Source organism: Pongo pygmaeus, chromosome X, assembly GCF_028885625.2.
Source record: "Pongo pygmaeus isolate AG05252 chromosome X, NHGRI_mPonPyg2-v2.0_pri, whole genome shotgun sequence".
Lineage (NCBI taxonomy): Eukaryota > Metazoa > Chordata > Mammalia > Primates > Hominidae > Pongo > Pongo pygmaeus.
In genome coordinates, this window is record NC_072396.2 from 122,470,544 (window position 1) to 122,593,705 (window position 123,162).

General features: G+C 39.4%; 1 protein-coding gene across 2 annotated transcripts; it reads left to right on the forward strand.

Moving 5' to 3' along the window:
* Positions 1-18,803: 18,803 nt before the first annotated feature.
* On the forward strand, positions 18,804-121,412 carry WDR44 (WD repeat domain 44). Of its 2 annotated transcripts, XM_054471960.2 has the most exons (20): positions 18,804-19,314; positions 51,307-51,340; positions 60,259-60,333; positions 65,559-66,198; positions 66,973-67,103; positions 68,165-68,260; positions 69,892-70,028; positions 71,313-71,396; positions 76,008-76,114; positions 78,549-78,700; positions 81,179-81,317; positions 82,585-82,649; positions 104,208-104,321; positions 108,139-108,261; positions 112,855-113,046; positions 113,729-113,830; positions 114,051-114,166; positions 115,045-115,172; positions 115,842-115,976; positions 120,339-121,412. In XM_054471960.2, the coding sequence occupies exons 1-20, from the start codon at positions 19,238-19,240 to the stop codon at positions 120,431-120,433; spliced, it is 2,742 nt and encodes a 913-aa protein (XP_054327935.1). In that variant the 5' UTR covers positions 18,804-19,237; the 3' UTR covers positions 120,434-121,412. The 2 variants fall into 2 exon arrangements, with proteins under 2 accessions (XP_054327935.1, XP_063516673.1); XM_063660603.1 differs by lacking the exon at positions 112,855-113,046 and having other exon boundaries at positions 18,823-19,314.
* Positions 121,413-123,162: the final 1,750 nt, after the last annotated feature.

The window sequence follows — 123,162 nt, forward strand, 5'->3', positions numbered from 1 at the left end:
AACCCTCTGGGTGATTCTGATGTGCATCCCAAGTTGAGAACCACAGTCACCATATATCTTTAACACTATACTGCATTTCAGCTAGTTTTTAGCATATCTGTCCTCCCTTCTAGACTATAGGATGTTTGAGGGAAGAAACCATGTCATATTCAATTTTGCAATCCCAGTTCCTGTTGAGAATACGTGAATGAGTGCATAAATTCTACCAGTAATATAAAAGCACAAATTTCCACTAATATTCTTGTTGTATCATAAACATATAATTTGCTTTTGTAAAATATAATGTAGCATTACCTTGTAAGAGTATAAGAACTGTCTTGCTGATTTAGACTAAATATTGTTATCAATAGCGTAAAAGAACATGGTTTTTCTCACTGATGTCAACCTCAACCTACTCAGAAATATACCCATAATAATTCTAACTTCCTGTAATAATTTATTATAAAACCATTATAAGTGACTTAATAAATCTATTCAGAAGCTATTTATAATTTCAGTTAGTCCTACTTCCTGGGGATAAATTTACTATTGGCATGCAGCAACATTCCAGGGCCTGGTAACAGACTCAGAGTGCAATGAAGCCGCCTAAAATTTTCTTTTTTAGATAGAACTCAATCCTGGGACCAAGGACAATTTATCCCAAGAGCAGTTTCCCTAGATGGCTTCATTACACCATCACATTCTTACCAACAGCTGCTTAGCTAAAAAGTCCTTCGGGACAGTTCAGCCAGCCCAGCTCAAAAAACTTGAAGATATTTCTGGAATTACAAGAGAGATAGTTAGGAGGCCATGGAAATAGAGGACACCTGTTGTTGTCATTTCACAACAAAAAAAGACACTAGAAAATTTGAGCCTTTATCCTAGGTAGGAGTGCCTAACCATAGTTTGGAGGTCTTTGACAGTGGGGAAATGTGAAGACCTAACCTGAGTTAGGTCTAGGACATGTATTCTTCAAACCTGCACCCGCTTTGGCAGGGGTATCCTGTTAAAGGGCCCTCTCAACTCTTTTCAACTCATTTACCTAGACACATATAGTGTATATGTGGGCCAGGACCATTAACTCTTTCCAAAAGAACAGGGACCTGAATATTTTCTAGGGCCATGAAGTGGCAGCAAGAAAGTGCTTTCTTCACCTGTATTCAGTTCAAAAAAGCCAGGGTTCAAAAGTAGGCTGGGTGCGGTGGCTCATGCCTGTAATCTCAGCACTTTGGGTGGCCGAGGCAGGTGGATCACCTGAGGTCAGGAGTTCAAGACCAGCCTAGCCAACATGGTGAAACCCCGTCTCTACTAAAAATACTAAAAAGTGGCCAGGCATGGTGGCACATGCCTGTAGTCCCAGCTACTGAGGAGGCTGAGGCAGGAGAATTGCTTGAGCCTGGGAAGCAGAGGTTGCAGTGAGCCGAAATCGTGCCACTGTACTCCAGCCTGGACAACAGAGGAGATTCCGTCTCAAAAAAAAAAAAAAAAAAAAAAAGTAGTTGAAATACATATCAACAAACTTTTATGTAGCAACATAGTCTTAAGGTACAGACACAAGGTAGCTAGATGTTGCCTCAACCATAGTCTGAGGAGGCCTCTTTGGGATAAAAATGACAAACATTCTTCCAATTTTCAGTACTTAAGGGGTGAACATCTTTGTTCCTAAACCGAAAGCTTGATTAGGATTGCAGATGCAGTGAAATGGACCTGGACACCCTATAGCTGACTCCAACTGGCTCCCTCAGTCTATTCCAGAACACAACTAAACTGAAAGCCATGAAAGGAGAATTTGGGGAAGAGCTACTTGTATTTGTAGTGATGGCAAATTATTGCTTAACTTTGCACAGGTGAGACTACTAACAAAGTCTTTCCATATTCACTGTTAACACTCCCTCTATATAGTCACTAGACCCAGAATTTGAAGTCTTAGTTTTTCAAATTAATCTTCCCTACTTCCAATTTTCAGTTCCAGATTACAATACAGGCTTTTACTTCCTTTTTGGTCTCTGAAGAGGCAAAGTCCTTTGTTATCTGGTCTTCAACAGACACACTTTTTTTGGCTTCTGATTGAAAGAGCACTAACTTCCTGACTACCTCTCATTACCCACTTGACTAGTTTCCCTCTGGCTGCTTCTAGGATGTCCTGTTTCTCCCTATCTCCTCCTCCCTGCTTGTGATAGAGGCTCTGCTTCCACACTATTCCTGGTCGCTGTCCACAGGGTTATAACATATTGAATAGTCTGCAACTGTCCCTGGATCCTGCACTTTGCAGCCACCATCATGTATTCTGTACCCAACTCTCATAAGCTTCTTCCTGACCCTGACACTGATCATCTCACATTTTTTTGTCCCTTCTTCTTTTCCCAAAAACATTCTTGAATTTGGGATTTGATTTTTTTTTTTTTTTTTTAGACAGAGTCTCACTTTATCACCCAGGCTGGAGTGCAGTGGTGCGATCTCAGCTCACTGCAACATCTGCCTCCCAGGTTCAAGCGATTCTCTTGCCTCAGCCTCCCCAGTAGCTGGGATTACAGGCCTGTGCCACCACGCCTGGCTATTTTTAGTAGAGATGGGGTTTCGCCATGTTGGCCAGGTTGGTCTCGAACTCCTGACCTCAGGTGATCCACCTGCCACGGCCTCCCAAAGTGCTGGGATTACAGGCATGAGCCATAGTGCCCGGCCTTGGATTTGTTTTTTACAAGTCTACACCTATGAATCACTAACCTAGCATGTTGGGCTGCATGTGCTTACCTTCTTCCAGTTTATACTTTCCTCCCATTAAAAAATTAACAATACACATGTTCAAAAGCATGCCCACCACCACTAATTGCCACAAGAATTTACAGATACTTAAGATTCTTATGTTTATATTTTAACACTCCCATTTTCTGAACACACCTCCCCAAATTTCACAGTCACTTGGAGGAAGGAAGGCATTTGTCCACAGATGTCTCCGAGTATTTATGGCTGAAATCTTCAACCTGACAATGAAATGACAAATCTTCACAACACGAAAATATAATGCAATGCTCCCTCAAACAAACTTTGTTTAAAGTGTTACCTAAGGACCACCTGCATCACAGTCATTTTGGGGAAGCTTCTTAAAATGCTGATTTTGGCCGGGCGCGGTGGCTCACACCTGTAATCCCAGCACTTTGGGAGGCTGAGGCAGGCGGATCATGAGGTCAGGAGATTGAGACCATCCTGGCTAACACGGTGAAACCTTGTCTCCACTTAAATACCAAAAATTAGCCGGGCGTGGTGGCGGGCGCCTGTAGTCCCAGCTACTTGGGAGGCTGAGGCAGGAGAGTGGCCTGAACCCGGGAGGCAGAGCTCACAGTGAGCGGAGGTCACACCACTGCACTCCAGCCTAGGTGACAGATTGAGATTCCCTCTCAAAAAAAAAAAAAAAAAAAAATGCTGATTTTGGGGATCTCCCAGAGATCAGAATTCAATAGATCTGGAGTGAAGTCCCAGAATCTGTATTCTAACAGGCTCTCCAGTTGAGTGTATAGTTTGAAAACCACTGCAATAAGAGATGCTGCTTATGTGGCTTTGTTCACTTTAGGCATCAGGATCTTGACTGTGGTCAGAAGGCAATGCACCCATAACAGTGTGTGATGTATGAAAAGTTCTTTAACTTGAGACTTTATGAAGACAGCAGAGATATCTGTTAAGAGTAATTGAAACTGGCTGAGCATGGTGGCGGGCGCCTGTAGTCCCAGCTACTCGGGAGGCTGAGGCAGGAGAATTGCTTCAACCCAGGAGGCAGAGGTTGCAGTGAGCCGAGATTGCGCCATTGTGCTCCAGCCTGGGCGACAGAGCAAGACTTCGTCTCAAAAAAAAAAAAAAAAAAAAAGAGAGAGAGAGACAGAGTAACAGAAAGTGAACTCTAACAGTAAGAACTATATACTTGCTCATGCACACACAGATACACACTACTTGTTTACTTACTACATATATTCTAATAAAGCAAACTACAAGGGTCTGTGGTGGGTTTTGATATCAATCTCCAGATCCTCTTTTCTCAGGAACAGACCCTGCATACATTTTCCTTTCAGATTCTGGGAATCATTCCCTATGTCTCCCAAGTTGTCATACCAATGCTGACTGATGTGGGAGAACCAATTCTTGCTTCAGCGTGCTTATTAGGAATCCCATGCACTTGCTCTAAGTATCAATAATTAATTTATTCCTATGTTAACCTTTATTTCCTTCTGATGTGCTCTGCAAATGGCTGGCTACCTGCTGTACTAGTTAATAGGAATTGGCAATACGTTCAGGCAATGTCTAACCCAACAGTTCCAAAAGCGGGGGTTGGTTGGAAGGGAAGGGGATATATGAAAATCATCTGAGGAGATTTTTCAAGTGACATGTGCTTTCTGCCCAGGATACATGAGATTTTGGCAAAACCCAAGTTTGTGGATGGGGGATGGGGGTCGAGAATCCCTGGTCTAACCAGCAATCTGCGTTCTCTGAAGCTGTTGTATTCTCTCATTTTTAAAATCAGCATTCTTCAAGGTGAGACAATGGGAGGTGCATTTTAAATCCCTTCTGCTTTTTTTTTTGAAAAGCCACTCCTGGTTTGGAGTCTAAGCTGAAAACAAATTCTCCCATTTCCTTAACTACACAGGTCCATAACACAACACTTCCTGAATAAAACCATGAACATTCCTCCTCTACCATCCCAACCCTTACTCCTGGGGGAGCATCGGCTCAGGGTATTACTAGTTAATCACTTCTTGCCTTCAACCCCCTAATTTACAGAATGACTTTTGGATTTACAATGGGCATCCTCAGAGATTGGTGGGGTCGAAAGTCTTTCCCAGGGATGGTATGATACATGGCCTAGACTTCAAGTTTCCTACCTATGATATATGACAAGGGGAAACTGGTTTCTGTTACTGGCCTCATTGACTTTCATTCCTCATTGAATGGCTGTCCACTAACAAATGTAGACTCAAAGGGAGAAAACTTAGATTTCAAAGAAATCAATGACCCCTTTTTAAAATTTATTTATTTATTTAAGACAACTTAATTCACAGGTTCAGACTCCTTTTTAGACAAAAGTTATGGATCCTCAATAATAAAGTAGCTCAGTTTCAAATGGATTGAAACTCTATCCTTCCTCGGCAGACTAGATAGCCTCACACTCTCTTGGAAAAAATGAACTCTCACCTTTTACCCAAACAGTGTTTGATCCACTTTCTGCAGTTATCCAGCCCAGAAAGTAACTGGCCTCTTCAAGGACTTGCTGCCAGTAGAAGTAGCTATGGCACACTCTCTGATCCAGGACTTCAAACACCATTATTTTCAAAGATACTTGATATAGTTTGGATCTGTGTCCCCACTCAAATCTCATGTTGAAATGTTATCCTCAGTGCTGGAAGTGTTGCCTGGTGGGAGGTGATTGGATCACGTGGGTGGTTTCTCATGAATGGTTTAGCACCATCCCCCTAGTGCTATTCTCGTGATAGAATTCTCAAGAGATCTGGTTATTTAAAAGTGTGTAGCACCTCCCCCTTGTCTCACTCTTCCTCTTGCTCCAGCCATGTGAAGTGCTGGCTCTCCCTTCGCCCTCCATCATCATCGTAAGTTTCCCGAAGCCTCCCCAGAAGCTGATGGCCAGCATGTTTCCTGCACAGCCCGTGGAATTGTGAGCCAATTAAACTTCTTTTCTTTATAAATTACCCAGTCTCAGATATTTCCTTATAGCAGTGTGAGGACGGACTAATACAACACTATAATAACATATCCACTGCAACAACTATGTAATAGCCTAATCAATACAGCCCCAAAAGCAGAACTTTTATACAGTTTTACTTTCTGCCTAAAAGACTGCTTCCATGACAACTCCATCAGAACTGAATCCAACCTATCCAAATCCCCATATTTCTGTGGAATAGAATTTAACTGAGGTTATATGGCAGAAGAGATAGCCAAAGAAATACCACCCAGTATAGCACATCTTAAAATGATGATACATTATAAATGGTAGATAGATGGATAGATAGATAGAATATATCCTTTTAAATGCATGACTGATAGTTGAGATGGTGAGAGTAAGAGCCAGTAAGGATATGTTAGCATTAATCCAGAAGGAAAAGGAAGCTATAAATCTGGCATTTCCTTTTGGATAGCTACTGGTTCCTAGCAACCCTAGAGAGTAGGTTTTTTTGTTTGTTTGTTTTTTGTTTTTGTTTTTTTGTTTGTTTGTTTTTGAGATGGAGTCTCAAAAACAGCCAGTCACCCAGGCTGGAGTGCAGTGGCGCCATCTCAGCTCACTGCAACCTCCGTCTCCCGGGTTCAAGCAATTCTCCTGTCTCTGCCTCCCAAGTAGCTGGAATTACAGGCATGCCCCACCACGCCTGGCTAATTTTTGTATTTTTAGTAGACACGGGGTTTCACGATGTTGGCCAGGCTGGTCTCGAACGAACTCCTGACCTCAGGTGATCCACCTGCCTTGGCCTCCCAAAGTGCTGGGATTACAAGCATGAGCCACCATGCCTGGCCCCTAAAAAGTAGTTTTAACAGATCACTCAAGTACATGGGGCAAAGGAGACAACTCCCAGGGCCCAAGCAAGGTTATAAATTGGATCAGACACACACTATCCCCCTTCTTTTCTGGTTAAAGTCAGACCCCCAAATGGTAATGGATGAACAGGGGGTAAAACTACCACTCAGAGGCAGATGGTAGAGGTATGGGCCTGCCTCGGTTTTAGCTCTGTGAAGTATGGGGAAAAAATGAGAGGAAAAAAAGGAACTCCTTGAAAGCTTCATAACCCCAAACTTGTACTCAGGTAGGTCTAGGTTCAACTTTCACATTATCTGTATGATCAAGACATTTCACACTGGAAATTAGGCCTAAAATCATTCTGGATTGATAGCATTCCCAAGTTACTAGCAGGGTTAAGTGCAACTCTTCTCTGGAAGAATACACTTTAAACCTAGGCCTCAAAGAATTTCCAAAGAGAAAGTTCCAATGAATATATGTTCACAAATAAAGATCATAGTACACATTTTAAAAATACAAAAGACAGGTTAAAGCATATGGGGGATATAATAAGAAGGACCACTGTGCATCTAATGTGAGTTCTAGAAGAAAATATTAAGCAGAATAGGAGAAAGGCAATATCCAATAGTTAATGGCTGAGAGTTTTCCAAAATTAGTGAAATATACAAATCTTCAGATTCAGGCCACATTTAATTAGCATCTTCACTCTGTCTACTGAATTAATTAAGCTAATGCCAATCCTTCATTAGCCCACATGAGAATCCTGGATTGACCACAGTCAAGGCACCCAATCATGATGTCAGCCTCTAAAAGAGCAAGGGACAATGAGTTTAGTTGCTTGAATAAGCCTCGTGAGTTGTTTCAGAAAACTAGAACCGAAATTATGTATGGTCAATGTAGACTTTTTTTCAGAATCGGAAGCAGCATCCAATAGGTGAGCTCTGTTAATTCTAACTCCTAGCTCAGCCATTCTGCAATTTCCAAAAGGAAAAATAGAGATAAAGGCATGTATTTGGTGTGGTATACCAGGAAAAGCATGCACTTAAGGCTCAGTACTCACCTAAGTTCAAATTTTGACTGTGCCACTGTGCTTTAGATCCTACCTACACAATGAATATTAAAATACAGTGGAGAAAGGTTTGAGAATTAAATGATTGAGATAACTTGTAAAATACAAGCTAGATCATAGGTACAGACAAAATTATTATTCCCTTTTTACCCTTATCCCTCTTCTTAGGTCATGACTTTCAGACTTTTGCCCAAGACTGAGGCCAGATCCATGGTTCATTTCTAAACAAGTTGTCTACTGTTTTGTTTTGTTTTGTTTTGAGATGGAGTCTCACTCTGTTGCCCAGGCTGGAGTACAGTGGTGCAATCTCAGCTCACTGCAACCACTACCTCCCGAGTTCAAGTGATTCTCTTGCCTCGGCCTCCCGAGTAGCTAGAAGCTGGAACTAGAGGTGTGTGCCACCATGCCTGGCTAATTTTTGTATTTTTGTAGAGACAGGGTTTCATCATATCGGCCAGGCTGGTCTCGAACTCAAGTGATCTGCCTGCCTCAGCCTCCCAAATTACTGGGATTACAGGCGTGAGTCACTGCACCTGGCCACAACAAGTTGTCTACTCTTCACAAAATGATCATTTTGGGTATAAAACTTTGTCAGAAAATTTGAAAAACTAAAATTATGTCTACTATTTCCCAACTTGAAGAGGTATATGGCAGGTCTAAAGGAATAGATATTCCCAACCATACCAGCCAGCCAGCCACTGTGACTTAGATGGGCAGTGTGTAAAGGTGGACAGGATAACAGAAGAAGGCAAAAAATCCAGCAGGGCAAGCTGGGTTTCAAGTCCAGACTTAGTACTGGCCAGGAAACATAGGAAGACTATAGTCAGGGCAGGCTGTTATGCTGAAGATTTGGCTTCAAAGGTGAGGAACATAGGCAAAAAACCATGAGTGAAAAGTTAGGGATTTTGTTTTTCAGGGACTGGCCAATGACTAATGGGAGCCCCATCCCCAGATGATATGGATCATGTGTCAGATTCCAGGCTTAGACAATGGAGATGAAAAGCTCAGTCAAGGATCAGGCCATACCACTGTTAACCTGATATGTAGTACCATACCTGGGATATAGTGAGCCCTTAATCTGTTATTAATTCTGTTGAAGAAGCAATGAATGATGATGCAACCACAGTGACACCAGATAATGACACTGGAAGGTCACTAGTAAGATAAACATTGAGGAATGCTATTCAGCCTTTAAAAAGAAGGAAATACAGTCATTTGTGACAACACAGATGAACCTGGAGTACATTATGCTAAGTTAAATAAGCCAGGCACAGAAAGACAACTACTGCATGATATCACTTACATGTGAAATCTAAAAATGTCAAACTCATAGAGACAGAGAGTAGAGTGGTAGTTGCCAGGGCCTAGGGGGAGTAAGGGGCCACAGCCAGGAAATGGGGAGATATTGGTCAAAAGATAGAAAGTTTTAGTTAGACAGGAAGAATAAGTTCTGGAGATCTATTGCACAACATGGTGACTATGGTTAATAATAATGTATCATATACTTGAAAATTGCTTGCAGCCATAAAAAATTAATGAGATCATGTCCTTTGCAGGGACATGGATGGAGCTGGAGGCCATTATCCTTAGCAAACTAACTCAGGAACAGAGAACCAAATACCACATGTTCTCACTTATAAGTGGGAGCTAAATGATGAGGACACATGGACACAAAGGAGAACAACACACACTGGGGCCTATTGGAGGGAGAAGGTTCGGAGGAGGGAGAGGATCAGGAAAAACAACTGTATGTGGGTACTAGGCTTAATACCTGGATGATGAAATAATCTGTACAACAAACCCCTATGACACAAGTTTACCTATGTAACAAACCCACACTTGTACCCCTGAGCTTTAAGTTAAAAAAAGAAAAAGTGAAAATAAACATGGAAAATGAGACCAATGGCTAATATAAGTTACAGAAAAGAGAACAGAGAAAAATAGGAAGCAGGAAATTAGCAAACAAATAAAGGAGAATTTGCCTGATTTGAAGGGTGTGAGTTTTCAGTCTGAAAGAGTTCTGCAAGTGTTCGGTATAATAACACACACACACACACACACACACACACACACACACACACACACACGAGTACATCATTTGAAAGTCTAAGGTATGAAAAAAAGAAAATTGCTAAAAGTAGATTTTAAATGTTCTCACCACAAAATAGTGATACATATGTGAGGTAATGGATGTGTTAACTAGCTTGATTTAATCATTTCACAATGTGTGTATATATATTTAAAACATCACATTTTGTACACCATAAATATATACAATTTTTATTTGTCAATTATACCTTAAAATCTAAAAGGATTTGGAATGAAAAAATTAAAGATTGACATTGGAACTGAGCGCAAGTTCTAAAGGCAAGCAGATTCACCCAATGGGAAAGACCACAGAAGCAGAGATCAGGCAGTCCCTAACATCACATGTGTAGGAGGATTGCTGGGGTTCTGGGGAACATTTTGTAAATGGGGTTGAATTTGGGGCACAGTGTGTCTGTAGTGTATATGATGCTAAACATTTCTTTCATATCTTAAATGCATGTTAGGTTATTTTTTCTGAATTCAGTGTTTTTCTGTTAAGAGAAACACACCATAATGTTCACTCCAGTGTTACATTTATTCCCAAGGGCACTCAAGGACTTCAGAAAGCAAACAGTCCATGTTGATGTATTACACGTGCTTTTATCATGACCTACCTAGATCTGTGGTTCTTAACCAGGAGAGAGGATAAGGATATTTATCCCTGTAGTAGTTTTCTATTGCTTCATAACAAATTACCACAAGGTTAGTGGCTTAAAACTATGCCAGTTTATTAGCTCACAGTTCTGTAAGCCAGAAATCTGAGTACAGTGTGACTAGGCTCTCTGCTCAGGGTCTCACAAGGCTGAAACCAAGGTGTCAGCCAGGCTGGATTCACATCTGGATCTTGGGGTCCTCTCCCAAGCTCCTGCTGGCTGTTGGCAGACTTCAGTTCCCTGCAGCCACAGGACTGAGACTCCCATTTCTTTGCTGACTATCAGCTGGGGGTTCACTCTCAGCTCTTAGAGGCCACCCATAATCCACATCGCATGGCCCTCATAGGCAGTTCACAGCATAGATGTTTGTTTTCATCTAGGCCAGCCAGAGTGCATTTTTCTGACTTCCTCTTCCCCATCAGCCAGAAAAAAAATCTCTCTGCTTTTAAAGAACTCATGTAATTAGGCCAGATCCACCTATATAATCTACCTAATCTTTTTTTTTTTTTTTCTTTTTTTGAGACAGAGTCTCACTCTGTCACCCAGGCTGGAGTGCGATCTGGGCTCACTGCAACCTCTGCCTCCCAGGTTCAAGCGATTCTCCTGCCTCAGCCTCCTGAGTAGCTGGGATTACAGGCATGCGCCACGACGCCCGGCTAATTTTTGTTTTTTGTTTGTTTGTTTTTTATTATTATACTTTAAGTTCTAGGGTACATGTGCACAATGTGCAGGTTTGTTACATAGGTATACATGTGCCATGTTAGTGTGCTGCACCCATTAACTCGTCATTTACATCCCTCTCCCCTTCCTCCCACCCCACGACAGGCCCCGGGGAATTTTTGTATTTTTAGTAGAGACGGGGGTTTCACCATGTTGGTCAGACTGGTCTCGAACTCCTGACCTCGTGATCCGCCCACCTCAGCCTCCCAAAGTGCTGGGATTACAGGCATGAGCCACCATGCCCAGCCTAATCTACCTAATCTTAAAGTCAACTGATTTGGAACTTGAATCACATCTGACAAATCTCTTCACAACAGCGTCTAGATTAGTTTGGGACTGAATAACTGGGAGATGTGTGTATACCAGGGGCTGGGAATCCTGGGGGCCATCCTAGAATATTGCCTACCACAACCCCCCAATGTTGAGATGTACCAATTTAGATAATGCATACCATAAAAAATGAAAAAAAAAAAAAACCAATTGCTTTTTTACTTGTTGCAATATTATTATTTTAGATACTTCATTCATTAACATGCTTCATTTGTTGCAGGCTAATAAAACTCCAAACTCTGGAGAGGTAATGAAAAAATAAAATAATAAAATCAAATCAATCAAATCAAAGTGTAACCTGACGCATGTCACCACTTTCAACATCTCAGTTTTCACATTTGTAAAGTAAAGGTGATAATATGATCTTTCCTACCCTTAAAGCGTTTAAGAGTTCAGGCTCTGAATTCAGAAGGCCTTGGGCTCAAATCCTGACCACTAAAAACTAGCTGTGAAACATAGGGCAAATTACTTAACTCTTCTAAACCTCAATTTCCCTACTTGTAAAATGGGTATAATAGTAGCATCTTCTTCATATAGTGTATGAATTAAGTGAAATAATATATGCAAAGTACTTAATGTGGTGCCTATTACCTAGTAAGTGCTAATTTAATTATAGTGATTATATTATCATTAAATAATAGATGAAACTGTCTTAGAAAGTATGAATAACTATTGTTATGTAACATATTATTGGCCGGGCGTGGTGGCTCACGCCTGTAATCCCAGCACTTTGGGAGGCTGAGGCAGGTGGATCATGAGGTCAGGAGTTCAAGACCAGCCTGGCCAACATGGTGAAACCCCGTCTCTACTGATAATACAAAAATTAGCCAGGCGTGGTGGCAGCCTGTAATCCCAGCTACTCGGGACACTGAGGCAGGAGAATCGTTTGAACCTGGGAGGCGGAGGTTGTGGTGAGCCAAGATCATGCCATTGCACTCCAGCCTGGGCAACGAGAGCAAAACTCTGTCTCAAAACAACAAAAACAACAACAAAAAAGAAACAAAAAAACATATTATTACTAGGTACACACAGAGAACATACCATTAAACAGGAACTGTACACATATGGTGGACATGTACAGTATCTACACATATTATTGCATATTTATTTAATGCACCACCTTAATTGTGTAGTCAAAATTCCCATTTATCTGTCTCTGAACACATTTGGTGTAAACATATCAGTATATATTCCCAAGATAAACATACTACAGAGAATTGATAACCATCTTTGAAAAGATGAAAGGTTTTGTATGGACTTAGTAACCAGAATCATAATTAGTGGGTGAAAATTACAGAAATGTAGATTTGGGCCAAATGAAATGAAGAAATCTGTTAACATTAGAGGTTACCAAAAAATTGATTAGATAAATACTAAACTCCATGTCCTTGAATGACCATTTACTGGTGAAGTTTGTGGAAGGAATTCATCTATGAGATATGAGGCTTGGACTGATGACCTTTAAAGTTCCTTCCCACTTCCAGATACCATCACATTGGGGATTAGGTTTCAACATATGAATTTGAGAGAACACAAACAGTCTATAGCACCAGAAAATTCTAGTTGTTGCTGTTGAGTGTGTGTGTGTATGTGTATATTAGCCTGGTGATTGACATTTCTATATAAATATTTGCCTTTAGATTGAGTTTCAAGCATTTAAAAAAAATAAAGATGCCATGGGTGGTAGACAAAAGACATCTTCTCCAGTTTGTGACCCAGAATAATTTTTTTGAAGGATAAAGTTCATATGCCTTTATTCATTTCTCTTTAGATCACGCCATATATACTCAATGTTTTGAAAAACAAAATTATGCTTAGTCCATACTGTTAGAAGTATACCTCCAACCTTGCTCCAAAAAGCTCCCGATCTGTTTCACAGATTCACCATTTCTAGTTGCTTTAGAAATTACCATTACTTATTCTCTTTATGTGTCAGGCTTGCAGTGCAGAACATATGACTTTCTACTGGTAGACTAATTGCATTTCAAGATTTGCTTTGTGGGTATTTTTTCAAAGTTCAGCTTCTTGGTGGTATTTATTGAAGTGTTCCAGAAACCGTCTTACCTACAATAGGCCCAGGACTCATAGTTATGTACTATGTTGGAAATGAATTTTAGATCTTAATTTTGTATGTAAATCTACCTTGTATACGATAGGTTATATATTTTCTTTTAATAATTCCCCCTTATTTACAAAGTAATACATATTCGCTGTAGAAAATCATTACACAAAGGTACAAATAAGGCACAAACCTCCTATTATTATTATTTTAATCAGCAAAAGACACTTGCCGTAAATCCTTTGTGAATATTTTTCCAGAATTCTCCATACACAGAGGTATACACATGTGCATAGATAAATGACTGACATGAATGGGATTATTCTATACACAGTATTCTGTAACATCTGTTTTCATTTAACACTTTATGAGCTCTTTTCATGTCAATGTATATAGAGACTTACCCCTTAATAACTTATATAAACATGTTGCTACTGTCTGCTAGTATCCCTTTGTTTGTTTGTTTTGCTAGTATCCTTTCCTTGAAAAAACATCCACTGAATATTCTATGCAGTCCTAGTAAGGAAGATAATCACAGTAGTCTCTCCTGATTTGGCGAGTGGCAAGGAATCAGCTGACCCAGGCCTGAACAAATGAGAGTTCTGTATGCTCCTAGCTAGATGGGCCTCCTAAGACCAATCAACATCCTCTCTGAGATTTAATATATAAACACTGACAGAGAAAGTTTCACTTCCTTTGGAACTGAGAGTTATTAAGACATTATAAGCTAAAGTTCCTTGCAGCCATCTTCACTAACTACAAGAAGGAAGTTGTTTGCAGTAGGAAAATTGAAGCCAAAACACAAAAAGAAGCAGATGGACAGAAAGAGAGAGCGTATTGATATATTTTAGGCCCTGGATCCAGCCATACCTGAAGCTACCACATCTGGACTACAGTCAGTTCTGCTGTAAAGGGGCATGAGCATTCCTAAAAATCACTCTGCTATGCAAAATTGTTCAATAAAAACCATAAGGCTTATGGGGAAAATGGTGTAGGGGCACAACATTCAAAAATTTCATCAGTGATATATACACAAAAAGATATGAACCTAATAAAAATGGCAGCACAGTTTTACACATGTAAAATGATTAGGAAATACATAAATGCTACAATAAAGATGGTACTTTATTTTGAAAAAGACCTGAAATTTGCTTGTGGAAGTAGGTATCAGAAGGGTTGCAGGTTGTAGACCAGGTACAGTGGCTCACGCCTGTAATCCCAACACTTTGGGAGGCCAAGGCAAGAGGATCACTTGAGGCCAGGAGTTCAAGACCAGCCTGGGAAACATAGTGAGTAATATTAAATCTTTTCCTGTCAACAGTATGTCTCAAATCACCTAACACTGTACATAAAAAATTATTTTTCCTGAGTTATCACTTTAGCTCTTGCTTGTAACAAAAGGCTACATGCATTAGGATGTACTTGGAACACTGATGTTCTGAGTGACTGGTTACCCTTGGGGTTGAGGCAAAATTAGCCTCAAGGATGCTGCCAGTTTGTAGTATTCTTGCCAAGAGGAGAGAATGAACATCCCACAGATGAGTTGTTCCATACAGTGGCTGTGACCTCTAGTCTTTGGAGAGTAGAGTATTTGCTATGCAGATAAGGAATTTAGTTAAACATAAAAATTTTCCTTAAACCCACATTACCCTTAGATCTATGAAATTTTAATAGTCATTGGGAATGAGCCAGGTAGGAAAGGTTTTATTCTTATTTTTATCTACACACATGATTTTGCAGCATCATATGATCTGCTGAAAACATTTAATTTGAGGGTATTTTTAGTTCTGAGGTATCCTAGAAAATAGTATCTTATGGACCAAGGATCTGAAAATTTTTCTGTAAAAAAGGCCTGATAGTAAATATCTTAGGCTTTGTGGGTCACACAGTCTCTGTCCCAGCTACTCAACTCTGCCATGATAGCGGCCATGTGCAATATATAAACAAATAGTCCTGGCTATGTTCCAACAATATGTTATTTACAAAAACAGAGAGTGGGACAGATTTGTCCAGTGGACCATAATTTGCCAACCTCTGCTTTGGACCAATAGTTTTTCATTTGTTCTTTTTTTTATCGGGCCTTAGGACAGTCTCTGGAGATTCAAGAAAGGTCATACAGACAGGGACCTCAACTTTGAAACCCTGTTTCAAATAGAGCAGTTTTTATTTGTATACTATACGGACTTTTGCATAAAATTAAGTTGGATTAAGGTTCCATTTCTAATACAGACAAAAGCTTCAAAACCACTGCCTTGGATGATACCTAAAATCTGCTGCTTTAAAACTCAAGAACTGATATTTCAGGCAAAATAAACACATCTTTTACATCTTTAAAAGTGATGATGGGGCCGGGCTAGGTGGCTCACGCCTGTAATCCCAGCACTTTGGGAGGCCAAGGCGGACAGATCAAGAGGTCAGGAGATCGAAACCATCCTGGCTAACACGGTGAAACCCCGTCTCTACTAAAAATACAAAAAAATGAGCCGGGCGTGGTGGCTAGCGCCTGTAGTCCCAGTTACTCCGGAGGCTGAGGCAGGAGAATGGCATGAACCCGGGAGGCGGAACTTGCAGTGAGCCGAGATCGAGCCACTGCACTCCAGCCTGGGCAACAGAGCGAGACTCCATCTCAAAAAAAAAAAAAAAAAAAAGTGCTGATGGGCAGTATTTATATGTGTTTTAACGTTTCCAGCAATTCATTCTAGCAATTGGCTTTCTCATGCAATTGATAAAAGCATTTAAACGGACAACTTTGAAAGCTCTAAAAATGTTACCAGTTTATCATTCCTATCCATTTTACCTTTTTCTAAGTATAATGTTTAAGGCAGCTTAAAAGGTCCAAGAGAGCTATTATGGTATACTGAAAAAAACAAAAAAAGCACCATACTAAGACTCCGTATTTGTCTCCACTGCTAGATTATTAGCTTTTTGTAGGCAGAAACTTAAGTTGTCTTTTTCTGTTTTGTTTTTGTTGTTGTTGTTGATGTTGTTTTTGAGACAGAGTCTCCCTCTGTCGCCCAGGCTGGAATGCAGTGGCGGGATCTCAGCTCACTGCAACCTCCGCCTCCCAGGTTCAAGCAATTCTCCTACCTCAGCCTCCTGAGTAACTGGGACAACAGGCAAATGCCACCACGCCCACCTAACTTTTGTATTTTTAGTAGAGACAGGATTTTGCCATGTTGGCCAGACTGGTCTCGAACTCCTGACCTCAAGTGATCCGCGCACCTCGGCCTCCCAAAGTGCTGGGATTACAGGTGTGATCCACTGCGCCGGATCTAGTTGTCTTTTTAATCTGTGAATTGTCCTCAGCATCTAGAACGCTGCATGACACCAAATTGTATATGTTTACTGAACTGAGTGACTGGTTTCCACACACGGCATGTTTTTGTTGTTGCTGGTGTGTGTGTGTGTGTGTGTGTGTGTGTGTGAGACAGGGTGTGGCTCTGTGTGTGTGTGTGTGACAGGGTGTGGCTCTGCTGCCCAGTCTGGAGTGCAGTGGTGCTATCTCAGCTCACTGTAGCCTCAACCTCCTGGGCTCAAGCGATTCTCCCACCTCAGCCTCCACAGTAGTTGAGACCACAGGCACATGCCACCACACCCAGTTAAATTTTGAATTTTTTTAGAGACGGGGTTTCACCATGTTGCCCAGGCTGGTCTGAAACTCTTGAGCTCAAGAAATCCACCTGCCTCGGCCTCCCAAAGTGCAGGGATTACAGGCGTGAGCCACCGTGCCTGGAACTAACACCTCTATCATATAGAGAAAACTAACTTTTTTTTCTTTGGAAGCCAGAAATTCACTATTAGATATCTAGGAAGAGAATACATTCAGGTAGTTAACATCTTTCCATAAATATATCTTTCCCTACCTTATATCTGGTAACTTTCCATAATCCAAAAAGAAAACAAAAAAACCTATCTTAGTGAGCAAAACGTTTTTAAAAGTTAGTACTTTGAGTTACATTTTTATACCTAGGAAGTTAATTAACATGTTTAAGACACATAAAACCTAATAATTTTTAGGTTTGACAAAAGTCGTACCCTCACAAGGATCCACAAATCCCTTGTCTCCAATTCTGAAACTCCAAAAGCTCTGGAAACCAAGTTTCTGGTTTTGTTTTTTTTTTAGTAATTTATTTGACAGTCAAATAGATCTATCTTAAACTTATTTGGCAGAAGCGTCTGACTCAAACTGAATGAGGCTATTTACTTGTATTTATTTATCCCGTATGAACAATCATATATCTTGCTGCAAAAATATTAATATATTTGATTATGCAGTGTTTTCCCTAAACTCCCTGGGGTATTATAGAATATACAGTATATGACATTTGGTTTTTACCCAAGTCCACCAGACCACAGCAGACCTTGCCTTGCTTGACAAAGTCTAGAGCCCCTTTCCAGCTTCTCTGAGGCCATACCCCTGGCTCCAATCCAGCCTTTTCTTGAGTACTAATTGAGGCTGCACGAACAGCTCAAAATGCCTATCATGATGTCAGTTGGAGAAATAAATATGCTGTGTGATCATACTGAAAGTCAGTGTTATCACCTTGATGGTCAATGACCCGTGGTTTAAGAAGGAACATCTCGGTTTTTTAAAAAGTACCTTTCTATTTTTATCACCAGACGCTGGGCAGTTGAGGATCAGAATTAAGCCATTAGTTCGTAGGCTTGCAATGATATCTGCTCAGTAAATATTTACCATTTAGCTGACGCACATCTTGGGCAGTATGTAAGAACTTCTCTCACATTGTGTTGGCAGCGACAGACATGTGCGGAGAAAAAGTAATCGGAGGCCTCATACTGGCTCAGCTCCAGCAATAAATCCATCATTACTCCATGGAACTGGCACATTCCCCGTGTATATCTCAAGGACCCCACCCTCTGGCCGGCAGGATCATATCTAGGGATCTCAATTAGCGATCTCTTAGTGAATAAGGGCGAGTTATTCTTGTAACGCCAGAGGTGGTGGACCTGCCGACGCCCTAGGGTGGGACATTCCGGGCTTGGATAGTAAGACATCGTAAATATACGGCAAAATGTCCACACCAACGTTTCCCGAGAGTATTTCTTTACAAGTAAAAGACCGACTCAAAATCATCCCTCTCAAAACGCGTCTCTTTGGAACTGCAGAGTTAAGGAATAAGACTTTCTGCCTGACCCCACCTACGTCGGGCGCGCGCTCTCAGAGCCAGGGCACCACACGCTGCTCCTGCGCAGGTCCTAGACTCCTCCCTTCGGGAGGCTCACCCCGCTCCCTTCTCGGCTACTTCCGGCCCTCACCGAACGCCCTCAACGCGCTTGCGCCGTTTTGATAGGCTTCTCTGGCAGAAGTAATCGGAGCGCTGCCTCTCTGGAACCGCCCCCACCACCTCTTCGCCCCGCCCGCGTATTACCGCCCCTCCCGAAATCTCGCGAGGGTAGGTGCGCGTCGGTATTTTGCGGGCAACTAGCTCTTCCAGCTGCTGTAAATTGCTGCTGCGGGAGAAACTGGAGCAGCTGTAGCCGGCGCGCCCTTCCTCCCCTACTGCGAGGAGCCACCGCCTCTTTCGCGCTCCTTATACACCTATCACTGGGAGCGGTGGCAGCAACATTCCCTGGACCCACCGCCGCCTCTTCAGGCGGCCGCTTTGCCGGTCATTCCCGAAGCCCGGCAACTGAGGGCGGCCCCCTTTCCTTAACAGTCTCCTCGCTACAGATCGTCTGCTCCCTCAGCCTCGCCCGAGACCCACTTCCCCAGTCTCGCCCGGGTGGAGGTCGACAAGGAGGAGACAAGAGTCACCCTTCCTCCAGGCGGCGCCGGCCCCCTCACCCGCGGGTGTGTCCTATAAATGGCGTCGGAAAGCGACACCGAGGAATTCTATGATGCCCCTGAAGATGTGCACCTAGGGGGCGGCTACCCCGTGGGGTAAGTAACTGCTGCTATGGCAGGAAGCCGGGCATCCCAAGCCCCCCGCATCTCCTGTGTCTTCCCCCTACACCCCTCCCAGGTCCCGCTGTGTCCGCCACCGCTGTTCCTCCCCGTCTCACTGGAGTACTTCAGAACCCAGACCTGGGGCTTCTTAGGGCGGGGTGACTCGGAGAAGGGGGAGTCAGCCACCTCGGGCAGCCTCCCGGCTGTTTCCCTACTGAACGGTCCCAGGGTCTCTCTCGGAGCCCATTTCTCTTCTGACCCAGCCTTCTGGGAGGGGGAACAGCTTACGTGCCTGAGTCGGAGATTTGTATCTGTGGGGTTCTGAGCTTACCTTTCAAACATACGTTTTGGCCTCGGGGACCGTAGATTAAAGGAGCAGTAACAGGAGAAATGTAACTTGTGGTTTTTTATTCTCCCGTTTACCGCTAACTTACCTATTCACTTCAGAGGTGGCTGTAACTCTCCCCTATTTGCCGTCCTCTTTTTCTTACACACAACGAAAAGGAGCGGGGGTAAGGTTGGGTATTTGCTTAAGAAAGTCCTCTAGCGAATGTACTCTAGATCAACAGTGTTTTATTAAAATAACACCTTATCGTGAGGTAAAGGAAATCGAATACACGGTCCCTATTAGAAAGAATGCGGTCTAAAAGGATGGCCAGACAGAAGAAATGTGCACAGCTGACTGCAGAGGGACAAACAAGTGCTGAGTAATCTGGTGATTGGAAGGAGAGCCCCAGCTTTGTGTTCTTTATCTAATTCTGCAAGATGTTTTAGTGGTGATTAATATGGGTGATTCTGAATAGGAAGTACAGTAGTTGGAGTGCTCGCTTGGCTAGGACTTGTATTTACTTACCCACTTCTCCACTTTTCAAAGTTGGGGTAGTGCTTTAAAGCGATTTCGCCGAACTCCCCTATGAATGTACGTGGAAATAGAGGCAGTGAAATATATTTTCATGCTGTAAGAACTTGAGGATTGGTAAAATGTAGATGTTAGTATAAAGGACTAATATGGTTCGAGAAGTTCACTGCCTTCAATTCTCACACTTACTTCGTGGGAGAAATACCCGCTGTGATGCAAGTATAGTTAGCCATGCATGCTAGAAGTCATTCTGAAAACTAATGTATGTTTATACACAATATGCACCAAAAAGTTACAGTAATAAAATCATAAAGCAATGTACGTTGGTGGATTTCAGATGTGTGTCTTTCCACCAACCTTCATGTCACTGTTGTGGGATTTTGGGGTGGCAGTGGCCAATCTTGAGATGGCACCGAATCTCCTTCAAGTTCAATATCTGAGACAAGTTTAGAGCTAGGTGTAGAGCATAGGAAATACATTTGGGTTTTGAAATGTATTGGATTTCTGTGAAACTTAATTTTTGTGTGTGTGGTTTTCCCTTCAAAGTAATGAACTGACAATTCAGATTAAATGAGAGACCAAGTCCTTTGGTACTTTTGTGTGTGTATATTGGGGTGGGGGAGGAAAATCATCAGTTTATGAGATGATTGGTTTAGAACTACTCTGTGGATATTGTTTCTTTCCATTGAATAAGTTTAATTTCAAAGGACGCAAGTTATATCAGGACCTGTGTAAACCGTCTAGTCCAGTACCTGGGCACAGAGAAAGCATTCAAAATGTTCATGCTTTCCTCCTTCCTTTCTTGGCATTGGCAAATTTGTTAACTTTACACATAGCTTACTTTGGGAGATATATAGAACTTGGAGCTATTTTACTTATCTAAACCGGATGAGTCATTTTGATAGAATTGATAGAGTCACTTCTTCCCTCATGAGATAATATAGCTTCTCAAGCACTTTGATCCTCTGATATTAGGTGAAAACTGAAAAAGGTTTTTTTGGAACTCAGCTTTCTAATTTTAACTTTAACCTGCCCAATTACTAAGTGTGTTGAGTTCTATGGATAAAACTAAAGGGTCAGTTTGTGGATTTCAGGGCTCCTTTCTGTATTAGACGATTGGAAAGAGAATAGACTAATCTGGAGAATTGCATCTGAAAAGAACTGGCAGCACCGAGGGCAGAAAAAGATTAGCATCATTTACATTTTCCTCTATCCTTTGTGGAAGGTTGTATCATTTTCATAAGACACCGTGAGGAGATCTGGGTGGGCAACTTATAACCTAGAAATGTAGTGAGAAATCTTGATTTGTGGAAACAGATTGCCTTACTAGATATTGGTCATCAGAAATATGTTCTGTTCCTTGATATGATCTGGAGTGGCAAACTATACAATTTCTAAGGTTAGTAGACTGAATTTGGGCACTTCAGAAATGTTCCTTGCTGTTGTGTGTTTGGGAGTACACAGACTATGTCAACAAATTGTAGTGAACTGAATAGGCAGTGGAGACATCTCATGTTTTGTTAATTAGCACAATCCTAATACACAGGCTATTTCCTAAAATTAATTTATTTCTTGCATTTTCCTTCCAGTGATGTCTTCAGCTTTGTTAATCTACTCTTTGAAAGCAAATTTAATAAGTTAAAAATCAGCCCAGTTTTTTTAGAGACTTTTAATCCCAATACAGCCTACTTTTCCACAGTGGCAGATGATCTTCACTTGCCCAGCTTTGTAATATATGCCATATTTATAATGATTTTTTATTGATATTTTAGGTCAGGTTTTCTTTATTCTTTTCTTTTTTCTTTTTCTTTCTTTTTTTTTTTTCAAGATAGGGTCTCACTCTGTTGCCCAGGCTGGAGAGGTGGTGAGATCATGGCTCACTGCAGCATCAAACTCCTAAGCTCAAGTTATCTTCCCACAGGTGCATACCACCCTGCTCAGCTAAAGGTTTTTTTAGAGATGGGGTCTTGCTATGTTGCCCAGGCTGGTCTCAAACTCCTGGCTTCAAGTGATCCTCCCACCTCAGTCTCCCAGGGCACTGGGATTACTGTCAGGCATGAGCCATCTCGCCAGGCCCAGGTTTTCTCATTTTTATCTTCATTTTTACATATCAGGAACCTTTTTTTTTTTTTTTGAGATGGAGTCTCGCTCTGTCGCCCAGGCTGGGGTACACGATCTCTGCTCACTGCAACCTTTGCCTCCCGGGTTCAAGAGATTCTCCTGCCTCAGCCTCCTGAATAGCTGGGATTACAGGTGTGCGCCACCACGCCCAGCTAATTTTTAGTAGAGACGGGGTCTCACCATGTTGGTCAGGCTGGTCTTGAACTCCTAACCTCATGGTCCGCCCGCCTCGGCCTCCCACAGTGCTGGGATTACAGGCGTGAGCCACTGCGCCTGGCCTAGGAACCTTAGACTCAGAGACGGTTAAGTGAATTTGTCCTAGGAGAGAGCTTTTAAGTGGCAGAACTAGGATTTGAAACCAGCTCTTCAGACTCCTAGTCCAGTATTTTTTTTTTTTTTTTTTTTTTTTCTGTGGAGGGCAATGAGAGCAGTGACAGAGAGGTGGACAGAGATCCTCCCCTGGTAAATTCTGGAGTAAAATGCTTTAGGACCAAGTTGCTGAATTGAACTGATACATCATTAAAACCAGCAGCCCAAACTTTTTTGTTCTCTTGGCAAGAAATTCCACTTTCTTTCAGCAACGTGTATTTTTGTTTTGTCAGATAGGAATTTTGCAAGATCATAGCCTGTTGCAGCTAGAAGGGACATCTAGTTAAACTCCTTCGTGTAAAATGTTGTGAAAACTGAAGCCTAGAGAGAGAAAGAAACTTGTAAAAGCTGCCACAGCAAATTAATGGTGGAGCTAGGTCTAGAACCCGGATCAGTTTGACTGTCTGGCGTTCTTTCTGCTACTGGGCTGTCTTTTGATAGAGCAGGAAAGAGAGGAGGAATTGTGTGGTATACTAGAAAAGAGCCCTGGACTGTGAGTCATTTTATTTCCTCATCTTTAAGTTGAGGGGATTACACTCTTGAGAACCCTTCCAACTCTAAATGTCTTTATATTGAGGTTTAATAGTGTGCTTGTATTGATAAGCTTTTGTTCTTGGTAAATCTTTCATGATTTTTTTTTAACCTTTTAGTTTAACTTAATGGTATTTGGTACATAGTTCAAGACCCATAAATTTGAAATTAAGTATTTACTGGGTAAATTATATATGAGATGAATGCCCCCGCTAACTCATGTGGTTTATACTTACACATACTAAAGGCTGGCACTGAGAACATGTTGTAAAAATAAACGTAACATTTTCAGCACTCTTTTTTTTAGTGGCAGCCAAAATATTTTTGAGGCCTTGGAAGAAGGATAGAATCATAACATTTTTAGAGTAGGAAGGGACTGGAGATCATTTTAGCCCAGCCTTCCCTTTTAACTGAAAGTGAAATTTAGGGTCTGAGAGGGGAAGTGACACATTGCTAATAAGGGCAGACTTGGAACTAGAGCCCAGGTCTCTTGATTCCTCAGTTATACCATGCTACCATGTCTGCGGAAGAAGGGAAAGTATTGCTGGGTATTCCTGCCATAGGTTTCTGGCACTTACCCTATTAGCTGGGCTTTTAAGATGGTTTACTTGACTGTTTCTTCATACCTTGCTTATCAGAGGTCTTGAACTGTTTTAGAATCCTAAGTTTTGCTCACTAGTTTTTTCCAAGTGAAAGTGAAAAACAATGGCAAAATAGCTTGTCTAAGAACAGTGATTATTTGTATTATTTTATTCTTAGGCATTTAGTTAGTATTAACTGCAATCTACCATATTCAGATGGGAATAATGATAAAATCTTAAGTCATGGGAACTGAGACCAAACTGTCCTGAATAATTTTTAGGTCTGAAAAACAAAAAGGTGTGTAGCTGCCTTTGTTGAAAACTCAGCTTCTCACTTTACTTAGGTGTCAGAAACATTTCTCTCTGAATTGAAAATTGATAGAAGTTTTAATTTAAAAAACACCTGTGCAATATTTATTACTTTAGGGAAGTTTCCTTAAAAATGGCTGTTTGTTGATGAGTTGACATTTGATCACAAATTTGATTACTGAAGGCTCTGAGGAGTGATAGAAGTATATTTACAAATGCTGTTTTATCGCACTCATGTAACATCATATTGAAGTGAGAAAAAACAACCCTCTACATATTAGTAAATTCAAGTTCTAAATTTAGTGACATCCGGCCGGGCACCGTGACTCACACCTGTAATCTCAGCAGTTTGGGAGGCTGAGGCGGGTGGATCACCTGAGGTCAGGAGTTCGAGACCAGCCTGGCCAACGTGGTCAAACCCCATCTCTACTAAAAATACAAAAATTAGCCGAGCGTGGTAGCACACACCCAGCTACTCGGGAGGCTGAGGCAGGAGAATTGCTTGAACCTGGGAGGCGGAGGTTGCAGTGAGCCGTGGTCACGCCACTGCGCTCCAGCCTGGGCAACAGAGCAAGACTCCGTCTCAAAAATAAATAAATAAACAAGTTATATTTAGTGACATCTAACTGTCAATTGGTAACTCATGGGGGTAGGATAGTCCCTAGTGGCATGGCAGTTTGGGGGCTCAAATTGAATCTGTATAAACTCCTGTAAATTGGAAACTTTATTCTCTTCTTGTGATAATCTACTTCATAAGATAGGACAGATGAAATTTGTGTTTTTTTTTTTTTTTGGTTTTTTTTTTTTTTTTGAGACAAGGTCTCACTCTGTCACCCAGGCTAGAGTGCAATGGTGCAATCTCAGCTCACTGCAGCCTCGAGCTCCCCAGGCTCAGGTGATCCTCCCACCTCAGACTCCCAAGTAGCTGGGACCACAGATGTGCACCACCACGCCCAGCTTATATATATATATATATATATATATATTTTTTTTTTTTTTTTGTAGAGATGGGGTTTCACCATGTTGCCCAGGCTAGTCTCAAATTCCTGGGCTCAACTGATCCACCCAACCTCGACCTCCCAAAGTGCTGAGATTGCAGGTATGCACCACTGCACCTGGCCCTTGATTTTAAAAAATATTAAAAACCTAAATAGTTTTAGGATGTGAAGTATAGTGGTGGTCTTAAACAGAAAATAATTTCTAATTATTGGTATTTTAGACTTACTGTCTAACCTTTACATTACGCAACACTCCATGTGTTTGTACTCTTAAGTTCATTGTTAAGACTTTGACAGAATCAGGTGAATTTGCCAGGCAAGCACCTTTAAGAGGCTGCTTGTTTCCTCCTCATACTCTGCAATTTTGGTAGTTACTTCCTGGAGTAGTAGTGGAGGTGGAGGAAGGCAGTATAAAGAGATCATGCAGGTTGTGGTGATGGAGGTGGAAGAGGTAAAGGTAGCCCCAGCAGTAGGTATAGAGACCAAGTTACAGTGCTGCTTCCTGGGGCATGGATAACTGAGATAAGACAAATCCCATCATTTTGATACACATGTTCACAGCATGAATTAAATAACCCCTTCTCTAAGAGATTAATAACCTATAAGAAATACCTCAAATCAAAGTTAACAAAAATTGTAGGTACTTTTTGATGTCCTACTGATATTTAGCTTGAATTGAAAAATAACCTGTGTTTCTCATTTTTATCCATAGTTAGGCTAGTATTTACAAACTTTCACAAGGTCTGTTCCCCTCTCACTGTTGGATTCAGCTAACCAGCTAAACCTTTAATAGGGTGCTTTCCTTACTCTTAAGAGTGAAACTCTTTCTATTCCCTTATTTCAAACTCAGCAGTCTTTGTGTTAGTCTGTCATCTCATGATTCAAAACCGAGGAAAAAGCACCTACGACATAATGTGGGCCTCATACCTGATGGCAACCCCGATGTTTTTCCTCAGTCAGTATACAAATTTATCTTGGTTACTATAGCAACCAGTCTATCAGTTATTCTTCTAGCTCTTTTGCCTTCTCTCAGATACTAGGATTACCATATAATCAGGTTCTGCCAGAGCGCTTCAGGTCTTAGAGTTCTATTACCAGCTGCAACTGTCTGGCAGTTCACAGTTTGGCATTCCATCAGAGTCAGTTGTTTTTTCAGTCCACAAAACCTTTTTGTCTCCAAACCTTTTTAAACATTTTAAACATATATAATTTAACAAAAACATGTTTAGGCAGCAATTTCCTCATACTAATTTTCTCAATCCAGTGTTAGTCATTGCCCTGAAGATTGAATGCATTTCATCACTGCATCCAATAGCCATCCCTTTATAATAACAAGTAGAATCGATTTCCAGATCGAGGGTGACCATTTAGGAAATATATTTGCAAATATGATTTTAGACTCAGTATCATCACAAACTAGCTAGAATGACTTAAAAGCATCTTGATCATCAGCGGCTACCAAATAATCCAGCTTTTAACAAAAATGATTTCTATAGGTTGTAGAAAGAATGTTTGGCCTTTAGATTAATTCATTTTAATTTGAGAAAACTGTTTAGAAAACTAATAGGAAGTGTTATCTTTGTTTTGTAGCCCTTGAATAAACAGGAAGAGAACAGTAAAGACTGAATAGTTGTATTCGTCTTTTTTTAATATTTATTTGACATACTTTTTTAACTCTTAAAAACCTCAGAATTCATGTAACTAAAATAGTTTTAGATTATAAATATGTTTACCTGTTTTGCTCAAAATAAGGATTGGCCAGGTACAGAAGCTCACACCTGTAATCCCAGTGCCATGAGAGGCTGAGGTGGAGGGATCACTTGAAGCCAGGAGTTTGAGACCAGCCTGGGCAATGTAGCAAGACCTCATCTCTACAAAAAGTTTTTAAAAATTAGCTGGGCATGATGGTGCATGCCTGTAGTTCTAGCTATTTGGGAGATTGGGGCAGGAGGATTGCTTGAGCCCAGGAGGTCGAGGGTGCAGTGAGCTATGATCACGCCACTGTACTCTGGCCTGGGCGATGGAGCCAGACTCTGTGTCTTAAAAAAAAAAAAAAAAAAAAAAAAAAAAAAAACTATAGTTAAATTATGATAATGCTTCAAGGAAATCTTTAATTGTACAAATAGACTTAAGACCGGTTTCACTTTCTCCACAGAGTCCTGACCTTTAAAATTTTTCAAAGGGGGAGTCAGTTTTTTAAAAAATCTGAGGATGAAATATAAGATTTTTTGAAACTTCTGAGGGAAAACTTGAATGGTATTTTTTTATTATACTTTAAGTTCTGGGGTACATGTGCAGAATGTGCAGTTTTGTTACATAGGTAAACACTGAATGGTATTTTCTAATAGGTATCCTATACAGAACAAGCCATACCTGTAACAAGCTATCTATATCTGTATAAAACCTACTTGGCCACTACTAATTGTAATAGACTATTCCAGTACAAAACTCATTGAACCATGGGCATTCTTATGAATCACAGATCAAACTTTCTAGAGAACCTATAAATAGTATGTAGTGCTGTATGCAAACTCACTGTCTCAGGAGCAAGCATCCTGATTACTAAGCAAGCTCAAGAGAAGAGGTGGGAGTATTCTTTCTGACATTGTTCTTGAACTGGTAAGAATAGCTGTGGATGAACTTAATATCCATAGTCCTCTTTTAATTCTGTGCCTGAAAGTATTGAAATTGGAAGACTAAGGGAATCATCTTTCTGGTTATTAGCAGTACTGTTAACAATTGAATTTTTTTTTTAAATCTGTCTTTTAAAATATATTACCTATCCACACCAAACTAAAATGGCAGGTGGATTGAACATTTCACTCAGCCCCAACTTCACCCCTTTCACTGCCAGCTTTTTCTTTTCTGGCTTAGTCAATGTCGTTAGTACAGAGATTTCCTAGTATAACTACTTCTTGTCCCTTAAAACTGAGAAGGGTCAGTGATGGAGGAAATATAAAGGGTGGGAACTTTTGGAAGGAGTAAGGGAAAAATTGGTTACATTGGATATGGTGGACAAGTTGGTAAAGACTGTTTAGTGTTACAGGTGGTGCTTAGTCATTGGATTAGTGAAAGATGGGTGAGCAGAATGAACAAGTAGCTTGATAAAACTAGTAGCTTTGTGAGTGAAAGCAAGTAGGTTTGTCTGTATTTTGCAATGGGTATTTTATCTTTATTAGCTTGGCTTAAGGGTTAAGGTTAATGATTGAGATCAGTCCTTTTTCCTTTAAGTGCACCTTACTGTGCCTATTATGTCCCAGATCATAGCCCTTAGCTGTTGACTTTTAACCTTTGCCTTATTTCCCAGCATAGTCCACAGTTATGTCTAGCAGTGCACACAAGGTTTAGTTGGGGAGGCGGGTGGTGAGTGAGCATGCTCTGTGGTATCTACTGCTCTTCACAATTGGTTCTGATTTTGAACTTCCTGATTCTCTCCAATCTCCAATCACCCCTAACCACACACAGGTACTAGTTCCTATAAGAGGAGGTAGGTAAGGGAGCTGAGGCAAAGAGAGTGCTTTGGATGTATAGGATCTTCATAACTTGGGGACATCCTATACCCAGTAAATATTAAATGTTAACAGTGAAACCTTGGGTGGTATTGCCAGTTATCCTGCATTCCTATCAGTTCCTTGTTACCAACTTTTTTTTCAGGAATGAATGTGTTCACAGTAAGAAAGAAATATTATAGTGCTACATGTTACATGCAAAGAAAGATAACACCATAACACCATAATGCTAACTAACAGTGGGCATTTGTTTTCAAAGTTCTTTTAAAAAGTTACTGTTTCAAACAGTGAAAAGCAGTATTTTTATGCCCTTCATTTTAAGCTTTGACATAATTGATTACAGTATGGTAGCCAGGTCAGAAAATGACCTTGCTTCTGAAAAAGCTGGAATCCCAGACACTGTTCACTGCATTTCAAAGGGTTATGTTCTTTGTTCCTAAGGGAAACCCCCTCAGGATATGAGCCATTGCTGATTTGGGTTTCAGTGCCATGTCAAAAAGTCTTAATCCCAGATTTTTTTTTTTTCCTACAATTGTTTTATAGATTGTTGTCGGTTGCTTAGTTAGGCCACAGTACTGTATTGTGTTTTGTTTTTATTTTAGTATAACTGATTCATTTTTTTGGCCACAAGCCTCTAACTAGAAACACAATGTTTCTTTTTCTCTTTCCCTTCAAATGTGTTTTGTAGCAGTCACAAAGAGTGACTGCTTTGTCACTCTTTGTGACTACCTACCTAATCAAACCTCTATTGGCTTTCAAACTAATGGGAAAAATGTATTCCTAATAGCTGGGTAATTACAAAAAAATTAAATGATTAGTAATTACTGTTTAAGATATGAATAAGATTGAATAATTTGTAATAATAAATAGTAAAGGGCTTAAACTTGACCTACATAGTGTGTTCTGTAGGTAAGCATTCTAGATAATTGAAGATTTTTGTAGAATATATATATCAAGTCATTGATATATATTTCTTTCTTTTTTTTTTTGAGACAGAGTCTTGTTCTGTCACCAGGCTGGAGTGCAGTGGCACAATCTCGGCTCACTGCAACCTCCACCTCCCGGGTTCAAGCGATTCTCTTGCCTCAGCCTCCGGAGTAGCTGGCATGCCACCATGCCCAGCTAATTTTTGTATTTTTAGTAGAGATGGGGTTTCACCATGTTGGCCAGGATGGTCTCGATCTCTTGACCTCGTGATCCTCCCACCTCGGCCTCTCAAAGTGCTAGGATTACAGGCATGAGCCACTGCACCTGGCCTGATACATATTTCATTAGAAAAAGAATGTAGAAGTAGAAATTCAAGTACATAAAGCATAGAAATTAAATTTAGAAAATAAAGTACTTAATGGCAAATTTTACTGAAATATATTTGAGTTTTTGTTATTCATGGTATTGCAGGAAAACATGAATAATTAAAAGCTATCAGTTACATGACAATCTCAGTTCAGTCATTAGTTTACCATCAAAACTTTTATCAAAGATAATAACAGTAGGTTTTCTTTAATTTTAAAAAATAAATAGTTTGGTTTGAGTTTTGTTCCTCTGCTCATCTTTGGTGATGATGAGCAGTGAACTCAAAAGAAGAAAAACGAAATCTTGAAGTCTGAGTAGTTCACTAATAGAATTTATCAATTTAAATTTTTAAAAAGGGGGGCTCGCGACAGGTGCTTTAGAGTGCTACTTTTTATTTAGAAGTTGCTGGCATTTACTTTTAAAAATTAGTACCCCACCAGGTGTGGTGGCTCATGCCTGTAATCGCAGCTACCCAGGAGGCTGAGGCAGGAAGACCCTTTGAGACCACACTGGCCAACATAATGAAACCCTGTCTCTAACATTATTTTTTTAAACTTAGCCAGGCATGGTGGTACTTGCCTGTAGTCCCAGCTAGGTGGGCGTAGAGGGGGATTACTTGAGCCCAAGAATTCAAGGCTATAGTGAGCCATAATCACGCCACTGCATTCCAGCCTGGGCAACAGAGTGAGACCCCGACTCTTAAAACACACACAGCCGGGTGCAGTGGCCCATGCCTGTAATCCCAGCACTTTGGGAGGCTGAGGCGGGCAGATCATGAGGCCAGGAGATCAAGACCATCCTGGCCAACATGGTGAAACCTCATCTCTACTAAAGATACAAAAAATTAGCTGGGCATGGTGGTACACGTCTGTAGTCACAAACTAGCTAAAATGACTTAAAAGCATCTTGATCATCAGCAGCTACCAAATAATCCGGCTTTTAACAAAAATGATTTCTGTAGGTTGTAGAAAGAATGTTTGGCCTTTAGATTAATTCATTTTAATTTAGAAAACCAAGAGGAAGTGTTATCTTTCTTTTGTAGCCCTTGAATAAACAGGAAGAGAACAGTAAAGACTGGATAGTTGTATGGGTCTTTATTTTTAAAAAGCCATATGTCTTTCATTTTTTTATATTTATTTGACAAACTTTTTTAACTCTTAAAAACTTCAGAATTCATATAACTAAAATAGTTTTAAATTTTAAATATGTTTACCTGTTTTGCTCAAAATAAGGATTGGCCAGGTACAGAAGCTCACACCTGTAATCCCAGTGCCATGAGAGGCTGAAGTAGATGGATCACTTGAAGCCAGGAGTTTGAGACCAGCCTGGACAATGTAGCAAGATCTCATCTCTACAAAAAGTTTTTAAAAATTAGCTGGGCGTGATGGCGCATGCCTGTAGTCCTAGCTATTTGGGAGGCTGAGGCAGGGGAATTGCTTGAACCCACGAGGTGGAGATTGCAGTGAGCCGAGATCGTACCACTGCACTCCAGCCTGGCGACAGAGCGAGACTCCATCTAAAACAAACAAAAAAGAAAAAACCACCACCACACACAGATTAGTACTCCATTTAATGTTTTAGGTAACTTACAAAATCATATTAATATGGCCAGGCACGGTGTATCACACCTGTAATCCCAGCACTTTGGGAGGCCTAGGCAGGTGGATCACTTGAGGTCAGGAGTTCCAGATCAGCCTGGCCAACATGGTGAAACTCCGTCTCTACTAAAAATACAAAAAGTTAGCCGGGCGTGGTGGCACACAGGAGCTCCTCCAGCTACTTGGTAGACTGATGAAGGAGAATCCCTTGAACCCGGGAAACAGAGGTTGCAGTGAGCCAAGATCATACCACTGCACTCCAGCCTGGGCGACAGAGTGAGACTCCATCTCAAAACCAAAAACAAATCTAGCACTTTAGCTTGATAAAGCTTCTGTAATACGGCCTGTAGCCCAACATCTTGCTTACTTTTTCAAAAGTAACAGTGATCTAGCATGATTGCATTAGATATTGATTTCTCTAGGCAGGCATAAATTTAGTTATCTGTTTCTGTCTCGATTTTACTGGAGATTACTTTAAGTCATTAATAGATTTGACTTTTATTCTAACCTACTTTAACAAACTGGGACATGGTGATATAGCTGCCTTACCTTGGTGTTATTGTTTTACTGTAGGTATTTATTGAATGGTTGTGAATGTGCAGAATAGAATGTTTTTAGTTTGGAATTCTTGAGTAGGCCCAGGAAAATGGTTTTCTGTTTATGTCAGTAAATACATTATCAAGCTGTTCTTTTAGGAATATGGCATAAAGCTGCACTACATATATCATTTTTGAAAAATCAGGTTGTCATTTTAGACAAGATATAATTGTGAGAAGGTCCACTTGAAGTTTTGTAATTACTCTGTACGTGAACAGATGTATATTTCACAACAAAGTTTCCTTTGATTTCATTAAAGATCATTTACAAATATTGCCACAAAACCTTTCAAAAACCAGGGCCATTATGCCAAATTTTCTCACTATTTCTATTAATATCATTGATAAAATAATTATTAGTTAATTTTAGATATAATCTGCTACGCTTTCTTAGTATTTAAAATTTAAATGTCCTTTCAAAAGGTAATAAAAGTAATAATTCACATCTTGAAGATTCAGTTAATTTCCTATTAGATAATTGTCATAACTATTCTCAGCTTTTTGTGAATGTTGTCAATAAACCAGTATTGCTTTGTATCCAAGGAAATTCTAGTGATTTCTATTTTCTGCTGCCTAGTTACATGACATTTTGGGATGTACTAGGAAAATCAGACTAGTTTATGATTGCCTAGCACTTATTTTTTTCCTGCTGTTTTTAGACTTTTCAGGTTTAGTTGGTATTATCACTTTTGGTAGTAGTCAACTTAAAATATTAGTAGTCAACTTAAAATAGGACTGTGAGAATGAGAGTGATACTGTTACAAATGATTTAGGTTTGAAAGGCCAGCAGATGATTTTTCTCTTAGATGCCATTTCTTCAATTTGAGTAGTACTGTCTTTAGGTTGAAGGTGCTTATATACATTTCAACTCCAGTGTACAGTATTACATACCACATTTTAAAAGCTGTGCACTTAGAGCAAGATTTAAGAACAAAGCAGAACAGTCTCTTGTTCTCTAAACTTGAAGTGTTTTTAATTTTTGATTCAACCTAGGGTTAGTTTTGTTTGTTTTTATTTTTGTTTTTTTGCTTCATTTTTTGTTGTCATCATTTTTCTGCCTGGCCTCAGTGGGCCCAAGAAAGAGTTCTTGTTAAGTGTTTTCTGAGCACCAGACATGTGATTCCCTGTTTAGACTTAGCACTTCAGTGTTGGTCTTAGTTTGCTATCAAATCTTACTGTTTCAACTTGCTGGGCTTTAGAAATCATAACTCTTTAATTAGTTGCTTACTTTAATGACTGGCTAAGTCCTTATCTATGCTCATACCCTGTTCACCTCAAGGACCTTAGAATCCTAGCACCTTCTTTGTACAAGCAAGCTATTCTTTGCTTTGCTTGATTCAGTTCCTTGGTGCACTGCTTAAGCTCATCTTACTTTTATATTTTCCTTATAACAAAGGATAGAGGGGGATAAAAACAAAATCAAGCTGTAGGGTAATTTCCTGGTGAACCTTTTGTAGTCACTTTCATGTAAGAAAAATGTTTCCCAAGCAACCAGCTTTATTCTAGCTGACTCACTTTGTACTCCCTCCTTCCATGTCATTGCTCCTTTTTACCTCTTTAGGAGTCTGTTAGGAATATTGCAACCTGACAAAAGGCTTCTGCAGAGCCAACCACCTTTTTTTTTCCTCAGGACCTGAAAAAAAAGTGAGTCTTCTTACTGACAGGAAAATAAAAAGAGACCTTGTTAGTCAATTTTTTTCTGTATGTTCAATTGTTCTGGTATATTCTTTTCATTGAGTATAATGAAAAGTCTGAAAATAATGGTAAGTGTGAGATTGCTCTCGTATTTCCTTTTTGTACTTTAGGAGGTGGTTCTTTGAGTTCCTAGTTGTTTATTTGAATATGAAGCAGGTGGCAAATGTAAGTTTAGTCTACACACTGATTCCTTCCTATTCGCAGAAGGGTTCGTGTGTTTGTTTTTAGGTAATCTTCAGGTAAGGAATAGAGAAACGCCAAGCCCAAGAGGCAGAAGGATCTGTCTATAGCTAAGGAGTGAGAAACTAACTGTGGGATGGTTTATGGTCTCTGGCTTTTTGAAACCACAGAAATTTAAAGTTATTTTTAAAAAGCCAGCTTGGCTGGGCCCAATGGCTTATGCCTGTAATCCCGAGGCAGGCAGGGAGGCCAAGGCAGACAGAGTTCTTGAGCCCAAGAGTTCAAGAACAGCCTGGGCAATATGGTGAAACCCCGTCTCTTCAAAAAAATTAAAAAATTAAAAAAAAATTAGCCATATGTGGTGGCGCACGCCTGTAGTCCCAGCTACTCTGGAGGCTAAGGTGGGAGGATCACTTGAGCCTGACAGGCGAAGGTTGCAATGACCTGAGATCATGCCACACTGCACTACAGTCTGGGAAACAGAGAACTTGTCTCAAAAAAAAAATAAATAAATAACTACACCTAAGCACTTACACCATTATTTTAAGTCCTGATTACTTTAAGGCCATACCACATGAGTGCTGAAGATCTGAGTTTAAAATTGGAAAAGGTGTTCCTATAATTGCCTGGAGAAAAACCAATAATTGCCCAGAGAAAAACCACTTGCAGAAGCTATGAAAAACCAAGTTAGATGCCTACTAGTCAGCCATGTCAGTAGCTGATTTCAAAATATGAGTTTTGCCGTAAGCCAGGCAAGACAGTATAAGTAGCTTCTATTTGGGGAATCTAATCTATATAGGTTCTTAATACATACTTGTATTGATTACCATTCAAATCTAGGAGCTATTAGTGCTTCAGTTGTGGGAAAATTGTGAGATTATGCATTGACAGAATTGAGAAGCAAATTCTACTTCACGTTGCAGAAGGCTCATCAGATTTTAGATTGATATAGAAATAATATAACAAATATTTCTACTACCCTTTTTGTAAAGTGAGACTGTTCTAAAGTGACTTTGTATATGTAATAACTGAATCCCTTTTTAATGACAAAATAATTTTAATTGATATTTATCTAGAAAGTTGGCTGTTGATAGTTATTTGACCTATACAGGTTAATCTCATTTTGAACATGTTGACTGAGGACAGTTTCAGTGATTATAAGTCAGTTCACATATCTAAAAATTTTGTCAATGTATTACAGTAGCCATCTTGGTTTTGTGGGGCAATCTAAGCCAAAAATAGTGAAGCTGTTTATATACCTTCCTGCTTTTTGCTGAGCATTTTTGATAAATGTACATAATACCATACATGTAGTATTTGCATTTAAGCCTATTCAGTGCATGCACTGTCTGGAAGAGCTCTGACTAAATAGACACATGTGCAAATTTTTTCCCCATTCAGTGAACACTACTAAAAAATCAGATGAATATTTATACAGTGGCATTGGCCATGCAGTTCTTCCTGCTTTGTCCTTTTATCACACACTAACACAACGTAGGATTAATTATCCACCTAATTAACTTGGGGGTGGGGTAGAGTTGCTGGATAAAGTACAAGACACTCAGTTCGATTCCAATTTCAGATAAACATACTAAAAATGTATTCATTGTTTATCTGAAATTGGAATTGATCTGGGCATCCTTTATTTTTAGTTGCTAAATCTGGCATCCCTAGGTGGGGAAGAGGCAGGAGACTAGTAGATATAGGCAGAGTTGTGAGATTTAAATACACCATGCAATGACAAGAGTAACCTTTACTCTCAACGGGAATACTAAGTTGTTTTTTTTTAGCACAATGCTGTTTATTTTAGTGTCCAATGCTTTTTTTTTTTTTTTTCGAAAATGCATCAATGCTCAAAGCTCAAAAATAGTAAAACGTGGCTCACACTTATAATCCCAGCACTTTGGGAGGCAGAGAGGCAGGCAGATCACCTGAGGTCAGGAGTTCAAGACCAATCTGGTCAACATGGTGAAACCCCGTCTCTACTAAAAAATACAAAAGTTAGCCGGGCGTGGTGGCAGGCACCTGCAATCCCAGCTACTTGGGAGGCTGAGGCAGGAGAATTGCTTGAACCAGGAGGTGGAGGTTGCAGTGAGCCAAGATTGTGCTGTTGTACTCCAGCCTGGGAGATAAGAGTGAAACTCCGTCTCAAAAAAAAATAAAAGGGAGAAAAAAGAAAAAAATAGAAAAATGTAACAACATACTGTTTAGGGATACATGCACGTATGATGAAACTATTTTTGAAAACAAAAAATTAAGGGAACAATAAGCGAAATCTGGGATAGTGGTTACCTCTAAGGGAGCAGCAAGCAGATGGAATAAAGCACATAGTAGCTGCACTGGTATTAATGCTAATTCTTAGTTAATGTGGTAAGTGACAAGATGTATTTTTTTATGCTTCGTAATTACATGTACACATTGCACATATCAAATACAGAATAACATTTTAAAAGATAAGTTAAAACAGACTTCAATAAGAAAATTAGCCTATGTGCAAAATTTAACTGTATATACTTTCTAAAATAAATCCAAAATCCAAAAAGTATGGTCAAAAGGCATTCTGAAATTTTACCAGTTTGCTAAAGATCATATTGAGTAATTAATAGATTCTAGAATAATTACTTATCTGCTGTAATACATCTAAAATAATTGAACTCTTTGGTTTGTGAAAATTTCATTTTTATTACTTGATGTCTACAGTGGGGAATCTTCAGTTTTTGTCTTTACTTGGAAAGATTACTGATTGTTCAGATATATTATATGCCAAATTAAAGGAAAGAAAAACAGCAGCTAGAGCATACATTAAGTGATTAATTCAAATGAGCTAGGCCTAAACTTTAGGATTCCTAGAACAAAAAATCAGAAATCTCTGTTTTCCTTGATTAATTTTTAAAAGTTAGATTTCTAACTCCTCCTTTGTAAAAACTATTATGACAGTCTACAATATCCATCAGTAAGCAGAAAAATTCATCTTTAGCAAGTGCCAGTTTAGAGCATTAAGCTGAAGTTAGTGTTTAGTGTAAATTTATTTAGTGTTTTAAAGCACTTCTAGCTCTCTATAGTCTTATATAATTTTGTCTTGTAGAAATAGCTGGAGGGTCTATTCCAGAAAGCCTATCCAAATATGTCCTCTTCCCCCACTTACATACACACTTAGGTGCCCCTCCTCTGTGCTTCAAGGTTATCATGTGCTTGTCTCTCTCATTGCAATTGTTACCTTATATTGAAATTATCTGTTATATTTTCCTCAGCTTATCAGATTGTGACCTTTCTGTGGGCAAGGGCTGGATCTTTCTCACCCTTTATATTTCAATGCCTGAAAGTGCCTGGCACATGGTAGGTAACCAATAAGGATTTGTTGACTGAATGAAGGGACCTAAAGACTCAACTAATACAGCTCCTTCATTTTACAGGTGTGGAAACTGAGGTTTAAAGAGATTGTGACTTTAGAAATAGAAACAAGACCACAGAGATTGTCTGTTCCAGCCTTCTACAATATCCCTATTGAGACATCATTGAGTTTCTGTTTTAATACTTTATCAGGGAAGCAGCTCATGGCTTTTTCTAAACTCAAGTTGTTACTGAGATCGTTAGGTTGAACAAAAGCCTATCTCTTTGTAATTTCTACCCTTAGTCCTAGTTCTGCTGCATAATGCTCCAAACATTTGAAAACAACTACTTTTTTTCCTTATCTTCTTCTGGTTAGCCATCCTTAGTTCTTTATATAATTCCACTCAGTTTCTAGAACATTCACCAAATTGATTTCTCTCTTTTGAATATGTTCTGTTTCATCAGTGTTCCTTTTAAAATGAACCTCAAAAAGTATATGGTGTTCCTAAGTGTGCTTTTATCAGTAAGAAGTAGAATAGAATTTACCATTCCCCTTGCTCTGGACATGATAGTTCTGATAATTCAGCCTAAAAACACAGTAGTTTTGGCAGCCATATCACAGTCTTTGTCTGAGCAATCAACCAAAATACCTAAATGTTCTCACATGATTTGCTGTTAAGCCATGTCTCTCCCATCATGCATTTTACATTTATCCCTACTACATTTCATACTGTTAAGATTTGACCCATTGTTCTAGCCCATTGAAATATTTTGGTGGCCAGTTGCAGTGGCTCACACCTGTAATCCCAGCACTTTGGGAGGCTGAGGCAGAAAGACTGCTTGAGCCTGGGAGGTCGAGGCTGCAGTGAACCATGATCGTTCCACTGCACTCCAGCCTGAGCAGCAGAGCAAGACCCTGTCTCAAAAAAAAAAAAAAAAAAGTTGGGGTCCTGTCAGCCAGTATATTACCTGTCTCTCTCAACTTTGTGTTATCTGCAAATTTAGTAGATATGCCATCAATGTCCTCATCCAAGATACTAGTAAGAACATCAGGTAGGGTAGAAAATAATTTAGTGCTTAAAACCAGATTTTTGTGTGTGTACAATATTCTCTTTTATTCTAGGCCAGTAACCCTATCAGAAGAGGAAATTAGGTTAATCTTGCATGATTGGCTTCTGTGAATGCTTGCTGACTCTTAATGAGTATCTTTTTCCCTTGCATAGGGCTCCTAAACAATTAAACAGTGTTTAAGAAATTTGTTTGGAATTGACATCAAATCAATCTGTCTGTAGTTGGTGGCATCTAGGCATCTACCTGCTTTACAGAGTTGACTATTAGTGTTTTCTTTACACCATCCCCTTCCATTCCCCTGATTCTTCAAAGGTTTTAGATGGAAATTGAGCTCTGTAAATTCTCAGATACACTGGGACATAATTTGGGAGAGTAGAATGGAAGTCACTTATAATGTTAATAGGTACTTTTATCTCCTTGAATGCTTTGGGATTCAGTTTCCTCATTCTACAATTTGTTTTTCCCTTTCTGGTTTGACTATTAGTAATCTTAATAGAAAAAAAAAGTTGAGATAGCCTTTTACATTATAATAATGTATCCTTATCCATATATAAGTAGACCTGCACTTTATATTTGTTGTGCTTGTTCTGAGTATAAATTAAGAAAAATCTTTGTCTCTGGTATTTTTTTTAAATCTTAGCACATTCTGAGTGCCAGCCTTTCTGATAATGTTCTTACAGGTTTTTGCAATTTTTCTTGGATATGTGCCCATTCTATCCCTCCAATCTCTCCTGCATGTTTTTAAAAAAATATTTCTTCTGACATGTCACCATGAAGATGCAATCAACAAAATTCAGACATGAGAAATTCTACAGGATGAGCAACCTACTTTCTTCAACACATGAATTGCAAGAAATAAGAGAGATTGAAGGGGAACCTGCTGATTTATCGAAAGAGACATATCAACTGATTGTAATATATGGACCTTATTTGATTGACATAAACCAAACGTAAAAAAATTTGGGCAGTCTGGGAAGTCTGAATGTTATATAACGCATGTTATATATAATATATATAATCTATTGATGTATATAATAAGGAATTGTTAAATTTTATAGTAGTATTGTGGTTATGTTTTAAAGAGAAATCTTTGTCCTTTTTAGATGCATACTGAAATATTTATGGTTAAAAATGAAATGGTTTCGGCCAGGCGCAGTGGCTCACGCCTGTAATCCCAGCACTTTGGGAGACCAAAGCGGGCAGATCACGAGGTCAGGAGATGGAGACCACGGTGAAACCCCGTCTCTACTAAAAATGCAAAAAAATTAGCTGGGCACAGTGGCGGGCACCCGTAGTCCCAGCTACTCAGGAGGCTGAGGCAGGAGAATGGCGTGAACCCGGAAGGCGGAGCTTGCAGTGAGCCAAGATCACGCCACTGCACCCCAGCCTGGGCGACAGAGCAAGACTGTCTCAAAAAAAAAAAAAAAAAATGAAATGGTTTCTGGGATTTGCTTCAAAATAATCTGGCAGGGGGTGGAAGAGGTGATTCCTGATCACCTCTTCAGTGATCAGTGATCAATGATCAATGATCATGTTGTATATTTGGGTTTATAATATTATTCTCCCAATTTTGTATATATTTGAAATAGCCATAAGTAAATGTTGGAAAAACTCCCCCTAAATATTTATTGTCACATAGATCAAAATAATCTGGCAGGGGGTGGAAGAGGTGATTCCTGATCACCTCTTCAGTGATCAGTGATCAGTGATCAGTGATCATGTTGTATATTTGGGTTTATAATATTATTCTCCCAATTTTGTATATATTTGAAATAGCCATAAGTAAATGTTGGAAAAACTCCCCCTAAATATTTATTGTCACATAGATTTTTACTGGCAGATTTGGGACTAAAACTCAGTTCTCCTGATTCCGCTCTTTTTTTTTTTATTGTGTAGCTAAAATTATAGCTCTTGTACTTTCAGATTGATGTCATGTTGTCCTTTCAGTCTCTGGGACCCCCAAGCTTTCCCTGAGAAATTTGTGGTGGTACTTGTAGATAAATTAAGGCCTTACTAAAGGGCCACAGTTTCACTTGACTGGCTACCTACCTATGTGAAACCATAAGGGACATTACACTTACTGGTGTAGAGAGGCTGCATGGGTTATTAGAACCAGCAAAGAAACTTGGGTCCTAGTCTTCACTAGGCCTTAGCATAAGTTCTAAGATGGCAGGGACCATGTCTGTTTTGTTCACTACTTTATACTCAATACCTGGGACCATGCCTGGTACATGGAAACAATCAGTAAATGTTGAATTAATGGATTAATTTAACCGATGGCATCATTTCCCTCACATGTAAAATGAGACAATTGATCTAAATGATTCTTAAGTTTCCTTCAAACACTGAAAAAAAGTACTCTTGCCTTCTGACTGATTTTTTTAAAATCCTTTTAGGATTTTGAAAAGGATTACTGTAAATTTCTTTAACACTAGGTAACATCAGTAGGTAATATGCTCACTTTGAATAACTGTGATAGAAAAACCACAGTTGTTATATTGCATTGAAATCTCTTTAAAAATAGACTACTGTTATATATTTTCTGTTAGACTGGTATTTATTTCTGTAAAGTACATGGATACTGTTCTCAACATACTAAATTAGAGAGTCAGGTTTAGCAAGTTCCAAAGTGTAGCCATCTAAGAAGGTTACTAAAATGTTCCCTTTGCTTGCATACTTGTGCTTTTTGCTTCAGTTGTATTGAATGCAGTACTATTATGTCAGAGTTTATAAAGGATTTGACATTTTGCTTCCCATGGAAAAATCAGTGGGCAACTTTTGGTTAAGTGGCAGTTATTGTCATCACATCAGTGACTAGGCTCCTATCATTGGGAGTAATGACCTTATTATGAAATTTTGCTTCAGGTATCCAAAGGTTATCGCTGAATCAGGTCAGAGTTTATAAAAGAAAACTAATTCCTATACCGTTTTATAAAATCACCAGAACAGTGTTTTGAAGCCATGTACATGTTTTGAAATAGTGACTATGTGTATATATATATATTACACCTCTTGAGGACCTTTCCGCATTCCCCCAGCTCCTTCTGAAGCCTTGTCTTGGCTGATACATGGATGTTGATGGCCTCCCTTGTTGCTTCTCCCAGCAGTGTTTACCAAGGGCCTTTGGGAAAGGCTTGCATGACATCACAGGGCAGCTAGAGGGGAGAAGTGTTGGGAGACTGGAAAGGCCTCTGTGTGATGCCACTAATCATATCAAGCAGCAATCCATATACTCTTCCTTTTTTTTTTTTTGAGACAGAATCTTGCTCTGTCACCCAGGCTGGAGTGCAGTGGTGGATCTCGGCTCACTGCAACCTCTGCCTCCCGGGTTCAAGCGACACTCCTGCCTCAACCTCCTGAGTAGCTGGGACTACAGGTGTGCGCCACCACGCCTGGCTAAGTTTTTTTGTTTTTTTTTTGTTTTTTTTTTTTGTATTTTTAGTAGAGATGGGATTTCGCCACATTGGCCAGGCTGGTCACAAACTCCTGACCTCAGACAATCCATCCACCTTGGGCTCCCAAATTGCTGGGATTACAGGCATGAGCCACCATGCCTGGCCAAAAGAAATTTCTATAATTAAAATGCTAAATGAATAGGGACTGGAGAAAGCATGTAATAAACTATTTTATATTCAGACATGAGCTTTGTTAATATAAACTAAATGTTAGCTAGTGTACTAGTGTATGAAAATAACTTTCTTTCTTTCTTTTTTTTTTTTTTGAGACAGAGTCTCGCTCTTTCACCCAGGCCGGAGTGCAGTGGCCCTATCTCGGCTCACTGCAAGCTCCGCCTCCCGGGTTCACGCCATTCTGCCTCAGCCTCCCAAGTAGCTGGGACTATAGGCACCTGCCACCACGCCCGGCTAATTTTTTGTATTTTTAGTAGAGACGGGGTTTCACTGTGTTAGCCAAGATGGTCTCGATCTCCTGACCTTGTGATCCACCCGCCTTGGCCTCCCAAAGTGCTGGGATTACAGGTGTGAGCCACCGCACTCGGCCTTTTTTTTTTTTTTTTTTTGAAATGGAGTCTTGCTCTGTCACCCAGGCTGGAGTGCAGCGGCTGGATCTCGGCTCTCTGCAAGCTCCGCCTCCCAGGTTCACGCCATTCTCCGGCTCAGCCTCCTGAGTAGCTGGGGCTACAGGCGCCCACCACCACGCCTGACTAATTTTTTGTATTTTTAGTAGAGATGGGGTTTCACTGTGTTAGCCTGGATGGTCTCAATCTCCTGACCTCGTGATCCGCCCGCCTCGGCCGCCAAAGTGCTGGGATTACAGACGTGAGCTACCACGTCCGGCCGAAAATAACTTTCTAATAGAAAACAGGATATAATGCATTAAAATGTTCTATTTATATTGAAAGTTGCTGAAGTACTAATCTTAAAATTGCCTTTATATTCAAAACCTAAGTGGAAGACACACTAAATAATTTTAGTATTTGATCTGTAAGCCATGTGGGTTTTTTAGTAGAATATCAGTACTTATTTGAATCAGAACTTATTTTGAAGCTGTTTCAGACGTTGCTTTTTGTGTTTAAATTCAATGGCAACATTGATAGACACTGTCTTCAATTTCAGAAACTATGCTGCAAAATCAAAAATTTGCTGTTTTTGACATTAGTCTAGGCAATGATTTTTTGGATTTAACCCCAAAAGCACAGGCAACAAAAGCAAAAATACACAAATGAGATTGTGTCAGACTAAAATTGGTCTGATAAAATTGCACAGCAAAGGAAACAACAGTGAAAAGACAACCTACAGATTGGGAGAAAATATTTGCAAAACATATGGTTTAAATGTTTTGTGCCCTCCAATTCTTATGTTGAAATGTGACTGACCTTCAGTATTGGAGGTAGGCCTAGTGGGAGGTGTTTCAGTCATGGAGCAGATCCCTCATGAATGTCTTGGTGCTGTCCTCACAATGAATGACTTCTTGGCCTGAGTTCACGCAAGATCTGGTTGTTAAAAAGTGGGTGGCATCTCCTCCCCTACTTTCTTCCTGTCTTGCTATGTGATGCATTCCTTTTGCATTCCATGATTGGAAGCTTCCTGAGGCCCTCACCAGGAGCAGATGCTGGTACCATTCTTCTTTTACAGCCTGCAAAACCATGAGCTAAAATAATAAACCTCTTTTTTTTTTTTTAGACGGAGTCTCGCTCTGTCGCCAGGCTGGAGTGCAGTGGTGCAATCTCGGCTCACTAAAACCTCCAATTTCCTGGTTTAAGGGATTCTCCTGCCTTAGCCTCCCTGAGTAGCTGGGATTACAGGCACGCAGCAGCACACCAGCTAATTTTTGTATTTTTAGTAGAGACGGGTTTTCACCATATTGGCCAGGATGGTCTTGATCTCCTGACCTCGTGATCCACCCGCCCCAGCCTCCCAAAGTGCTGGGATTACAGGCATGAGCCACCATGCCCAGCCTAAAATTCTTTCTTTTTTTTTTTTTTTAATAAATTACTCAGTCTTAGGTATTTCTTTATAGCAATGCAAATGGACTAACACACCATACATCCGATAAGGGATTAATACCCACAGTATGTAAGGAATTCAAACAACTCAGTAGCCAGAAAACAACCCAATTTAAAAATGGGCAGAGGACCTCAACAGACATTTCTGAAAGGAAGACATACAGACAGATGGCCAACACACAGTGGAACACTATTCAACCTTAAGAATGGAATCATGTCATATGTGGCAATATGGATAAACCTAGAAGACATTATGTTAAGTGAAATAAACCAGGCATAGGAAGACTACTACTGTATAATCTCACTTGTATGTGGAATGTATAAATGATGAACTCATAGAAGCAGAGAGTAGAATGGTAGTTGCCAGGGGTTGGGGGAGTAGGGAGCATCTGAGGAATGGGAAAATATTAGTCAGAGGGTACAAAGTTTTAGTTAGATAGGAGGAATAAGTTCTGGAGAACTATTGCACAGCATGATGACTATAATAATAACAATGTATGTTTCAAAATTGCTGAGAGAGTAAATTTTGAATGTTCTCACCACAAAAAAAGATCAGTATGTAAAGTGAAGAATGTATTAATTTGCTTGATTTAAAGATTTACCATATTTGTAATTAGTATTAATATGTTGGAAGTTTGAGTTTTGTTTTGTTTCTGCTATTAGGTGAGCAAGGAAGCCTAGCTCTTGAAAGTTGTATTTTTGTTCAACCTTGTAAGAAGCATATTTATTATTTAAATAAATATTTATTGATCAGATAATAAATGCATCAGAAATATTTGATTTAAAGGTGCCCTATGATGAAAGCTTTGGAAAGGAAAAATGAACTTTTGAAGCTCTCATTTTGGTTTGTCGGGTTTTCTTTAAAAACATACCACCAGTACTCAAATATGTCTACATGTAACTTCAGAGTTTTCTGAAAAATTTTCCACGTGTGTATGGTTTAATAAAGTTATTTTATGTAGACATTTGAACTTTCTCTGTAAAAAATTACTGACCTTAATATGTAAAAAGGATAAATCCAATTTACCCCATTTAGTATCTACAGAATATTTTGAAGAACTATTTTTCTTTTTTTATTTCTTTTTTTTTTTTTTAGCTCCTACTATCACTGGAGAAAAAAATATTTTTCTAGTTAACTAGATGTAGCAAAGTATTATTGGACATTTCTGGGTATGTACATGTATGTCTGATTATATCCATGTTTTATATAATATATTTCAAATTTAAGGGAAATTAGAGGATATAATATTTAGATCATTAACTATGGTACAAATTATATCTCCACTCTCAAACTAATGAAGGGTCTTAAGACAAAATTCCCTAAAATTATAGGAACTCTAAAATCCCTTGCTTAAGATATTTCTGCTAGTTAGTGGGAGAGCTAAGAGTAAAACTTAATTTTCTTGACATCTAGTTTGCCATTTCTCCCTCCCATCCCCAAACTTGAACATGAATAGTTGTTTTCTTTAGGCACATAAACACTGAAATAGTCTACTGTTATTATCTCTACTTTGACATAGAGACTAATTTACAGAGAATTGTTGAGTTGTCTAAGGATACTGAAGATTAATAACACCTCACTTATCTGGTGGCCACCTCTGTGGTAATGACAGTTCTCAAGATACAGCTGAAAACAAGAAATAAGCATTTAAAAAGCCTCTAAACAGTTCAATAAAAAAAAAAAGTGCCACAAAGTTCAAAATAAGATTATGTACGTAAAGTCTCATGGGGAGACCCTTAGGATCCCTAGATTCTCCCTTCACCATACAATTTCATATTAAGGAAATCTGGTTTCCCAGCTCAATGCAGATTAGAAGCACAAGTGAGAAGGATGGTGGGAAGAAAGCCTTTAAATGCAGGCACATGGCTGACTGTAATAAGCCACCGCTTATAGACTGGGTGCGGTGGCTCACGCCTGTAATCCCAGCACTTTGAGAGGCTGAGGAGGGTGGATCGTCTGAGGTCAGGAGGTCGAGACCAGCCTGGCCAATGTGGCGAAACCCCATCTCTACTAAAAATACAAAAATGAGCCGGGCTTGGGGGCGGGCACCTGTAATCCCAGCTACTTGGGAGGCTGAGGCAGGAGAATAGCCTGAACCTGGGAGACAGGGGTTGCAGTGAGCCAAGATCACGCCACTGCACTCCAGCCTGGCCAACAAGAGCAAAACTCCGTCTCAAAAAACAAAACAACAACAACAACAAAAAAAGAAGTGACCACTTAAAGTGAGGAAGGAAATATAAAACTATAAAACACAGACATTCCAGGCATAGTAACCTAGGGTCCTTGAAGGCAAATAAATCTGCACTTTAGGGTCCCTAAAGTGTGTTAAAATATAATGTAGTATTTGAGCGTGATAATTAAGAAGGAAAATTGTATATTCTTTGTTTAAGAAGATATTTTCAGGGAAAGAGTACTGAAACTGCAAGGTTTAACCTACTCATGTACTTATTTACAAGCTGCTTTTGAGATTTTTAAATTCAAAAATAGTTAAAATGTTATCAAAAATTTGGCACTCAAAAGCTTCATCTCCCTGGAAATTTTACATGTGGAACGTTTCATTGTTTCATTCCCTAGCAGTGCCAAGGCAATTAGGTGTTAATTGTAGTTGTTAAAGGCAGGTCAGGATTCAGAGCCTTTGACTTAATCAGTTTAGTCCAATTCAAGAAGCAGCGTTAATTGCCTTTACTTTGGTGCTCATACACAGCACCAGTTACAGTGTTTTCATAATTATCTTCTTTTAAGTCCTCACCCAGAGAGGAGGCAGTATTGCAAAGTGGTTGAGAGAACGGGCTCTGGAGTCAGGCTGCCTAGGGTCAAATTCTGGCCCTACTGTTTACTAGCTGTACAATGTAAATGACCTAATCTGACTCAAGCCAGTTTTTTGTTCTGTAAAATAGAGCAAGTAATATAACCACCTAATAGGAGGGCTGTGAGGACCAAAGAAGCTAAAACATGTCAAGTGTTATGGTTTTTGGCAAATGCTTAATAAATGATGGCCATTGTTTTTTTTTTTTTATTTTATTTTTTTTCATTATACTTTAAGTTCTGGGATACATGTGCAGAACGTGCAGGTTTATTACGTAGATATACATGTGTCACGGTGGTTTGCTGCACCCATCAATCCGTCATCTACATTAGATATTTCTCCTAATGCTATCCCTCCCCTAGCCCCCCACCCCCTGACAGGCCCTGGTGTGTGATGTTCCCCTCCCTGTGCCCATATGTTCTCATTGTTCAGCTCCCACTTATGAGTGAAAATATGCGGTGCTTTATTATTTTTACAAGGCCCCTATTATGAAAGTTTTGTGTGATAATACTAAATAATGTTTTTTATTGCTTCTTAGGGTGAAATGAATTGGTTTTTTTTCATCTTGGCACATGATACAAATCATTTTAGCCAACTTTGCAAGTTATAAATATGCCTTCACTTTTTACTAGGCATTCATGTTCTATAAATGGATTTAGAAATTTGTCACAAAGGAATTCTACTCTTACAGATTACCCTGTTAAAGACAGTTTTAGGCTTAATAGACTTGAAATTGTAGTAGTTTGAAATGTTCCTACCTACCAAGGCCTTAACAACTTTGTAACATTTAAAATATACCTCAAACATGAGTGTCTTTTGTTACTAGTTTTTTATTTAGTGATGTCACCCAATTGCAAGCAGGATCCCCTTTTAATCACCAGCTCAATATGATATAGCTTTTTCATGTTCCCTGTCGTTAAATGTGCTGGAACTTGACAGGCTATAGGGGACCTTTGCTGTATTCCAGAAATTGGTCTCAGGCTCCCCACTACTGACAGACTACCAAAGTGCCTTTGAGAAACTTGGAGCATTTCAGAGCTGCTGAAGAGACTACACTATCATGTGTGTCCCATGTACTCACATACTTCATCCTCATAGAAGTTCTATGAAATAGATGGTTTTACCCCCTTTTGCAGAGGATGAGATCGAGGCTTGGAGAAATGATTTGATCACACATAGGATAAATAGTAGAAACAATATTGAAGCAAGGTTCATCTGCTCAAAAGCCTATATTTTACTGTCTCCTTGTCTCTCAAAAGAAAATAATAAATTACTCTGTATAGTTTGTACACAGTTATATATAAAGCCCCACCAGAACCAATCTAGAATATTCCCATATATTTCCATGTGTGTCAGTAATTAGCCAATAACTTTGATCCTATGAATCAACAGCCAGAGAGTACTGTTTTTGAAACCAGTGACACACAAGAAATAAATATAGCTTCCTGTTTTGTTTTGTTTTTTTTTTTTAACAGCTAAAAAACCTGTTCAGGTATCTCAAGGTATGAGGGTTGCTGGAAAGGCCAAGTTTCTTCCCTTCTCTACCTCATATGGGGCTTAATTTTAAAATATCTTACCCTTCTTGCCTTTATGCCTTTGTTGCAGGTGATTGGCATTCTGAATTTGTACCACATGGAAATTTGTGCCCCTTAAAGGTTTTTCAGGCTAGGTGCAGTAGCTCACCCCTGTAATCCCAGCACTTTGGGAGGCCGAGGTGGGAGGATCGCTTGAAGCTAGGAGTTCAAGACCAGCCTGGGCAACAAAGTGAGACCCCATCTCAAAAAAAAAAAAAAAAAAGAAAACAGGTTTTTCATTTTTGCTTTTTAATATTTGTTGTTTTGATTGCACTTGTATTATTTAAGACATCAATTTGTGTGGAATCTTCTTTCTTTTTTTGAGTATGGATTAGCCTCAGTCCTAACTAATCAACTCTAGATAAACAGGATTTTGATACATTGCAGTATAAGTTTGTCAGGGGACCAAAATAATTAGCAATATATGTTTTCATTTCTGGAAATTGTCCTTTGTTAACACATGTTTATATTGACCAGACATTGTAATTAAATGGGTACTATTTTATGACAACTACTTTTTTTGTTTTCTAAATAAATTTAACTCCCTCCCCCAAACTAGAATTGTATCTAATTTATCTTTGTATCTCTAGTCTTGGTACATAGTAGGTAATTCATAAATGTCAGCTTTGGGTGTCTGGTTTTGTTTTTTGTTTTGAGACAAGGTCTCGCTCTGTCACCCAGGTTAGAGTGGGGTAGCACAATCATGGCTCATGGCTCCTGGGCTCAAGTGATCCTCCTACATCAGCCTCCCAAGTAGCTAAGACTACAGGTGTGCAACCCCATGCCTGGCTGGTTTATTTTTATTTTGTAGAGATGGGGTGTCACTATATTGCCTAGGCTGGTCTCAAACGCCTGAGATCAAGCAATCCTCCCGCTTTGGCCTCCCAAAGTGCTGGGATTACAGGTATGAGCCACTGCACCCAGCCCATAAATGTTTGTTGAGTAAAGGGATTGATTTTCTGTTACTCAAAAGTAATTTTTTTAACAAATTAAGTTTTTATTAGAGGTCAAGGATTCCTCTACCAAAGGAATCATTACCCAGTTTGGCATATAAAAACATGTTAGTAGGACTCATTGCTTCTCTTGGTTGTGCTCCAAAATACGACTTTGAGGAAAAGTCACTTAATCTCTTGGAATCTCAGTTTCTTGATCTGTAAAAAGAGGCTGTGTGATTAGATCATCTTGAAGGTGCCTTTCAATTCAAATTTGCATCATGTAATCATTGGATTTTACCAAAAAAAATTAGAAATGGCATATTAATTATTTAAAACTTTCCTATTGCATAACCCCAAGGTATAACTAAGTAGCCTTATGCTTTGAAGCAGATATCAGACTGTTCCTATTCAAAAAAAAAAATGTGGGGGAAGGGGTGAAATGGTGAAAAGTTACTTTTAAAAATTATTACATCCAGGCCGGGTGCGGTGGCTCCCTCCTGTAATCTCAGCACTTCGGGAGGATGAGGCGGGTGGATTGCTTGAGCCCAGGAGTTCGAGACCACCCTGAACAATATGGCAAACCCCGTCTCTATACAAAAGTACAGAAATCAGCTGAGCATGGTGGCACGTGCCTGTAGTCCCAGTACTTGGGAGGCTGAGGTGGGAGGATTGCTTGAGCCCAGGAGGTTGAGGCTGCAGTGAGCCATGTGGTGTCACTGCACTCAAGCCTGAGTAACAGAGTGAGACCCTATCTCAAAAAAATATGTTATTACATCCAGAGTAGTCTGTTTAAGAAAAGAGTCTTGCTCCAGTAGAAAAATGAGTTGAGAGCGGTACACAGTGGTTCGTTCCTGTAATCTCAGTACTTTGAGAGACTGAAATGGGAGGATTGCTTGAGCCCAAGAGTTCAAGACCAGCCTGGGCAACATAGTGAGACCCCCGTCTCTACAAAAAAAATACAAAATATTAGCTGGGTGTGGTGGCGCATGCCTGTAGTCCCAGCTACTCGGAAGACTGAGGCTGGAGGATCGCTTGAGACCAGGAGGTCGAGGCTGCAGTGAGCCAAGATCACACCACTGCACTCCAGCCTGGGCAACAGCAAGACTCTGTCTTTAAAAAAAAAAAAAAGTAAAAGCTGAGAACAAAAATTGGTATCCCTCTTCAAAATCGATATAAATGTCTAATACATATGAAAATTTTCATCCACACTAGAAATCAAAGTACACATTAAAACACCAATGAGATATACTTTTGCCTGTCAACTTGGTAAAAAAAAGTTTAAAATAACACTCATTTTTGGTGAGGGTATTAAGAAACAGGCATTCCCAGAGCAGTAGGAGTGTAAAGAGGTACAAGTTGGCAGTTTGAAAGTAGTGTTATGTCATATACAACTATATATATACATATGAAGACAAAAGATACTCAGATCTCTAGGTGATAAGATTATATATGAATCACTTTAATTTTCATCTCTTTTTTTTTTTTTTTTTTTAAAGAAATGGGATCTTGCTGTCTGCCCCAAGCTGGAGTGCAGTGGCACAATCATGGCTCACTGCATCCTTGAACTCCTGGGCTAAAGCAATCCTCGTGCCTCAGCCTCCCAGGTAGCTGGGTCTACAGGCAATAGCCACCACACCTGGATAATTTTTAAATTATTTGTAGAGACAGGGTCTCACTCTGTTGACCAGACTGGTCTTCTCCACTTTTTTTTTCTTTTTCTTTTTGAGATGGAGTCTCGCTCTGTCACCAGGGCTGGGGTGCAGTGGCATGATCTCGGCTCACTGAAACCTCTGCCTCCCGGTTCAAGTGATTCTCCTGCCTCAGCCTCCCAAGTAGCTGGGATTATAGGCACGCACCACCATACCCTGCTAATTTTTGTATTTTTTGCGGAGGTGGGGTTTTGCCATATTCAGGCTGATCTTGAACTCCTGACCTCAGGTGATCCACCTGCCTCAGCCTCCCACAGTGCTGGGATTACAGGCGTGAGCCACTGCGCCCAGCCTCTTTATCACTTTTTTTCCACATTTTCTATATGCACACAAGACTTTTCAATCACAAAATATATACACATTTTTTTAAATGTGGACTTGTCTGTAGTAAGTGTATAGAAGTATTTGTCTTCTCATCTCCTCTATTCAACACCTCCTTACTTTTATTTCTGAACAGGTCTCCAGGAAAAGTTGGGCTTTCAACATTCAAGGTAAGTTGTGCTTTCTGAAAGTTATGTTTTTAGAAATTGTATACTTTTTATTCGTGTTTTTTGTGTAATTCTTCATTTTCTTGCTTTTGCTTTTTTTTGCTTATTTTTTGCTCAGTAATATTGTCATTATGTCCTACTCGGTATAAATAGGTACTCTAGAAATACCTAACTAAATGTTATGCTGTAAAGAAGAAACTGTAAGTATTTTTTAGATTTCTACTGATTTTTATTTGTTCATAATATCTAGAATAAAAGAACATTTGTGTGTGTGTGTGTGTGTGTGTGTGTGTGTGTGTTGAAAAAGTAATACTTGGCCAGGCATGGTGGCTCACACCTGTAATCTCAACACACTGGGAGGCTGAGGTGGGCAGATCAGCTGAGGTCAGGAGTTCGACACCAGCCTGGCCAACATGGTGAAACCCCATCTCTACTAAAAAAAAACACACACAAAAATTATCCAGGTGTGGTGGCACAAACCTGTATTCCCAGCTACTTGGGAGACTGAGGCAGGAGAATCGCTTGAACCCAGGAGATGGAGGCTGCAGTGAACTGAGATCGTGCCACTGCACTCCAGCCTGGGCGACAAAGCGAGACTCCACCTCAAAAAAAAAGCAAAAAATTAATACTTGCATGACAAAAATGTACAGTAACTGAAACACATGTATACTTCTTGTGGGCCCATGTACCATCACTGTATATAAAAATCAATCCCAGCTTATATTCAGGCAGAGGAGTTTGGTATTGAGATATTATGCCACTGAGAGCCATTTTAAGTATAAGATATCACCAAACAGAACTATTTATTATCAGATAGAGTATATATTGTATATGTATATGTGTATATGTATATTTATATGTATGTGTAATCTCAAACATGCTGTATTTTTTTCAGTTCCAGTATACCGACCTTCTATTTATACACATTGGATACCAGTCTCTTTGATAAATTAGGATATGTTTATATGAAATATTCTACAATAGTAGAAATGAATGAATTAGTTATATACAATGACATGGATGAATTTCAGCACTAGAGTGTTGAGTCGGGGGTAACTACTCATAGAAAAACATATACAGTAACATTCCATTTATATTAAGTTCAAAAGCGTGCCAAACTAAAGAATATATTGTTTAGAGAATAGATTGTTTAGAGATACAAGCATGGTAAAACTGTGAAGAATTACCAGGGAATGAGAAATACAAAATTTAGGATATCGGTCATTCTCTGAGGGGGAGAGATTGTAATGGAAATGGAGAAGGATACACAAGAGACTTGAAAACTGATAATAATGTTCTTTTTCTTAAATTGAGTGCTTAAGAAAAGTTATGTCATAACTCTTTTCTTATGCTAAATAAAAATTATTTTGTATTTACTTAATATTTAATAAAAACAGTCTTTAAAAGTAATAATGTGTAGGGTTGAAATTTACTCAGGACAAAATGTATATGGTTGAAAATGTAGCTTTCCTTCCACTTCTCATCCCCCACCTCTCAAACTTCATATCCAGAGGCGATTACTGTTTATGCTTATAGGTCTTAAAAGCCATTTAGCTCTAAGATATTTTTATATTATAACAAATAGATTTGGAGAATTTACTTTACCCCAGTAATTATAGATTGTCCTTAACTTGAGTGAAATTAGATAACAAGTATACATATTTAGTAAATAAATATGAAGTTGGATACTGTTCATTTTTTTAACTTTTTATTTTGAAATAATTATAGATTCACAGGAAGCTTTAAAGATAATGCAGAAAGGTCCTGTATATTCTTCACCATTTCCCCAATGGTTATATCTTAATTATAGTACAATTTTAAAATGAGGAATTTAACGTTGGTGCAATGCGAGTGTATAGTTCTGTGCCAATTTATCATATGTGTATATTTGTATAACCACCACAATGAAGATGCAGAACTATTTCATCATCACAAAGATATCCGTTGTACTACCCCTTTATAATCACACCCACCACCTTCCCCATATCATCCCTAAATCTGTTTTCCATCTCTATAATTTTGTCACTTAAGGAATGTTCTGTAAATGGAATTATATACTATGTGACCTTATGGGATTGGTTTAAAGGGTCACGATCCATCCAAGTTGTTGTCTGTATCAATGGTTTGTTTCTTTTTATTGCCGAGTAGTATTCTATGATAAACATGTACTGAGGCTATTGAGTGCACATTATGAATAACAGTATATCTATTGATATTGTAATATAAAGGAAGGCTTGATATAGTTCTGATTGTTGGTGATTTTACAGTCTGATGGAAGATACATGTATACAAAAGGGCAATTTATGAGGTCTCGATGTTTGTAAAATAGAACAGACGTGTTAACTGCCACAAGGGGTTTGGAGGAACGAGAGGAAGATAGAATTGACGTGAGAGCACTGTTACCTGAAATAGCAGAGAAAAGTTTCAGGGAGGAAATAGAACTTTTGCTGAGCTTTGAAAATTGGGAGAGGTTTGCATAGGTAGATAGAAAAAAATTGGGAAAGCATTGTAGTTAGGAAATAGTAGGGACTAATTAATATGCAAAAGCATGGGATTTGCTCGGAGCATTGAAAAACTAATGTGACTAGTGTAAAAGTTTCAGTGGTAGAGTATTGGAAAAGTAAATTGAGGCCAGATTGTGATGAGCCTTGAATGTCAGTTTTATAAAATCATAGTATTATGATTTTATCATAATACTATGTATACATGCATTGAAACATCACATTGTACCCTGTAAATATGTATCATATTATGTGTCAATTAAAAATTAAATTATAATTTAGAAAAGAGATGGGGCGCAGTGGCTCACACTTGTAATCCCAGCACTTTGGGAGGCTGAGACGGGCAGATCACCTGAGGTCAGGAGTTAGAGACCAGCCTGGCCAACATGGTGAAACTCCATCTTTACTAAAAATACAAAACTTAGCCAGGCGTGGTGGCACACGCCTGTAATCCCAGCTACTTGGGAGGCTGAGGCAGAAGAATCACTTGAACCTGAGAGGCTGAGGTTGCAGTAAGTCAAGATTGTGCCACTGTACTCCACCCTGGGCAATAGAGTGAGACTCTGTCTCAAGTTAAAAAAAAAATTTAGAAAAGAACTCTGATCTTTAAAATTTTGAAGCAGGATATTTTTGGGTTTCTTTTCCTTGCTTTTCTTTTCTTTTTTTCTTTCTTCTTCTTTTTTTTTTTTTTGATGGAGTCTCACCCTGTCACCCAGGCTGGAGTGCAGTGATGCAATCTTGGCTCACTGCAATCTCCGCCTCCTGGGTTCAAGCAATTCTCCTGCCTCAGCCTCCCAAGTAGCTGGGATTATAGGTGCCCGCCACCACACCCAGCTAATTTTTGTATTTTTAGTAGAGATGGGGTTTCACCATGTTGGCCACACTGGTCTCAAATGACCTCAAGTGATCTGCCCACCTCGACATCCCAAAGTGCTGGGATTATAGGCGTGAGCCACTGGGCCCGACCAGGATATTTTTGTTTTTTGAAGGTCTCACTCTTGTCACCCAGGCTAGAATGCAATGGCACAATCACAGCTCACTATAACCTCGAACTCCCGGTCTCAAGGACTCCTCCCACCTGAGACTCCCAAGTCGCTAGGACTACAGACTCAAACCCCATACCCAGCTATTTTATTTTATTTTTATTTTTTAGAGATAGGGTCTTGCTAGGTTGTCCAGACTGGTCTGAAACTCCTGGCCTCAAGCCATCCTCCTCCCTTGGCCTCCCAAAGCATTGGGATTACATGAATGAGTCACTGTGCCAGGCCTAAAGTGGGACATTTAAAAAGTCAACTTTTATATGTCTTATAGCTGTGCTGCCCAAGGTGTTTTGTTTTGTTTTGTTTTGTTTTTTTGCTCAGGAATTAAGAAAACTGGTGGAAGGGTGGAAGAAAGTTTGGAGGAAAAAGACTTAGGTGCAAAGAAAGCTGTCAAGAGGCAGTTAAAATGTCAAGACATGAGACTCCAACAAAGGGAACAGCATTGAAAGGATGGATGTATGGATATGACAGCGATTTAAGAGTTGTTTACTTTTTAAAACAATTTTCTCAGCAAAAAAAGAGTGGAAGTCACATTTCTAAGTTTTTCTCTTTTTTTTAAAATTTCACTGTAGTAGCTTCCCTTCCCTTACTACTAAAAATTACAAGTTACCTGAATTTTTCTATAATTAATGTTTTTAGCTTAATGTTCTTTAGTAGGTAATAATGAAGATTTCTGTGAGTGTAGATAACTTTCATACAAATACTTTGTTGGGTGTGCTTATTAAAATTAAAAAAGCTGAAATCTTATAACCAAATACTGCAGGGGGGTTATAGACAGCTCTGTAATATCCAACACAGGTGGAGGTAACTGTGATATGAATTGCTAAAAATTGAATAAGCTACCATACCTTTTAAGGAAGCAAATTTTTGATACCGTGATAGATAGGAGTTAGAGAAATTGCCTAATAGTAGGGAAGCTGGGATTTAGTAAGTACTGCATTTTAATAATGGGTCAGCACATCACCAGAAGTAGGTAATGGACTGTCTCGAGTATAGCTGAGTTGGCATTGGTTGTCTGTGGACACATGCTTGGCTTCCATTCCTTTGTCCCAAAAGCCTGATCAAGGTGTTAGAAGGACCTGGACCTCATACATCACTGAGAGAGAATCATAATTGACTATATATCCTAAGTCTGATTTTATTAAGAAGTCTTCTCTGGAGATCAGGCCCTCTGGTAGGTGCCATATCACTCCTTTAAACTTGTGACTTAAAACAGCAGAGTACCTTAGGAGTTACTATCTGTTAAAAGTTCAGACTCCAAGAGAGTTTTGTTAAAGCCAAATAAAATAGAAGTCTGATCATTGCTTGGCAGTTTTGGCTAGTGTAGGAATGTTAATCTTTTATAAGTAAATAATTGAAACAAATTAGGCCAAGTGCAGTGACACATAGGCCGAGTGCAGTGACACATAGGCCAAGTGCAGTGACTCACGCCTGTTATCCCAACACTTTGGGATGCTAAGGTGGGAGGATGGCTGCATTCCAGCCTGGGCAACTGCGAGACCCTGCTTCTAAAAATCAGTTAATCAAATTGAGGTCCAAAGATTATTAATGTGTAATTTTATGTAGCTTAATTTAGGGAAAATATCCACAGAATTGTGCTGTACAATGCTTCTGATTTTCCTACTGATAAACAGTTATTAGAAAATAATTGGATAAAAATAATTAGTAGGATAGTTGAAGGTGTTTCTCTAATATGCATCAACTGTTATTTATTTATTTATTTATTTTTTCCTGTGGACCCTGTTCTGCTAAGAGCATCAACTATTCTTAATGGTGATCAGCTTCCAAGTATTCTTTTTTTTTTTTGGAGACAGAGTCTCGCTCTGTCCCAGGCTGGACCAAGTATTCTCTTAATGGTGATCAGCTTCCAAGTATTCTCTCTCCACCTTGTCAAGGTTATCTTATCAATTGGTCTTGGTTAGATTTTTATTTCTTTTTTTTTTTTTTTTTTTTTTTGAGACAGGGTCTTGCTTTCTTCCCCAGGCTGGAATGCAGTGACATTATCATAGCTCACTGCAGCCTCAGGCTCCTAGGCTCAAGTAGTCCTCCCACAACAACCTCCAGAGTAGCTGGGACTGCAGGCACATACCACCATGCTTGGCTAATCATTACTTTTTTTAGAGGCGAGGTCTCACTATGTTGCCCAGACTGGTCTCAAACTCCAGGTCTCAGCCCGTGCCCAGCCTTCTTTCGTATAAAACCAGGATCCAATTAAAGCCTATGTAAACTTAAGATGTATGTATTAACTGAAGAAAAAACAGAGCATGCATCATTCAACACTCATTCAGCAAATGATTATTTAGTGCAGGACACTGTTTTAGGTACTGAACAAACTGTAGATAGAACAAACAAGGTCTGTGTCTCATGGAGCTTACGTTCTAGTGGGACAGGGAAGAGACAAAAAATAAGCAAGTAAATAAGGTCATTTCGAACGATAAGTGCAATGAAGGAAAATAGGATAATGTTTTCCCAGCACCGTTTATTGAGTAGGGAAGCCTTTCCCCATTCTTTGTTTTCATCAGGTTTGTCGAAGATCAGATAGTTGTAGGTGTGCAGTCTTATTTCTGTATTCTCTATTCTGTTCTATTGGTCTGTGTGTCTGTTTTTGTACCAGTACCATGCTGTTTGGTAACTGTAGCACTGTAGCATAGTTTGAAGTCGGATAGCATGATGCCTCCAGCTTTGTTCTTTTTGCTTAGGATTTGCCTTGGCTATTCAGGCTCTTTTTTGGTTCCCTATGAATTTTAAAATAAGATTTTCTAGTTCTGTGAAGAATCTCAGTGGTAGTTTAATAGTAATGGCATTAAGTCTATAAATTGCCTTGGGCAGTGTGGCCATTTTAACGATATCGAGTCTTCCTATCCATGAGTGTGGAGTGTTTTTCCATTTGTTTGTGTCATCTCTGGTTTTTTTGAGCAGTGGTTTGTAGTTCTCCTTTCACCTCCCTAGTTAGCTGTATTCTTGGTATTTTCTTTTCGTGGCAATTGCGAATGGTGGGAGTGTATTCCTGATTTGGCTCTCTGCTTGGCTGTTATTAGTGTATAATAATGCTAGTGATTTTTGCACATTTATTTTGTATCCTGAGACTCTGTTGAAGTTGTTTATCAGCTTAAGAATCTTTTGGGCTGAGACTATGGGTTATCTAGATATAAGATCATGTCTGCAAACAGGGATAGTTTGACATCCTCTCCTCAATCCCATTACTGGGTATATACCCAAAGGAATATAAATCATTCTATTATAAAGACACTTGCACACAAATGTTCATTGCAGCACTATTCACAATAGCAAAGACATGGAATCAACCTAAATGCCCATCAATGATAGACTGGATAAAGAAAATGTGGTACATATACACTATGGAATACTATGCAGTCATAAAAAAGAACGAGATCATGTCCTTTGCAGGGACATGGATGGAGCTGGAGGCCATTATCCTTAGCAAATTAATGTAGGAACAGAAAACCAAATACTGCATGTTCTCACTTATAGGTGGGAGCTAAATGATGTGGACACATGAACCCATAGAGGGGAACAACACGTGTTGGGGCCTATCAGAGGGTGAAGGGTGGGAGGAGGGAGAGGATCAGGAAAAATAACTAATGTGTACTAGGCATAATACCTGGGTGATGAAATAATCTGTACAACAAAACCCCATGACACAAGTTTACCTATGTAACAAATCTGCACATGTACCCCTGAACTTAAAAGTTTAAAAAAAAAAAAAAATAGGATAATGTGATAGAAAGTTAAGGAGTCAGATAAGGCTATTTTGAGGTGGTCAGGGAAGTATTTTCTGATAAAATAACACTTGAGCTGTGACCCTAATGGCAAGGAACCATCCTATTGGCCAGAATGTCATTGTGGGGGAGTGGTATGAGAGGGAGATGAGGAGTGTAGAAGATATAAAAAATGTAGGCAGAGGCTATGTCATGTTTAGGCCTTCATGGGCCTTGGTACTGTTTGGATTTTATCTAATACTTAAGAGTCCATGAAACAATTTTTTTCTAGAAGAATCTGTGTTAAGATTGGTAGTATTCCCCAAATTCTGGGGGAGAAATTCAGTGCTCAAAGATATTGCAAGTCCTGCAGAAATTTCACTGGCACGTTAAATCTTTAACATTTTAATAATCTCTGGAGTAATTTCATTATTGAGCCTATTGTGATCATATCCTGATACTTGTATAAGTGCCACCTAAATAATTAATGTGACTTGAGTCCCTTATCTGTCTAAAATGGTTATAATGACCTTCCTCTAACAAACTCTGTGATGTGCACAAAGAATTATGATTTTTTTCTCAGTATCAAGAGTAGCATTCAAATTGCTGTGCTTCTATAAATAGACAACTTAAGATTGAGAAGAGTATTGTATTGAGATTTGCAAATATATGATTGTCTTATTTTACCCTAATTTTTTCCAGCAGAAATGCAGTATCCATTTCTAACCTCCCAAATATATATATATATGTACGTATGTGTATATAAATGTATACGTAGATATATATGTATTTTTGGTGGGTTTAATTTTTTTCATCTTTTTTCATAGTTTTTTTAGGGGCTTCATTTAACTTCTGGTTAAGTCTTGATTTCTTTTATCTAAAGCATGTAGAATTTTAAGAAAACTATTTCCTGAATGTGGTTTTCTGTGTTATATACTTTTGTATTTGTGCATATTTATGGAGCAATGCTTTGGGAAAAATAACAATTTTTATTCAGCTCCTTGCTTAAATCCTTAATCCTTTTTAGCTATAAAAGTACTTAGAAGTTCTTATCGTCCATTACAGTTTTTTAATGTTAAAAAGTTGAGCAAGTTTTCACATTTAAAGGTAAATATCCTATTGCAGAATAATAGAATATTGCTGATGGGTAACTTTCTTATGCAAATTACATTGTCCCATTTGGCATAAAATTTCTGAGCATCTATCAGTATTCAGAAATCTAAGCCCTTTAGGCCTGGCACAGTGGCTCACACCTATAATCCCAGCACTTTGGGAGGCTGAGGTGGGTAGATCACTTGAGGTCAGGAGTTCGAGACCAGCGTGACCAACAAGGTGAAACTCTGTCTCTACTAAAATTACAAAAATTAGCCAGGTGTGGTGGCACGCACCTATAATCCCAGCTACTTGGGAGGCTGAGGCAGGAGAATCACTTGAACCTGGGAAGCAGAGGTTGCAGTGAGCCAAGATTGTGCCACTGCACTCCAGCCTGGGTGACAGAGTAAAACTCTGTCTCAAAAAAAAAAAAAAAAAAGAAGAAATCTAAGCCCTTTAAGGGCCTTTGATTTATTAATGCTACATTTTCTCATTTGTACCCCTTTAAAGTGTGTTTTTAAAGAAAAGATGTCATCATTTGGTCTCTATTTCTTTTCTTTTTCAAACAGGAAACAGAGAACACTGCATACAAAGTTGGAAATGAGTCCCCTGTACAAGAATTGAAACAAGATGTGTCTAAAAAGGTTGGAAAGATACAATGTCAATATTAGTTTATAGCAGACATCATATTTATATGGTATATTTCAAACAGTTTTTATATTCTTTTAGTATAGCGCTCTGTACATGGCTGATGTTCAGCAAATGTTTCATGAATCTGTCACATTTGTGGTTGAAGACATTTCAGTCTTTTTAGAAGTCCTTTTCATATTCTAATTGGTAATTTATCCTTGAGACAATATTTTGTAAAATGCTTTTATTTTTTATTCTTGTATTTTTATCAGAATAAGCCCTAACTCTTCTTGAGGTTACTACCAGGAGTTATGGGTATTGAAAAGCTCAGTGCAGCAACATTCTGATGTCTTTAGGAATCAGAAGTTATAAGAAGTCCTTACTCTGATAGTACCTTTGATACCTTTTAAAAAATTGATGCTATGAAGCTTCAAAGGTTGGTTTACTAGAAGAGACTGAGCACAAGATCAATATTTTGAAAATGGGCAGTTCACAGTATCAGGATAAAACTCAAGGAGAAAGACAGGATGGTGTGTTTTTATTCATTTATACAAGTTTTAAGCGTTTTCTGTGCCCTAGGCAATGTTCTAGCCAGTGGGTTTCCAGAGGCTAACAAAATGACACATTCTCCACCCCAGAGTTTCTCCAGTACTGGCACTCGACATTTTGGGCTAATAGAGGGTAAGGGAAGGCCTCTTGTGTGCATTATAAGATGTTTTAGCAGTATCCCTAGCTTCTACTTACTAGATGCCAATAGCATCCCCAGCTCCCAATTATGACAACCAAATATATCCCCAGATGTCTGGGAAGGGGTATGGAACAAAATAACCCCTAATGGAAAACCACTGTTCTATCCTTATGGAATTTAGAAATTTAATGGACTACTTTTTTTTTTTTTTTTTTTGAGGCAGGGTCTCACTCTGTTGCCCAAGCTAGAGTGCAGTGGCACAATCATGGCTCACTGTAGCCTCCACCTCCTGGACTCAAGTGATCCTCCCACCTCACCCTCCTGAGTAGCTGGGACTACAGGTGTATGCCACCATGCCTGGATAATTTTTGTATATTTTGTAGAGACAAGGTTTTGCCATGTTTCCCAGGCTGGTCTTGAAATTCTGAGCTCAGGCAATCCACCCACCTCAGCCTCCCAAAGTGCTGGGATTATAGGTGTGCAACACTGTGCCCAGCCAGACCACATATTTTAATATTGATCATACTTTTTCCTTTAAAGGAAAAATGTTCCCTTTTGGGACAAATGGTGGATTGCATAGCAGTGTACATAACAGGAATTGAACCATTTTTTTAAAAAAATAAGAAATTGCCTATAATTCTATACTATAACACACAGGTGTCTTGATTTTTCAGCATTTCCTTCTGGTTCTCACCCATTAGCATACATTTTTCTGCCTAATCGTAGTGTAGGTAGAATTTTATATTCTTTTACTCTTATCATTTTTAGATTTTCCACATACTTCTATATGATTTCTGTACTCAGATGAATCAGTTTCCATCAAGTAAATGGATTACAATGTATCTAGCCATTTTTATTGTTGAAACTTAAAATATTCCTGTTTTTTCCACTATAGCTTTTCTTATCTTTTTAAAGAATGTTTTTCTTAGGATAAATTACAAATGTATAACTATCTATAGTTAGTGGGGAAAAAAGATGATTTTAAGGAGAGTTTAGAAGTTTAAACAGTAGTGAGAAAACACTGTGGAGCAGAATGAGGTTTAAGATTCTAAATAATCACTTTTTAAGTTCTAGCCTTTTCAGTTGAATTAAGTATGAATCACTAATGATAAAGGCTATGGGGATATACCCTGGACGAGGGCATACTCTGCTCTCGAGTAACTTACATTTTAGTAGAAGAAATTGGATAAACACAAAACTAAATGCAGTAAGTATTCAAATAAACTTAGAAACTATTGTAAGAACACAAAGGGAAGGAGACTTCTTGCTTGGGGGTAGGAATGAAGATGACTTCATGGAGGAGGTAGCATCTGAGCTGGTTCTTAATGAATGCATAAGATTTGGACAGGCTAGGCCAGGCACGGTGGCTCACGCCTATAATCCCAGCACTTTGGGAGGCCGAGGCAGGCGGATCACCTGAGGTCGGGAGTTCGAGACCAGCCTGACCAACATGGAGAAACCCCATCTCTACTAAAAATACAAAAATTAGCTGGGCGCGGTGGTGCGTCCCTGTAGTCCCAGCTACTTGGGAGGCTGGGGCAGGAGAATCGCTTGAACCTGTAGGCGGAGGTTGCAGTGAGCTGAGATTGCGCCACTGCACTCCAGCCTGGCGACAGAGCTAGACTCCCTCTCAAAAAAAAAAAAGATTTGGCCAGGCTAAGATGGGAGAGGAAAGGCATTACTGAAGGCATGGAGGTGGGGAATGTGCAGAACATTTGAGGATGAGCCTAGAGAGCAAAGTTAGGGCTGGATTATAGGAATGCCTTATGTCATACTAAACTGTCTGCTTTTTATTTTATTTTTTTTTTTGAGACTTGAGTCTTGCTCTGTTGCCCAGGCTAGAGTGCAGTGGTGTGATCTCAGCTCACTGCAACCTCCACCTCCTAGGTTGAAGCAATTCTTCTGCCTCAGCCTCCCGAGTAGCTGGGGTTACACCAACACACCACCACGCCAGGCTAATTTTTTATATTTATTTATTTATTTATTTATTTATTTATTTATTTATTGTGTATTTTTAGTAGAGATGGGGTTTCACCATGTTGGCCAGGCTGGTTTTGAACTCCTGACCTCAGGTGATCCGCCCACCTCAGCCTCCCAAAGTGCTGGGATTACAAGCATAAGTCACCACGTTCAGTCACAGTGAGCTTTTTGCAGCAAACAATGCATTAGCATAATCATCTCTATGTATGTCTTGGTTCTCACTGTTCTCTTAGTCTTTCCCTTTTCACTATTTCCTAAAATCCAGAAAAAAATGACAGGGCTAGGCACCATAAGAAGGTGTCATGAGGCATATCAAGAGGCAGAAAACATGGACCTTTCTCTCCAGGTACTAATTATCTGGTGTAGAGAAAATAAATAGAGCTAGCCTATATACAGCTCTGTATTTGTATTATAGTTCATACTATACTGAACAGTAAGAATAATAGAAGTGCAGAGGAGGGAGAGATTATTCTCAGATAAGGGATTGGGGAAGACACGTTTTCAACCTCATTTTGACCCCTCTTGTGGCACAGACATTTCCATTATGTGTAGGGATTATTTCAAACCTTTATACTCACCTCATGCTCACTGTACCCACTCACATCCCCCTCACTTTCAGCTGATAACCTTGTTTCCTACTCCATGTAAATATTAGAGGCTAAAAAGCCTGAATCCATTCCTTTGTATCATCTTTCACTTCCTTTACCTACATATTTATTGTTATTTCTTACCTTTTTTTCATGTCATCCATCACTGAAGATTTAGTATTCTTGTTTTCTGTCCAAAGTAGTGTGGTATAATACAAAGATCACTGGATTTTTAAGAAAGACCTGGATTTCAGTTTTGGCTTTGTAGCTTACTAATTGTGGGACTGGCAAAATTCTTAAAGCCTTTACCTCAGAGTCCTGCTTTTCTAGGAGGTAGGTAATGCAGCTACCTAACCCAAAGGCCTGTATGACAATTAAATGAGAATGTGTATACTAGGTCTAATACACAGTAGGCCTTCTTTCCTTTCTTTTCCAGAACATTGCTCTATTATCTTCTTTTCCAGTAGTTCCTTCCCTTCAGGTTATAAAAGTACTGGGTCACTTTATCGAAGTCTTTTTGCATTTATAGCTAAGCTTTTTGAAAACTCAGACCGTGCTAATGTCTCTGTATCTTCACCTCCTATTCATTCTCAAACCCATTGTAATATGACTTCTGTTATCACTGTTATCATTGAGGTTCTCAGTGCTCAGTAACCACTTAATTGACAAATTGGTTGGACTCTGGTTAGTTCTGGTGAAAGCAAGGTAATTTCTAAGGTTAACAATTTGAAGATTGAGAAAAACTAACATATAGAACATGCTAAGAAATCAGGGATGAATATTACTGAGCAGCAGTAATACCCAGTTCAAGTTAGCATGAAATTGTAGTAAACCAGATTAGGATGGTTCTGTGATGCATTGTGTTAACTTTCTGAAGCCAGGGAATTGAGAAAGCAGAAGTTGTTCATGGTTGGACATGGTGGCAGGATAAGTGATCTGGGAGATTTAATATTAGTAATGACAAGACTGGGGAGAAAATATATTCTAAATGTTGGTGGAAGATAATAGAAAGCCTGTTTATATTTTAAACTACATATAAGAAAGAAAGGGGGCCAAGCGCAGTGGCTCATGCCTGTAATCCCAGCACTTTGGGAGGCCGAGGCGGGTGGGTCACATGAGGTCGGGAGTTAAAGACCAGCCTGGCCAATATGGTGAAACCTCGTCTCTACTAAAAATACAAAAATTAGCCCGGCGTGGGGCACACACCTGTAATCTCAGCTTCTAGGGAGGCTGAGGCAGGAGAATTGCTTGAACCTGGGAGGCGGAGGTTGCAGTGAGCCAAGATCGTGCCACTGCACTCCAGCCTGGGTGACAGAGTGAGACTCCATTTCAAAAAAGAAAAAGAAAGGAAGGGAAAAGACAAGGTGGACTGGGTATTTGAACTCTTTTCATGGTCCTGCCATCTGTCCAAATAGTGGAGTTTAGGTGTAGTCTGTTTAAGAATGTTAATCTCCCTACATCTGCTGGTTTTTGGGTCATAAGCTTGAGTTCAGAGCTAAATAACTTGAATTCTTCTCCTGGGGATTTAGATTATCATGGTTTGGTTAAGTAGGCTCAAACCATTAGGCTGGTATTACAACAAGTTTGGCATAAATATGTAAATGAATCAGGATATTGAGTCTTAATGTAAGTTTAGAATTGAACTTGATTTTACAGGGTTATTTGATCTTTTGTACCTAAGTATTAACACAAATTCCCTGTTATGAGGGTTAAGAGTATAGATGCTGGAATCAAACTCCCTGGGTTTATACCTGCTTCATCACTTACTAGCTTTGTGACCTTGGACAAATCATTTGATTAGTTCCCTCATTTGTAAAATGGTGACAGTAGGAGTAGAATCTCATAAGGTTGTTGTAAAGATTAAAATATGTAAAGTGTTAAGAACATTGCCTGGCACATACTAAGTACTATGTAAATGATTAGCTGTTACTATGTTCTTATAAATAGCTTCATTTTTAAAAACTACTTTTAACCCTTTCATCAGATTATTGAAAGTATTATTGAGGAGAGTCAGAAAGTACTACAGCTTGAAGATGACTCTTTGGATTCCAAAGGAAAAGAACCCTCTGATCAAGCTACTGCCAGTCCTATTGTGGCTAAAACAGATCTGAGCAGTATACCCGGACTGTTAGCCGTAGATCAAGTACTACCGGAAGAATCCCAAAAGGCAGAGAGTCAGAATACATTTGAAGAGACTGAATTAGAATTAAAAAAATGCTTTCCTTCTGATGAAACCTGTGAGAAACCAGTAGATGAAACCACGAAGTTAACTCAAACAAGTTCAACTGAGCAGCTTAATGTGCTTGAAACTGAAACAGAAGTATTGAACAAGGAAGCAGTGGAAGTCAAAGGAAGTGGTGATGTTCTAGAGCCTGTGTCCTCAGACTCCTTGTCTACTAAAGATTTTGCCGCTGTGGAAGAAGTGGCCCCTGCCAAACCCCCAAGACACCTTACTGCAGAGCCTGATATAGTGGCTAGTACAAAGAAGCCTGTTCCAGCACGCCCACCTCCTCCAACTAATTTCCCACCTCCTAGACCCCCACCTCCATCTCGACCTGCTCCACCACCAAGAAAAAGGAAAAGCGAATTGGAATTTGAGACTCTGAAAACTCCTGATCTAGATGGCAAGTATTAATTGAGAAATCCCTCTGTTGGTTGGGCACAGTGGCTCACGCCTGTAATCCCAGCACTTTGGGAGGCCGAGGCGGGCGGATCGCTTGAGCTCAGTTCAAGACCAGCCTGGGCAACATGGCAAAACCCCATCTGAACAACAACAAAAAAAAATACAAAAATTAGCTGGCCATGGTGGCACGCACCTGTAGTCCCAGCTGCTTGGGAGGCTGAGGTAGGAGAATTGCTTGGGCCTGGGAGGCAGAGACTGCAGTGAGCCAAGGTCGCGCCATTGCACTCCAGCCTGGGTGATCAGAGTGAAATCTTGTCTCAAAAAAAAAAAAAAAGAGAGAAATAACTCTTTGTGGTGAAATTTTGGAGTTGAAACTGTTTACCTTTCTGCTTTTATTTCACTTTATAAAAAAACTCACTGGCAACCAAGTTATTAAAATTATTTATTTAGTAATAGACAAAATGTAAAAATGTTTACATTGGTGAAAATTACTTTACTATAATTGAACACTTCAGCAGACTTCAAACTTTCAATTCTGTTGCCATCTGAGAGAGAGTGGCATGGTGAAAAAAACTTGGGATTTGGAGACCTAAAGTCTGAATTCAAGTCCTGCATCTTTTTTTTGTATGAGCTGTATAGTCTTGAGGAAATTAAATAACTTGTTTGAACCATGGTTTCCCTGTATAGGAAATGAGAGTAATCAAGCCACTTTCCTCACAGGGTTGTTACAAGAATCAAACAAAAAGGGTTGTTGTTGTTGTTATTATCGTTGCAGTTCCCAAAGAGAATATTACGTCTGATTCTCTCCTAACCGCAAGCATGGCTTCAGAAAGTACGGTCAAGGATTCTCAGCCTTCTCTTGATTTGGCAAGTGCTACCAGTGGAGATAAAATAGTTACTGCCCAGGTTGGTGAATTAGTGTTCTGTTTCATATAGACTTTATTAGCTCCCTGCAACTGGCTGGTTTGTTGATGATGATTCTGTATTCTCCAGGCCAAATATTTCTTTGTCCTCCAAACCTGACACCCTTACTTCTCTTGATCAGCTCTGCTGCACACTAACTGAGTGAGCCTAGCAAGCTGTTTAGCATCTGGGTCTCAGATGCCCCATCAATAAAATGGAGGAAAAAATCCTTCCTTGAGGGTTTGAAATGAGCTAAAATATGCCAAGTATCTAGCAGATAATAGGTATTCAAAAAACGACAGATGCTACTATTTGTAATATTGTTGGTACTAATAAACACCAACTATAGTCTGTGTTTGTCCTGTATTGGTCAGAATTGAAGACTTTTTTTTATAATTTCCTTTTCCTAATCATAGAAAAACTTTATATGCTAGGAAGTGGGCTACACAAAAGACTTGATAACATTAATTTTACCACAGCCAGATTCTGGGACTCAGAGCTACTTTCATGGTAGCTGTGGTGGGCCGGGCTACCAGACTAGAATATAGGACACTATAGTCTTGTTATAGCCTTAGAGCAGGGGTCAGTAGTGGCCTGCTTTGGGATGATCCCCAAGCTAAGAATGTTCTTTACATTTTTAAAGGTTGTTTAAAATAAGAAGAAGAATATGTAACAGAGACTCTATATGAACAAAAATGCCTTAAATATTTACTGTATGGCTCTTTATAGAGAGAAGTTTTCTGACCCCTACCTTTGAGGTAGCCACATACAGTCCAGATTAATAGCAGTGTTAGTAGAGAAATGCTTTTTGGCCAGGTTCAAATAGAACATTTATTTGTTTTCAAGAATACTAAGACATTATTTCATGAGCAGCAATAGTTTTGGTTCGTAATGTTTTTCAGCATGCTGGGAAAAATGAAGGACTGAAATGTAATGTTCCATTTAGATTTTCAGCAGATTCCATTATCTGAATTATGAAATTCTTTAGAATCATGTGTGGTAATAATTGAAAATTTATAGAAATTGATTCAGTCTAATTTCTGTTTATAAAATTATATTTCCAGGAAAATGGAAAAGCACCTGATGGGCAGACTGTAGCAGGTGAAGTGATGGGCCCTCAGAGACCTAGATCCAACTCTGGGAGAGAGCTTACTGATGAGGTAGAAATAGATTTTTTTGTTCTTGTTCTTAAAACATAAAGTACAAAAAACATAATGGGAAGATGAAAACGTTCTGGAGATGGATGGTAATGATGGTTGCATAACAATGTGAATGTACTTAATGACCCAGAACTATACACTTAAAAATGGTTAAAATGGTAAATTTTATGTTATGTGTAGTTTACCACAATTTAATTTTTTTTAAGTTTCTTGCTGTTACACAAAAAAAAATACAGAAGAAAAAATGAAAATTGAAGATTGTCTTTGTTTTGTTGATATGCTGGATGTTGCATCTCTGACTTAAACTTGCCCTTTCACTCTATTGCATAGTGGAATAAATATATTGAAAGCAAGGTTTATATTTTATAGAAAGTGGGCTTTAAAAGAACTTGATATTGAGGCCAGGTGTGGTGGCTCACTCCTGTAATCCCAGCACTTTGGGAGGCCAAGGTGGGCAGGTCACTTGAGGTCAGAAGTTCGAGACCAGCCTGGCCAACATGGCAAAACCCTGTCTCTACTAAAAATACAAACATTAGCCAGGCATGGTGGTGTGCATCTGTAATCGCAGTTACCCAGAGGCTGAGGCAAGAGAATCACTTGAACCTGGGAGGCGGAGGTTGCAGTGAGCCGAGATCACACCACTGCACTCCAGCCTGGGCGACAGAGCAAGGCTCGGTCTCAAGAAAAAAAATTTAAAATAATAATAATAATAATAAAAGAACTTGATATTATAAATACATGTTATACCAACATAAATTTTTAAAATTATTTTAATGCTTTCTTATCATTAAAACTTAGTATGCACCTATTACCCAACTTATTCAGAATTAAATTTTACAGCAAAATCTTAGTTTATGTTTCTTTACAACAATACATTTTTTAAAATATTGCACTTTGGAAAACAGTTTGGCAGTTCCTCAAAATGTGAAACATAGTGTTATCATGACCCAGCAATTCCATTCCTTTGTATATACCAATGAGAAATGAAAACATATGTTCACACAAAAAAATGTACACAAATATTCACAGCATCATCATTCATAACAGCAAAAAACTGGAAACAACCCAAATGTTCATCACTGATTGGATGGATAAATAAAATGTGGTATATTCATACCATGTTATATTTTTTAGCAATTAAAAGGAATGAAGGAATAAAGTATTGATACATGCTACAACATGGATAAACCTTGAAAACATCATGTTAAGTTAAAGAAACCAGACGAAAAAGGCCATATATTACAGGATTTGATTTATATGAAATGTATGGAATAGGCAAATCTATAGAGACAGAAAGTAGATTAGTATTTGCCAGGGACTAGGAAGAAAGGGAAATGAGGTGTGACTGCTAATGGGTAGGGAATTTCCTTTTGGGGTGCAGAAAATATTCTGACTTAGTGGCGATAGTTGTACAACTCTGTGAATATACTAAAAACCATTGAATTATATGCTTTAAATGAGTGCATTTTGTGGCATGTGAATTATATCTCAATAAAAATGTTAGAAATTATTGTGTACAGTATTGAATGTATCTAAAAAGCCTTTAGCTTAAATTTTAGGGGATTTTGTAGACTCAGAAAGATAATTAAATTGCAGGTCATCTTGGTGTGATTGTTTTTTTTTAACCTCAGGAAATTTTAGCCAGTGTAATGATTAAGAACCTAGATACTGGAGAAGAAATACCTTTGAGTCTTGCAGAAGAGAAACTACCAACAGGCATTAATCCTCTCACTCTACACATCATGAGAAGGACAAAAGAATATGTAAGGTATGGCCTAATGTTATTTGTCATTTATAGTATTTCAGAGTTGTTAAGATTTCTCTGTTAATGAACTATGACAACCCCTAATTTGGTTTCATTCAGTCTTTTTTCTTTATTCTGGAATTAAAATAGAGTTAGATAATGTATGTATTCTTTAACTTTGCTCTTCATTATGACTGTACAGTTACTTGGGGGAAATAGTATAAATATTAAATCCCATAGCACTTAATTTCTCTCTTTTAATGATTTAAATTATACTTGAGACAATATAAAAACAGTGAGGCAGCCAGGCATGATAGTTCATGCCTGTAATCCCAGCACTTTGGGAGGCTGAGGCAGCACTTGAATTCAGGAGTTAGCGAGGAGCCTAGGCAACATAGTGAGACCTCATCTCCACAAAAATAAATAAATAAATAAAAATAACAAAAAAATGAGGCTAAAAAGCTATGTAGAATGAACACTTAGTCTTCTGAAACCTTGCTTTAAGGATCATAAATTGTTTAAATATTTGTACTGTTTTTGTAGGATCAGAAAATGGCTTTAAAATGAGATGAGTGACTTTACTACGAGATTTATGTAGATCTATTGAATCATTTTGGTAAAAGCAGGAGCTATTTTATTAAATGTAATGCAGGATGTACTTAATGAGTGGGGAGGAAGATACCTACAAGTTACTTTATTATTTCCCTACAGCACATTTTGCCAAGCAAAAAGGCTTGTTTGTAGTAGGTTTTTCATAAATTTCTAAATTGCATTCATTTATATGTTGTACATTGCACCTTGCTTAAAGATTCTTTTCTTCAATTTCTGAAGCCTTTAAGTTGTCAGGTCCATCATTTAAATTAAATTATATGGGCTGAGCACAGTGGCTCACACCCGTAATTCTAGCACTTTAGGAGGCCAAGGCGGGTGGATTGCCTGAGCTCAGGAGTTCGACACGAGCCTGGGCAACATGGTGAAACCCTGTCTCTACTAAAATACAAAAAATTAGCCAGACATGGCAGTGTGCGCCTGTAGTCTCAAGTACTCAGGAGGCTGAGGCAGGAGAATTGCTTGAACCAGGGAGGCGGAGGTTGCAGTGAGCCAAGATTGTGCCACTGCACTCCAGCCTGGGCAACAGAGCAAGACTCCATCTCCTAAATAAATAAATAAATAAATAATTAAAATTACATAAAGCTTATTAGCGTAGTTTTTCTTATTCTGATTAACTGGTTATATAGTAAGTATAAACAGATTTTTAAGAAGTATAGAAGAAATGGTTTCTTTTAAAACAGTTTCCCCTTCTTACAGTAATGACGCAGCACAGTCAGATGATGAAGAGAAGTTACAGTCTCAGCCAACAGATACTGATGGTGGAAGGTTAAAACAGAAAACGTGAGTTACAGTACATCCCTTTTCTTCATTTCAAGTTTTTATTTAAAAAAATATGAGAACTACCATACTATTTTAAATCATGCTCCATGTAGTTTTTATGTCTACCCACCACCACTCCTCCCTGTCCCTCGCTGATGGGTTATGAAGTTGTATTGATTAGTTTTAAAGCATCTGGGCCAGGCGCAATGGCTCACGCCTATAATCCCAGCACTTTGGGAGGCCAAGGCAGGCAGATCTCCTGAGATCAGGGGTTCAAGACCAGCCTGGCCAACATGGTGAAACCCCATCTCTACTAAAAATAAAAAAATTAGCTGGGCATGGTGACAGGTGCCTGTAATCCCAGCTACTCGGGAGGCTGAGGCAGGAGAATCACTTACCCCCAGGAGGTGGACTCCACTGCACTCCAGCCTGGGCGACAGAGCAAGACTCCCCCTCAAAAAAAAAAATGGTAATAATAATAAAGCATCTGACATACAGAAAATGACCAGTAAGTGTTGTACCATACTTGTGTTGTTTTTCTACCAGTAGGTAGGTACAGAAAGTGTTAGTAGAAGAACATGATTGTCCTTGAAGTTGTCTTTTCCCTTTCTCTTTATCTCTGCAATCCTATTTGTCTTTCTAAACCCAACTATAATGAGATTCTTCCTGACTACTACAGTCCATGGCAATTTTCTTTTCTCAATTTTGGGAATACCTGTAGTCTATAACTTACTTTTTCCCTTTACAATATATTATCTTAAACTGTTTTCAGACAAATACACATTAAACAATCAAAGCATATGTTGCAAAAGGATTCTGATTATGCCATCGTTCGTTTCCCCTACAAACTTCTAGATCAATGGTGGGCCTATACATTTTGTTTGATTATACACAAGTCACTAAATTGATAATAATTAACTCTAAGGTCCAAAGTGAATTATCCACTTGAGTCCTTTTCCTAGTGTGTATCAAAGAAAGCATTGAGAATTTTTAGGAAAGATGTACCTAAAATGCAGGCATATGATAGCACCTTAGATATTTGGAACTTGGCCATCTAGTAGTTGCAGTTATCGGGAACCTGAGGATAAGGAATTACTACAATTATTCAGGGACAGATAAACATCCAGAAGAGATGTCACATCGTCCATGCACTAAAGCTCATTATTTTTCTAAGAGAAAAGTTCCTCAGGTTTATTCAAAGCCATTATGCTTATTTCTTACATCATTTTTTTAAAACTGTGTTCAGTGTCTGAGCTGACTGCAAAATAGAAGCAGCAAACTGTGACAACATGTAAGTTGACACATAAGAATGTCAGGTAATCAGAAAAATGATAAAATAACTCATAATATAGGTGGGTGCAGTGGCTCACGCCTGTAATCCCAGCATTTTGGGAGACCAAAGTAGGAGGATCACTTGAGCCCAGGAGTTTGAGAGCAGCCTGAGCAACATAGGTAGACTCACTCTTTACAAAAAAATTTTAAAAATTAGCCAGGCATGGTGGCACACACATGTGGTCTCAGCTACTCAGGAGGCTGAGATGGAAGAATTGCTTGAGCCTGAGGGGTCGAGGCTGCAGTGAGCCGTGATCACACCACTGCACTTCAGCCTGGGTGACAGAGCAAGACCTTGTCCCCCGCACCCACCCCCCAAAAAAACCTCATAATATAGCACAATCATCGTACCACAGTGCTTTTCAACCTTTTCTTATGCCATTGACACACAGAGAACATAATAATATTTGCACTGAATGTTGGGGTAAGCTGATAAGGCAGCTGATGGCCAGAGAAGATTGGCCCAGGCTTCCCTAGGCCCTGCACTGTTGCCTTGAAGGCTGAGTGGGGAACCAATAGTATGGCCCACCTGCAATGCATTAGAAAGGCTCTGAGTGTATTAAAGAACCAAAATGATGGTAACGATCTTATCCATCAAGGAATGAAATTTAGGGAACATTAAGTGCCATTTAAGAAGGCATAAAAGTAGATATTTTAGAACTATTATCATCTGAAATAATTAAAATGTCTGTTTTCTTGGCTTTTAAAGTGGTAGTAAACTTATAATTATCCAGAAAATACAGCTTCAGAATTATAGGTAGCAGAGACCTTATAATGGTTTTAAAAATGGTTTATCATCTGTGTTTTCTGGTTATCAAAAGAAATACAGAAATATGTAAAATAGAAAATGAAAGTTTCTCATAATCTCAGCCCTAGAAATCAGTTTTAATAGCATGGTGTATTCGCCATAGAATTTTTTTTTTCTCATAAAAGCGGGGCTACTGTATGTCTATAGTTTGTCAACTTGCTGGGTTTTTTTTGTTTTTTTTTTTTTTTAGAAAATCAGATATATCATAGACATCTCTTTATATCAGCACTAATAATGTATATATATTGCAGTCTTTCTGAGAGCCAGATATGAGAGTTAAGTGCTTGGGATATAACAGTTAAGACATTAAGAGGCCGGGCGCGGTGGCTCATGCCTGTAATCCAGCACTTTGGGAGGCCGAGGCAGGTGGATCACCTGAGGTCAGGAGTTCACGACCAGCCTGGCCAACATGGTGAAAGCCCATCTCTACTAAAAATACAAAAAATTAGCTGGGCATGGTGGTGGGTGCCTGTAATCCTAGCTACTCGGGAGGCTGAGGCAGGAGAATTGCTTGAACCCAGGAGGCAGAGATTGCAGTGAGCTGAGATCATGCCTTTGCACTCCAGCCTGGGCAACAGGAGTGAAACTCTGTCTCAAAAAAAAAAAAAAAAAAAAGACATTCAGGATGGGTGCAATGGCTCATGCTTGTAATCCCAGCACTTTGGGAGGCCAAGGCAGGTGGATCACTTGAGTCCAGGAGTTCAAGACCAGCCTGGGCAACACGGCAAGACCCCGTCTCTACAAAAAATACAAAAATTAGCCAGGCATGGTGGTGTGTGCCTGTAATCCCAGCAACTCAGGAGGCAGAGGCAGGTGGGTCCATTGAACCTGGGAGGTCAAGGCTGCAGTGAGCCAAAATCATGCCACTGCACTCCAGTCTGGGCAACAGAGCAAGACTCTGTCTCAATTTAAAAAAATTTAAAAAAAAGGCATTCGTGGTCTCTGCCTTCATAGAACTTCTGTTAAATGGGAGAAATAGGCATTAAGCATATAATTGCACAGATAAGTCTAGCTACATTTGTAGTGATTGCTATAAAAGAAAACTTCCAGGTGCTGTGGAAGTATTACAGTAGTTCCCTCTTATCCATGGGGTATACGTTCCAAGATCCCCAGTGGATACCTGAAATCACAGATAGTACCAGACTCTGTATCTACTGTGTTTTTTCTATCTGATAACCAAGAAGGCTACTAAGTAATGAGTGGGTATCGTCTATAGCGTGGAAACACTGGACAGAGGGATGATTCACATCCCAGGTAGGATGGAGCAGGATGGTGTGAGATTTCATCATGCTACTCAGAATGGCACACGATTTAAAACTTACAAATTGTTTTATTTCTGGGATTTTCCATTTAATATTTTTGGACCATGGTTGACTGGGGTAACCAAAACCATGTAAAGTCAAACTTTGGATAAACGGGGACTATATAACAAAAACTCTGTCTGAAGTTAAAAAGGCCATTTTGAGAGAGCTGTTTGATCTGAGACCTAAAAAGTGAGTGGGAATTAGCCAAGCGAGAGGTGTTCCAGGCAGAAATAACCACACATGCAAAGCCCCTGAGGTTACTATAAGAGCTTGGCACATTTAAAAAGCTGAGGTTTGCCTCATTAATTTTATTGTATTTCATACCAGCACTTATTTATCTGTTCCTCTATTGACAAAAAATTTAGTTTATTTCCACTTTTTGACTATTCTAAACAGTGTTACATTGAACTTCTCTGTATATATAACTTAACAACTTTTAAAAATACTGTCCCTCATGAGCTCCCATGAATCAGTAAAAATTTACTCCTGATTCATATTTCTTTTGGTTTTAAATATCATCATGTACTGTGCATTGCTTTTTATAATCTTAATATATGAAATCTGAGACTTAGCTAATTGAAAATGCAATAAATAAGTCCTATTTATGGAAGCTTGAGATGCATACTTACGTTACCTCGTATTTGGGAATACCTACTAGGAAAACTCAGCCTAATTTTATTACATGAACCTACCCAAACTGAAAGAGAAGGGACAAGGGACCATCTTAAGCTACCAAAGCATTCTATTTTGTGAGGAAATATCTCTTTACTCTTTATTGGTAAAATGTGTTTTTAAGAACAGCTCTCTAAAGCAGCCTTCTCAAAGCAGTTCTCACCCCCAGACTCTCTAAATTGGATTATCTGGAGATGGAGCTGAGGTACCTACACTTTAAACACTCCCCTCCCCACACTACCTCTGCCAATCAATTTTTATTCACCATTGAAAACCAAAGCTCTAGAATATATGAATATTATAAATTTGGGGAAAGGGTGTATGTTTCCTTTGCCATATTGACTTGAATATGTTTATTCCATAGAATAAGGGATTTGGAACTCAGACACCTATTATTTATGTTTAAAAAAGTTATTTCAAAGTAGTGTACTTTATCAGTCACAGCTAATACATTTGTCTGCAAATTATTGGACTTTTACAGTTAACTGAGTTGATACTTTTTTCATTTTTGTTAAGGACTCAACTAAAGAAGTTTCTTGGAAAATCAGTAAAGAGAGCAAAGCACCTTGCTGAGGAATATGGTGAACGTGCTATAAATAAGGTTAAAAGTGTTAGAGATGAAGGTGAGTTAAAACAGAACATTTCAACTGAACATTCAATTAATTTGTAATCGTCTAAATTTAGCCTGTAGTTTATAAGAAGCATTCTATTTAAAATAGTAAACCTTTATAGCTGACATCTCAGTATTTCAATAAATAAGGTACTCTATCACTTAATTTTATGAGTGTGAAGAAAAATGGATTTATACATATTTTGTGACTTTGACAGTCTGAAATGGTTGAGTGTTAAATAATCAGTTATAAATTAGTTTTGTTTGTTTGTTTGTTTGTTTGAGATGGAGTCTTACTCTGTTGCCCAGGCTGGAGTACAGTGGCACTATCTCGGCTCACTGCAAGCTCCGCCTCCTAGGTTCACACCATTCTCCTGCCTCAGCCTCCTGAGTAGCTGGGACTACAGGCGCCCGCCACCACACCTGGCTAATTTTTTGTGATTTTAGTAGAGATGGGGTTTCACCGTGTTAGCCAGGATGGTCTCGATCTCCTGACCTCACGATCTGCCCGCCTCAGACTCCCAAAGTGCTGGGATTACAGGCGTGAGCCACCACACCGGGCCATAAATTAGTTTTTTAAGGCTATTTGGTTTTGGGTTTCTTTTTTTTTTTCTTTGAGAAAGTCTTGCTTTGTCGCCCAGACTGGAGTGGAATGGCATGATCTTGGCTCACTGCAACCTCCATCTCCTGGGTTCAAGCCATTCTCCTGCCTCAGCTTAACAAGTAGCTGGGATTATAGGCACACACCACCACACCTGGCTAATTTTTGTATTTTTAGCAGAGACAGGGTTTCGCCATGTTGGCCAGGCTGGTCTCGAACTCCTGACCTCAGGTGATCCGCCCACTTCTACCTCCCAAAGTGCTGGAATTAAAAGCATGAGCCACCACGTTTGGCCAAGGCTATTTTTTTCTTTCTTTCTTTTTTTTTTTTTTTTTTTTTTTGAGATGGAGTCTTGCTCTGTCACCCAGGCTGGAGTACAGTGGCACGATCTCAGCTCACTTCAACCTCTGCCTCCTGGGTTCAAACAATTCTCCTGCCTCAGCCTCCTGAGTAGCTGGGATTACAGGCACCTGCCACCACACCTGGCTAATTTTTGTATTTTTAGTAGGGACAGGGTTTCACCATGTTGCCCAAGCTGGTCTCAAACTCATGACCTCAGGTGATCTGCCCACCTCAGCTTCTCAAAGCTCTGGGATTACAAGCATGAGCCACCGCGCCTGGCCAGCTATTTGGTTTTTACAAATACGGTCAGTCCTCCATATCCATGGGTTCCACATGGAGGGATTCAAACAACCACAGATAGAAAAATATTTTTAAAAATATATAAAAAATAACAATACAACAATAAAACATAATAGAAAAAATAACTATTTATATAACATTTACACTGCAGTAGATATTATAAGTAATCTAGAGATTATTTAAAGTATACAGGGCGAGGCATGGTGGCTCATGCCTATAATTCCAGTACTTTGAGAGACCAAGACAGGAGAACCGCTTGAGGCCAGGAGTTCGAGACTAGCCTGGTCAAACATAGTGAGACCCTGTCTCTACTAAAAAATAAAAATTAGCTTGGTGTAGTGACGTGTGCCTATAGTCCCAGCTACTCAGAAGGCCGAGGAGCAGGATTGCTTGAGCCCAAGAGTTCAGGGCTGCAATGAGCTATGATTGCACCACTACACTCCAACCTGAGACCCTGTCTTTAAAAAAGAAAGCAAGTACATGAAAGGATGTGCACAGGTTATGTGCAAATACCGTGCCATTTTATGTTAAGGAATTTGAGCATTCGCAGATTTTGGTACCCATAGCAGGTCCTGCCATGGATACTGGGGAATAACTATATTTTCAAAATTAGGTAGGGCTGGGTATGGTGGCTCATATCCGTAATCCCAACACTTTGGAAGGCTAAGGCAGGAGGATCACTTAAGCCCAGGAGTTGGAGACCAGCTTGGGCAACATAGTGAGACCCCCGTCTGTATAAAAATAAATAAATAAATTTTTTTAATTAGGTAAATTTTCTAAATTTGCACATATCTTAACCTCCTATGCTTTTGTCATTATTGTACTCATTTGTTTTATTTAATGAAACTTACATAGTACTTATTCAGTGCCTGGGACTGTACTAAGCACTTTTACCTGTATTAATTCATTTAATCCCATAGAAACCCTATGAGGTAAGTACCATCATTATCCCCACTTGATAGATGAGAAAACTAAGAGGCATTGAAAGTTGAGTAACTTGCCTATGGTCATACAGATAATAAATGACAGAGCTGGATTTGAACCTGGCAGTCTGGCATTAGACTCCATGTTTTTAACCAGTATGTTATATAATAAATTTTGCTCTTCCATTTAATGAATTTTCTTGGTATGCAGGAAATATGAAATTATGATAGTAGCAATATCTACATTAGCTAGTAGTGATTTCTGTTGCTTTTCTGTTCAGTGTTTCATACTGATCAAGATGATCCTTCATCAAGTGATGATGAAGGAATGCCATACACAAGACCAGTTAAATTCAAAGCAGCACACGGTTTCAAAGGACCTTATGATTTTGATCAGATCAAAGTGGTGCAAGATCTTAGTGGTGAACATATGGTAAGCAACTTTTTCATTTTTTAGGATTGATACTGTTTTTGTTAAGAGAAATACTTTGGCTTCTACAAAACTATCTCTTTCTATGTATTTAACTTTGCTAGGCTGACTCAAGAACGGTGAATTTATGTTAACATGATTTAATGAATAGGTAATGCAGAGTCTATCTCTGAATTATTCCAGAAGTGACTTATCGGCCAGGTGCAGTGGCTCACGCCTGTAATCCCAGCACTTTGGGAGGCCAAGACGGGCGGATCACTTGAGGTCAGGAGTTCGAGACCAGCCTGACCAACATGGCAAAACCCTGTCCCTACGAAAAATATAAAAATTAGCCGAGCATGGTGGCAGGTGCCTGTAATCCCAGTTACTTGGGAGGCTGAGGCAGGAGAATTGCTTGAACCCAGGAGGCAGAGGTTGTGGTGAGTTGAGATTGTGCCACTGCACTGTAGCCTGGGCTACAGAGTAAAAAACTCCGTCTCAAAAAAAAAAAAAAAAAAAAAAAGAAAAAAAGGAGTTATTGAATAACTAAATTCTCAGTCTGTATCGCTAAGAAAGCTATGCAAAGGCACCAAACTTTAAAGCAGTTAAATTAGAGGGTGGTCTGTAACTTTGAAAAATGTTTAAAATGTTCCCAACCATATTTTAAATAATTTACATAATATATCAGAAGCTCAGTATATGTTGTAAAGTGAGATATTCAGCTAAAACAAGGAGAAAGGTAAAAGTTCAAGTTCTCCTTTAGAGTTCAAATGTACCAATGTAGATGCAATTGCACAAACTATATTGCAGTTAACCCCTGAAAATGCTAGGAACACAAGGAAGGCAGTGATAAAATTTAGATCTGAATAAATAATACTGTGCCCTTGATCAGGGAATCTGTTTACATTTTAAGTCTAAAAGTTGGCTTAACTGGAATGAAGCAACCATAAATATATTGGATGGCAACCAAATTCAAATTTAAATTTTGATGTTTACAATCTACAGATAAATGTTTGAGTTGATTTTAGTATTTTCCTTAAGGAAATTGATGAATTTCCTAGTACTGTGTTGACTCGTTATTTCCTGTTTTAAATAAAATCTCATCGTAGTAGGCTCCAAATGACTCATTTTTAATACACTTGAATTTTGTAGAAGTGAATGGTTATTTCAATAAATGGGCTGTGGCATAATCTTTTTGATACGTCTGAATGTGTATATAATAGTATTTCTTGTAATAAGCTTTGGTCTTTCCAACTTAAGAGGTTCATGTTCTTTCTCCCTGCTCCTCCACCCCCACCACACACACATACTTTCCTATTGTTTTCAGTATCTAGAGATTCTGGTCATATACTTTGAAACCTTGTTTCTGGAGAGAAAAGTAGGATGAGACCACACCAGTCCAATACAACTACCTTTTTTTTTTCTTTTTGTGGCAAAGTCTCGCTCTGTCACCCAGGCTGGAGTGCAGGGACGGGATCTCAGCTCACTGCAGCCTCTGCCTCCTGGGCTCAAGCGGTCCTCCCTCCTCAGCCTCCTGAGTAGCTGGGACCACAGGTGCGCACCACCATGCCTGGCTAATTTTTTGTATTTTTTGTAGAGATGGGGTTTCGCCATGTTGCCCAGGCTAGTCTTGAACTCCTGAGCTCAAGTGATCCACCCGACTGGACCTCCCAAAGTGCTGGGATTACAGGCACGTGCCACCACGCCCAGCCCATTCCAAAACTGTAACACTTCTAAGTGCTCGATGCTATACGGGTCACTGCCAAGGTGGGCTTTAGTCTTCCTCAATCCTGCTCAGTTGTTAGTGCTATGCTGAGGGCTCTGCCACCCATCTTTACGTTCAGCTAGGGGACTAAGTTCTCCAACTAGGATTTGTGCTTTTCCAATGAAGATTTCTGACCACTTTAGAACTCCCATTTCTGTTAATATGTGGACAGGGTTTGAGTTCTTGAAGTTGTTAGTTTAGATTATGGAACACTACAACTATCTTACCCTGCCTTTCTTCTGAAAGTCTACTTTTGTGGTATTATAGCACCATTGAACTTTTGGACTGAAGTAGTGTTAGCCATTTGAGCATTATCTTAGTATATGTAATTTGGCGTAATTTTAAACTTTGGCTTTAAAGTAATGTCTCTATTTTATTTTATTTATTATTATTTTTAGATAGAGTTTTGCTTTTGTTGCCCAGGCTGGAGTGCAATGGCACGATCTTGGCTCACTGCACTCTTCACCTCCAAGGTTCAAGCGATCCTCCTGCCTCAGCCTCCTAAGTGGCTGGGATTACAGGCGCCCGCCACCATGCCCAGCTAATTTTTGTATTTTTAGCAGAGATGGGGTTTTACCATGTTGGCCAGGCTGGTCTTGAACTCCTGACCTTAGGTGATCCACCTGCCTCAGCCTCCCAAAGTGCTGAGATTACAGACGTGAGCCACCATGCCAGGCCAAAAGTAAAGTCTCTAAAGGTGTAAAGTGTTAACTTTGAAACTTCTTTTGTTTTCACAGGGAGCTGTTTGGACCATGAAATTTTCTCACTGTGGCCGATTACTTGCCTCAGCTGGACAAGACAATGTAGTGAGAATATGGGCTTTAAAAAATGCTTTTGACTATTTCAACAATATGCGAATGAAATACAATACTGAAGGTATTTTTCATCTATTTAAAAATCTACAGAAACCTGAAGTTTTTACATTTTAGGTATACTGATGCCCTACTTTTCTGGCAGTCATTTGCAGCAACCACTACTTATGATAATAGCCAAAAACTTGAAAGTAAGACAGACATCAATGGCAAAAAGTCTCTAAACCCAATGAAAAGAGCTGCCACAAAGCTTTTGATTTATCCCTTTCCAGGTGTAGTGTGTAGTTAATTTCAACAACTATTGAGAACATGTTATTTGGTTTCCTCTGGCAACCTTCAGTTCTATCCTAGGTTAAAATAGAATTGCTAATTAAACTGGAAAAAGAGTGAAAATCATATATATCCAGTAAGTAAAAATGATTAAGGAAAGAGTCATGGAAAATAAATGTGAATTGTCAATATATCAAGGGATATATGAAAAAATGTTGAAAAGAGAAGCCTCAGAATATTATGTACACACTGATTACAACTATGTACAGATATTTATGTATCATGATGTTATCAGGAAAGTATGTAGAATTGATGTAAATTTGGGCTTTAAGTTCATGGGATTCTTTTCTAATAACTATTTAACTGTGTAATAAGTTTTTTCCACACCCTCCCCACCATCAAGTAAGGCTGCAAACGAGAAGTAAAGCATAGGAGAAAGGAGAAAAAAGGTGGCCATGGGTGAGAGTATATAGTCAAAGCACCAATTTGAGGAACATAGAAGTCTAGGGAGATTCACTAAACTGGCAAGCTAGGCCTCATATACTTGAGTAAATCCTGTGAGTATTGCTTGCATTATGTTTCAATACTTAGTTGAAGATGATAATAATTTGACAAGAAGTTAAACTGTGTTTACTATATGGTGAGTTTTTCTAGTCCTAGCTGTGTGTCATTTCTTTTACTTCCCTGCCAAGAGCAAAAAGACTATTTTCAGTGGCCCTTGAGACTAACCCCAGCCCTGAACCTTTCTGCTCCTTTATTTTTCCTCTTGCTACTTGTCATGATTAATAAGAATGTGTTCTATTCGAATACTGAGGATTTAATGGTATTTTGTTTACTAAAGTAGGGAAATGGTTAAGCCATTTTATGAAGTTTTTATGTAAAAATGATTAAAACAAATATTTTGGCTCTTACAGGGTTATGCCTCAATTGTTAGTATTTTTCTAGAATACTATATTCTCTAACTATTAGACATTGCTGTGTCATTACTTCTGAATGTTATATTTTGGTGGGTCTGTTTGTGTACATACATGCCTTTTTTACAATTATTATGTTGTTTTTAGGACGTGTGTCCCCATCACCCTCTCAGGAAAGTCTAAGTTCATCAAAATCGGATACAGATACAGGGGTATGCTTATTGTTTTATGGTTACTATGTTTTCAGGTATGATTTAATTTGTTTACCATAAAGTATTTTTGTGTATCAGAAATTACAGTTGCATGAAGACACTTAATTAAAATTAAGATGTATCATTAGAAACAAGAGTTTCTTCAATTAGAAGAAATTAGCAAATGAAAACTTTTGATGTTTAAAGGTTGCCAAACAGTGAATACTATTGCTCAGGGTACTATACCACTAATGTAAACTTAAATAATACAAAAGCCCCTCCATGTTAGACATTTTTAAAATAATGATAATAGATACCCAAATAAGAGGTAATTAAGGAAAGAAAAAAAGATATTTAAGTATTTTAATTTTCTAATCTTCTTGGTTTAATAAACACTTTATCACAGTTTCAGATAAGGTATCTTAATGATTTTCATTTGGTTTTAGAGCTGAAAGGTTAAATATAACCAATTTTAAACCTATAAAGCAGAATACACAATACTGTACTAAGTTGTCACCTGTGCTTTTTGTGTGTTGCATTAGGTAAGGGTGATATAAACAAGAGAACCTAAAATGTCTACCTGCTCAACAGTATTTTCCTGAGATTTCGTTGGCTCAAGTATTTGACACTACGTGTTCTCCTTCTCCTGGCTTTCCATGGTTCTGTTTCCCTTTGTTCTCTTATACTCCCACTGTTTCTTCTTCCATCTCCTTACATTTACTGTTTCTCAGGGTCTGTTCTTGGCCATTTTCAGTAGACATATTTATGCTCTTCTTCTAGTCCTGAACTGGCTTTAGATCTGTAATTCTTTGTTTACTTTCAGTGACTTTATGATTTTTAAACAAGAACATTATTGTGCTTGCTGCCTTTTCACATAATATATAGGATCTGTCTACCTACATGTAATTCAACCACATCAACTAATAGATCCAAAACTAAACTCCTTCAACAAATGTTTTCTGAGTGCCTGCTATATGTGGCAGACACTGCTACATGCTATAAAATCAAATGAGACATATTCTCTGTCCTCAGGGATCTTGTGGACTAGTGAAATGGGTAAACTCACAATTACAGTATTAGATGGTGATATTCTACAGAAGGTACTACACAAAAATAGGTCAGCCTTATAAATCACAGTGTTAGGAATAGTTTCCTGGAAACCTGTTATTTGAGCTAGGATTTAGCTATATGAGAGAAGAAAGGAAGGAGCGTGTCAGACACAGGGAATAAATAGCAAGTGCAAAAGCATGGAGGCTAGTATGTTAAAGGTACTACAAGGAATTACACATGGCTGGGAAAGGTGCATGTGTGAGATTGGTGGGAGAGGTAGGCAGGAGTGGAATTTTAAATGACTTTTTGTGATAAACCAAGACGGAACTTTATCCTGCAAACTGCTGGGAGCAGAGTGGGGCTTTGAAGGATTTCACTCAGAGGCATAATTACCATGTTCAGATTTTTGTTTTAGAAATAGTTTTCTGGTAGTATTGTGAAGGACAGACTAGGTGGGGGCTTCAGGTTAGAGACAGGGAGACCATGTAAGAGGCTATTAACCCAGAGAAATGGTTACTTCCGATTTTGATGATTATGATACCAGTAGAGCTAGAAACTGTAAAGATAAGCTGAATTGAGAGATGTAAAATAAGTCTAATTTGTAGGACTTGGTGACTGACTAGCTGGGGTAGTAAAAGTGAGTAGCCTAGGATGAATCACAGGTATCTGGCTTGAGTAGTTAGCTAGATGGTAATGGTCACTCATAGAAATATTTTTTTATTTTAATTTTTCCATAAGTTATTGGGGTACAGGTGATATTTGGTTACATAAGTTCTTTAGTGATTTTGGTGCACCCATCACCCAAGCAGTATACGCTGTACCTATTTGTAGTCTTTTATTCCTCACCCTCCTCCCACTCTTCCTCCCAAGTCCCCAAAGTCCATTGTATCATTCTTACATCTTTGCGTCCTCATAGTTTAGCTCCCACATATCAGTGAGAACATACAATGTTTGGTTTTCCATTCCTGAGTTACTTCTCTTAGAATAATAGTCTCCAATCTCATCCAGGTTGCTGCAAATGCTGTTAATTATTTCCTTTTTATGGCTGAGTAGTATTCCATCGTGTATACATACCAGTTTCTTTATCCACTGGTTGATTGATGGGCATTTGGGTTGATTCCACGTTTTTCCAATTCCAAATTGTGCTGCTATAAACGTGCGTGTGCAAGTATCTTTTTCTAATAATGACTTCTTTTCCTCTGGGTAGATACCCAATAGTGGGATTGATGGATCAGATGTTAGTTCTACTTTTAGTTCTTTAAGGAATCTCCACACTGTTTTCCATAGTGGTTATATTAGTTTACATTCCCACTAGCAGTGTAGAAGTGTTCCCTGATCACCGCATCCACGCCAACATCTATTTTTTGATTTTTTATTATGGCCATTCTTGCAGGAGTAAGATGGTATCACATTGTGGTTTTGATTTGCATTTCCCTGATTATTAGTGATGTTGAGCATTTTTTCATACGTGTGTTGGCCATTTGTATATTTTTTTTGAGAATTGTCTATTTATGTCCTTAGCCCACTTTTTGATGGACTGTTTTTTCTTACTGATTTGTTTGAGTTTGTTGTTCATTCTGGATATTAGTTAGTCCTTAATTGGATGTATAGATTGTGAAGATTTTCTCCCACTCTGTGGGTTGTCTGTTTACTCTGCTGACTGTTCCTTTTGCTGTGCAAAAGCTCTAGTTTAATTAAGTCCCAACTATTTATTTTTATTGCATTTGCTTTTGGGTTCCTGGTCATGAAATCCTTGCCTAAGCCAATGTCTAGAAGGGTTTTTCCAATGTTATCTTCTAGAATTTTTATGCTTTCAGGTCTTAGATTTGAGTCCTTAATCCCTCTTGAGTTGATTTTTGTATAAAGTGAGAGATGAGGATCCAGTTTGGCTAGCCAGTTATCCCAGCACCATTTGTTGGAAAGGGTGTCCTTTCCCCACTTTTTATGTTTTTGTTTGCTTTGTCAAAGATCAGTTGGCTGTAAATATTTGGGTTTATTTCTGGATTCTCTATTGTTTTCCATTGGTCTGTGTGCCTGTGTTTATACCAGTACCATGCTGTCTTGGTGACTATGGCCTTATAGTATAGTTTGAAATCAGTAAGTGTGACGCCTCCATATTTGTTCTTTGGCTTAGTCTTGCTTTGGCTGTGTGGGCTCTTTTGGTTCCATATGAATTTTAGAATTGTTTTTTCTAATTCTGTGAAGAATGATGGTGGTATTTTGATGGGGATTGTGTTGAACTTGCAGATTGCTTTTTGAAGTATGGCCATTTCACAATATTGATTCTACCCATCCATGAGCATGGGATGTGTTTCCATTTGTTTGTGTCATCTATGATTTCTTTCAGCAGCATTTTGTAGTTTTCCTTGTAGATGTCTTTCGCCTCTTTGGTTAGGTATATTCCTAAGTATTTTATTTTTTTGCAGCTATTGTAAAAGTGATTGAGTTATCGATTTGATTCTTCGCTTGGTTGCTGTTGGTGTATACAAGAGCTACTGATTTGTTTACATTAATCTTGTATCTGGAAACTGTGCTGAATTCTTTTATCAGTTCTGGGAGCTTTCTGGAGGAGTCTTTAGGGTTTTCGAGGTAAACGATCATATCGTCAGCAAACAGTGACAGTTTGACTTTCTCTTTACCCATTTGAATGCCCTTTATTTCTTTCTCTTGTCTGATTGCTCTGGCTAGGACTTCCAGTACTATGTTGAAGAGGAGTGGTAAGAGTGGGCATCCTTGTCTTGTTCCAGTTCTTAGAGGGAATGCTTTCAATTTTTCCCCATTCAGTATTATGTTGGCTGTGGGTTTGTCATAGATGGCTTTTATTACACTGAGATATGTCCCCATTATGCTGATTTTGCTGAGAGTTTTAATCATAAAGGATGCTGGATTTTGTCGAATGCTTTTTCTGCATCTATTGAGATGATCACGTGATTTTTGTTTTTAATTCTGTTTATGTGGTGTATCACATGTATTGACTTGTGTATGTTAAACCACTCCTGCATCCCTGGTATGAAACCCACTTGAACTTGGTGGATTATCTTTTCAATATGTTGTTGGATTTGGTTAGCTAGTATGTTATTAAGGATTTTAGCATCTATGCTCATCAGGGATATTGGTCTGTAGTTTTCTTTTTTGGTTGTGTTCTTTCCTGATTTTGGTATTAGTGGGTGATGCTGGCTTCATAGAATGAATTAGGGAGGATTCCCTCTTTTTCTATCTTGTGGAATAGTGTCAAAAGAATTGTTACCAATTCTTCTTTGAATGTCTGGTAGAATTCTGCTGTGAATCTGTCTGGTCCTGGACTTTTTTTGAGATGGAGTCTCACTCTGTCGCCCAAGCTGGAGTGCAGTGGCGCGATCTCAGCTCACTGCAGCCTCCGCCTCCTGGGTTCCAGCGATTCTCCTGCCTCAGCCTTCCTGGTAGCTGGGATTACAGGCACACACCACCATGCCTGGCTAGTTTTTGTATTTTTAGTAGAGACGAGGTTTCAACATGTTGGCCAGGCTAGTCTTGAACTCCTGGCCTCAGGTGATCCGCCCGCCTCGGCCTCCCAAAGTGCTGGGATTACAGGCATGAGCCATCGTGCCCGGCCAGTCCTGGACTGTTTTTTTTGTTGATAATTTTTAAGTTACCGTTTCAATCTCGCTGCTTGTTATTGGTCTGTTCAGGGTATCTATTTCTTCCTAATTTAAGCTAGGAGGGTTGTATTTTTCCAGGAATTTATCCATCTCTTCTAGGTTTTCTAGTTTATGTGCATAAAGGTGTTCATAGTAGCCTTGAATGATCTTTTGTATTTCAGTGATGTCAGTTTTAATATCTCCCGTTTCTCTTCTTAATGAGGTTATTTGGATTTTCTCTCTTATTTTCTTGGTTAATCTTGCTAACAGTCTATCAATTTTATTTATCTTTTCAAAGAACCAGCTTTGTGTTTCATTTATCTTTTGTATTTTTTATTTGTTTCAATTTCGTTTAATTCTGCTCTGATCTTGGTAATTTCCTTTCTTCTGCTGGCTTTGGGTTTGGTTTGTTCTTGTTTCTCTAGTTCCTTGAAGTGTGACCTTAGAACGTCAGTTTGTGCTCTTTGAGTCTTTTTGATGTAGGCATTTATAGGGCTATGAACTTTCCTCTTAGCACCACCTTTGCTGTATCCCAAAGGTTATGATAGATTGTTTCATTATTGTCATTCAGTTCAAAGAATTTTTTAATTTCCATCTTGATTTCATTTTTGACCCAGTGCTCATTCAGGAGCAGGTTATTTTATTTCCATGTATTTGCACGGTTTCGAAGGTTCCTTTTGGAGTTCATTTCCAGTTTTATTCCACTGTAGTCTGAGAGAGTGCTTGATATAATTTCAATTTTCTTAAATTTATTGAGGCTCGTTTTATGGCCTATCATATGGTCTATCTCGGAGAAGGTTCCATGCGCTGTTGAATAGAATATGTATTCTGCAGTTGTTGGATGGAATGTTCTGTATATATATCTGTTAAGTCCATTTGTTCCAAGGTATAGTTTAAATTCATTGTTTCTTTGTTGACTTTCTGCCTTGATGACCTGTCTAGTGCTGTCAGTGGAGTATTGAAGTCCCCAACTATTATTGTGTTGCCGTCTATCTCATTTCTTAGGTCTATTAGTAATTGTTTTATAAATTTGGGAGCTCCAGTCTTAGGTGCATAAATGTTTAGGATTGTGATATTTTCCTGTTGGACAAGGCCTTTTACTGTTATATCATGTCCCTCTTTGTCTCTTTTAAATGCTGTTGCTTTAAAGTTTGTTTTGTCTAATACAAGAATAGCTACCCCTGCTCGCTTTTGCTGTCCATTTGCATGAAACGCCTTTTACCACCCCTTTAAGTTTATTTGAGTCCTTATGTCTCCTGAAGACAGCAGATCGTTGGTTGGTGAGTTCTTATCCATTCTGCATCTCTGTATCTTTTAAGTGGAGCATTTAGGCCACTTACATTCAATGTTAGTATTGAGATGTGAGATACCTCATAGTATTATTTGTTGCCTGTGTACCTTGGTTTTTTTTGTTTTTGCTTTTTAACTTACATTTTTGTTTTATAGGTTCTGTATGATTTATGCTTTAAAGAGGTTCTGTTTTAATGTGTTTCCAGGATTTGTTTCAAGATTTAGAGCTCCTTTTAGCAGTTCTTGTAGTGGTGGCTTGGTAGTGGCAAATTCTCTCAGCATTTGTTTGTCTGAAAACGACTGTATCTTTCCTTCACATATGATACTTAGTTTTACTGGATACAAAATTCTTAGTGATAATTGTTTTGTTTGAGGAGGCTGAAGATAGGGCCCCAATCCCTTCTAGCTTGTAGGGTTTCTGCTGAGAAATCTGCTGTTAATCTGTTAGGTTTTCCTTTATACATTACCTGGTACTTTTGTCTCACAGCTCTTAAGATTCTTTCCTTTGTCTTAACTTTAGATAACGTGATGACAGTGTGCCTACGCGATGATGATTTTGTGATGAATTTCCCACTTGTTCTTTGTGCTTCTCGTATTTGAATGTCTAGGTCTCGAGCAAGGCCGGGGAAGTTTTCCTTGATTATTCCCTCAAATATGTTTTTCAAACTTTCAGACATCTCTTCTTCCTCAGGAACATCAATTATTCTTAGGTTTGGTTGTTTAACATAATCCCAGACCTCGTAGAGGCTTCGTTCATATTCTCTTATTCTTTTTTCTTTGTCTTTGTTGTATTGGGTTAATTTGAAGACCTTGTCTTCGAGCTCTGAATTTCTTTCTTCTACTTGTTCAATTCTATTGCTGAGACTTTCCAGAGCATTTTGCATTTCTTTAAGTGTGTACAGTGTTTCCTGAAGTTTTTATTGTTTTTTTTTTCTTTATGCTATCCATTTCCTTGAATATTTCTCCCTTCACTTCTTGTATCGTTTTTTGGATTTCCCTGCATTGGGCTTTGCCTTTCTCTGGCGCCTCCCAGATTAACTTAATAACTAACCTCCTGAATTCTTTTTCAGGTAAATCAGGGATTTCTTATTGGTTTGGATGCATTGCTGATGAACTAGTGTGATTTTTGGGGGGTTGTTAAAGAGCCTTGTTTTGTCATATTAACAGAGTTGGTTTTCCGGTTCCTTCTCATTTGGGTAGGCTCTGTCAGAGTCTAGGGCTGAAGGCTGTTGTTCAGATTCGTTTGTCCCACGGGGTGTTCCCTTGATGTAGCACTCTTCCCTTTTTCCTATGGATGTGGCTTCCTGTGAGCCGAGCTGCAGTGATTGTTATCTGTCTTCTGGGTCTAGCCACCCAGCAAGTCTGCCCAGCTCTGAGCTGGTACTGGAGGTTGTCTGCAGAGAGTCCTGTGATGTGAACCATCTATGGGTCTCTCAGCCGTGGATACCAGCACCTGTACCGGTGGAAGTGGCAGGGGGGTGAAATGGACTCTGAGGGTTTTTAGCTTTGGTGGTTTAATTTTCTATTTTTGTGCTGGTTGGCCTTCTGCTGGGAGGTGGCGCTTTCCAAAGAGCATCAAGCTATGGTAGTATGGATTGGAAATGGTGGTGGGTGGGGCCCTAGAATTCTCAAGAGTATATGCCCTTTGTCTTCAGCTACCAGGGTGGATAAGGAAGGCCCATCAGGTGAGAGCAGGGCTAGGTGTGTCTGAGCTCAGAATCTCCTTGCTTGGATCTTTCTGAGGCTGCTGTGGGGGATGGATGTGATGTTCCCAGGTCAATGAAGTTGCGTACCTAGGAGGATTATGGCTGCCTCTGCTGAGTCATGCAGGTTGTTAGGGAAGCTGGGGAAAGCTGGCAGTCACAGGCCTCACCCAGCTCCCACACAAACCGAAGGGCCAGTCTCACTCCCACCATGCCCCCTCAACAGCCCCAAGTCTGTTTCCAGGCAGTATGGGATCTGGGCCTGAGAACTTGCCCCAGGCTACCCACCTCCCAGCTGCGAAAGAAAAAGGCTTGGTTCTTCCCCCACCTATGGAGTCTGCACACCGGATTCATGCCCTCCCCCTTCTGGCCAGGAGGCTTCTCGCCAGTTCAAATTGTTACAAAGTTCAGCTGGAGACTTCCTTCTCCCTATAGTGTTTCCCCTCCTATTCCTCTGGCTGCCCTCCCGAAGGATCCCTGTGGTGCCAGGCAGGAATGGCCTGCTTGAAGACCCAGCGAGCTCCCAGGGCTTTCCTGCTGCTTCTTCTACTTCTGTATTTCGCTGGGCTCTCTAAATTGACTCAGCTCCAGGTAAGGTCACAAACTTCTCCTGCAAACAGACGTTCAGTTTCCCCAGTGGGGGTGTGTGTTCCGGAGAGGAGGATCTCCCTTTCCCACTTCTGCAGTTTGGGCATTCACAGTATTCGGGGTGTCTCCTGGGTCCTGCAGGAGCATTCTGCTTCCTTCAGAGGGTCTGTGGGTTCTCTTGGGATTCCTGGTTCTTTCTTGCAGTCAAAATTCATGGTGTGAGCCTCCGCATGCTGCTCTGTCCATCTGAGTAGGAGCTGCAATCTAGTCTTGCCTCCTGTCTGCCATGATGGCATCCCATTATGTTTAAAATGTTTCTTATAGGTAGCATATAGTTAGACCATGTTTTTTTACCCACTCTGCCAGTTTCTGTTTTTTAATTGGTACATTTATACCATTTAAACTTACTGTAGTTATTGCTACTTTAAACTTAAATCTGTCATCTTTATGATCATTCATTGAAATATTTTCATCATTCACCCACAAACCTGCTTCTCCTCACTTCTGAACCTTATTTAGTGGCATCAACATCTACAAGTTACCTTTTTAACTCAATCAAAAATACTCCATTACTTTTTCTTCCTTACCCACATTTCAAATTAGTAACAAATTCCTAGCCACTCTACCCCCACTCACAAATACCTGTGGAACTTACCTCCTCATCCCTTATAGCCACTGTGCCAGGCTATAAGTTAATTTTTAATTAACATTGTTAATTAAATAAGTTAATTGTCACACACATCGTCTAGGTCTTCAACACTCATTTAAATGCTTGCCATAGTCTCCTAATTGTTTTTTCTGCCTCTGGTCTCTACCCAATTCATTTTCTACACTGCCACCAGCCAGCCAGGTTTTTCAAACCAGATTGACTGTGCCATTGTGTGGTTTAAAATTTTTTTTTCTTTTTTTTTGAGACAGAGTCTCGCTCTGTCGCTGAGGCTGGAGTGCAGTGGCATGATCTCGGCTTATTTGCAACCTCCGCCTCCCGGGTTCAAGGGGTTCTCCTGCCTCAGCCTCCCAAATAACTGGGATTACAGGCACTCACCACCATGCCCAGCTAATTTTTGTGTTTTTAGTAGAGATAGGGTTTCACCATGTTGGCCAGGCTGGTCTTAAACTCCTGACCTCAAGTGATCCTCCCACCTCGGCCCCTCAAAGTGCTGGGATTACAGGCATGAGCCACCACGCCCAGCCTTGTGGTTTAAAATCTTTTGACAGCCTTTTATCTCCTCCACAATAAGATTCTTCCCTATATTGCCTAATCTTAACTTTTGACTCAGTTCCAATGCCCTAGTGCCTGTGCATCCTACCAGCCATGCCTGATACACGTCTGTACACTATAAACACTTTCACTTTCATGTCTCTGTCCCTCCTGTTAGCTTTGCCTTCACAGGGCAAAGCCCTACTTATCCTTCAAGATTCAGCTCAAATATCTTATTATTTCCCCTGAATCCAGCAGGTAAAATTGTTCTTCATTTGTATTCTAATAGTACATCATAGGTACTTTTATACTGATATTACCATGTCTTTCTTGTTAGTCTCCCTGGCTAGGCTCTGGGCTGATTGAAGGCAAAGAACTGTACTTCACAGATTTTAGTATCCTTGGAATCTAATTCCATTCCTGACTGTAGCAGGCCCGTAATCATGTTGAATTACTGCCTGTGGACCTTTATTCCTATTGTTCCCCTTATTTGGATGCCTTGATCATCTTTCTATTCAAAGCATGCCCATTCTTCATGGCCCACTTCCTCCATAAAGCCTCACTGACTAATGTAGCAGTGATAATTTTAACTGCTTTGCTTTAGGGAAAAGGGCTTGCTTTTATCAGTTTAATTTACCATACAGTTTCCAGGCATTGATTACTATTAAAAATAGAGACTATCTGTAGTATCTTTTATTGTGCTTATTTCAGCAATCCTACTTATAGATCCTTAACTACATCCATCTAACCCCAAACAGACCTAAGTAACTCACAATTTTATTGAATACAAAGCCTTTTTACATGAGAAATAACATTTATATCCATTGTTTTTGGGAAGAGATCATTTGGGGTTTGTTTCCCTTCTGTCATTTTATTTGGGGACAGTTAAAAGAGGCTTCTATTTCACATGCCATTAGAGTTTGACACCAGGAATTATCTTTTAACCTAGTGCTAGCCACAGTGAGGCACAGTAAACACAATGGAGTTTATGTTCCTGATGTGTGTATTCTTTTTTTTCTTATGATAGTGATATCTTTTTCATCTCTTTTGAAGTACTTTTTCAGTATTTTGTCTTAGCATCTGTGTGAAATATAATATATAAAAGTATTGTACAGTTGAACATACAGAGCGATGTACCCAAGATCACTCACCTATGCATTGGTAATGCCAAGCCTAGAATTCTGGCTATTTTCTGTTTCTGTTAATTTTCAAAATTAGCTCAATAAATGTAAGAAAGACAGGAAGAGGTGCATGTTTAATATGCTCCATTATCTTAGACACTTATAAAGTAGGGATTTTTTTAATAGTTGGGTTTTGCAGATACTGTTAGAGCTCATGGCTTCTAAGAATTGATAATTGCATCAGATTGCAAATATGAATATACTGTATCCATTTTAATAAGTATAAAATTTCTTTTTGATACTAGAAGCTGTAAGTATGCTATTTACCTAGAAAGTAATGTTTTTCTTGCAAATTTATGTTTAATGTGCATGACTAGGGAACATTAGCATAGGTGTTATAGCATTTAACTGCTGCTTAAAATTTTTGAGAATAGGCCAGATGCAGTGGCTCATGCCTATAATCCCAGCACTTTGGGAGGCCCAGGCAGGAGGATTGCTTGAGTCCAGGAGTTTGAGACCAGTCTGGGTAACATAACAAGACTATGTCTCTATTTAAAAAAAAAAAAAAAAATAGCCAAGCGTGGTGGCATGTACCTGTAGTCCAGCTAGCTACTTGAGAGGCTGAGGCATGAGGATCACCTGAGCTCAGGAGTTTGAGGTTACAGTGAGCTGTGATCACCACTGCACTCCAGCCTGGGCAACAGAGCAAGACCCTGTCTCGAATAAATTTTTTTGGGCCAGGCGCGGTGGCTCATGCCTATAATCCTAGCACTTTGAAGAGGCCAAGATAGGCGGATCACCTGAGGTCAAGTGTTCAAGACCAGCTTGGCCAACATGGTGAAACCCGGTCTCTACTAAAAATACGAAAATTAGCTGGGCATGGTGGCATGTGCCTATAATCCCAGCTACTTGGGAGGCTGGGGCAGGAGAATTACTTGAACCAGGAGGCGGAGGTTGCAGTGAGCCAAGATCGCACCATTGCACTCCAGCCTGGGCGACAAGAGCAAAACTCCGTCTCAAAAAAAAAAAAAAGAAAAATTTCTGAGAGTATATCATTAGAATCTAGAACTTGGGTAAAGGAAGTTAACTATAAGGGAGTGAGAGAATTTTTGTGAAATGTAGGTATGCAGTATTTGATACAGATTTGTCTTGGTACTATTAATAGCCTAACTTTACAAATGAAGGTTTAGAGCTGTTAAGTAACTCGACAACTTCACACAGTCATAGCATCAGAATTATGACCCTGCTCTGTCTCTAGAGCTTATGTTTTTAACCATTATGCTCCAATAGTTGACATCTTGAGGTCTGGGACTATGTCTTCATTCAGTCTACAGATATTTATTAAGTGCCTACTATTTTTATTAATCACTGTTCTAGGAGCTAGAGATATAGTAAGTGAACAAAAGAGACAAAAATATCTGTGAACAAGAGACAAAAATAGAATGGAGCATACATTCTAGTGGAAGAAGACAGAAAATAAGTAAATTTTATAATATAAAGTTTTTTTTTTTGAGATAGAGTTTCATTATTGTTGCCTAGGCTGGAGTGCAGTGGCACAATCTTGCCTCACTGCAACCTCTACCTCCTGGGTTCAAGCGATTCTCCTGCCTCAGCCTCCCAAGTAGCTGGAATTACAGGCATGCACCACCACTCCCGGCTGATTTTTTTGTATTTAGTAGAGACAGGGTTCCACCATGTTGATCAGGCAGGTCTCGAACTCCTGACCTCAGGTGATCTACCCGCCTTGGCCTCCCAAAGTGTTGGGATTACAAGCGTGAGCCACTGTGCCAGGCTATAAGTTAATTTTTTAAACCACTTTATTAAGGTATGATTGGTATTCAAAAAGCTGTATATATTTATTATATAGAACTTAATGAGTTTGGAGATAAGTATATAAGCATGAAACCATCACCACAGTCTGTGCCATAACCCAAGCATCACCTATAAAAGTTTATTCTCATTGTCTTATTTATTAAGTATATGATACAGTATTGTAAACTGTAGGCACTGTGCTATATAATAGATCTCTCAAACTTAATCATTTTGAAAGTGAAACTTTGTACCCTTTGACTAATACCACCTGTTTCGCCAGCCCCAAGGCCCTCTCAATCACTGTTCTACTCTGCTTCTATGAGTTTGATGTTTCTAGATTCATCATATAAGTGGCATTATGTAGTATTTGTCCAGAAAGTATCTGCCTTAATTTCACTTAGCATAATGCCTTCCAGTTTCATTCATGTTATCACAAATGCCAGGATTTTCTTTTTATGACTGAATAGTGTTCTGTTGTGTGTATATGCTACATTTTCTTTATCCATTCATCTGTCAATGGACATTTAAGTTGTTTCCATGTCTAGGCTATTGTGAATAATGCTGCAGTGAACATGGGAGTTCAGATACCTCTCTGACATACTGATTTTATTTATTTTAAATATATACCCAGAAGTGGAATTGCAGGATCATATGGTAGTTCTATTTTAAGTTTTTTCAGGAACTTTCATACTGGTTTTCATAGTAGGTGCACCAATTTACATTCCCATCGACTGTACAGGGTTCCATTTTATCCACATCTTCACTAATATTTGTTATCTTTTATATATATTCATATAAAATGGTCATCCTAACAGGTGTGAGGTGATATATCATTGTGGTTTTGATTTGGAAATCAAATCACCTGATTAATTGGTAATGTTGAGCACCTTTTCATGTACTTAGTGGCCATTTGTATGTCCTCTTTGGAGAAATGTCTATTTAGGTCCTTTGCCTATTTTAAAAATTGGGTTATTTGTTTGAATTTTGGGGTTTTTGACATTCAGTTGTAGGAGTTTCTTACATATTTTAGATATTAACCATTCATTAGATACATGGTTTGCAAATATTTTCTCCCATTCTGTAAGTTGCCTTTTCATGTTGTTGGTTGTTTCTTTTGTTGTGCAGAAGCTTTTTAGTTTGATACAGTCCCGTTTGTCTGTTTTTGCTTTTGCTGCTGGTGCTTGTGGTGTCATATCCAAGAAATCATTGCCAAGTCCAATGTCAAGAAGCTTTTTTCCTGTTTTCTTCTAGGAGTTTTACAGCTTCAGGCCTTACATTTAAGTATTTAATACATTTTGAGTTTATTTTTGTATATGGTGTAATATAAGAGTCCAATTTCATTTTTTTGCATGTGTATCTCCAAATGTAATCAGTTTTGTGAAGAAAAGTAAAACAAAGTGGGATGGCAGGGAGTAAATAAGGTGGGTGAGCAAAGCTTCACTGAGAAGTTGTTGTTCGAGCAAAGTACAAAGGAGGTAAGGAAATGATCATATGATAAGACCATTCCAGGTAGAGAGAGCAGCAAGTGAAGCTGCTATAAAGCAGGAGTTCTGGTGTGCTCAAAAAACAGCAGCAAAGGCAGCTGGAGCCAGTGAGTGAGAAGGAGAGGAAAATAGAAAAGGAAAACATAGAGGTGTCGATGCGGGGATCAGAACATATAGGACATTGCAAGGAATTTGGCTTTTGCTGTGAGTAAGATGGGAATCAGTGGGTTTTCAAACAGAGAATGACATGATCTGATTTATTTTAAAAGGATCATTCTGACTTCTATACTGAGAACAAACTATAAGAAGATAAGGACCAGGCACGGTGGCTTATGCCTGTAATCCCAGCACTTTGGGAGGCCAAGGTGGGCGGATCACCTGAGGTCAGGAGTTCGAGACCAGCCTGACCAACAAGGTGAAACCCTGTCTCTACCAAAAATACAAAAATTAGCTGGGTGTGGTGGCAGGTGCCTGTATTCCCAGCTCCTCGGGAGGCTGAGACAGGAGAACCACTTGAACCTGGGAGGTGGAGGTTGCAGTGAGCCAAGATCACGCCACTGCACTCCAACCTAGGTGATGGAGCAAGACTCCATCTCAAAAAAAAGATAAGAAATGTCTTGTTAATTCTGGTATTCCAAATAAGCAATACAGTATATCTGCTACATATTGTATGTGCTAATGAATGTCAAAAGCCTTATAATTTTCCATAGCAATCCAACTTTATAATATCTTTAGATAGGCCGGGCGTAGTGGCCCATGCCTGTAATCCCAGCACTTTGGGAGGCCAAGGCAGATGGATCACCTGAGGTCAGGTGTTAAAGAGACCAGCCTGGCCAACATGGTGAAACCCCGTCTCTACTAAAAATACAAAAAAATCAGCTGGGTGTGGTGGTGTGTTCCTGTAGACCCAGCTACTCGAGAGGCTGAGGCAGCAGAATCACTTGAACCCGGGAGGCGGAGGTTACAGTGAGCTGAGATGGCACCACTGCACTCCAGCCTGGGCAACAGAGCGAGATTCCGTCTCAAAAAGAAAATCTTTAGATAATTACAACATTTGAGTATGGATTAGATACTAGATGATATAAATGGTATTTTTTAGGTATGAGAATGGCATGGTAATCATATTTAAAAGAAGGGTTATCAGAGGTATATATAGAAGTATCTACTGATAAAATTATTAGTGTCTAGATCTTGCTTTCAATGCTGCAGCAAAAATAAAAATGGGAAGACTGATAAAGTAGGTAAAATTTTGATAATTGTTAAAACAGGTGATGGATGCATGGGGTTCAATATATTATATGGAGTTCATTATACTCTTCCATCTACTTTTGTATATATTTAAAATGCCCATAATAAAAAGTAGACAGTGGCCAGGCATGGTGGCTCATGCCTGTAATCCCAGCACTTTAAGAGGCCAAGGTGGGAGGATCACTTGGGCCCAGGAGTTCAAGACCAGTCCAGGCAACAAAGAGAGACCCTGTCTCTACAAACAAACACAAAAAAAGTTAGCTGAGTGTGGTGGCACATGCCTGTGGTCCCACCTACTCAGGAGGCTGGGGTGAAAGGATGGCTGGAGCCCAGGAGGCGGAGGTTACAGTGAGCCGAGGCCATGCCACTGCACTCTAGCCTGGGCGACAGAACAAGACCCTATCTCAAAAAAAAAAAAAAAAAAAGGAAAATATATGTATATAACATTTTACTTGGTAATTCCACCTTTAATATTTTATCATAAAGGAATAATCAAGAAAAAATAAATACCAAAAAATAGAACAAAAAACAAAAACAAACCAAAAAATTATTAGATATTCTGAAAGATAAGTAAAAAGATTCTCATCTTAGTGTTCTCATAATAGCTAAAATTTGAACAACCTAAATTTCTAACAGTTGGAAAATAAAAACTGGTATAACCCATGCAGTAAAATACATGCAGTCCTTAAATTGTTTTCAAAGACTATTTAATGATGTTAAAAATGGTCACAATAAAACATAAAGTGAAGAAAGCAGAATGTAAAATTGGATACAATATTACCACAATTTTGACTAAAAAGTACCTATAAATGTACATATATATTTTAAGGGATAAGAGTCTCCCTCTGTCACCCATGCTGGAGTGCTGTGGTACCATCATAGCACATTGTGACCTCAAACTTGTGGGTTCAAGCAATCCTCCCACTTCAGTCTCCTGGGTAGCTTGTGCTACAGGCAAGCACCACCATGCCTGGCTTTTTTTTTTTTTTTTGGAGTTGGAGTCTCGCTGTGTCACCCAGGCTGGAGTGCAGTGGCGCGATCTCGGCTCACTGCAAGCTCCGCCTCCCGGGTTCACACCATTCTCCTGCCTCAGCCTCCCGAGTAGCTGGGACTACAGGCGCCTGCCACCACGCCCGGCTAATTTTTTGTATTTTTAGTAGAGACCGGGTTTCACCATGTTAGCCAGGATAGTCTCCATCTCCTGACCTCGTGATCCGCCCGCCTCGGCCTCCCAAAGTGCTGGGATTATAGGCGTGAGCCACCACGCCCGGCAAAATGGGCAGACATCTGTAACTAACTCATTAGTTCATATTATTAAGAGAAACTGCTCTAGCCATCTCAGTACATCCTCTCCACCATGAAGTAAGCTCCATCAGGGCAGGAATCTTTTTTTTTTTTTTTTTTTTCGCTCTGTCGTCCAGGCTGGAGTGCAGTGGCGCGATCTTGGCTCACTGCAAGCTCTGCCTCCCAGGTTCACGCTATTCTCCTGCCTCAGCCTCCCAAGTAGCTGGGACTGCAGGCGCCCGCCACCATGCCCAGCTAATTTTTTTGTATTTTTAGTAGAGACGGGGTTTCACCGTGTTAGCCAGGATGGTCTCAATCTCCTGACCTCGTGATCTGCCCGCCTCGGCCTCCCAAAGTGCTGAGATTACAGGCATGAGCCACCGCGCCTGGCCTATTTTTTTAATTAAAAAATAATTTTTGGGCTAGGCACGGTGGCTTATTACACTTGTAATCCCGGCACTTTGGGAGGCCGAGGTGGGTGGATCAGTTGAGATCAGGAGTTCAAGATCAGCCTGGCCAACATGGTGAAACCCCGTCTCTACTAAAAATACAAAAAGTAGCCAGGTATGGTGACAGCCACCTGTAATCTCAGCTACTTGGGAGGCTGAGGCATGAGAACGCCTGAACCCAGGAGGCAGAGGTTGCAGTGAGCCAAGATTGCACCACTGCACTCCAGCCTGAGTGACACAGCAAGACTCCATCTCAAAAAATAGTAATAATAATAATAATGATTATTTTTGTAGAGACAGTCTCACTGTGTTGTCCGGGCTGGTCTCAAACTCCTGGCCTCAAGCAATCCTCCTGCCTCAGCCTCCCAAACCACTGGGATTACAGGGATGAACTACCGTGCCTGGCCCTATAAATATTTATAGATAAAAGACTTTAAGGAAATATGCTAAATTATTAATAATATTCTTTATCTCTGAGTGATAGGATTTCACATCTTTTGATTCTTTATACTCTGTTTTTCTAAAGTTTTCTTTTATGCTTACCTACTTTTATTAAAACAAATGGAAGAGGGGAATGTAAATTAGTTCAACCATTGTGGAAGACAGTGTGGCAATTCCTCAAAGACCTAGAACCAGAAATACCATTTGACCCAGCAATCCCATTACTGGGTATATACCCAAAGGAATAGAAATCATTCTGTTATAAAGATACATGCAGGCATATGTTCATTGCAGCACTATTCTATATAGCAAAGACATTGAATCAACAAAAATGCCTATCAATGATAGACTGGATAAAGAAAATGTGGTACATATATACCATGGAATGCTATGCAGCCATACAAAGGAATGAGAGCATGTCCTTTGCAGGGACACGGATGGAACTGGAAGCCATTATCCTCAACAAACTAATGCAGGAACAGAAAACCAAACGCCACATGTTATCACTTATAAGTAGGAGCTGAACAATGAGAACACATGGACACAGGGAGGGGAAGAACACACACTGGGGCCTGTCAGGGGGATGGGAGGAGGGAGAGCATCAGGAAAAATAGCCAATGCATGTGGGGCTTAATACCTAGGTGATGGGTTGATAGGTGCAGCAAACCACCCTGGCACACGTTTATGTAACAAACCTGCACATTCTGCACATGTATCCTGGAACTTAAGAAGTATTGTTTTTTTAATTCAAACATAAAAAAAAAACAGTGACTATAAAAGTTTCAGGTTTAAACTTTTTGACCCAGTAATAACCCTAATATAAGGATAAGGAAATAGGCCAGGCACAGTGGCTCACGCCTGTAATCCCAGCACTTTGGGAGGCCGAGGCAGGTGGGTCACTTGAGATCAGGAGTTCTAGACCAGCCTGGCCAACATAGTAGAACCCTGTCTCTACTAAATACAAAAATTAGATGGGTGTGGTGCCGTGTGCCTATAATCCCAGGTTCTCGGGAGGCTGAGGCAGGAGGATTGCTTGAACCCAGGAGGCGGAGGTTGCAGTGAGCCAAGATCGTGCCACTGCACTCCAGCCTGGGTGACAGAGCGAGACTCAGTCTCAAAAAAAAGAAAAAAGATAAGGAAATAGTCAAATATGGATAAAGATTCAAAGATTCATGTTCCAGGGCATTCATTGAATTGCTGGGTTTTATTTGTTTGTTTTTGAGATGGAGTCTCGCTCAGGTTCTAGTGATTCTCCTGCCTCAGCCTCCTGAGTAGCTGGGATTACAGGTGCGCACCACGCCCGGCTAATTTTTGTATTTTTAGTGGAGATGGAGTTTCACCATGTTGGCCAGGCTGGTCTCCAACTCTTGACCTCAGGTGATCTGGCTGCCTCAGCCTCCCAAAGTGCTGGGATTACAGGCGTGAACCACCACGCCTGGCCGAATCACTGTTTTTATTAGCAGAAAAGTTGGAAATGTCTAAGTGACCAACAAAGGAAGAATGATTAATCATGATGCATCCATATTATGCAGCTACTAAATGTTTTCAAAGCATGAAATACAGAAAATGCTAATGGTATAATAGGAAGATTGGTAAATTTCATGTTTAATATGATTTCAAATACATTTTTTAAAAATGAAAGATTGAAGAGAGACAAAATGTTAGGTTTGAGGTGATTTTAATTTTTCTGTTTTTTTTTTTTTTGCTCTCTGAATTGTCTACGCTGATCATGTATTACTTTATAACTTAAAAAATTTAGGCTGGGTGCAATGGCTCACGCCTGTAATCCCAGCACTTTGGGAGGCCGAGGCGGGTGGATCATGAGGTCAGGAGTTCAAGACCAGCCTGGCCAAGATGGTGAAACCCCCGTCTCTACTAAAAATACAAAAATTAGCCGGGCATGGTGGCAGGCGCCTGTAATCCCAGCCACTCGGGAGGCTGAGGCAGGAGAATCACTTGAACCCGAGGGGCAGAGGTTGCAGTTAGCCGAGATTGCACCACTGCACTCCAGCCTGGGTGACAGAGTGAGACTCTGTCTAAAAAAAAAAAAAAATTTAGTCTGGTCATGGTGGCTCACACCTGTAATCCCAGCACTTTGGGAGGCCGAGGCGGGTGGATCACCTGAGGTCAGGAGTTCAAGACCAGCCTGGCCAACATGGTGAAACCCTGTGTCTACCAAAAATATGAAAAATTAACCAGGAGTGGTGGCATGTGCCTGTAATCTCAGCTACTTGGGAAGCTGAGGCAGTAGAATGGCTTGAACCTGGGAGACAGAGGTTGCAGTGAGCCAAGATCATGCCATTGCACTCCAGCCTAGGCAACAAGAGTAAAACTCCGAATCTGATTTGTATGTAATGAGGGAAGCCTGTTTAGCTGTATGTCTCCCAGCAGTGCTCACTAGTCTGGTAGCAAAATTGAGGGGGGCAAGGATGGTAGTCATCTAGCATTAGAAGTGCTTGGCAAAGGTTACAGGAGTCTGTGTTGGTGGTCTACCTCCATGGTTAATGTGAAGATGTTTTTTATAAACTGTAAAGTTCTACACGAATAATAGTGGTAGTTTTTAATCTATCCCCATGCCACTGTCCTAATTCAAGCCCTCATTATTCTTACTTAAACTTATTGACTGCTTTTCCTGCCTCCATGCTCTCTCCAAACCATCTTTTACATTACTGCCCAGAGTTCTTTTTCTGAAGCACCGGTAAGATGGTGGTGGTTTTTTCCTTTCAGAAACCTGTGTTGGCTCTCCATGTCTGAACTTTTAAGCCACAAATTTGAGGCCTTTTTATTATTTATTTTATTTTATTTTATTTATTTATGTATTTTTGGAGACAGAGTTTCGCTCTTGTGGCCCATGCTGGAGTGCAATGGCGTGATCTCAGCTCACCGCAACCTCCGCCTCCTGGGTTCAAGTGATTCTCCTGCCTTAGCCTCCCAAGTAGCTGGGATTACAGGCATGCGCCACCATGCCCGGCTAATACTGTGTTTTCAGTAGGGACGGGGTTTCTCCATGTTGGTCAGGCTGATCTCGAACTACTGACCTCAGGTGATCTGCCTGTCTCAGCCTCCCAAAATGCTGGGACTACAGGCGTGAGCCACCGTGCCTGGCCAAGGCCTTTTTAAATGTGATCCCAAAGTACTTTTCTACCCTAATTTCTGACTACATCTCCATATACTGTTTTCTCTGTCCTCATCATCCTACCTACCTTTCCCTAAATATGCAAGGCTTAGCTAACCCTCTGTTCTTGCTCATGCTATGTCATGTAAAACATTTGAAGGACAAACTTTGGACTTACAGTTAGATGACTTGTATTACTGCTTTGGTTCTGCTGTTCACAGGTGGCTGTGTGGCCTTTAATATATTATTTTAACCTCTTTGATCCTCAGGGGTTTTTTGTGTGTTTTGTTTGTTTGTTTGTTTTTACTAATTTCTTCATCTTTATACTGTTAATACCTACCTCAAATAATTGTTAGAATTTATTCAGGTAATGAATACGAAAGCATGTTGTAACTAGATGCACAGTATACATGTATGGCATTATTTTCTACCTACCTCTGTCAGTATGCTTTTGACTTCAAATAACAGAAATCCAACTGAAAATGGCTTAAACAATGAGGAAGCAACTCTGGAGGTAAGGCGGTTCCAGGGTTGGTTAATTCAGCAGCTCAGTAGCATCGTCCTACTATCTCCCTGCTTTGTACTCTTTGTTTTGTTCCTTTTGGCTTTTTACACTATGGTCTTAAGATGGCTGCTACAGTCTTAGTTGTCACATGAAGACAGCAATGTTCAGATGCAGGAAAGGAGGAGTCCTATTAGTATGCCCCTCTTTAAGGGTGAGAAAATCTCTCTAGAAGCCTCCCCTCATCCCTACCCCATAAACTTTGCCCGATGTCTAATTCATGGAATTGTACCACATACCTAACCAGTCATCCACTGGGAAGGGAAATCAGCTAATCTTCATTAGCTTAGACCAATCATGATTCACTCGCTGGTACTGGCCGTCACCTCTCCTGAAGGAACAGATGCTTAGAGAAAGGACAAAGTGGGGGCTTTATTAGGGAGGGAAAAGATTGTGATAGCATGATGTCTTCAGGGATGACCCTGGTTTGTTAGGGCAAGGAGATGAAAGGAAGAGGTGCTAAGTAGTAAATCAGCATAAAGGGGAGCTTGCTTTTTGGTGACTCAAGATTTGAATCAGGCATCATACAAAATGATGAGAGAACAGACGGGGTGGGAAGAATGTGAAACTAGTTTTACATTGCAGTTTCAAAGTTTATCTTTATATCCAAATAGGTATGCAGTGGAACTGATGAAGACCCTGATGATAAAAACGCACCCTTTCGGCAACGGCCATTTTGCAAATATAAAGGACATACTGCTGATCTCCTCGATCTTTCATGGTCTAAAGTAAGAAATTCTTATTTGAATCATATATTAATTCTGCGTATAAGGAGCTAATGCTATAGTCTTAAAGCAGAATTTCTTCTCCGGGAAACTTCAGTTTTTTGTCTTAAGGCCTTCAACTGATTGGATGAGGCCCACCCACATAGTCAAGGGTGATCTCCTTTACTTAAAATCAACTGATTATAGGTATTAATCACATGTAAAGAATACCTTCACAGCAACAACTAGATTGGTGTTTGATTAAATAATTGAGTACTAGCTTAATAATTAAATAATTGAGTATAGCTAAGTTGATACATAAAATTAACTGTTATAACCACCTTCTTACCAGAATTAATACCTTTTCTTTGAACTCATTCTCCTTAACCTTTCTCTAGCATTTGATGATTTTATGCTATTGATCTTTCTTGAACTAGTTGATTTTGGAGCACTGTATGTTCTAGATTCCCTTCCTATTTCACTGACTATTCCCTTGTTTCCTTCATGGAGGAAATATGTAATAGTTTAAAAAAAAAAAATTGAGAACCTGTGCAACTATACCTGCTATGTACCAAGTACTTTTCATTCACTCAAAACATATCTGTTGATCATTTTACCACCTGGTTAAGAAATGACCTCTGGAGCCAGACTCCCAAGGTACATATTCTTCCTAGTCTGCCCCTTAACATTGTGTGACCTTGGGCAAGTTATTTAACCTCACCATGCCTCATCTGCAAAATAGACATAATAAAAATACCTTCCTCATAGGGTTATAATAGGGAAAGATTAACTGAGCTAGTAAATATAAAGCACTTGCCTAGAACATAATAAATGTTCAATTAATGTTAGCAGTGATGATAATGATTAACTGAGCTAGTAAATATAAAACACTTGCCTAGGACATAATAATGCTCAGTTAATATTAGCAATCATCATCATCATCATCATCATCATCATCATCATCATCATCATCACTATCTGCCAAGTAGCATTTTAGCCACTGGGGACACAGACAAAAGTTAAGTACTTTACATGTGCTCTGTTCGTACCCTCAAAACAACCTTATGCGATTGTTGATGTTTCCTTATCAAGGATTTAAAAAACCAACGGTCCATACATGTTAAAGAACATGCTTAAAGGCGTATAGCTAGGGAGTTACGGGAGTTTAGGTTCAAACCCTATGACTTTGGAGCATTACTCTCTAGCCCATTCCAGTGTCACAATAGCTAATCACTACAAGGAAACAGGATGACAAAAATAACAGATGTTGGACACATTGAAAGATTTAAGAAATCATAAATTTTTTATACTTTCTTTCCGTTTTATACTTTATTTCCATTCTATCTCTTAGGAGGCAGCAGTAATATGATTTAGTATCTATCCAGCTACCTAATTGTCTCAAGTGAGTAATGTGCATTTTTAAGGACTGGTGCCAGCCTATAAACCACCTGGTCTTCCTGGTCCTTGATGATATGAATATAGAATACCAGTCTGTGAAGAGATAAGTGCAGAAACCAAGAGTAAACTATTTAGAAGTGTTTATGGCAGTTTTCACAATAAGTTTATACCTGTTTAATCTTTTAAAACTTGGGCTTCTATTTTGTATAATAATATAAAATGGGGCTTTTATTTTATATGCCTTTTATTTTTATTTCATTTTTCTAGTAAATGTTTTCTGTATTTTAAAATAGTTTCAGTCCACGACTCATTGGAAATTTAAAAAAACAAAAACAGTCCTTCACCAGAAATAGTCTGAGACGCACTAGTCTAGATGAGTTATTTCAATGAGGTGCTGCCCTATGCAGGAATGGTTCCTAAAGGTCTATCCTCATATCCCCAACTCCTCCACCCCACCTCCATCTAGAGGAAAGGAACAAAATTTCTGCAACAAGATTCTAAGCCTCTCCAGGGTAGGAACCAGATATTATTTTACTGTTTTTTGCTTTTCAAACACCAACTCAAACCAGATATTGTTTCTCTTTAATGTCTGTCACAGTGTTTTTAGTGAGTTTTCTATTTGTTGAAGGTGTATTTTGTGCCAATAACAAGAATTACCTGTTAATTCTTAGAATAACAACCCCATGAGGTAGACAACCTGATTTTGTCTCGAGGAAGAGATTGAGCCCCTGTGACCTATCTAAAATCACAAAATTAGTTATGGGTAGAACTTAGATTTTAATCTAATTTATCTGACTTCCAAGATCAGTGCTTAGTTTAAGAACGTTATTTAATTTCGTTTATTTAATAAAAAGTATTTATTAAATACTTATAAAAGAACAAGTCTTTCTTAAAGAATACTTATTTGGAACAAGTCTTAACATGTCTTCAGCACCTTCACTTAATATTTTAGGGATGTCTTCATACCTCTTTCATATGCTCAAAGCAATGAACTATTGCAGGAATTGAATACAGTCAGTTTCTGTTTTTTGTTTTTTTTGTTTTGTTTTCTTTTTTTTGAGACGGAGTCTCGCTCTGTCGCCAAGGCTGGAGTGCAGTGGCACGATCTCAGCTCACTGCAACCTCCATCTCCCAGGTTCAAGCGATTCTCCTGCCTCAGCCTCCCCGAGTAGCTGGAATTACAGGCGTGGGCCACCATGCCCAGCTAATTTTTTTGTATTTTTAGTAGAGATGGGGTTTCACCATGGTGGCCAGACTGATCTCGAACTCCTGACCTCAAATGATCCACCTGCCTCAGCCTCCCAAAGTGCTGGGATTACAGGCATGGGCCACTGTGTCCAGCCAAATAAACTCAGTTTTAATGAACATAGGTTCATGGTGTGCCATAGGTTAAGTTTTTATACAGTTGTTATTAATCAACAGGAAATTATAATGCAAACTGCATATACTCTTCAAAACTTTTCTGAAACTGAGTGGATCTTGAAAATAAAAATGATTGTTGTTAGATGTTTCAAAGATTATTGTGAATCTTCCAAATTCTGTTTTTTAATTCTTTACTTTTAATCATAAAGTATACCATCTATTTGAAAACAGGTATACCACAATGTACCTACTTCATAGTGTTGCTATATAATGCGAAGAACAATGCTTAACACATCGTAAGTATGCGATAAATGTCATCATTGCCTTGATTTGTTTAGCACCTTTAGGCACACCAAAGAATACAGAGGTGTCATTTGAGTTTTCTCATTCAGTATAACTCCTCCTTAAATAGATTATGTTCAGGAATTAATGAGCTTCTGCCAGCTGAAAGCTTTTGACAGATAGATGTTTGGTTCCTGGGCGATGGGGCCATCACGGTGCCTAAGTCAGTTCTAGCCTTGAACACTCTGTGATCTATTCTGAAAGATTTGACAATTTCTATTCTCTAATCTTCTTGCCTAGAGAGTGACAGGTGCACAATAACTTTTCATTTCCATGCTGCATTATAGGGTAATCTTTTTGAAGACATTTTAAATGACAATTAGAGATCTTTGTGAGTTAAAATTCACCAGTGTTATCAATGTGAAAATAACTGAAGTGACAATAAAATGAATAGATGCCTTATACTGATAGCTAAGTTCCAATATGTGCAGGTGATAACAACTAAGGCATACCTTAGTTCTCTGCTGGTGCCTGGCAGATTTCTTTAGACATTGATAAGATTCATCTGAATTTCAGAACAGGTAATGTCAAAAAGTTATAGAATCAGTGAAATATGGTATTTAACTGTTTGGGGGAAAATAGGATCTTCCAAGTGAATTTGATAATCTTTTGTTCTTTCCGATGCTGCATTTAACAATAACAAAACTGTTGGGATACAAAAACCAAAAGTTCACTTTTATTGTATAAATAGGGTTCTTTTTCGTAAGTGATAACATAGTCAATGTCATTTTCCCCATAGAACTACTTTCTTCTTTCTTCTTCAATGGATAAAACAGTCAGATTATGGCACATTTCTCGAAGAGAATGCCTTTGCTGTTTTCAACATATAGATTTTGTCACTGCCATAGCTTTTCATCCAAGGGTAAGTAACTATTTATACATGTTTTTGTTAACCTCTAAGGAAGGTGAGAGAACCTGATTTCTCTAGAGGGCAATTGGACTACAGGAAAAAAATTATTAACAGCTACATAGTTATGAGCAATTTAATTTAGTGTTTCATTTTGCTTTAGAAATGAGAAAGGAAATATTCTGCTGATCTGCATTAGAAAAACTGGGGATATTATATCCTAAATCTTTATTAAGACATGCAAGGTATAAATAAATGAAATAAAGTATCCTATTAAAGATGAGAGATATTGGAGATGGAGGAAGAAGAGACAGCAGATGGATAAATGAGAAAGGGAAGTACCTAGGCAGAAATAATGAGAAGATTGGGGAGGGAAGAGACAGAGAAAAAGACTGAAATTCAGAGGCAAAGACAAAAATTCATTACAAGATATACTGAATTCATATTGTTAGTCTTGATATCCCTTCTTTATTCCTTTTCAGTATAGAAAATCCTTTCATATCTTTCCCCCAGAAATAAAGTATTTCATATGATTTCAGCCAAATGAGAAAAATCTGCTGTCATGGAATTGCGGACCTATTGTATGCCCTTAGAGGATAGAGCCACCAAATGCTTAAGGCTAAATTAGTTACAGATTTTTGCAACTGTAAGCAAAAGGGAAATCACATGTCGGCGCTGACTGCACTAGCTCTGTTAAGCAGAGGACTCGAGCTGACCCTAGCAACAAGTTTCCCTTACCTAAGTTGGTGTTATGATTACATTTCCAGTGGTGTCCTCATCTTTATATGTTTAACACACATTATCTTTGTAATGTAACATTTTAATCATATTCACATTTCTTCATCTCCCCCAAATTAAGAAAACTGACTTGTTTTCAATATACTTTACTTCCCTGAGCAGGCTTGTAACATAAGCAGTGATAATTCCGAACCCTTGAAGACTTGGTTAAGGGCCAGGCGCGGTGGCTCACGCCTGTAATCCCAGCACTTTGGGAGGCCAAGGCGGGCAGATCACGAGGTCAAGAGATCGAGACCAACCTGGCCAACATGGTGAAACATTGTCTCTACTAAAAATACAAACGTTAGTCAGGCGTGGTGGCAGGTGCCTGTAGTCCCAGCTACTCGGGAGGCTGAGGCAGGAGAATCACTTGAACCCAGGAGGCAGAGGCTGCAGTGAGTTGAGATCGCACCAGCCTGGGCAATAGAGCGAGACTCTGTCTCAAAATAAAAAAAAAAAAGAGGAAGAAGACTTGGTTAAGAATTTTGGTGGCTCACGCCTATAATCTCAGCACTTTGGGAGGCTGAGGTGGGAGGATGGCTTGAGGCTAGGAGTTCAAGACCAGCCTGGGCAACACAGTGAGACTCCACTTCTATCACACACAAAAAAACTATGTTAATTCTTACCAGTTTTGATGATCAAGTCGTTAGAGTCTTCTTTCTGAATAACACCCCCATCCCTGTCCCCTATACACACAACAAAAGGATGGATTTACCCCATCAGCAACTGTGAGCAAAATCTTTCCATCCATAAATCTTTCCATAACTCTATTTTAGCTATAAAGTATCAGGTTGGAAAGAGATATTTGGTTGTGATCATTTTCTTTCTCATTCTTTTTCTTTTCTTTTTATTCATTTATTTATTTATTTATTTTTTGGAGACAGGGTCTCACTTTGTCACCCAGGCTGTAGTGCAGTGGTGCAGTCTCGGCTTACTGCAGCCTCAACTTCCCTAGCTCAGGTGATCCTCCTGCCTCAGCTCCCCAGGCAGCTGGGACTACAGGCATGCACCACTATGCCTGCACTGTGCTTAGTTAATTTTTTTATTTTTAGTAGAGACAGGGTATTGCCATGTTGCCCAGGCTGGTCTCAAACTCCTAGGCTCAAAGCGATCTGCCCACCTCGGCCTCCCAAAGTGCTGGGATAAAAGCATGAGCCACTGCACCCATCCAGTTGTTTTCCATGTGGTATTTTATTATTTATTAAACTTCCTGTTCAGCCATGATTTTTTTTTTTTTTTTTTGAGACAGTCTCCAGGCTGGAAGTGCAGTGACACAATCTCGGCTCACTGCAATCTCCACCTCCCGGGTTCAAGCAGTTCTGCCTCAGTCTCCCAAGTAGCTGGGATTACAGACATGCACCACCACATCCAGCTAATTTTCGTATTTTTAGTAGAGATAGAGTTTCACCATGTTGGCCAGGCTGGTCTACAACTCCTGACCTCAAGTGATCCGCCTGCCTCGGCCTCACAAAGTGCTGGAATTACAGACGTGAGCCACTGCGCCTGGCCCAGCCAATGATTTTTTATAGTGCTTTTATTTGGTTTTATTTTGGAAACTATAAAGCCCTGTTTCTAAAAATCGTACTGACCTGGAGTGTTTTTAAGAGGAGCTAGGAAAGAATAGGGTAGTGATGCCTTTTTTTTTTTTTTTTGGGGGAAGTATGACTTTTATTATAATGTTAAAGGAAGAAAGGTAGCAGAGTTAGAAAAGAAATAGCAAAATGGGCCAGGCATGGTGGCTCATGTCTGTAATCCCAGCACTTTGGGAGACCGAGGCGGGTGGATCACCTGATGTCAGGAGTTCAAGACCAGCCTGGCCAACATGGTGAAAACCCGTCTCTAATAAAAATACAAAAATTAGCCGGCCGTCGTGTTGCATGCCTATAATCCCAGCTACTCAGGAGGCTGAGGCAGGAGAATTGCTTGAGCCCAGAAGGCGGAGGTTGCAGTGAGCCAAGATTGTGCCACTGTACCCCAGCCTGAGTGACAGAATGAGACTCCATCTCAAAAAAAAAAAAAAAAAAAAAGGAATAGCAAAATGGAGATACACACACATAGATGTATGTATGTGACAATTATGAATTAGAAGACTAGGTTAAAGTATTTTTACTTGTTCAGCTCTTCTACTGGTACACACTGAGTGAGCTTACTATACCATAGCCATGAAGATGTCCATTATTTGTAGATTGTCTTTGACAGGTTTCAGAGATGAGTAAGAATAATAATCTTTGGCAAGGAACAGAAACCCTTAGGGCAGGGGGGTTTGGGGTGGGGGAAGGAAAAAAAAAGAAGAAGAAGAATCTTGGCTGGGTATGGTGGCTCACTCCTATCATCTCAGCACTTTGGGAGTTTGAGGCAGGAGGATCACTTGAGGCCAGGAGTTTGAGACCAGCCTGGGCAACATAGGGAGACCCCATTTTTATAAAAAAATTTAAAATTAGCCAGGTATGGTGGTGTGCTTCTGTGATCCCAACTACTTGGGAGGCTGAGGTGAGAGGATTACTTGAGCCCAGGAGGTCGAGGCTGCAGTAAGCCATGATCAAGCCTCTGTACTCCAGCCTGGGCAACAAACTGAGACCCCATCACCAAAAAAAAAAAAAAAAAGAAAGAAAGAAAGAAAAATTCTTATGTTGCCAAAAACAAAACAAGCTTAGTGGTAGGACTGATTTAGTTTAAAGGAGATTTCTCAATCCTAGTATTATTGACATTCTTTGTTACACGGGGGAGAGAAGGCTGTGCATTATAGGATATTTAGCAGCATCCCTGGCCTCTACCCACTAAATACTGGTAGCATCCTGATCCTCCCAACAGTTTTGACAACCAGAATGTCTCCAGATAATGCTAGATGTCCCCTGTGGGGTCAGATTGCCGCAGGTTGAGAACCCCTGATTTGAGATCAGAATTTGAATAATGAAGTAATTCTCTGTTGACGTGGTGTTAGAGTTCCAAAAATGACTGGTTTTGGGGGCCACTAACTGATGTTACTCTTTATCCAAGTGTTACATGTATCCCAGAGGAAGGTATGATATAGGATAGTGTTTCCCATAGCGTGTTCTGAAAGGTCTAGCACCTCCCCTAAACATGCCCCCCCAAAAAAAGTCTGTGGTTAAATATGTTGAAAAATGCTACCTACTTTATCCTCTCTTTGGAGATTCAAAATGCAGGTTAACTGAGAATCATGTTTAACTTTTTGTGAGCCAGAATTTCTCAAACTTACTTGATCACAGAACCTTCTTCTATGTAATACACACTCAAACACGTTATCTATTGACATCCATATCTTGCAAAACAGCAGTTTAAGGATATGATAATTAGAGTTTTATTTCTCCAAAGTGAATAGTGAGGTTTCTTATTGTTGTTACTGCTTTCGGTGCATAAAATAATGCTTGCTTAAAGAATAAAAAATTTTTAATGAAATCGTTTTTTGTTTTTTTTTTTTTTTGAGACAGAGTCTCACTCTGTCGCCAGGCTGGAGTACAGTGGTGCGATCTTGGCTCACTGCAACCTCCGCCTCCCGGGTTCAAGCGATTCTCCTGCCTCAGCCTCCCGAGTAGCTGGGACTACAGCCGCGCACCACCATGCCCAGCTAATTTTTATATTTTTACTAGAGACGGGGTTTCACCATGTTGGCCAGGACAGTGTCGATACCTTGACCATGTGATCCACTGCCTTGGCCTCCTCCAAAGTGCTAGGATTACAGGCGTGAGCCACCGCGCCCGGCCCTGAAATCTACATTTTTAAACTATTCTAATAGACTTACTGATTTGATTTGCTAATGAGTTTTTTCTTGATGTGGTAAAATGAAAACTTTCTCTGTTGCCACCTCTTTAGGATGACAGGTATTTTCTAAGTGGGTCTTTGGATGGTAAGCTCCGCCTTTGGAACATACCTGACAAAAAAGTGGCTTTGTGGAATGAAGTAGATGGTCAGACAAAATTGATCACAGCTGCAAATTTCTGTCAGAATGGCAAATATGCAGTGATTGGGACATATGATGGCAGATGTATTTTCTATGATACAGAGGTAAATGATTGTTTTTTGTAACTTATATAATTGTATACTTAGTAAACACTTTCATGGTTTTGGACAAGTTGTTTATCCCCTCTGGGCTTTAACTGCATTTTCTCTAAATAGGGACAAATAATACCATGTCTGTCTTAAGAGTTGGAACAGATGACTTTTGAGATGTCTTCTAATTCTAATTTAAAAAAAATTTTTTTTGAGATGGAGTCTCACTCTGTTGCCCAGGATGGAGTGCAATGGAGCGATCTCGGCTCACTACAACCTCCACCTCCTGGATTCAAGTGATTCTTGTGCCTCAGCCTCCTGAGTGCTGGGACTATAGGCACGTGCCACCACACTCAGCTAATTTTTGTATTTTTTGGTAGAGATGGGATTTCAACATGTTGGCCAGGCTGGTCTCGAACTCCTGACTTCAAGTGATTAACCTGCCTCAGCCTACCAAAGTGCTGGGATTACAGGCATGAGCCACCATGCCCAAGCAAAAAGAATTTTTTTATAGAGACAAAGTCTCATTCTGTCACCCACGTTAGAGTGTAGTGGTGCAATTATTGCTCACTACAGCCTCGAACTCTTGGGCTCAAGCAGTCCTCCTGCCTCAGCCTCCTGAGTAGCTAGAGTTACAGATACGAGCCACCACACATGCTCCTAATTCTAATATGTTAAATGTATGATTTATTTTTAGCATTTGAAATACCATACACAAATACATGTCCGATCTACTAGAGGGCGCAACAAGGTTGGAAGAAAAATTACTGGCATTGAGCCTTTACCTGGAGAAAATAAGGTACTACAGTATTCAAAACCATCTCTCTCCATACTATATGTAGATTCTTGAAAGTTCTTAATATCTTGGCAAAAAAAATGTATTCTCTTTCTTGTGGAATACCACTTTTCTTCTAGTTTTGAGGTATATTAGTTTGTATGTGTGTAACACCCTTTTTGGGTTGTAGCTTAGCTTGTACTAAAAGATGATATTTTTAACTTTTCATTTGATCTACTTTTAGATATTGGTAACCTCAAATGACTCCAGAATCAGACTATATGATTTGAGAGATTTGTCACTATCCATGAAGTATAAGGGTTACGTCAATAGCAGCAGCCAGATCAAAGCAAGTTTCAGGTAAATTGGCAATGAGATGTTCCCAAAAGACATCAGGACATTTCTCCCCTAATTCCGTTTTTCCATTGGTCTATGTCTTATGTTTAATGGGGTTCTTTTCACTTTTGCAAGTAATAGTTTATTATCATGCAGTACTTACCTTGTCCACCTATATAGTATATAGAATTCGAATTGACCCTGTTCTGCGAATGAAGAAACCAAGACGCAGAAAATTAAGTGATTGGCCTAAAGTCATAGTTGTAGAGCCAAGATTAGAAGACTCTCATCTCTAGAGTTTTTGCTTTTGTACCTTTGTTTACGCTTTTAGGAGGGGGCGTACGGCTCATCCTGCCACTCCCCTCCCCGTCCCATTGTCTTGAACCTTTTAGGAAAGGAAGGAACCTTTTAGGACGCTAAGAAAGCATTTTAACACCCCACAGCACAGTGTCTTGTATTCAAAACTTTACATATCATTATTATTTAAATTTCTAATTTGGGTTCTGGACACTCTCCTGAAATAGCGTTAGCTACCTTTTCTTCTTTCTAGCCCTCTTCTTTTGCCGTTTCCTTACCAGTTCTTTTTTCTTAAATTATACAGTAATTAATTCAATTGGTAAAGTATTCTGCTCCTGTCTTTCACACCTTAAATCATCATTCCTCCCAACATGGATTAACTAACATCACAGTTACTTAGAGCTTTGATACAAATACAAGTGCCAGGCCACTACATCACACGTACACATTTAGAACATCTAGAGTGAGACCATGAGTCTACATATTCAACAAGCTACTTCAAGTGTTATTTTAGGTATCACAAAGTAGGAAGCACTGATAAAGGAAACCTTTAAACATATACACACGCACATTTTATTTGCTTTTCCTTTCTCCCCCAAATTCAGCCATGATTTTACTTACCTCGTTAGTGGTTCAGAAGATAAGTATGTTTATATCTGGAGTACTTACCATGACCTAAGCAAGTTTACTTCAGTCAGGAGAGATCGTAATGACTTCTGGGAAGGTATTAAAGGTAAGTACATACTTGCTTTTGTGTGTCTTATAAGAGAATCAAGTTAAAGTGGATATGTACTAGAAGTAAATTCATGACCGGGCACAGTGGCTCACGCCTGTAATCCCAGCACTTTGGGAGGCCGAGACGGGCGTATCACGAGCAGGAGATCGAGACCATCCTGGCTAACACGGTGAAACTCTGTCTCTACTAAAAATGCAAAAAAAATGAGCCGGGCGTAGTGGCGTGCGTCTGTAGTCCCAGCTACTCAGGAGGCTGAGGCAGGAGAATCGCTGGAACCCGGGAGGCGGAGATTGCAGTGAGCCGAGATGGCACCACTGCACTCCAGCCTGGGCAATAGAGTGAGATTCCGTCTGAAAAAAAGACAAAAAAAAAAAGAAGTAAATTCATTTAGGCATTATTTTAGAGAGGCAGTTTGACAATGATAAAGTGCCTTGCATTTGGCTTTGCTTGTTTTATCTATACTAAGGAAGAACTTTGGTCTAAAATTTGAGAAGTCAGGGAATTTCAGAACTTATATGTGATTTTTTTTAGAAAAATTTTTAGGTTTTAAATCACTCTTAGTTACTTCTATGTTAGTTTTTAAGGATATTTGGCATATAACATACACTATCGTGTTTGTCTTGGTATCCAATTTGTCAATTATCCTGAAGTAAATTTTTTCCGCAGCCCACAATGCAGTTGTTACATCAGCCATCTTTGCACCAAACCCAAGTTTGATGTTATCTTTGGATGTGCAATCTGAAAAATCAGAAGGGAATGAGAAAAGTGAAGATGCTGAAGTTTTGGATGCCACACCTTCTGGTAAATCTTTACTTGTCCTGTATTTTTTTCTAGTCAGCACTTAGTAGCCTCATTTATCTCATTTGAGTATAATGAGGTTTTCACTAGTATAAAGAATATTTCTTTTTTCTTTTTTCTTAAGACAGGGTCTTGCTCTGTCACCCAGGCTGGAGCGCAGTGACGCAGTCACAGCTCACTGCAGCCTCAACCACCCTGGAGTCAGGTGATCCTTCCACCTCAGCCTCCCAAGTAGCTGGGACTACAGGCCTACACCACCATGCCCAGCTAATTTTTGTATTTTTTGTAGAGATGGGGTTTCACCATGTTGCCCAGGCTGGTCACAAACTTCTGGGCTCAAGCAATCCACCCACCTCAGCCTCCCAAAGTGCTGGGATTACAGGCGTGAGCCACCAAAGAATATTTCTTGTTTGCAACTTAATGGTTGTCAGATATCCATTTCTGAACTTTTCAGTAATATATTTCCTCAAAGTTTTACCTGTTTTAAATTCACCTGAGAATTAAAAATGAGAAATTTGGGCCTGGTGCGGTGGCTCACACCTGTAATCCCAGCACTTTGGGAGGCCGAGGCAGATGGATCACGAGGTCAGGAGATCGAGACCATCCTGGCTAACATGGTGAAACCTCGTCTCTACTAAAAATACAAAAAATTAGCTGGGCGTGGTGGCGGGCGCCTGTAATCCCAGCTACTCGGGATGCTGAGGCAAGAGAATGGCGTGAACCCGGGAGGCGGAGCTTGCAGTGAGCCGAGATCGCACCACTGCACTCCAGCCTGGGCGACAGAGTGAGACTCCATCTCAAAAAAAAAAAGAGAAATTTAGATGTTCATAACTATGGGTAACCATTCTCTTTAGAGAAGTGCAAACAATATATGCAAATGTAAAACTTCTTTATTACCTGTCTCTCCTACTAGTCTGTAATCTCTAGAAGACAGACTTTTCATGTCTTATTTATTGCTGTATTGCCAGTGTCTCACACAGTGCTTGCCTACACATAGTAGATGCTTAATGAACATGTGCTGACTAAATGAATTAAACCCAAATGAAACAGGGCTAATTTTTCGACTTGCCACAAGTTAACAGCTTCTTGAGATAGGTGGCTATTTACAAGTTTGTAATTTCTTGCCATTTGTAGCATATATGCTTTGAGAATGAGTATTAATTCCAGTTATATACAGTGCTCATATTAGGAAGGGAGAAGAAACTGCCAACAAGTAATATTGAGTGCCAATCAGTTATATAAAAATCTGGGCCAGGTGCGGTGGCTCACGCCTGTAATCCCAGCACTTTGGGAGACCAAGGCAGGTGGATTATGAGGTTGAGAGTTCGAGACCATCCTGGCCAACATGGTGAAACCCCATCTCTACTAAAAAACTGCAAAAATTAGCTGGGCGTGGTGGTGCACGCCTGTAGTCCCAGCTACTCAGGAGGCTGAGGCTGGAGAATCGCTTGAACCAGGGAGGCGGAGGTTGCAGTGAGCCGAGATTGTGCCACTGCACTCCAGCCTGGTGACAGAGTGAGACTCCATCTCAAAAACAAAAAAACAAAAAAAAAAACCAAGGTGAGCAGATTGCTTGAGGTCAGGAGTTCAAGACCAGCCTGGCCAACATGTTGAAACCCTGTCTCTACTAAAAATACAAAATGTAGCCAGGTATGGTTGCACACCTCTGTAATCCCGGGAGGCTGAGGCGGGAGAAGTTCTTGAACTCAGGAAGGTGGAGTTTTCAGTGGGCTGAGATTGCACCACTGTACTCCATCCTGGGTGACACAGCAAGACTCTGTCTAAAAATATATATATATATGGCAGGCGTGGTGTGTACCTGTAATCCCGGGTACTTGGGAGGCTGAGGCAGGAGGTCTTGAGCCCGGGCAACATAGAAGACCAGCCCGGGCAACATAGAAGGACACCCAACTCAAAAAATATATATATGATTTTTTTTTAATTTTTAAATGGATTGCATAATAGTTTATTGACTGTATTGGCTCATGCTACAGATTACAAACAGGTCATAAAGCCACAGGAATAGATACAGTGTACAAAGAGTGCTTCTAAAGTATTTGAGTTATCAAGTACTTTAATCTCAAGTAATTTTTTTGTAGTATTATTTGGACTATCAACTCCACTCACGACACTATTCCTTCTGTCTGTGAAGAAAAATTTTGATAACAAAGATGAACTTCAGTCTAGCATTTCTTTCAGTACAAGATACAAAAATAAACCAAGTTAGAATGATTAAACCTTTCCTAAATGCCTGTTTAACTGCTTTCTGTGTTCTTTTTCTTTCCTTCTCAGAATCACATCCAGCTTCTGTCTTCTAACTTAAGTCATTTACATTTTTTCTTTTTTTTTTTTAACTTACGAATGAATGAATGAATGAATGAATGACATGGTGTCGCTCTATTGCCCTGGCTAGAGTGCAGTGGTACAATCATAGCTCACTGCAACCTTGAACTCCTGTGCTCAAGCAATCTTCCTGCCTCAGCGTCCCGAGTAGCTAGGACTACACTTACTACCATGCCTGGCTAATTTTTTTTTTTTTTTCTTTTTGGTAGAGATGAGTTCTCGTTATGTTGCCCAGGCTGGTCTCGAACTTCTAGCCTCAAAAAGGTTAGCCCTACTTTGGCCAAAGTGCTGGGATTACAGGCATGAGACATCACACCTGGCCTTTTTTTTTTTTTTTTTTTTCTTTTCTTTTGTGCTACCTTTTTACATTCTGTAAAAAGTGCTACCTTTTTACATTCTATATACTTCCCCTGCATATTCCACAGGAAATTCTAGCTTTTAAAACAATTTGAGGAAAAGTAAAAAGTACAGGGTTTTTTTTTTTAACTTCTCAAAAATATACCACATTAACAAGGTTCAGTTAACTGTGTCCTTTTTTAAGAGGCACAAATTTTAGTGGATTGTACTCAAATTTGTGTTTGTCATTTTGTACCCATGTAGGTGTAGTCTAAGAATAAGCTCTCTTAAACCCAAAATGTGGGATCACAAAATATATTCAATTGCCCTCTCTCTTTGTCCCTGACGTGTTTGGCAATTCGAGCCCCAATTTTCCTTATGTGTAAAATAATGATGATAACCTAGTTTATAGGGTTTCAATAAGAATTAGATATGACATGTATAGGCTGGGCATGGTGGCTCATGCCTGTAACCCCAACATTTTGGGAGGCCAAGGCAGGAGGATAATTTGAGACCAGCCTGGACAACATAGCAAGACCCTGTCTTCACAAAAAATTAAATAATTAGCCAGGCACAGTGGCCCATGCCTGTAGGGAGGCTGAGGTGGAAGGATCCTTTGAGCCCAGGAGTATGAGGTTACAAGTGAGCTATGATGGTGCCACTGCATTCCAGCCTGTGCAACAGAGTGAGACTCTATCTAAAATATATATATACTTGTATGTGTAAAAGTGCCTAGCAAAATGTCTGGCATGTAGTAGGCATTATTATCATTTTCATTATTATTGTGTCTTACAAAGCATTTTATATGTATGGTGAATTATTTTCTTCTCTATCCTTTCTTATATTCCTAAGTCCCTTGCTGCTGCTACTACTGCACAGCACTGCTATGAGATATGCCAAAAGGGTGGTAAAGGAATGTTCAAAGGCTTAGGATATGTTTTTAGCACATCCAAGTGAAACCATTTTGTGTGACTCATCCTGTCCACAACTTTCCAATTAAAGTTTGGATTATTTTCTTCTTTTTTAAATCTCAAAATCTCAGTTTTCACCTATGTATAACAGAGTTAGTTAACACTGAATTTTTTTATTAAATGCTTTTACGCAACTGGCAAATGTAAGAGGTAAGCATTTATGCCATTTAGCATAGTTATATAGCTTTTCAGTAAGGACCATATGGCAAAAGGTGCTGTCAGCATTCACACAGCAAACATGTTTACTTCATTTCATGGCAGTTTCAGTATGTCTGCTATACAATAAACCTTACTGGCAACCTAGCTAGACACCCCTGTTAGCAACAGACTTGCCCAGCTGATCCCATTCTGCCAGCACTCCAGTCCTGGGGCTGAATGACACACTAGCTTCTTGCCATGCAATGAAGCATTAGATGACTTAGATGCCTAGGCTGCCTTGGAATAAGTCCAAGCATCCAGGCCCCAAGAGACTGTAATATCCTCAAGCTAGGGAAAGACCAGCTAATAAGACAAGGTAAGTGAAAGTGAGCCTCAGAGCAGAGGAGAGATTCAGCAGAATGAAAGAATTACAGGAGCCAGCCAGAAAAGGAGACTGAAAAGGTGGGGAGATGATCTTCTCCCCTGAAGGTGGAGGGTCATGGGCATGTGATAATTGTGGCAGCAGGCTTCATATTCCTTTAAAAATCAACTTAAAACTATTTTTTATACTTTTAAGGTATTATGAAGACAGATAACACAGAAGTTCTTCTCTCTGCTGACTTCACTGGAGCAATCAAAGTGTTTGTTAATAAAAGAAAAAATGTATCTTAATTTGAAATGGCATTTGAAATAAACATATCAGTAAGTTTCTATATGTATCAGAACTGAAAAAATATAGTGTTCCAGGCTAACATACTTTTTTAATTTTTATTGAAAAGTTGTTCAAATATAATATATTTTTTTGAGAGGCAGTGTTAATGATTTAGGAAACCCTGGGCTGATAGAGTAGAAAGGAATATGGCTAGAATAACATTGCCAAACATTAGGCTTTATGTTTTGTTATGTTTGTGTTTTCGTTGTATAATTATGAACATGCACAAGTTTCTGCATGAAAAGATATTAATATATTAATCACATGTATGTGCCTTTTGGTTACATGCATTAAATCTAACAGAGTTAAATTATTTCAGTGGCTCTTTTGGCCTCTTACTAGGGGGGATAGTCTTGTTTCTAGCTTAAACAATTTTTTTTTTGCACAAAATTTCATTTTTAATAAAAGTGGTATCTTTTGACTGAGTTATTGTTTTGAAAATGTTATATAGGTTTCCAATAGGTCAACAACCATATGTAAATGGTTTTTATAAATTTCTCAATTTGGGGACAAGATTTTTTTGTGGTCTAAATTGTGGGCTTAAGATTCTTTTCTTTATATGTGTACATATAATTTTTTTTTCTTTGCCACACTGGAGCACAATGTTTCTATGTAAAGAATTATTTTCATTCTTTATCCATGAGCACCAGGCTTTGCTCACTTAAAAAAAAAATTAAGCCACATTAAGGAGTGAGTCTTCTTTTTTACAATAATGTAAAAATGAAACTGTTTACATTTTTTTAAAGCATTGTAGTTTTTAAAAATTAAGCTGTTTTGTTTTGTGTTGTTGAATTTGAAAGCCTTTGTAAATATCAATATAACGTACCAATGAAATAACATCTGGGGCAATGAAACCCTCATCATGTTGTTGATGGTTAGCATATGTTTCTGAAAATTAAATATGTATTATTAAAAGTTGGTCTCCAACACTTGTTTAAACATGGCTTTATTTTTAATTGACTTCAGTAAATCAAGGAATGCAAGGAAAATAAACTCTTGTTTTAATCATTTAAATTTTAGCAACAGAAGACCAGATTTTAGATCCCTAAATTATAATGCATTAGTTACATGCCTTAAAATTTTTTTAATTCTAGCTTTAAATTGAACACTGCTAAGAATTCATCCATATGCTTATATGTTCTTTACTGCATTTGTTTTCAGCATGTAAGTGAGAAGTTGGGGAGCCACGGACATATCCTTGTTGATTAGCATGGTCTTAGAGTGTTCTAGGCTTTCTAGTAAATTACATATTGTTTGTTGCTTTCTTCTTGCCAGTGCTGTGCTTTCTCCCTCTACCCTTCCCCCTCCCCTCTCCTCATCTCTCTGGTTACTTTGGCTTCCTCACTCTCCTGTACTCTCCCTGACTGAATTGTTATGCCATTGGCTTTCTAAAAACCAGGCACAGTTTCTTTAATCTCAAGGTCTGGGTGGCATTGTGATTGATCCAGTGTTTCTTTTTTAAACTTGATGTCTTCAGCTCTTTGAGGCAGCTTGGCTTTCGCTAACTTCTGCCTGAGAACTTGTAGTCGGCTGTGGTGTTGATTGTTTTAACTGCAGATAATCAGGGTATTATTATATGACTATCTCCTGATAGGTTTTATATGGTTACTTCACCAAAAAGACAAAACGAGTTGGGATGCAAGCTTAAAAGCATAATACTGGCCGGGCGTGGTGGCTCATGCCTGTGATCCCAGCACTTTGGGAGGCCGAGACAGACAGGTAGATCACCTGAGGTCAGGAGTTCAAGACTAGCCTGGACAACATGGCGAAACCCCATCTCTACTAAGAATACAAAAAATTAGCTGGGCATGGTGGCGGGCACCTGTAATCCCAGCTACTCGGGAGGCTGAGGCAGGATAATCGCCTGGACCCAGGAGGCGGAGGTTGTGATGAGCCAAGATCACACCATTGCACTCCAGCCTGGGCAACAAGAGCAAAACTCTGTCTCAAAAAAAAAAGCATAATACTGACACTTGTTATTGCTATATGAATACACTGAATTTAAAAGGTAGCATCAAAATATATACAAAAAAATTGAACACTGTTTCTCTTTAAAATGAGTATTAGATACTCTATAACAAGTGATATGGTATTATAAAAAAAAAAATCACAGGTTCTAGAGTCAGGTAAACTTGGATTTGCTTCCTTCCTGTTAGCACATTCCTTGGGCAAGTTATTTATCCTACATTACTACTACTTCCTTATCTGTAATATGGGAATACCTAACTTAAATTGCAAAGATTTGCTAAGAAATCATGTATGTGTAAAGCTTGGTGCCTAACCAGTAGGTATACTCAACAGATGTACATTTCTTACTGCCTCTCGCAAATCCCTGAGTACTCTCCCAGACCAAAAAAAAAAAAAAGACGACATATGGATACGCTTTCTTTTTGAGATGGAGTTTTGCTCTTGTTGCCCAGGCTGGGGTGTAATGGCGTGATCTCGGCTCACCACAACCTCCGCCTCCCGGGTTCAAGCGATTCTCCTGCCTCAGCCTCCCGAGTAGCTGGGATTACAGGTATGCGCCACCATGCCCAGCTAATTTTGTATTTTTAGTAGAGACGGGGTTTCTCCATGTTGGTCAGGCTAGTCTCGAACTCCCAACCTCAGGTGATCCACCCGCCTCGGCCTCCCAAAGTGCTGGGATTACAGGCACGAGCCATCATGCCCAGCCAGAAACGCTTTACAG

Bases quoted from the DNA above. Each gene is read 5' to 3' on its own strand.
- WDR44 (XM_054471960.2), top strand. From the start codon at position 19,238: ATGGCGTCGGAAAGCGACACCGAGGAATTCTATGATGCCCCTGAAGAT. The intron at 19,315-51,306 runs GTAAGTAACTGC...ATTTCTGAACAG, and splicing joins GGGGGCGGCTACCCCGTGGG to GTCTCCAGGAAAAGTTGGGC. The intron at 70,029-71,312 runs GTATGGCCTAAT...CCCTTCTTACAG, and splicing joins AGGACAAAAGAATATGTAAG to TAATGACGCAGCACAGTCAG.